The sequence below is a fragment of the Myodes glareolus genome, chromosome 3 (genome assembly GCF_982192425.1).
Source record: "Myodes glareolus chromosome 3, mMyoGla1.1, whole genome shotgun sequence".
NCBI classification, from domain to species: domain Eukaryota; kingdom Metazoa; phylum Chordata; class Mammalia; order Rodentia; family Cricetidae; genus Myodes; species Myodes glareolus.
This window is the reverse complement of record NC_142028.1, coordinates 23,170,044-23,308,476: the sequence shown is the minus strand read 5'-3', so window position 1 is coordinate 23,308,476 and position 138,433 is coordinate 23,170,044. Positions and strand designations below refer to the sequence as shown.

Genomic DNA, 138,433 nt, shown 5'->3' with positions numbered 1-138,433 from the left:
GAGGGCATGGCCATAATGGCAGAGTGGATCTTCAGGGAAGGAAAAGCACTCTATCTCAGCAGAGAAATACTGTCTCCTGCAGCCTCTTTTCCATGGATTTAGGTGGATCAGTCTTTCTGTTGTGTGGGCTCTTGGCCAGGTGAGTGACAGGCCCAGCAGGACTTGCTCTTTGCCTGCTTGCTTTCCTCATGCTAGCAGGTCCATTCCTACACTGGCATTAGAGGAGTGTTTCTCAACCCGTGGGTCTCTACTCCTTTGGGGGTCACATAGCAGATATCCTGCTTATCGGATATTTACATTATGATTCATAACACTAGCCAAATTGCAGTTATGAATTAGCAATGTAAATAATTTTAGGATTTGGGGTCAACACAATATGAGAAACTGTATGAAAGCTTCACAGCATTAGAAAGGTTGAGAACCACTGCATTAGAGCCTACTTCTTCGGGATTCCAGCATCTACAGAAGACCATCTGAGACATTCAGTCTCATAGATTGAGTAACTTCTGGATTCTTGGTATTTGTGTTCATAGGCATCCATTGCTGGACTAGCTGGATAACAGCCCCTAAGTCATTCTAATAAATACCCTTTCTATAGACAGAGAAGATTCATTCTGTAAGTTCTGTTGCTCTAGAGAACCCTGGCAAATACAGTGACATATGGTGACAAGGAGGGACAGGATGCAGGCAAAGGGCCTGTGAGTCATGAAAAATGTTATGAAGAAAATGGTTTAACTAGTGTCAGCTCTGCCGTAGGTTTTTCTTATGTTGCGTTAAGTTCATAAACATGGAATTGACAGTGAAATTCTAAAACCATAACCAAGGCTCCATGACTTCAGAATGGCTGTCCCAACTGTGTGGAAGTGCGATGAGATACAAAGGTTTGGGACTTGCTAAGTGTTTGGGACTAGTGGCACGTGCCAAACATGTGGTTTTTGTCTTTATAAAGTCTCTGCTCACTCACTTTGTTGCTGATTCTAGACTTATATTCCTAAGAGTGTGTGGCCCTGGCCAAATCTGTGTGGCTCAATAAACACTTTAAGTTTCTAAAGTGCTCATCCTGGCCCCCTTGTCTGTGGCGAGAGTACCCCGTTTACAACAGGATGAGGAGTCTCTGACCTCCAACCTGGGCTCCTTGGCATCTGCACTTCTGGAAGTGGTCAGTGAAGTCCAACACCAGACCTAGGAGATACTGAATGGGAGAAGTTTTGTTCAAGGTCAGAACAGCCATGTTGGGACATCAGACTTTACCTTTGCCAGAAAGGTGTGGGTCCAGTCCCTCACCTGAGGGGCTTCTGCATAAGGGGCTGTGCTTCTGGCTCTTCACTGTGAGAAGGACAAAGCCGCCCCTGTGGACACAGATTACTGCTATTCATTTGTCATAGCCCATGTCCATGGGACCATCTATAGAGTGAGGGGGACTTCACCTCACACTGAGAATAAATAAATAAAAACAACAACAAAAATATCCTGGCGGTGTTAGATGTCATATGTTTGCCAAGAGAGGTAGCCATTGTGAAGTGTAAGAGGCCTCCAGAGGGAATCTGCAAAGGTCCAGGGAACAAAGCAGCAAATATGGCTGCCCTGACAGTGGCTCTAGAAGCAGAGAGGCCTCTCTAGATCTTGGTTACTCTGCCTGAACCTTAACTTCACTAGAGACCAATCTATATGCAAAGAGATCAAGTGGACAGAAAGAAAACATACTCAACGGGAGACAAATGGATGGTGTTTCTTCCTGAATGAGGGAGCTGTACTCCCTGCCTTTATCAGAGGACAGATGATCACCAGACTCTACCCGGCTACCGATCTGCGGGCATCTATAACTGCTGAATGACTCAGGTCCAGATATTATTCCCAGATTGAGGTCTCTCCTTTGCCTGGGATCAAACAACGGCCTGGTCGTCCTTGCCAACATTTTCATATATCTGGCTAAGGTCCTCAATGTTGATTGGAAACTACATATAGGACACAAAGTTCAGGGAAGACAGGAAGGATAAATAGAAAGCAAACTTTTTCTACGCGTATCCTTTAGACTGGTGAATATTGGACCAATTTTGTGCCTTTTGCTCTCCTAAGAGAGAGATGCATGCCATATGAAGAAGTTCCTAAGACAGAAATACCTAAACATTCCATCCCTATATCCATGCGTGTCCTGCAACAGTCACAGGGACTATTCATCAGACAGTTTGCGAGGCTGAATGTTTGCCTGGTACCTGCCTACAAGTTCCAGCATGGCAACCTTGTGTGGTTAAGAGACCCTGACATGGAGCCTTGAGCAAATACAGAAAGTCTCAAACCCTGTGGTCCTCACACTGCTACAGCATCACTTGTGTCCCCTGTGCACACAGCACACCCAACATATATAGGCTACAAATTATAAGGACAGAGGGGTCATCACCAGGTCCTCTGTCTCCTTAAAGATAAGACTGACATGGAATGCATAATATGTTTTTCTATTTTCTCTCTTTTTTTCATCAGTAGAAAAGATCCTAACCATCCATACACCAGGAACTTCTTTAAGGAGATTAAGAAAGATTGGAACCAGGAAGTTCATAGCCAGTCTATCCACTGAGACCCAACCACCCACCTTCCAGGTAGATTTCTGTAAAATATTTCACCTAGATGCTATTGGGGGATGGTTTGCTTCATCATGGAGAGAAGAAAACCCTCTGGGACTGTGGGTCCACTGTTAAAGAAAAAGGGCCATGATCTATCCAGTACCCTGCCTGCCTGACTCTACCCCTCAGCCCCAAACTGCCAAAAACCAGGCAAATAACACCTTGCTTTGTGGCATTGTGAAGCTGAATCCTCCTGGGAGCACACTAGTCCCTTCATAGCCTTAGAAAGAAAACTATTGTGGATTATTATTATTTTATTATTATTTTTGATGGAGGTTTTCTGTACTTAGAAATGTTTTCATATACAAACACTCTTGTGTTTCAATGCAGTACATAATTAAGCTTGTAATATGCTGAACAAGCTGTGGCTTAGGAGCCACAGCCCTAGGTGTGTGGTATAGGCTGTGCTGCAGAAGCTGGGTGAGGACACTCTATGCCGCTTGCACAAAGACAAAAACACCCAGAAATACATTTCTAGGAATCCTTCCTCATTGTTCCCCGGATCAGGTGCCTGTAAAATGTCAAGAGTTGCACGAAGAAAGTTAACTCGAAAGCCTCTCTGTCCATGAAAGCTGCATAGGGCACCTGGGGAAAAATTAAATCATCCTGACTCTCACTACTCTCAGACAGAACTGTCATGTTTGACTCCTGCTGTGGGTCGCGAACCAAGTCCCACGCTGTTTGGTACTTTTGCTTCCTTACCTTGATAAATCCCTACCCATTTCTGCCTCTCGCTTACAGCCCAAGATCAGAGAAAAAACGCCCGGATTTAAACATAAATCGAAAAGGCAGGACTGTCACTTGCCACAGGACTTCCTAAATCAAGGAACTAAACAAAAAGCAACATACCATTTAGGGAAATGCAGTCGCTGGAGAGTGCACTAGACCTGCATTTGGTTACGAATCTGTTTTGTACCGCTGCGTGCCAAAATAGATTCAAATAAACATTTAAAGAAAACCTGAGGGGCACATAAAGAGTATTTCGAAAATGACCCAGTCGGGCGCGACTGGAATCTCATTGGTGGCGCACTTCCGCCCTCTGCTGCTCGATGGTGTTTCTAACAGCTCATTCTTCTTCAACACTGGCGATGCTGTTTGAATCCAAAAAGCAACCTGAAGCTTTCCTTCCCAAGCGAACAGTCTCCACTGAGGCTTGCGGCTCGAATCTGTACCCTCATGGACATAAACCATTTCTTCTGGAACAAGGAGTCAGAGAGTTGGGCCTCACAGTTATTCATGATCTCTCTGAGCACGACAACTTTCTGACATTGGGCACGAGCCCGACAATGATCGAGCTCATGATTGAGTTCATGGGTGACTGGACTGCTCTACTCATGTGATCCTGATTTCGGATATTATTCTGGCACAAAACCATCTTAGAGTGCTCTCTTCGGCAGCACATATACTAAAATTGGAACGATACAGAGAAGATTAGCATGGCCCCTGCGCAAGGATGACACACAAATTCGTGAAGCGTTCCATGTTTTTAAGGGAGCCATTTTAGGGTTTGCAAGAGACTTGTCTCTAGAGGGGTTCCCAGGTCCAAGGAGAGGTCCCCAGATTGTTCCTTGGGCAGCAGAGGAGAGGGTGCCTGAACTGGCCTTGTCCCATAGCCACACAGATGAATATCATGCATATCACCATAGAACCTTCATCTGGCGATGGATGGAGATAGAGACCCACATTGGAGCACTGAACTTAACCCCCAAGGTTCAAATGAGGAGCAGAAGGAGGGAGAACATGAAGGAAGTCAGGATCACGAGGGGTGCGTCCACCCACTGAGACGGTGGGACTGATCTAATGGGAGCTCACCAAGGCCAGCTGGACACTGGGAGTGATGGAGCATGTGATCAAAATGGACACTCTGAACGTGGCTGGCCATGAGGGCTGACTGAGAAGCCAAGGACAATGGCACTGGGTTTTTATTCTACTGCATGGACTGACTTTGTGGGACCCTGGTTTGTTTGAATGCTCACCTTTATAGACCTGGATGGAGGGGGGAAGACCTTGGACTTCCCACGGGGCAGGGAACTCTGACTGCTCTTAAGACTAGAGAGAGAGGGGGAGGGGGGAAGGGAAAGGGAGGCGGGGAGGAGGTGGAAATTTTTGATAAATAAATTAATTAATTAAAAAAAATCTTAGACGTTGTAACATCGAACCCTCCGCTGACGTTTCCATTACAGTCTTTACAACAAAGGTGTTTACAGCACAACCTGAGTGTTTCAAAGCATCAAGGAGAACTTTGACGTATCGGTTCGTTGGTAGCGTCTTCTGGAGCATGAGCTGGCAGCTCTTTTCCCTGGTGAAAAGGCTGGAGAGGAAGCCCTAGTGGGGCTTCCGAGGGCCAGCGGCTCCAGGGAGTCCTGGCGGGAGTTACATTGCTTCAGCAGTGCTCCCCTTCTGCTGGGCCTCGTGGAATATTATTTTAACTGGGCAAAGATGTACTACATTTGTTTATGCTGCAGAACATTACTTTAGTTGTGTAAAGGTGTGTTAATTTTGTTTATGCTGCATTTGTTTAACTATGGAAAGATGTGCGCATTTGTTTCACATTGCCTGCCTATGGCGCCTGATTGTTCTAAGAAAGCTGAACGGCCATTAGTGAGGAAGAGAAAGGATGGGTAGGGATGTCAGGCGGAGAGAAATCTAGGCGGAGAAGGAGGAAGAATTAGAGGAAGAATAAGATGAGAGAATGAGAGACAATCCTGGGGCAGGAAGCCAGCCACCTCCATCCAGTCAGACACAGAAACAGTGAAAGATAGGTGTAATGATAGAAAAGGTTATAAAGCCCCAAGGCAAAAGGTAGATAAAAAGATAAATTTAAGATAAAAGTTGTTTTAATACAAAATGCAACCTGAAGCTTTTATTCACAAGAGAACAGTCTTCACAGAGGCTTGTGGCCTGAATCTGTAGCCACGAGATTAAAAGTTTGTGGTCTAGCCAGAGACAAGCCTAAGTTATGCCAAGCATTTATAATTAATAATAACACTTAGTGTCATGATTTGGGAACTGGTTGGTGGCCCAAAATAGAAAAAGCACAGGAAACCATCATCATCCAGTCCACTGACCCAAACTGACACACCATGGCACCACCAGAATACAAGTCCTCAATGATGGCAAACTCCCAAACTCCAGTTTTACTACAGATTCTGTTGGAAACCACAAAGATAAATGTTCAGGAGGCAGCAGAAGCCAGCCCCTCAGTGTTGAAGTTGCTGGAAAGAATGTATCAGTTTTTTTTAACCATCCCCAACTATACATAGGTCAGGATAACTAGCTATGCCTAGATCCCAAGTCCACATATAATGTTGGGAATGGAACTAATCAACAAGCTCTGCTTCCAAACCTAACAACTGTAAACGGACCAACTAAGTTCACCATGGGTGAATCTCAGGGGCAATGGTATCTATTTAATGTCACCAGGAATCCCCTAGATAGTTCCCCTATGCAGATTTATGTAACCATACACATTGGGTCAATTCCAGGAATGGCATCAAGTGTATTTCTAGGCCCAGAGACTACCTGGCGTTCTTGTACTGATTTAGGGCTCGATCAAGTATACATTGTCTGTATTACCTGCACTAGAGAACCCACTCTGTTGTGACCTTGCGCATATTATACCACGGGTGTTCATGTATAATGGAGAAGGAGACAGGGCCTGAGTCAGTCTTGGACTTGGTTTTTCCTGTGTCCTGTGAGCCATCTCCATCTTCATTCCCCTGTAGGTGGGGGCAGCCAGCACAGCCTCCACTGCAGTTGGAACTTTAGCTTTATTTATGTGGCATAAAAACTTTCAGAAACTCAGTGTTCAAGTAGACATACACCTGGAATATTTGAAAATTCCCATTAGGAAGCGCAGTTAGATTTTTTTAACCAGGGCTGTTTTTCAGAATTGAAGAGGATTGAACCCCTCTCGAGGAGACAAGCAGGTCTCTGTATTGCACTGGGAGAAACTTGTTTCTTTTATGGCAATCTGATAATTAGAAAAGTTGGTCAGAAATTGCATTCAGAAATGATAAAGGGCAGAGACATAAGAATCTAACAGTTGGTAACAATCTATGTTCTCCTTGTCTACTTAAGGCCACGGCAGGGCAATTAATCCTTTTGCTCCCAGCTCTCATTACAGGATCCTGCTTGCTCAACCGTCTACTCAGCTATGGAAAACAGAATAAATTCTGTTGACACATGGTTCTAAGGAGACAAAATAACCCTCTGTTACCAGGTGAATCCATTATTTGACTCATGTCCAAAGACTCAGGGGATCTATGAGGAATGTATGACTTTCCCAGAACTTATCAGGTCACTAAGCCTTAGCTCAACTGACACCATGATGGAAGTACCAATTGGGTCTTGGATCCCAACAAATAGGCAGCAATGCCTGCCAAAATGAAAGCGTACAATTCATCAAAGTGCACAGTTCTGGGAAAGTCTCTAAATAGACTATCTTGGTTTTTGACTTCTGGAGTTTGCTTCCGACTACTTGTTTCTGCTAAGTGACTAAGTGGGGTGTGCCAAACAAGTAGGTGAGGTGTTTTTTTTTTTTTTTTTTTTTTTTTTTTTTGCTCAATACCTCATCCTGAGGAAGACTTATTGCTTTACCTGGGTCCTGAACACCCTGTTTAGTCTCTGGATGGCCAATAAAGATTTTTTGTTTGTTTGAGCCCGTGTCTGAGTGGTCTTCTCTGGTGGACACCTTACAATATTTAGCAAGTAGATGGGAAGAAATAACCAAACTCAGTGTTGATAACAATAACATAGAAACAAATAAAAATCATTCAAAGATTCAATTAAACAGAGTTTGTTCTTTGAGAAAATCAGTTAAAGATTCATAAATCCTTACCCAAATTAACTAAAAGACACACGGAGGTGATCCCAAGTAATATAATGGTAGACTAATGGGGGAATATAATAACAGACAGTGAAGAAACCCGCAGTAATAAGTAATACTTTAAAAACATATAATCCACCAGATTAGAAAACCTAAAGGAAATGGATAAATTTGTTGATGCATATCACCTACCAATCTAAAATCAAGAGCAGAGAAGCATTGAAACAAACTTAAAATCCTTGTGAAATAGAAGCAATAATAAAAACTCTACCAACTGACAACCCGAGGGTCAGATGGATTTACTACAGAATTCTAAGACTTTAAAAAAATTAATGTCAGCATTCCTCAAATTATCCCACAAAATTAAGACATAAGGAATACCTTTTTATTTGGCCACAATTATCCTGATATCTAAACTAGGATAAAGCTTTCAAAAAGGAGTATTGCAGAACAAGTTCCCTTATGAAAATAGATACAAAAAATGATCAATAAAATATTTGCAAACAGAATCCCAAGAGTATCAAAAAGATCAATTGCCATGATCAAGTTGGCTTCATCCCAGACATGCAGGGATCATTCAGTATACATAAATCAATAAATATCACCTACCAGATATCCAGACTGAAAAAAACCCATTTGCTGAAAAAAAGTCTTTGATGAAATCGAACATCCTTTCATGGTAAAAGTCCTGGAGAGACTAAGGATACACAGGACATACATCAACACAACAAAGACAGTGTATAGCTCACCCCCAGCCAGCTCTGAAGTGAATGGAGAGAAACTTAAAGCATCCACAGTAAAGTCAAAGATAAGAGAAGGACGCCCATCTGTCCATACCTAGTCCATCTAGTACTTGAACTCTTAGAAGAACAATGAGGACAACTGAGGTGATCAGGGGATACCAACAGGCAAGGCAGAAGAAAACACATCTTCAGTTGCAAATGATATGATAATATGCACAGGTGATCTTAAAAATCCTACTAGGAAACTCCTACAGATGATGAGCATTTTTAGCAGTAGGACGACAAAAAATTAACACACATAGAATCGACACATTTCATAAAAGCCTCAAAAAATTTAAAATGTCTTATGGTAACTCTAACCAAACATGTGAAAAACTTGTATCATAAAAATCCTTAAAACACTGTTAAAGAAATTGAAGAAAATATCAGAAAACAGAAAGTTTCTGCATGCTCATGGTAGGATAGATATTATGAAAATGGCTCTTCTCCATAAAGCAATCTACAGATTCACTGCACTCCCCACCAAAATCCCAACACAATTCTTCACAAGTCTCGAAAGGACAGCTCTCAGCTGTATATGGAAGCACGAACACCCTGGGATAGGAAAAATAGTTCTGAATAGTAAAAGAACTGCTGGAGATCTCACCATCTGAGATCTCAAATTCTACTTCAGAGCTATAATAATAAGAACAGCATGGTGTTGGTGTAAAAACAGACACGTTGATCACCAGCATTGAACTGAAGATGGAAATGTAAGTGCACACACCTATGGACCCCTGATTTTTGATAAAGAAACCATACATAGTCATGAGAAAAAGGACAGCATCTTCAACAAATAGTGTTGGTCAAACTAATGGCTGCCTGTCAGGAAATGCAGTCTCATTCATTCTTACCACTCTGCACTAAACTCAGTCCAATTGGATCAAAGACTGCAAAGTAAACCAGACACAGTGAGCCTGGCAGGAGAGAAAGTGTTGAATAGCCTGGTGCTCATTGGCACAGGAAGAGACTTTCTGAACAGGGTACTGTTTGAACAGGTACTAAATCAATAATAAATAAATGGGGTCCCATGAAACCGAGAAGCTTCTGCACAGTAAAGGACACTGGCATTCAGACAATGTGGGAACCTGCAGAAATAAAAACGTTTTTACCAACCACACATCTGATATTGCCAATTTTAAAATATGTGTTGGATTCCAAAAACAATGCATCAAATAAACAAATCACCCAATTTGAAAAGTGCTGTATACATCTCACCAGAGATTTTCAAAAGATGGACACAAATGGATGAGAAACACCTAAAGAAATGGTCAATATCCTTAGTTACCAGGACACTGCAAATAAAAACTACATTGAGATTTCATTGTATAAAAGTCAGAATGTCCAAGATAAACAAAAACCAGCTCCTGCTGGCGAGGTTCTGAGGTTGATACAGAGAGCGTGAATGTTTGCACACACACACACACACACACACACACACACACATGGGAGAGAGGGAAGAAAGGACAGAGGAGGAGGAGGGGAATTGGAAACTCCCTTTCTAATATATAGGAATCACACACTGTGCCCACTGAGGTTGCTTGGAGGCTCTGCTTTGCCTCTATTTCACTCCACGATCCACAGGAAGATGGCAGGACCTGCAACGTTGTCTACATTGGTAAAGAAAATCAAGGAAATTATACCCTGGTTCTTAAAACACCCAGCAGTGACATTCCTACAGTTGACTGAGGAAGTCACATGGTCTGAACTCATAGGCACAGGGGAGTGTCCTATATGGCCTCTGTTGTGTTCAGATGCAGAGGCTGAGCAGGCGAGTCTTAGTCTTAGCTGATGGACGCATTCATTGAGGGGGGGATTGGATCATGAGGATCTAGCCTCCACCAATGAATTAATCACACATAGCTTCCCAATTTGAAAGCCTTGCTGTGAGGTGAGGACGCCTTCTGAGACAAGGCCTAACTGTTGAAGACACTGAAGCTGTGTCTGTCTTATCCTTATCCTTGGTTCCGATGTTGTTACTGCACTGGGCAAGGACCATGAGCCTTCCCGCACTAGTGTTACTATTGAAATCCCTTTTGAAATCTCTTCCCAAACTGAGCTGGTCTCTCCTGGAGTCCAGCATTTAGAAGTCAGTGACAAGCTTCCCTGTGTTGTGGCCCCAGGAGTTTCCCGAGGATTGAGTTTTGAGACCTGTGATTCACCCCTGATGAAGGCCACCTCTGTGTGCTGCCTTCATCTGAGCACTGATCTCCCGCTGTGAATGTGGGGCGCCAGGCAAGAGCAAAAGAGCACAGGGATGCAAGTGTGGGCTGTGGGGCAGAGCCGACTTGTCCTGGCCTGGGAGCTGGCAGGCCTTGTGGAGTGCGTTTCCCGGAAGGAGCGCGAGGGGGCGCCCAGCACCTCGCTTCAACCTCTGCAAGTAAGGTGAAGAACTCCTGAGCTGCTGATGTCATCAAGAAGAGGCTTCAACTCCAAGAAACCGGTAATAGATCTACTGCCCTTTGTGGTGGCACAGGCCGGTAGGATGTGCTGATAGAGGCAGAGGCAGAAGTGTCTGAACTGAGGCCAGCCTGGACTGCACATTTTTAGCTCCCAAACACAGATACACTGACTACGACTCTGGAGTTACTTTCATTGGCAGGAAGCAAACTTTCTACCTTTAGTTTTAACTTTTAACGCGTAGGTAAGGTAGGATTGCCTCTCTCAGGTATACAGTAAATTTCTTTCTTGTAAGTTCCTAGAGATTTTGGGAGGATTCCCCACCCTCTGGCCACCACACAATAATTCTGCTGGCCACTAACGAGGTGAATGTTCACAATGGAATCTCTTGATTTCCTTCAGTACACGGTATACATTATGGTATACATTATGCAAAGTAACATCAAAAACGGAAGAACTCAATTTTGAAATCCGATATTACTTTTTTGATACAGTAGAAGAAAAGAACTGACCTTATCACCAGTAGGGACCCCAGAAAATACTACTGGGGTGTAGCCACTCCCTCTTCTTTGTTAACAAGGATACACATGTGGAGTAAGTATAAGCAACCCAAAACACACATAGAGCCCTAGGGAAGGAAGAGAGCAAGATAAAATTCTTAATTCACACCTCATACCTCTAGGCCTTCAGCCCCACAGATGAAGGTGGGACAGGAACAGAAGAAAGCAAGCCTTCCACGTAGTTGTCCTGTCCTTGTCCTTGTCCTCAAGGGAGAGACAAAAGAGATTGTTTCCTTCTCCCAGGGAGGCAGAACACTAAAGGAAGTAAAAGACATCCTAGAAATAAAACCACAGAAAAAAAAAGTCTCTTCCATTGGGCAACTGCTGTGGCCCATGGTAGTGAGTTTGTGTGAAGGGAGTTTTCCTGCTGTAGTCCAGGGGAACCTTGTGTTGATAATTATTTAACCCTAATAATTATCAGGGTTATGCTAAGGAGCCCTTGCATGTCATTGAGTCATGACTGTCAACTGTCTTGCCCATGGAGTGTGATGTTTATCAGTTCAATCTCCAAAAACATGACAGCCAGAAACAACAGTTAAAGAAAAGTTTGAAGAAAGAGAACAAAAGCTTACCTATGAACACCCAATATATTACCCAGAACCTAAGGTACCTTTGTGAGTTCCTAGTTTCATAGATAAAAAGATAAAAGAATTGAAAAAATGCTTCAGACAGAAACTTCAGGACTATCTCATTGACATTTGAGAGAGAGAGAAAAGGAAAAAGAGGACGCATGTTGGCAGTTATAGATCCCGGGCCCCTTCATTTTCTTCTCCTGCTGGAGTGAACTGAGCAAACACCTGTGCCTGCAGGAGACCTTGCAGCTGCTCTGAGCAGGAGATCTGCAACTGAAAGATCCTGAGAGCTGGGCATGGCTATTAGTTATCCCTATACAAGCTGCCCCTGAGCGCAATAAAGTTAAGCATTTGACATTCTTGTATCAAGGATGACCTGTATCCCTGTCTCCTCATTCTGTCTTTTTGTCTGTCTTTCTGTGGTATGATTTTAAATTGCCAGGCCCTGTTCCCAAAGCTCCCATCCTGGTGCTGTAGTGGCAAGGGAGCTAGAGGACCATTTGAGGTTTTCTCAACAGGTGCCACCCTCCCCCCATTCAAACAGGATGGGGTTTTTAGAAATGCAGGTCAGGTGGGGGACAAAAGAAAAGAATAAATAAGAATAAGAAAATTATGCTGATTTAGAGACCAGGGAAGCAGTCAGGCTGGGCAGTGGGAGTCTGCCAGCAGCTGCCTGGGAGTGGACATCCTTGCAGGCAGGCTTAGCAGTGGGCTCTGAGAGGGACTGCATTAGGGGAGTGGATCCTGAATGTGTCCATGCTTTCTGTGTTTAGGGGATGGTTAGTTATTTCAGAATCTGTGTCTTCAAGTGTGTCTTCTCACTGAAAGACCTGGATAAATCCACATTCCCCTAACAGGAAAATAGAGCCAAAAATCTAGCAGGAAGAGAAGAATCAGAAATCTAAGGTTAACCAGTTCCAGGGTTCCAGGAACTAGCTGAAGATAAAGGTAGATTGTAATCTTGAGAGTAATCTTGAGAGACCAAGAGATTCCCCCTAGTAATTGTCACCCCCTAGTAATTATCACCAGAATAGGAACTAGCTGATTACGACCTTTGAGAATGATCTTGAGAGGCAGGGAACTGCACCCTTGTAACCATCACTGGAATTTTCGGAATCTTCTGTGACATCCTCCCTGTCCCCCCTTTCGGATTACTGGGCTATGTGTTTTTTTCCTATAAAAACTACTTCTCCCAGTCACTCGAGGTCGAACTCTTCCCCTGCGTGGGTTATGAGTCTCGGCCCCAGTGCACTGGTCCCCGTCCTGTCGTCTTGTCATTAAACTTCGTGTGATTGCAGCAAGGACGGTCTCTCATGAGTTACGGGGGGGGGGGGGGGGGGGTTCGCGTCTTCCCGAGGCTAGAGTGAGAGTCTCCCCAAATCGGGGGTCTTTCATCACCTTGTCTAGAAGAGAAATCAGTTCCTTTTCCTTTCCTTCTCATGTCCCCATCATTGTCCCTGTTTCTCTATCCTGCCTCCTAACAAACAATTTCCTAACTCAGGAAGCAGAGTTTTTTCTCCCTTCTTCTTCTTCTTCTTCTTCTTCTTCTTCTTCTTCTTCTTCTTCTTCTTCTTCTTCTTCTTCTTCTTCTTCTCTCTCTCTCTCTCTCTCTCTCTCTCTCTCTCTCTGTTGGGAGCATAACAGGAAGGTCCTTGAGCCCACAGATCTCCACAGAAACCAGGAATGTTAAGCATACAGGATTGTCTTTACAATGGGAAAGTTGAAAATCCTGTTCTGACATCCAGAAAGACGGGAATTGGAAATGATTAATGATTAACAATCTGGTTATCTGTGTTATCTGTTGGGTCACGTCATAACAAGATCTTACACCAAGACTGGAGGTGACTATTTATCTAATAGCCTGAGACTCCACCAAGCTCCAACAACCAGGACTAGAGCTGGCTAACAGCCCAAATGATCTCTACACTATCCTTATGAATGAGAACAGGGCAGACGCTTAGACCCTTAAGCTAGCACAGGTTGAAAGACCCCCGATTAGGGGAGACTCTCACTCGAGCCTCGGGATGACTCGAAAACACCCCCCCCCCCAGTAACTCACGAGAGACCGTCCTTGCTGCAATCACACGAGGTTTAATGACAAGACAACAAGACGACAAGACGACAGGACGGGGACCAGTGCACTGGGGCCGAGACTCATAACCCACGCAGGGGAAGAGTTCGACCTCGAGTGACCGGGAGAAGTAGTTTTTATAGGAAGAAACCACACAGCCCAGTAATCCGAAAGGGGGGCAGGGAGGGTGTCACAGAAAACTCTGAAAATTCCAGTGATGATTACAAGGGGGCAACTCCCTGCTTCTCAAGATCATTCTCAAAGTCTTAATCAGCTAGTTCCTATACCAATGATAATTACTAGGGGGTGATAATTACTAGGGGGAGATAATTACTAGGGAGAATCTCTCTGTTTCTCAAGATTACTCTCAAGATTACAATCTACCTTATCTTCAGCTAGTTCCTAAAACCCTGAAATTGGTTAATCCTAGATTTCTGATTCTTCTCTTCCTGCTAGATTTTTGGCTCTGTTTTCCTGCTAGGGGGATCTGGATTTATCCAGGTCTTTCATCTCCCCACTTTTTCTAGTGCCTAGTTCTAATCATAGAACTAGATTTCAGTATCTTTTTGACGTTTTAAAGCACTATATTCGTGGCGTAACATCAAAATCTGAACAGCACTTATTCTTTTTCTATTGAAGGTAATTAGTCTGTTTAATATACATGGACCTAATATCAGTAGCAGAAGCAAAATTAGGAGTGGTCCCATAAGGAGGATATCAAAGTAGTCATCCAGGGAGATCTATTAAACCAGCTCTCAAACCATCCCTGATGTACTTCTCTGTCTTTCTGTCTTTTGTCTAATCTTTCTCTAAGTTTGCTCATGGAATCTTTAATTACTCCCGAATGGTCCACATAGAAGCAACATTCCTCTTTGAGATCAGCGCATAATTCTCCATCCTTTAAGAATAACAAATCTAATCCCCTTCTATTCTGTAAGACCACTTCTGAGAGGGAAGTCAGTGATTCTTCGAGTTTGGAAACAGATTGTTCTAAAGCCCTCAAATCTTAATTCATTTAAGAACTTGAAGTACTGAGGGGCCTGTATTAGGGCAGCAGTACCTGTCCCAACACCGGCAGCTTCTCTAAGGCCCAGGATTACTGCTAGTGTCAGAGAAATAGGTTCTCGTCGAAAGCGAGTTTGGTGCCTGTCAAACTCATACCAGTTGTAGGAGCACACAGTAATCTTTGGTATCATCAAAAACTAACGTTGACATGCAAGGCGTCAAGGCTGTACTACAAGCCCATCATCTGCCTAAACCAGGAACCAAGTACCTGGTGTCAGGAGTCTCAGGGCTCTTCAGAGTCTCATTACATAACCTCAGTAAGAGTCCATCTATGATTAGTCCTCCAAACACAAGCCTCTTGACTGGTAGTGTTGTCAAAAGCCCCAGATACTGTAATTCAGGTAGTTCAGGAGCTCGCTTCATGTGGGAGGCGTGGATCCAGGCAGAGATGCATACTTCTTTCAGTTGTTCCCAGATCTGGCGTCTCACCACTTCAAGGGCCTTTAGACGGGAAAAATAAAGGTCTAGAAAGAATAGCATCAGGATTATATATTCCACCTGACTCAGTGAGCAGTGGCGGTTCTCCACATAGGATCTCATAAGGCATGAGTTTAAATCGCCCTGGGGTATTCCAAACCTGGAACAGGGCAAAGGGAAGGAGGGCTGTCCAGTCATTCCCGCAGGTCTCTTTTAGAATTCTATTTATCCTTTCTACCTGTCCTGACTGTGGGGTCGGTAAGCACAATGTAATTTCCAATTGATCCCCAGTTGGGTGGCCAGTCCCTGACTTACCTGGGCAACAAAGGCAGGTCCATTATCAGACCCAATTACCTTGGGTATCCCAAACCTTGGGAAGATTTCTTCTCTGATCTTCTTAGCCGCCGTTGGGTATCCCAAACCTTGGGAAGATTTCTTCTCTGATCTTCTTAGCCGCCGCATGGGGGGGGGGGGGAGGGTGATACACAGCACTGAGGAAAAAAGATTGTTAACCTCTTTAGGTCATAGCAATTACCCTCAGATTTTTTGTTTGGTGTTTGAAATCCTGTTGGGGTACATCCACCTTCTACAACTGTGTCTGGCAGCCTCAATACCTTGTAACAGCAAAGCTGAATGGCCCAGCCATCCATACAAGCATGCTGCCCCACAGCCACGTGCTTGGGGCTGAGGCTGACCCCTATGCTTATGGTTGTATCTCTAAAGTCTTGTAAGTGGTCACAATATCAAAGTCAAAGAAGTCATTATTTGAGTAGTCAGTGTCAGTCTAAGTCAGGACAAAAGCACAACACACATTACACAGACATACAGGACAAAGGCGCCAAACAAACTAAAAACTTCAAGCTGCTTCACGGGTGTGACCAGCCCCACTTTTGAAATGAGACCGCTATCCATGCAGTCTCTACAGAGAACTGACCATGTCATTCATGTATCATACCACAGAACTGAGAAACGCCACCCGTATCTCACCAGAGAACTGAACATGCTACCTGCATGTAAGACAAAATAGAGACCGAAGATACACAATGGCTAACAAAGCTTCAGAAAGGCAAAACCACTGACTCAAGAGTCAATGTCACGGTCTGTTCCAGTCATCAAAGTCACAAGTAAGACAAAACAAAGGGCACACAAGACACGCAAGCAGATGTCCGTCTCCACTGAGGCAGACAAAACCATTCCAGAAATACAGACGGCTGAGAGGACATAGTTCCTTCAATCCAGGAGAACTTCCATATCCCCACCAGCACCCAGACGGGAATCTCCCAGGCATCCCTGGGTCCCTTCTCACCTCCTGGGACGTCTCCCAGGGCAGCAGTCAGTGATCTAGCATGCCTGCTGATCACTCCCTCTGTCTCCTCCTGAGACAGGGGCGACTGCAAAACCGAAAATACAGAACCTGAACCTGAATTCAACAGAAACACAGAGGCACGACTGTAGACCCGAATGTACTGAACTTGAATTTAACCAGCACAAAAACACAAAGGCACGACTGTACAGAACCTGAACGGCATGGAAACACAAAGGCACAACTGTAACCTCTAATGTACAAACTCAAACCTGAATTCAGCCGGCACACAAAAACACAAAGAACCTGCCTGCACACAAAGACAAAGATACATAGACAATGTCTCACCTCCAAGTGGGTCTTTGGAGACGAGGGTGGTCGCTAATCCCGGGACGAACCCCCAAAATGAAAGACCCCCGATTAGGGGAGACTCTCACTCGAGCCTCGGGATGACTCGAAAACACCCCCCCCCCAGTAACTCACGAGAGACCGTCCTTGCTGCAATCACACGAGGTTTAATGACAAGACGACAGGACGGGGACCAGTGCACTGGGGCCGAGACTCATAACCCACGCAGGGGAAGAGTTCGACCTCGAGTGACCGGGAGAAGTAGTTTTTATAGGAAGAAACCACACAGCCCAGTAATCCGAAAGGGGGGCAGGGAGGGTGTCACAGAAAACTCTGAAAATTCCAGTGATGATTACAAGGGGGCAACTCCCTGCCTCTCAAGATCATTCTCAAAGTCTTAATCAGCTAGTTCCTATACCAATGATAATTACTAGGGGGTGATAATTACTAGGGGGAGATAATTACTAGGGAGAATCTCTCTGTTTCTCAAGATAACTCTCAAGATTACAATCTACCTTATCTTCAGCTAGTTCCTGAAACCCTGAAATTGGTTAATCCTAGATTTCTGATTCTTCTCTTCCTGCTAGATTTTTGGCTCTGTTTTCCTGCTAGGGGGATCTGGATTCATCCAGGTCTTTCACTTGCAGATTTCCATGGCTGAGCTTGACTGTTTCCCTGATCTCTGCAAGCAGCCCTTTTACACTCTCACTAGCTCTCTCCATAATGCACCCAACTCGGTGTTAGTAAGCCCAAGTGTGCTTATCACCTGGTCCAGGACTTCCAGAAAAACACCCAGGTTGTCAGGCAAGGTGGGCCTTTAATCCCAGCACTCTGAAGGCAGAGGCAGGGGGAATATCTGAGAGTTTGAGGCCAGCCTGGTCTACAAGAGCTAGTTCCAGGACAGGATCCAAAGCTACACAGAAAATCCCTGTCTCAACAAACAAATATACAAAACAAAACAACAACAACAAAAAAACCCACCCAGGCAATTAATTGTTCACACCTTCCCTGTGGTTGCTAAGCCAGTCACAAGCCATCCCTCTATCCCCTCCTCTGCTGCTATCTTTTCTATCTATGATCTTAAAGATGCCTATTTTACTATCCCTCTGCACCCATTCTCCCAAGTTCCTTTTGCCTTCACTTTGGTGGATGTAGACATTCTTCCTGCCCTGCATTTCACCTGGATGGTTTTGCTCCAGGGATTCTGAGACAGCCCCACTACTTTGGCCAGGTCTTACAAAAGAACCTCAGCAACCTGGACTCGTCCCCTCACCTCCTTCTCCACTATGCAGACAATCTCTGCTTATGCAGCCTTCTCCACAGACCGATCTCCCACACTCCGTGACCCTCTTAACTGGCCTCTGATAGCTATAAAGTTTCCAGAGACAAGGCCCAGGTCTGCCAGCCATGAGTCACCTATCTGGACATGTCACTCTCAGGACAGGGAGAACTATTCCCAGAGCCAGGTTGGAGGAACTCCTTGTCTTCCCTACCCTCAAACCAAATGTGAGCTGCTTGTATTAACAGGCTTCTTTTATTCCTCTACAAGGGACCTTCAACATTTTCCTTGCTGCTCAGCTTCTCTATCATGGCTCTCAGGGGCCCCTAGAGCAGTCACCATCCCCCTCCCTCCCTTCTTTCCGCATAAACACACTTAAGTCTGTCCTCTGGCTTCCATACTAGCCTTTCACATGCTAACCAAGGACAACTCCTCAAAACATTTGCCAAAGATTGGGAAGGGGCACATATTACGCCCTGGTTTACTTCTCTAAACAGCTAGACATAGTCACTGTAGGCTGGACATTTGCCCCTAGATCCTGGCCACAGTAAAGCTGCTTTTCTTCATAGTCCCTACCCGTGGTCAGTACACACTCACTCAAGGGCCTCATCAGCCTCTGAGAGTTCCTAACTCTCTCTCCATCCAGAGCTCTCCATACTTACTAATAATAAATCACAGCCTTTTATTTGGGCCAAGACCACTATACACCCCACAACACTTCTCAAATAACCCCTCCACATCCTCTCACCTTTTCCCCTCAACTTTGAGACTGTTGCCCTGTCTTCTAACCCTTTTGTCCATATATTGGATCACCCCTTGAAAAAGCCCCAGATTGTTTTACAGATGGGAACAGCCTAAAATAAACCCCTTATCCATCAGGATGTTCTGTACTCAAGGGAACCCTGCTGCCAAGGGGCCCAGTGCCCAGCAGAGTCCCAGGAAGTCAGAGAAGCTGGAGAAGAGATGTGGGGAGGCAAACTATCGAACAGATGCCCAGACACACAGGGGAGCTGTACCTGAGGACAAAGCTTAGTTCTTCATTTTATTTTCCTCTCTGTTGGTTGTTCTTCCTCTTTCTACTTTTTTTTTCTATTTTATTATTTATTTATTTAATGTTTTCCAGACAAGATTTCCTTGGCTGTCCTGGAACTCGATCTGTTCCAGCCCAGGCTGTCCTTGAACTCACATAAATCCACCTGCTTCTGTCTCCCGGGTGCTGATTTAAGGTGTGCACCACCACTGCCTGTTCTGTTCTTTCTCCCTGTTGTTTTCCCCTTTCTTCGTCTTCCCAGTTGTTCCCCTTCTAATTCTTTGAGATGCTTTTCCTTTTACTTCTTCCCTGATGTTCCCTTTACATCTCTCCTCATTCTTCCTTCTTCTATTTTGTTTTCCTCTTATTCCTCTTTTACCTCCAAAGACAAAAATTCCCTTTTTTCTCTTTTCTTTTCTTTTCCTTTCTTTCTTTCTTTCTTTCTTTCTTTCTTTCTTTCTTTCTTTCTTTCTTTCTTTCTTTCTTTCTTTTCTTTCTTTCTTTCTTTTTTTTTTTTTTACCGCATGAGTGCTCTGTCTGTATGCCAGTTTGCTCTCTTTCGGCTTTCGAATGCCCTCAGTAAATCCCTTCTGGAACATTTCTTCCCTCTGAATATCCTTCTTTCTGGGTTCTTCCTTGCTCTTTGAGCTTCCAGCCACACCTTAAGATGGCGCTGGAAGTTGAGGGGAGCAGGGGGGTGGCGAGGCGTCCTGGGGTGACGACGACAAAAGGGCAGCCTACAAGTGGGCGGACCAGAAAGTTTTGTGAACTGCTACAGGTTGCGGTTGAGCAAGGAGTGGCAATCGACAATCTACAGAACAAGGTGGGGCCATGGTGCTGAAGAGCGCTATTCCCGGTCTGTGTCACAGGCTCTCTATATATTTCGGCTGGAAAGATGCATCTGGCAACTGCTCGGAGGTGGCGGCTGAGACATGGGCGAGAACGGGGAGCCAGTTACCTCCGCCGCCAAGTCTGAGGACTCGAGCATCAGGTCCTCCCTCATCAAAAGAAACAAGGAAGAGCAGCAGGAGGTGAAAGGTGAGAGCCAAGGGTAGAAGCGCAGGGACTCTCCAGGCGTGCAACTGGGATTGGGCTCCCTCTGCAGGGAAAGGCTTACCTGAGACCAATGTGTCCTGAGCAGAAGGACATGTGGACCTGCCACAGACCTGGTCAAAGTGGCAGTGGGGTTCGTGGGCAGAGCAGTGTGTCCCCGGGATTGTGGACCATGGGCACTTTAGTCCATTCCTGCCTCCGGGCGACGACTCCTTCAAGTGTACAGCAGTGACTCTAGAGAAACTTTAAAGGAGTGGTCAGCTTGAAATTACCGGGCGACAGCAAGAACGGATCATGAAACATTAAAGGAAACCCACTTGATGAGTTTATTAAGACAGAGTAAGACACATGTGCAAGCCTGAGGAAGTTGGTATTGGAGAAGACATGGAAAGTGGAGCCAGTTTTTAAAGGCTCCCTAGCGCATGAGCACAGGGGCTCATGCATGCACACAAGGGCTTACAAAGCTGTCTAATTCTTCAGGTAGGTTATGTAGGACTTGAGAACCCTGGCTATGTAACTTGCCTGAGCGCTTGTTGGCTTATGCATGGTCCTGTAGCCTGGAAGGGCCAGCCAGAGTGCTGGGTGATGGAAACCATAACAGTCCACCCTTTTGTTTACTATAAAAATTTGAGGGGGGAGTTAGGGGTCGCCAATGGGTGGGAATGGGGCGTTGGGCCTCTCAAGGCTACTTCCTGCTGTCTTGTGGGCGTCAGAGACTTGGGGTGCTTGACCAAGTCCTGGGGTAGCTTCTGTGTTTTCCGGGCTCTGTGAAAATGTTTAGCTGGCAGCATGAACCTGACAAGATGACTTTAAGGCAAAAGATTATGTTTAGAAAAAGTTTTAGATTCTGGTGACTGAGGGAGGAGAGTCTCCAGATGGAAGATGGAGGGGGATTTCCTAGGGCTCCTGAGATGGAGGAGGGAGTTTCTCAGGGGTCCCCAGACCATGGAAGAATTAAATGATACTAATTCTGGGCCATGCTGGTCTGTTCAGGTGAGTCTAGTTTCGCTCTCTGGAGCTTATGAGAATGTAGTATAGTGTTGGAATAGAAGATTATGAATAGGTGTATAGTAGAAGAGGAGGGAAGGGAAGAAAGGGGAATTATTAGATCTTTAATGTTTTACCAAAAGCAAATCTTAAGGCACTTTTTTTTTTGTTGTTGTTGTTGTTTGATTTTTAGTACCATGGTATTACCTTAATATCCAGGAGACACTGCATCAGTCAATGATAAACCTGTTATATTAAAATCTGTTTTGTGAGTCTCCCTTTTGAGGCTGGGCATGTGAATGTACCCAGACTGTTATTGTTTCTTACAGCTTGGTCATCTGACAGTCTTTGCACCTCCAAACTGGAAATTTAAGTATGACATTGGAGATACAGAGAAATTGGTAAAGTAGATGGGAGAAAGAGGAAAAAAGGGAGAACTGGAAAGGAGAGCATTTGGAATTTCTGGCACAGGAGAGCTGAGTATACTGGTGAGACTTTATTTTTCTGGCACAGGAGACAAAGCAGCGGATCTTGATGTCCTCTGTGACTTAAGGGAGCAGGGCCCTGTTTGAATTCCCATACACAAGGAGAGAGTGTCCTGAACTAGAAGAGTAAAAGGTTTGAAATGAGGTAGGTGAATCCAATTAGGGAGTCTCTCAAGCTTGGCAGCTGGGGAGTTACAAGAATTACTTAAAATGGGCCCTGCCATTTAGGGAAAAGGAGTGAGGGTCTTTGGATTGGGAGAGAGAAAAGAACTTGGTCCCTGATTTTAATTGGAGATCGGCAGAGGTTGGCACATGGTTGAGGTAATGAGTAGTCAATAAAATCTCATAAGAGGGAGAAGAGATGGCATAGCAACAGGGTGAGCAGGTGAGCAGGGAGGTATGCTGGTTTAGGTGAGAGGCCTGGAGTTAAAACCAGCCTCCCATACATGCTTTCAAAGGGCAATATGGAAAGGGAGCTCTTAGGGAGAGCCCGAGGCTGAGAAGAGCCAGAGGCAAAAGCTTTACCCAGTCAAGGTGAAGCTCCTCTTACATCTTAACAAGACTATTATTGTGTGTGTGTTATTTTATTGATTGATTGATTGATTGATTTTTAATTGAGTTCTACATTTTCTCTGCTCTGCTCCCTGGATTCCCATCCCCCCCCCCCCCCCCGCCTCCCACTCAACTGTCTCCCAAGGTCTCTATGCTTCAAATTTACTCAAGAGATCATGTCTTTTTCTATTTTGCAGGTTGATTCGATCCATGTATGTCTCTCTTAGGTCCTCATTGTTGTCTAGGTTCTATGGGATTGTAATTTGTAGGCTGGTTTTCTTTGCTTTATGTTTAAAAATCACTTATTAGTGAATACATATGGTAATTGTCTTTCTGGGTCTGGGCTACCTCACTCAAAATGATGTTTTCTAACTCCATCCATTTACCTGAAAATTTCAAGATGTAGTTATTTGTTTCTGCTATGTAGTACTCCATTGTGTAAATATACAACATTTTCCTTATCCATTCTTTGGTCGAGGGATATTTAAGTTATTTCCAGGTTCTAGCTATGACAAACAATGCTGCTATGAACATAGTTGAGCACATGCCCTTGTGGCATGGTTGAGCATCCTTTGGATATATATCCAAAAGTGGTATAGCTGGGTCTTGAGGAAAGTTGTTTTCTTTCTATTTTTTTTGAAAAATCACCACACTGACATCCAAAGGAGCTGTACCAGCTTCTACTCCCTCCAACAATGGCGGAGTGTTCCCTTTACCCCACAACCTCTCTAGCATAAGTTGTCATGGGTGATTTTGATCTTGGTCATTCTTACGTGTGTAAGATGGACTCTCAGAGTGGTTTTGATTTGCATCTCTCTGATGACTAAGGATGTTGAGCATTTCCTTAAGTGTCTTTCAACCATTTTAGACTCCTCTGTTGAGAATTCTCTGTTTAGGTCTGTACTCCTTTTTTTTTTATTGGATTATTTGTCCTTTTGATGACCAATTTCTTGAGTTCTTTGTGGTGTAGGAGGGTCTTTTTTAATGTCTTATTTTCATTGGTTGAATAAAGAAAATTGCCTTGGCCTTATGATAGGGCAGCCCTTAGGTGGGCGGAGTAGACACAACAGAATGCTGGGAGGAAAAAAGCAGAGTCAGAGAGCCGCCATGAAGTTGCCAGACATGCTGAATCTTTCCTGGTAAGCCATGACCTCGTGGTGACATACAGATATTAGAAATGGATTGAATCAAGATGTGAGAGTTAGCCAAAAAGAGGCTAGAGCTAATGGGTCAGGCAGCAATTAAATTAATACAGATTTCTGTGTGGTTATTTTGGGTGTGCGCTAGCCAGGTGGGATGGAACAAGGGTGCTGCTCCTCCTACAACACTTTGTATATTTTGGAGATCAGATATGGGGTTGGTGAAGATCTTTTCCCATTCTGTAGGCTGTTGTTTTGTCTTTACAGAAGCTTTTCAGTTTCAGGAGGTTCCATTTATTAATTGTATCTCTCAGTGTCTCTGCTACTGGGGTTATATTTGGGAAGTAGTCTCTTGTGCCAATGTGTTCAAGTGTACTTCCTTCTTTCTCTTCTATGAGGTTCAGTGTGGCTGGCTTTATGTTGAGGTCTTCGATTCATTTGGACTTGAGTTTTGAGCATGGTGATAGATATGGATCTATTTGCATTTTTCTAAAAGTTGCTATCCAGTTATGCCAGCACCATTTATTGAATATGGCTTCATTTTTACATTTTATATTTTTTGATTCTTTGCCAAAAATCAGGTGTTTGAAAGTGTGTGGATTAATATCCAGGTCTTAGATTTGGTTTCATTGGTCCTCCTGTCTGTTTTTAGTACTGTAGCTCTGTAGCAGAGTTTGAAGTCAGGGATTGTGATACCTCCAGAAGTTTTTTATTGTACAGGATTGTTTTGACTATCCTGGGATTTTACTTTTCCATGTGAAGTTGAGTACCATTTTTTTGAGGTCTGTGAAGAATTTTGCTGGGATTTTGATGGGCATTTCATTGAGTCTGTAGATTAGATTGCCATTTTTACAATGTTAATTCTCCCTATCCATGAGCATGGGAGATCTTTCTGATGCTGTAAATTTCTTTCTTCAAAGATTTAAAGTTCTTTTTTTTTTTTTTTTCTGTGGCTTTGATGCCTGTCCTGGAACTAGCTCTTAAAGGTGTGCACCATCTCTGCCTGACAGATTTAAAGATCTTGCCATACAAGTCTTCCACTTGTTTGGTTAGAGCTACTCTGAGATATTTTATACTATTTGTGCCTATTGTGAAGGGTGATGTTTATCTTTTTTAATCAGCTCATTTATCATCTGTGTACAGGAGGCTACTGATTTATTTATTTCTTTTTTAGTTAATCTTGTATTCTGCTATTTTACTGAAAGTGTTTATGAGTTTCTTGGTAGAATTTTTGGGTTCATGTAAACTATCATATCACCAGCAAATACTGGAAGTTTGACTTCTTTTTTTTTTATTTTTATCCCCTTGATCTCCTTTTCCTGTCTTATTGCTCAAGCTAGGACCTCAATCACTATCTTGAATAGATATGGAGAGAGTGAACAACCTTGACTTGATCCTGATTTTAGTGGGATTACTGTGAGTTTCTCTCGATTTAGTTTGATGTTGGCTGGTGGTTTGCTGTATATTGCCTTTATTATGTTTAGGTATGTTCCTTGTATCCCTGCTCTCTCCAAGACCTTTATCATGAAGGGATGTTGTATTTTGTTGAAAGCTTTTTCTTCATCTAATGAGATGATCATGTGGTTTTTATTTTTCATTTTTTTTATATGATAGATTACGTTGACAGATTTTCATATGCTGAACCACCCTTGCATCTCTGGGAGGAAGCTGACTTGATCATGGTAGATGATGGTTCTGATGTGTTCTTGAGTTCTATTTGCCAGTATTTTATTTAGTAATTTTGCATCAATGTTCGTGAGTGAGATTGGTCTGTAATTCTCTTTCTTAGTAATATCTTTCTGTGTTTTGGGTATCAGGGTAGTTGTAGCCTCATAAAAAGAGTTGGGCAATGTTCCTTCTGTTTCTATTGTATGGAACAATTAGAGGAGTATTGGTATTAGTTCTTTGAAAATCTTGTAGAGTTCTGAGCTGAAACCATGTGATCTGGGCTTTTCTTGGTTGGGAGACTTTTGATGACTGTTTCTATTTCTTCAGCAGTTATAGGCCTGTTTAATTTGCTTATCTGGTCTTGATTTAATTTTGGTAAGTGATATTTATCCAGAAAGTTGTCCATTTTCTTTAAGTTTTCCAATTTGGTGGCATACAGGTTTTTGAAATATGACTTGGATGATTCTCTGCATTTCCTCACTGTCTGTTGTTGTGTTCCCATTTTCACTTCTGATTTTTTTAATCGGGATACTCTCTCTCTGCCTCTTGGTTAGTTTGGATAAAGGTTTGTCTATTTTGTTAACTTTTCCTCGAAGAACCAACTCTTTGTCTCATTGATTCTTTCTATTTTTTCTTTGTTTCTATTTTGTTGACTTCAGCTCTCAATTTGATTATTTTCTTCCTTCTAGTTCTTTTGGGTGAGTTTGTTCTTTTTAGTTCTAAAGGTTTCAAATGTTCTGTTAATTCACTAGTTCTTTATGTAGGCATTTAGTGCTATGATCTTTCCTCTTAACAGTGCTTTCATTGTGTCCCATAAATTTGGGTATGTTGTGTGGTCGTTTTCATTGAATTTTAGGAATTCTTTACTTTCTCCCGTTATTTCTTCTTTGACCTATTGATGATTCAGGTGAGCATTAAAAATTTTCATGTGTTTGTGGGCTTTCTGAAATTAGTATTGCTGTTGAATTCTAGTTTTTAGCCTTGGTGATCAGATAAGATACATGGGGTTATTCCAATTTTTTTTTGTATCTGTTGAGGTTTGTTTTGTTACTGAGTATTTGGTTATTTTTTGAGAAGGTTCCATGAGTTAATGAGAGGAAGATATATTCTTTTATGTTTGGATGGAATGTTCTGTAGATGTCTGTTAAGTCCATGTGCATCATAACATCTATTAATTCCCTTATTTCTCTGTTAATTTTTTTTTGACTGGCCTGTTCAGTGGTAAGAGTGGAGTGTTGAAGTCTCCCACTATTAGTGAGTAGGTTTAATGTATGATGTAAGCTTTAGAAGTGTTTCTTTTATATATAGGGTGGCCTTGTATTTGGGGCATAGATGTTCAGTATTGAGATTTCCTCTTGATGGATTTTTCCTGTCACTAATGTGAAGTCTGCTGCCTCAGGCCTGCCTTGGCCTAGGTCTGCTGTGGGACAATTGTCTGCATTCTGTCAATTATACTTTCAATAAATGATGATTGGCCAGTAGCCAGGCAGGATGTATAGGCAGGACAACCAGACAGGAAGTAGAGGCAGGTCAATGAGAACAGGAGAATTTTGGGAAGAGGAAAGCCCATTCTTCTGGAGTCCTGTCCTATCCACAGAAGAAGCAAGATGTGACTTCCCTGCTGAAAAGGTACCAAGCCATGTGGCTGACATAGAATAGAATAATGGGTTAATATAAGTTATAAGAGTTAATAAGCCTACACTGATGGGCCAATCAGTTTATGATTAATGTAGACCTCTGTGTGATTTCTTTGGGACTTAATGACTGTGGAAACCAGGCAGGACAGAAACCTCATTAAACAAATGATGTACCAATGTGGGTCTGACCAAATGTACTTAAAAGCCTAAGAGAGCTTGGGAAGTTATTCTACATACAAAAAGAATAGAGTTAAATAAGGCTTCTTAATAGCAGCATTTTCTCAGGTGGATTCTGCTTGCTAGAGGAAGCACTCTCATTTAAGAGAGGCTTCCTGACTCAGCTTTAGCTGCAAAACTTTGCAGCTCTTTTAAGCTTAAAAGGTTAAAAAAAGTGTTTAAAGGTTTAAACACTTAAATGATGTTGATGAAATGCTGACCACATGGTTTTTGGTTTTCAGCTGTAGCAGGAAAAAAGCTGCACTGTATTAAAATGCTGGCATTCTGGGCCATGCTGCTAGCAAAAACTCTGACTCTTTCAGGCAGGAGGATCAGCTACAGAGCATTTGAGTGTGGTTTGTGAGCACACTGTTGCACCTTGCTTGCTGGCAGGGAACTTGAAATGCCATAGAGTTGTGGCAATAAACATGGCTACAGACATACCTCAGCCATGAGACTGGAATCTCAGAAAGCTAAGAAATGGGCTGGATTCAGCCTTCAAAGCCATCTCTTTAATCCTCTCTATATTGCTTAGCAAATTAAAGACTCCCGTGGTTTGAAAAAGAGAGATATGTAGTGAAGATACATTCAAAGACAAAGAAAACCTCTAAATGGCTTACAGTGTGTTTAAAAATATATGCAGACTTGGGAGAAAAGAGAAAAAAGGTTAAAGTCCTTAAAAGAAAAAAGAAAAAAAGAGTAGTTGGGTTTGGTGGCACACACCTTTAATCCCAACACTTGGGAGACAGGCAGGCTGACTTCTGTGAATTCAAGGTGTGGTATCACAAGCCTTTAATCCCAGCAGTTGGGAGGTAGAGGCAGGCAGATCTTAGTATGTTCAAGGACAACCTTGTCTCCAGAGGGAGTTCCAGAAAAGCCAAGACACACAGAGAACCTGTCTCAAAAAGCCAAAAATTAAAGTGAAAATAAAAGAAGTAGAGGTTAAAATAAAGCTACCTAAATATGGAAACTACACAGAGAGTCTGGATATTGTATAGTATTATGTTGTCTTTGAATTGCTTGAAGCTGAGGAAGAAGCAACAACTGCTAAAAGACATCAAATATAAATGCTGCTGGATTAATAAAACATAGATTTTTTTAAATAAATGCATTGAAGTCAATAGGTATGTTACTTTGGAGAGGAGGTTTTTCTTCTGTTTCCACAGAAAATGAGAGGTTATAGATTCATTCTGAGTTAAGAAAAATCAGGTTTGATCAAGGAAGACCACCTGAAAAATCTCCAGTAGGAGCAGATCGCCCAGATATCTTCATTCTACATCCAGAACAGATTCAAGACTACTGCTTGAGATGATCAAGCCTCACAAAATACTCCAGACAGGACTTGATCATAATTTTAAATTTTCTTTAGATTCCCATAAGATTGTGAGCACCCCCAAGCAGCAGGAAGTAGCCTGGAAAACTAAGCCCACATTCCCTTCAAATGGACTATGGATATTTTCCTTTGTTTAGGATGTTGTTCACAAGTTGTTATGACTAATGGTCAGGAGAAAACTAAACAAAGGATATTAATTTCAGAGTTCTTGTTATTTAAATAAAAAGAAGGGGAAGTGGTGTGGGACAATGGTCTGTATTCTGTGAATTATATTTTAAATAAACAGCGATTGGCCAGTAGCCAGGTAGGAAGTATAGGCAGGACAACCAGACAGGAAGTAGAGGCAGGTCAAGGAGAACAGGAAAGTTATTTATCCTCCTGTATATGTGAAGAGTGGGGCAATAGATCCTCTAAAGTTTCTATACAAGAATGAGATGGAGAATAGTATTAGGTTGCGGGAGGAAATTTGAGATATTAAGGGATGGACAGCATTGGAAAGTGAATGTGGCATTTTCCACTAGTGCCACTTACAGGGAAAGATCTTGGGAAAGGGGTAAGGTTTGTAAGCCTTTGTAAGTTAAGAGATGGGACAGACTATGGTGGGAGAAGGCAGTGGTAGGTGACCCAAAGGTTACTTTCTTTGACTCATGAATAAGGAACTCAGTGACTGCTAAAACATATATGCAGGGTTCCTAGCTCTTAGTGGTAAGGTCCAGCTTCTTTGATAGGTATGCTACTTGTGCAAAGGAAGGTCCCAGCTGATGTGCTTGGACCCCAAGGTCATAGCCCTCCTTCTCTGTTACATAGAGGGAGAAGGGATGAGTTAGGTCTGGGAGATGGAGAGCTGGAGGCTGGATAAGAGCCTGTTGGAGCCTCTGGAAGGGCTTAGTAATGGGATGGGGAGTGGACTGTGTTGAGAGCCAAGGGCAGCCTCATATAAGCTGTGAGCAAGGAGAGAAAAAGGGGATCCAGGAACGTAATAAGCCAGCTATTTCCAGGAATGATAAAACCTCTTTTTTTGTAGAAATAACTGGATTAATTTTTTTCTCTCTTTAGGGTAATATCTTTTTGGGTGGGGGTAATAGTTAATCTCAACTAAATGACCTGAGAGATAGACAGTTGTACCTTAGAAGGTGAGACTCTATAGTCCTTTTTGGATAAGAAATTTAAAAGAACGAAGGTATTAGTTTGGCTAATGTTTAAGGATGGACTGCAAAGCAAAATATCATCTACATACTGTATGAGTGTAGACTTGGGGAGAGACAATGATAGTAGATCAGAAGCTAAAGCCTGACCAAATAGGTGTGGGCAGTCCCAGAATCCCTGGGGAAGGACTATTCAGGTGAGCTGTGTGGAGAGGTGACAGGGTCAGTTCAGGTGAAGGCAGAGATTGAGAGCTGAGAGGAATGGAGGAAAAAGTATATGAGACAGTTCTGAGAACAAGAAAGGAATGTGTAATCTGACCATCCCATCCACACCAGCTATATCTCGCAATGGGAGAACTGCAGAGAACTGAAGGTAACTTGGTTTGGCCATGGTTGGGTTCCTTAGCAGCATGTGAGCATATGAGAGGAGGGGTAAAAGTGGGTCCTAGAGTTGTGCGGCTGCCACAGCATGGCACCAGAAAGGAGGAAGGATCCAGAGGGGCTGATGGAGTAGTTGATGGGGAGAGAGATAACTGAAGAGGTAGAAGTAGCTGTCTGCTGAGGTTGGAAAGGTGGAGATTCATTAGCAGTGTCCAGAGCTGAAGCGGGGTGTTCCTCCGACTTAGATTGCATAGCCAGGAACATGTGAGCAGGTGAACATCTTGGAAGAAAAGAAGGCTTAGAACTTAGATAGAAAAAGGCTTGGATATAAGAAAACTCCATCCATTTGCTTGTGTACTGACAATAGTTAAAAAGCTCTCTCAGAATATCAGTATCTAAGGTGCCGTTAGGTAACCACTTTAGATTATTATCTAAAGGAAACTTTGACCATATTTTTGAACAAAGATGGACAAGTGTGGGAATCTGCAAGTAAGGCATTAAACATTGGGGTTTTAGGGTCTCTTAAAGACATTCCATGGGGTGGGTTGGACTGATAAGTTTCTGATAAGTTTTTGAGGGTTTGTTTCCCATGATAAAGAATGTGAGAATGGTGAAAATGGCAAAAACTCAAGCCAACAAACAGGATGTCTCCAGAATAGTGCAGGGTTGAGAATTAGGCCAGGTCGATTTCAAGACCCATTGGCACAGGAATTGGAGGCCAGGACCACTCTGAGCAGTAGCAAGAGGACCACTTCCAAGTGATCTGCTCAAGTTTTTGGCTATGGGAAGCAACTACAGGTAAATGTCAGTGAAGGGCTCAACTGTGACCTTGCAGACCCTGGTTGGGGGCATTCCCCCTGTTTCTAGGAATGCCAGAGGGTTTCTGGGAGCTGACCAGTCAAATCCTTGGGTTCGGAGAAACCGTTAAGCTGACCTGAAGGAAAAAGTCACCAATTGAAGCTGCTAGTGTGCATAGGAGTTGGTGGCCAGGCAGATGGAATGTGGGCTCTTGTAGAGAAACCTGGTTTAGTTTCCTGACCCCAGGAGAGGGGCAATAGTAGAGCCTGTGGAGTCTCAGCACCAATGAAATTACCTGGCGCTAGGATGGATCACTAAACACACAATGAAACCCACTTTGGAGCCTGCCCTGGAACTAATTCTTGTAGAGCAGTCTGGCCTCAATCTCACAGAGATCCACCTACCTCATCCTCAAAAGGAACTAATTATTCTTACCTGGGCTCTCAACACTTGTTTCTAGCCCTACACACTGGTTTCAAGTACATTTACAACAATGTTGTGTTAACACGCAACATCTTATTCTGGAGATTAGGAGTTTCCTAAGTAAAACGAAGCATCAATAATTAACTCCCTTTTAATACAGAAATGAAGCAGTTCTCCTTCCCAAGCAGCCATTACCCACTGCAGGCGACAGCAAAAGAAAAAACAAGTCTTTTCTCAAAAACAGGCTGAATGTCTGCTGTGTCATATTCTACCTCTGCTCCAACAACAAAAACACCATCTCTACATTAAATCTTGTATACTCAAGACACTCCTTCCCTTAGCTGTCACAACACACAAGGCCTTTGGAAAATATTAGCTTCTGGACTATGGATGTCATTTCTGCCCCCATAAAGGTTGCATCCAGTTTCTTCCAGTGGGAATTTTGTCTCTTCCACCCTCGTGGTGTGGACATTTGCTCATCTACCCACACGGCATTGGATGCATGGTTCATCCTTCCATGAGAATGAGATCTGAGATTCATGGGATCCCCAAGGTTAGGCAGTAGATTACTCTTAGTTCAGTAACAAGAAGACCCTGGATCAAGTTGTGTTTCTGGAATCTCTGGTCTTCATTCCACCATGGCCATCCTCTATGGACCAGGGCCTTCTTTGAAAGGGGTTTGCAGCACTCTTTCAAATAGTCGTAGGTGATTATAAAGTTGGTTTTTGTGGTAAATTTCTTTAAATTTCCTTAAGAAATTCTCCAAGTTGACATTATTACGTTTATATTTTACAGATAAAGATCTCCAAGGACAATGTCTCAGAATTGTCTCCCCCGTGTCTCCTGCTGGGCTTTACTGCTGCTATGCAGTGATCATGGTCCTCAGTGGAGCTGCAATTGCACTTTCTGTTGCTCTATCATTTTCAGGTGAGTGACATCTCCAGATCCTGCAGCATTCTGTTCACATCCACACTGTCAGTTACACTTAGTGAGCATTGTGCGCCAGGGACTGTGTGAAGGGCAGGAGAGAAAACACACTGGAAATTCCTGTTCTCTGGGAACTTAGGGTCTAGCAGGAAGATGCAGAGAGGGAACAGCACAGGCTGTGGTGTGCACAGGAGGCCAGGCTCAGCATCCCTGGGAAGAAGCATCCATCTAGAGAGATGCAGGAGACATGTCCACCTGTGGAAACTATTCAAGGCAGAGATCAAGGAGAGGAAAACTCAAAGGAGGAGCCTTAAGGAAGCTGCTGCAGCGAGGGGCAGTGAGGGCAGTGTGGGCAGTGAAGAGTGGTATGGTTGGGGAGGTAGAAAAACCCCATAACCCATGGTTTATGTTAACATCTTCAACTATGGTGTGAAAGTACTAAGCAGATTATTCCAGACATATGTGATTCCCAAGCTTCTAGTTTTAGACTATTCTGACTAATGTGATAAAATCTTTACAACTTTCCTGTGATAGGTGGAGTAAATAATTCATGATATTGTTTTATAAAAATCAATGTTAGCCACGACAATGAATAATACACAAGTAGAACATGGAGAAACACATGCTCACAAGACTAGACAGTGTAACCTAAACTGTAATGTAGCTCTGAAAAGACTCAGATAAAAAGAAATGAAAGTTGCCCTCAGTGCCGTTGCATTTGTTCCTTTCATTAAAGCCTCGTGGTACTGGGCATAAGAGCTGGGGAAAGCTACACCAAATTGCCTTCCGCTAAAAATAAATGTGTGTGGGTTGTTTCTAGTTTTTAATATTTCTTATCAATCACTTATTTCTAGGTTCAGTAGCCGTTGAAAAGAGCCATGCATTTGTTCTTATCTGTTAAACGAAGAAAAAGGCAAATTTATGAAAGAAAAATATTACTTTTTAACCAGTCCTGCATTCGGAGCTTCTTACACACACACACACACACACACACACACACACACTCACTCTATTGTGATAGACCCACAAATGAACACATCACACTGCTCCATTAGCATAACCACTCAAACACTGGCCAAGTCTCAAATCCTGTGCATCTTACTGAACATCAATACAGTTAGAAAAGACATTCTGAAGCCATAAAGCTTTGATTATGGTTTTAGACTTTCACTGTATTTACGTTTTTATACACTTATCAGCCACAAATTGGCAAAAAACCCCAGCAAAGTTGAAACTAGAAAAACAATGCTCTTTATAGCCCTATTCATTGCTTATGGGCCCTTGCTGCATCCTGTCCTTCCTTGTCACCTTACGTCACTCTTCTTTGTTCTCCTGTCTAGATGTTACACCGTGCTCACACTCCCAGCTGTTGACACTGGACATTATAGGCTGGGACAGGCATATTAGGGAGTACATGGGGTCTCTTTCTCTCTAAGTTTGTGTGACCTTATTTAATATTATACTTTGTAGGTCCTCCACTTTTCTACAAGTTTCATTTTTTCTTTATGTCTGGATAACTTTCTGTGTTACACGTGGATCACATTTTCATTATCTGTTCATCAGTTGATGGACATCTAGGTCAGGTCCATTTTGCTGCTATTGTACACGGGGCAGCAGTAGACATGGATGTGCAGGTCTCTGTGTTATGGTGTAGTGTTCTCTCATATATGACCAGTAGTGGCATAGCTGGGTCACAAAAGGTCTGTTTTAATTTTTAAAAGGAGCCTCCATACTGGATGCATCAGTTTATTCTTCTACCAGCAATAAATAAGTGTCCCTATTTCTGCAGAGTTCTGACATCTGCTGTGAGATTTCTTGATAATTGCCATTCTGACAGCCTCTAACGAGAGCCAGCATATATTCACATGGATTTAGTGTATACGTGACATGATACCAGGAAGGCCTCGATCAAAGTTTTGGTATCAAAAACTATTAGATCATGCCATGTTTTGCAAGCTGGTATTTTGCCATAGTCAAATCCAGAGAAGTGAGGAGTTTTCTTTCTTTGGTCATTACAAAAGCAGGATGTGAAGCAGTATCATAGGAAAGGAACTTATAAAATTGCCGCCATCAGAAAAGTTCTAGTAGGATAATGACTATGATTTGTTCAGCATATGGTGTCTTTTTTCCCTGCACTCAGGAGGCACAGCCAGGAATCCCGAAAGAAAGAAACCCCATGTACTCCCTAATATGCATGTCCCAGCCTATAATGTACAGTGTGATCAGCTCTGAGTGTGAGCATGGTGTAACAAGGAAGAGTGACGTAAGGTGACAAGGAAGGACAGGATGCAGCAAGGGCCCATGAGCAATGAATAGGGCTATAAAGAGCATTCACATAAGTATAGTTCACAGAGTGAGATCCAGGCCAGATAGGGGGACATAGAGAGATTCTGTCCGCAAATTCAAAATACGAACAAGAGAAGCATTTCCTTAGAGTCCCACATGAAGGTTCTGGATGGGAGACCACCATGCTAGGAGGAGTCTCTTAGTGATCAGTAATGAAAGGCACAGTATAACACACACCTCACAACAGAGATTGAATGCTTAGCCAAAGAGACAAGACACAGAAATGTTTATTCATGATATGTATTTGCACTGTGTATATTCTAGTGAGAAAAAAAACCCCAGCCATTGTGAGCCCTGAAGCTGGGTATGCAACCTGCCCAAGAGACTGGATTGGATTTGGAAGTAAATGTTTTTATTTTTCTGAACACACAAGTAACTGGACATCCAGCCAGACATCCTGCATGGATCTGGGGGCTTCTCTAACTCAAGCTGGCAGTCTGGAGGAGCTGGTAAGAAAGGATTGGGAGTTGGTTTTTTGTTTGCTCCTGTGGAATATGTATTGCCTTGAGAAAGAGAGCTTATGGCTGGAACATGAGGAAAGTTCCAACCCTAGGCATTGGTCACATGGTATTTGTGATGGTAGCACATCTGACTGTAGCATTGAGACATTCCAAAGATATTTTCTCCTGTAGTGCTAATAGTCAACCTGCAACACCAAACGTACATTTGAGAATCATGGTGGTTATACAAGTCTTTGTGTGAGCTGGAGGTGTTGCAAACTTAAGGTGACAACTGTTAATAACTGTAAATATTGGCATAACAAAGGACATTCTCAGCCACAGGAGGGGTGGTTGTCAGTGTTCTATGGATTATGTCTGTAAAATACATTCACTGAGAATTGAGGGTTATTTAGGCTCCAAAGTTGATGATCCTCAGTTCAAAGTTGCTGCCATTCGGAGAGGCAGCTGTAGGACAGAGACTCAAGGGTCATCTGAAACTGAGAGACACATGTTTCTGCTTTCTGTGTTTTTGACAGAATTTCCTGAATAGATCCAAGGGGGATTCTACTGCCTGGATCGGCCTGCACAGAGAGTCACCAGAGCACCCTTGGATGTGGACAGACAACACTGAATATAAAAACTTGTATGTTTTCAGAAAGCGTTTCCTCCTACTGTGTTCAAGTGTTGTGATTGTGTGAGTTGTGGTTGTGAAGGTGAAAGGCTGAGTCATGTGAAGAGAACTGAACTGGAAAGGGAGAAACCCTTGGGCTGGAGGTGTGTCTTGGGGTTGGTTGTGTGTTACATGGAATCCCCAGTATCCACATCTTGGCCAATTTACATCTGTTAGAGTCACCTAGTGTTGTTTCACTTCAAATCTTTAGCCTTTGATGGCATCTGGGGAAGATGCTGTCTGCTATCAGCACTTGGAAATCTCTCCTTGCTGATAACTGCCCGTGTGGGATGCAGACAGAACTGCTGATGGCCACAAAGGACTCTGAAACCCCAGGAAGTCAGTGCAGAACTGCTGGACAGGACTTGTCAGACAGCTGTGTGCACAGCTGCACCTGTCACAGAAACAGAGACTCCATGGGCTTTGGGAACCTCAACTAAATCTCATCATCAAAGAGCACCCAGGACCCTGTTTGGATGTGAGCTGTCCATTTTGAACAGACCCATTTCACTGGAACATTGAATGTTCAACATTAATAACCTTTAGAATTTACAAGTGCATTTTTCCCAGTTTCATACATATGAAAAGTACTTCAAGGTAGAAATGAAAACCACCCTTGGATGCTACCTATGGCTAAAGTTCTTGTGAACATGACAGCAAGCACCTGTCAGATGTTTTTATTATTGACTTTTATTGAGCTCTACATTTTTCTCTGCTCTCCTCCCTGCCTCTCCCCTCCCCCCTTAACCCTCCCCCAAGGTCCTCATGCTCCCAATTTACTCAGGAGATCTTGTCTTTTTCTACTTCCCACGTAGATTAGACCTATGTAAGTCTCTCTTAGTTTCCTCATTGTGGTCTAAGTTCTCCGGTATTGTGGTTTGTAGGCTGGCTTTCTTTGCTCTATGTTTAAAAACCACCTATGAGTGAGTACATGTAATAATTGTCTTTCTGTGTCTGGGTTACCTCACTCAAAATAATGTTTTCTAGCTCCATCCATTTTCCTGCAAAATTCAAGATGTTATTATTTTTTCTACTGTGTAGTACTCCATTGAATAAATATACCACATTTTCTTTATCCATTCTTTGTTCGAGGGGTATTTCAGTTGTTTCCAAAATCTGGATATGACAAACAAAGCTGCTCTGAACGTAGTTGAGCACATGTCCTTATGGCACATTTGAGCATCCTTTGGATATATACCCAAAAGTGCTATTACTGCGTCTTGAGGAAGCTTGTTTCCTAATTTTCTGAGAAATTGCCACACAGACATCCAAAGGGGTTGTACCAGCTTGCATTTTCACCACCAATGCAGAAGTGTTCCCTTTTCCCCACAACCTCTCCAGCATAAGTTGTCATCAGTGTTTTTGATCTTGGCCATTCTTACAGGTGTAAGATGGAATCTCAGAGTTGTTTTGATTTGCATCTCTCTGATGACTAAGGATGTTGAACATTTTCTTAAGTGTCTTTCAGCCATTTTAGATTCCTCTGTTGAGAATTCTCTGTTTAGGTCTGTACTCTATTTTTTTTTATTGGATTATGTGTTCTTTTGATGACCAATTTCTTGAGTTCTTTGTATATTTTGGAGATCAGACCTCTGTCTGATGTGGGGTTAGTAAAGATCTTTTTCCATTCTGTAGGCTGTCATTTTGTCTTATTGACTGTGTCCTTTGCTTTACAAAAGCTTTTCAGTTTCAGGAGGTCCCATTTATTAATTGTTTCTCTCAGTGTCTGTGCTGCTGGGGTTATATTTAGGAAGTGGTTTCCCATACCAATGCGTTCAAGTGTACTTCCCACTTTCTCGTCTATAAGGTTCAGTGTGGCTGGCTTTATGTTGAGGTCTTTGATCCATTTGGACTTGAGTTTTGTGCATTGTGATAGATATGAGTCTATTTTCATTCTTCTACATGTTGATATCCAGTTATGCCAGCACTACTTGTTAAATATGCTTTCTTTTTTCCATTTGGTATTCTTTGCTTCTTTGTCAAAAATCAGGTGTCTGAAGATGTGTGAATTGATATTCAGGTCTATTCAGTTCCATTGGTCCTCCTCTCTGTTCTTATACCAATACCAGGCTGTTTTCAGTACTGTGGCTCTGTAGTAGATTTTGAAGTCAGGGATTGTGATGCCTCCAGAAGTTTTTTTATTGTATAGGATTGTTTTGTCTATCCTGGGTTTTTTGCTTTTCCGTTTGAAGTTGAATACCATTTTTTGAGGTCTTTGAAGAATTTTGCTGGGATTTTGATGGGCATTGCATTGAATCTGTAGATTGTTTTTGGTGAGATTGCCATTTTTACTATGTTAGATCTTTTCACTCTCTGGTGTCATCTTCAATTTCTTTCTTTAAAGATTTAAAGTTCTTGTCATACAAGTCTTTCACATGTTTGGTTAAAGTTACTCTGAGATATTTTATACTGTTTGTGGCTATTGTGAAGGGTGATGTTTCTCTGATTTCTTCCCCATCTCTTTTATCATCTGTGTACAGGAGGGCTACTGATTTTTTTGAGTTCATCTTGTATCCTGCTATTATACTGAAAGCACTTATGAGTTGTAGAAGTTCCTTGATAGAATTTTTGGGACAGCTTATGTAAACTATCATATCATCACCAAACAGGGAGAGTTTGACTTCTCTTCCAATTTGTATCCACTTGATCTCCTTTTGGTGTCTTATTGCTCTAGCTAGGACCTCAATAACTATATTGAATAGATATGGAGAGAATGGGGACAACCTTGTCTTGATCCTGATTTCAGTGGGATTACTGTGAGTTTCTCTTCATTTAGTTTGATTTTGGCTGTTGGTTTGCTGTATATTGCCTTTATTATGTTTAAGTATGTTCCTTGTATCCCTGCTCTCTCCAAGACCTTTATCAATAAGAGATGTTGTATTTTGTCAAAAGCTTTTTTTGGCATCTAATGAGATGATCATGTGGTTTTTATTTTTCAGTTTGTTTATATGATAGATTATGTTGACAGATTTTCATATGTTGAACCATTCCTATATCTCTGGGATGAAGTCAACTTGATCATGGGGGGTGATGGTTCTGATGTGTTCTTTGATTTGATTTGCCAGTATTTTATTTAGTATTTTTGCATCATTGTTCATGAATGAGGTTGTACTGCAATTCTTTTTCTTTGTACTGTCTTTCTGTGGTTTGCGTATCAGGGTAATTGCAGCCTCCTAAAAAGAGTTTGTCAATGTTTCTTATGTTTCTATTGTGTGGAATAATTTGAGTAGTACTGGTGTCAGTTCTTCTTTGAAGGTCTTGTAGAATTCTGAGCTGAAACCATCTGGTCTGGGCTTTTTTGGTTGGGAGACTTTTGTTGTGGGAGTAACTTCCACTGCCTCAACCAATAGTCGCTGAAATACGAGCCCACAGTGCAGCGGGGAGCGACTTCCGCTCCGTCAGCCAATAGCTGCTTAAATACCAGCCCACTGGGGCGTGGTATATTTCTCTTTTAAAAAGAGAAGCAGATCCGGATCAGGCCCTCTTGGTTCCGGCTCTTGGTTCCGGTGCTTGCTCCTGGCTCCTGCTCCCGGATCAGCGTTTTATTAAAATATGATTGACAGAATACAGATAATTCTCCCGCACCAGACTTTTGATGACTATTTCTATTTCTTCAGCAGTTATAGGTCTGTTTAATTTGCTCATCTGGTCTTGATTTAATTTTGGTAAGTGATATTTATCCAGAAAGTTGTCCATTTACTTTAAGTTTTCCAATTTTGTGGCGTACTGGTTTTTGAAATATGACCTCATGGTTCTCTGCATTTCCTCCGTGTCTTTTGTTATGTTCCCCTTTTCATTTATGATTTTGTTAATTTGGATATTCTCTCTCTACCTTTTGGTTATTTTGGATAAAGGTTTATCTATTTTGTTGATTTTCTCAAAGAACTAACTCTTTGTCTCATTGATTCTTTCTATTGGTTTTTTTTGTTTCTATTTTGTTAATTTCAGCTGTTAATTTGATTATTTCCTGCCATCTTATTTTCTTAGGTGTTTTCTTTTTGTTCTAAAGTTTTCAAATGTTCTGTTAATTCACTAGTGTGGAATATTTTCAGCTTCTTTATGTTGTCTGAGGTTTCTGTCTTGTTTGCTTCCCACAATCATTAAGTCCTGAAGACATCACACAGAGGTCTATATTAACTATAAACTGATCGGTCCATTAGCTCAGGCTTCTTATTAACTCTTGTAATGTATATTAACCCATTATTCTTACCTATGTTTGCCACATGGCTTGGTACCTTTTTCAGTGGGGCAGGTCACATCCTGCTTCATCTGTGCCTGAAGAAGGATTGCATCCTCTTCCCAGAATTCTCCTGTTCTCATTGTCCCACCTCTACTTCCTGTTTGGTTGTCTGTCCTGTACTTTCTGCCTGGCTACTGGCCAATCAGTGTTTATTTAAAATATAATCGACAGAATACAGAATTGTCCTACACCATCTATTATTCTTAGAATTGACCTTTTCATGGTGTCCCATATTTCCTGGATATTTTGGCTTAAGTTCTTGTTAGATTTAATGTTTTCTTTAACTGATGAGTCTATTTCCTCTAGTGTATCTTCAGCGCTTGTGATTCTCTCTTCCATCTCTTGTATTCTGCTGTTCATGCTTGTGTTTGTGGTTCCTAATCATTTGCTCATGATTTCTGTTTCTATAATTCCCTTGGTTTGTGTTTTCTTTATTGACTCTATTTCAAATTTCAAGTCCTGAATAGCTTCTTTCTTATGTTTGATGTCTTTTTCTTTGTTTTCTTTAAGTGATTTGCTGATGTTTTCCAATTTTTTATTTGTCTTTTCCTCCATTTCTTTAAGGGAATTTCTCATTTCCTCTTTTAGAGTTTTGAACATTCTCTTGAAGTTATTTTTTAGGTCATTTTCTTCTGCTTTATCCACATTTGGTTGCTCAGGTCTTGCTGTTGTAGGGCCTTTAGGTTTTACTGGTGTTGTGTTGCTCTTTGCAGTGTTGCATGAGTTCTTACCTTTTCTATTCATCTTTTCCTCTAATAGATGTGGTTGGGGCTGTCTGAGATTCTGTTGAATAATCTTCTAGGTGTCAGAAGCTCAGATGGTTGTTCACCATGATACAGTAGTGTCATATTTCTAGTTACCCTGTTGGTAACTCTTGTTTCTGGAAATAGCTAAGTGCTTCTGTGCTTTGCTCTGCTCCCTTTGAATTTTCTGTCTCAGGCCTACTTTGGCTTAGGTTGCTGGCTTTGCCCTGTTTCTGTAAATTCTGGTCTGGAACCCCTCCTGCAGAAGTCCCTGGATTGGAGTTGGACCTGGAAAGGTTTCTGGCTCTGATCTACTGCCTTGGAGGTCCCAGCCTTGGGTGTGCCCAGGTCACAGAGGACCTGCTTTCTCCCTTTGAGGTCCCAGACTCAAGCTCACATCTGCAGAGGTTCCAGGTTCCTGCCTATTCCCTTTGATATTCCAGATCAATGTTCGGACTTACAGAAGCCCTGGCTCAGGCCTACTCCTCTGAGAACCCAGACTCATGCCTGGTCCTGCCGAGTTCTCTGGTTCCTGCCTATTTCCTTGGAGGTCCCAGGTTCACTCACGCCCAGACTAGCAGAGGTCCTGGCTCAGGCCTAGTTCCTAGGAGGTCCTAGACTCATGCCTAGACCCACTGGGTTCTTGGCTTAGGTCTACTCTCTTGAAGGTCCCAGATTCACATCTGGACCCTCAGTGGTCTCTGGCAGTGGCTCACCTGCTCAGCAGTTACTTCTTTGTACCTGTTCCAGTGTAGATTGCTTACTCTGGATCTGGTTGCTGTCTCAATCCTGATCTGCCAGTGTTCTGGGGCTGGAATTGTTCCTGGCTTCTTCTCCTGGTGGAGCTTGTTCATTCTCTGTCCTAGGTAACTGGTTCAGTCCCACTCTGGCTCTGGTGGACATCGCTGACCTTGGGTCAGGTAACTGGCTCAATCCCCTGTCAGATGCTTTTTACACAGAGTACAGGGTCCAACATGGATGAGTGATAAGGTGGTCACCAAATGGAACCCTGAGAATGGAAAAGTCACTGGGTGTAACACTAGTGCTGGTGATTACGCATGGACTCTGCCTTTCTGTGATTTGTGCTATTAACAAGCAGTGGACACGAGTGAGATTTTATTGCTGAGGGGAATGCAGTGGCCAACTCTGAAGAAATTTTGTTTGTTATTTGTTTTAGGATTTCCATCCGAGGAGACGGAAACCATGCCTACCTGAGTGACAGAGGGATCAGCAGTGGCAGGGGCTACATGCAGAGGAAGTGGATTTGTAGCAAATCAAGCAGCTACACTTTACAGTGCCCAGTAGTCTCACAGCTTGTGTAGAGTGTGTCAGTTCAATCATGAGAGATCTATAACATGTTATCTGTAGTCATAGTCTCATTTCTTTATCTCATAAAATTATCAAAATCAATTCATAATCTCTCGTGGTATGAGAGATAAAAAAACTATCACAGAGGACTATATTTACGAGTACTTGGAGGTTATGGGTGATCCTAACTAAATAAGCATTTGGTGTGGGTTTTTACTCATATTATAAACCTGAATTAGAATCACATCAGTATCAGTAACTTCCACTTTTATCACCAGATAGGAATTTTTTCATTTCCTCATTCTTTGGATGAGTGGTACATTAAAAAAATGAAGGGAGGATAGGATTGAGCTAAGATGTCTGCGACACACATGGCTCCTGCAGAGGGTTGAAGGGGAGGCAGAGGACTGGAGTCTCTCTACTGCTCTGGGTATCCTGCGCCAAGTCGCGCAGAAGGTCTGCAGTAGCCCCGGAGGAGCCTCAGACATGGATACCACAGCTGCTGCAACTCAAGCCAGAGCCAGAGTGAGGCCCTGCTGTTAGAAAGTCAGGGAAGAGTGGCAGAGAGAATGGCTCTATCTCGGGTAAATGTGCCCTGGCACATTTGTAGTTTCTGTTATCATGACCTTTTAAAAAATATTTGAAGACTGATTCAAAATGGTGACTCGTAGGGTAAGTTCTAGTCCCAACTGGAAATATTGCTGCTGTGCAGCTGCCCTCAGGCCACGGGTACCATTGTCATACCTAATGAGCCAGCAGAACAACCCTCACGAAGGGTAGAGAGATGTGAAGAGGCCAGGAGCTCTAGCGGATCCTGCCTCCAGATGCCCTGCCCATCTGAAAGATCACCTTGTCTCTTGTTGGGCCTCATGAGGGCTGGGTGTGAGGCCCAGTGTAACTTCCTGAGCCTAGCTGGAGTTTGGAGACATATCTCTGGCTACCAGACCCACCTCTGCCCAGCCACCGCTAATGTGGCAGAGTCTTATTGGCCCTTGTTTCTTGCTCCGCCTTGGCCAAGCCCAGGCTTTTCCATCCCCCATCACAACCCTATATAAGTCCCTGTTTGTTACCAATAAACAAGTTTTTGCTTTGACAGACTCCCGATTCAGTGGGTGTGTTTCTCCCCTGCGATGGTGGGGCGGCAGCAGGGCTGAGTCATGAAGCTCACCATCCCATTCAACTGCAGAGAGAGTCCAGCAGGTCTGGCTCTGCCCCCTGCTCTTTCTGCCTGAGAACTCGTCAGTCTCTGGGCAACAACAGGATGTCTGTGATGGAGAACAATTCATTTTCTGGATTAGGTCTCCTCAAAAAACCTAGCACTGTCAGCGTGGTAATCAGCAGCCTGGATCTCTCACAGACTATGCCCTTTAATGCACCCCATGACCACCCTGGCCCTGAAGAATGACAGAATGTCCAAGATGGAGAATGGTTCACGTTGTACTGGGCCTTCTCAAAGACTCCGTGGTGTGTGCTGCCATGAGATTCCATGTTGCTGTACATGGTCCGTGCTACAGCTGTTGCTGTGGTGGTGTCTGTGGTTCTGTCTGCCGCTGAAGGCTTTGTTGAGAACCGTGGGTGATGTTATATTGTTTGTGCTGTAATGGATAAAGCTTGTCTGAAGATCAAAGTGTAGGGCTAACCACACTGATTAGCCACAGAGGCCAATGGTGGTGGCACACAAGTTTAATCCCAGCACTCGGGAGACATGGCTGCTCTTTACTAAAGTATATATTCAGGACCAATGGCATTGCTCAGAAGGTAAAGGTACCTGTGACTAAGTTCGATGAGCTGAGTCTGACCCCTGGATTCACATGGGAGAAGAGAAAAGCCCAAACCATAAAGCTGTCCTGTGATCTTGAAATTTGTGCTGTATGCATATGGGTAAAATAAAAAAAATAATAAAATGAAATAAAAACACTGTAAGGTTCTAATAGACTGTTCTTATATTCAGGCTATGTTTTTATTATTAGATAAATGCAAATTTATTTGGTAAGATAACATTTCTCAGTGTCTATTCTTAGTTCATTTAGTGTTCTCCTTTTAAAATTTATTTTATTTCAGATAAACAGTGTGACACTATTTCTCACATAAATTAATGCTTCCTCCTATTGAAATTACTTTGCATTTAGTAGTTTTAATTATCTCATTTATAGTAAATGTTAATCTCAAGGACTGGAGAGAAAGATGACTGACCCAAATCCTCATGACCAGATTAACTAAAGCAGGCTGCCTCTCCTGAGGTGGGATTTGAGAGGTCAGCATGGGAGGTGAGGGAGACAAGATTTTTATAAAGCTCAGGGTAGGGAGTTTTCAGATGGTGAACTTGACAGGTGAAAGAGGTGGGGTTACAGGAGCAGAACATAGATTAGTTTGGTCAGTGAATGAAGTGGGGACATCACCATTCCAAGGTAAGCTTGAGGGGAAGGTTTTATTGTAGATATGAGGAAGAGCAGGCAGAGTCATCTGGAAGAGTCCACAGTGGGGAGAGAAAGAAGTAGACTAAGCCTGGCCAGCAGATTCAACTTGGCCATGAGAGAATAGGGAATGGAGAAGAGTGAGAGAGGAGGACCCAGAGAGGAAGATAAAAGAGAGAGCATGGCCAACATGGCAGGGTTATGTAGGAATGAGAGGCTGGGAAAGGGAAGCCATGAGCTGGAGTTTAGAGTAGGGGCCAGCGAGAGAGGAGCTGAGAGGAGTCACAGGTCCTGAGTGAGCCTGGAGGCCAGCATGCGTTGTGGGATGGTAGTAGCATGGAAGTCTGTCATTCGTCCTGAGTTTCTTCTGGACCTGAGTGTTGGTTTATTTGAGTTGGGATTTTCTTTGTTTTTTGGTTTGTTTGCAGTGTGTGTGTGTGTGTGTGTGTGCGTGCGTGCGTGTGTGCGTGCGTGCGTGTGTGTGTGTGTGTGTGTGTGTGTATTGCTTTCTAGTCTACTCTTTCTGGTAATATGCACTCTGGTGAGTTACAGGAAATTACTGTGGACTATGCTCCTTATGTCCAAAAACAAACATAACTCTAACAGCACAGCTCTCAATGTGCACAACTAAGGAAGTTCCCTGTGGGCTGGGGCCTGGGGTTTTCAGATCCAGTGTGGTTCAAAGGGAAGGTGGCGAGGGGAGGTGCAGTGGAGGATGAACCCCACTCCAGCAAATCATCTGGATTTTGAAAACAGTCTGTTTTCTCTTTTTTTCTTTTATTCCTTTCTTTCCACTGTCCTTACTTTAATTTTTTCTTACTTGCTTATTTTAGTAAAGAATACTGGTTTATCCTAGAAAACAGTGTCCATACAAAGCAAAAAGCCAAGTTTGTGAGGAACATGGATGTTTTCCAGGAAAGCCAAATATTCCATAACTGAAGCCTTTCTCTTTCTGCTCCCTTGCTACAACTTGCTGTTCTTTGAGAGAAGGTAGTGCTGATAAAATTTATTATATCATTTTATCTGGTTTGTATATACTTGAAATTTTTCCATTGTAAACACTTAGAATTTAAATTTTAAAAAAATAGTAAGGAAAGCAAGTGAGAACAGCTCCATATGTGGGTAACGAAACAAATAACTTCCAGGAGTGAAATAGCCAAATGGGTTTTTAATGGGAACATTGATAGTAAGAGTGGTGCATTACCTGATTAAAGATGAGAGACCCTGTGAAAATTCCAATGCACTAAATACAGAGGGCGTCTTTGTTTAATGTTCAACTAGAAGGAAGTAGGACTGAGAATTCTCTCTGGAGCCAACTCTAAGGGACCCTGACTTTGATGTCACCAGATGGAAACACTGGGGAGCCTCACAGTTAGCACCACTTGTTAACAGGAAAATTGGAGGCCACTTCTTGGCTTGTTTTATTAATAATGGAATTTTAAAACTCAAAAAAAGCCAAAGCAAAACAACAACTTTCAAGTACAATATTATCTGAATTTTGAAGAAAATGGCAAGGGAGACACTTTAATCTGTGCAGCCACTGTGGGTGTCTTGTGGGGAAAAGAAACATGGAGAAGACAAAGAGATAAAGCCTGTTAAGTCAAACACATCCATTCAACCATGAGGAACAAGGAGGAGTCACATGACAGCAAGCAGCAAGATGGATCCAGAGAAAAAGTGAAAAAGTCTGGTTTTGCCTAGAATCCTAAATAGGGAGAGAAGCAGAACATAGAGATGCTCAGATCTTCTGATTTAGAACTCAGAAAAGCCAGCGAGCTTCACAGACTGCTTGGTACAGCTCCACAGGTGACCACAGAGTGGAGTTCCAGGGAAGGAAAAGCACATTATCTCAGTAGAGAAAGACTTTCTCCTGCAGTTTCTTTAGCAGGACTTTGGGTGAATCAGCCTCGCTGAGGGTGGGCTCTTGGCCAGGTGATTGACAGGCCCAGCAGGACTTTTTTGCCGGTTTGCTTTCCTCATGCTGGCAGGTCCATTCCTACACTGGCATTAGAACAGTGTTTCTCAACCTGTGGGTCTCTACTCCTTTGGGGGGGGTCACATATCAGACATCCTGCTTATCGGATATTTACATTATGATTCATAAAAGTAGCAAAATTACAGTTACAAAGTAATAATGAAAATAATTTTGCATTGAAGGCCAACATAACATGGGAAATTGTATTGAAGGGTCACAGCATTAGGAAGGTTGAGAACCACTGCATTAGAGCCTACTTCTTCAGGATTCCAGCATCTCCAGATGACCATCTGAGACATCCAGTCTCATAGACTGAGCAACTTCTGGATTTTTGGACTTTGTGTTCATAGACAGCCATTGTTGGACTAGTTGGATCACAGCCTGTAAGCCATTCTAATAAATACCCTTCCTATAGACAGAGAAGAATCATTCTATAAGTTCTGTTGCCCTAGAGAACCCTGACAAATACAGTGACATATGGTGACAAGGAAGGACAGGATGCAGGCCTGTGAGTCATGTAAAAGATTATGAAGATGATGTTTTTTCTGGTGTCAGCTCTGCTGTAGGTTTTTCTTATTTAGTGGTGAATAAATTCATAAACGTGCAATTGACAGTGGAGTTCTAAAACCATAACTAATGCTCTATGACTTCATAATGTCTATTCCAATTGTGTGGAAGTACAATGAAATACATAGATAATAGAACTTGCTAAGTGTTTGAGGCTAGCGGAATGTGCCAAACTTGTGGGTCTTGTCTCTAAAAAGTCCCTGATCACTCAGCCCATGGCTGTTTCTCGACTGATATTCCCGAGAGTGTATGACCCTGCTGAAGTTTGTGTGGCGCAATAAAACTTTATGATCATAAAGCACTCATTCTGGCCTCCTTTTCTGGGGTGAGAGCACCCTGTTTACAACAGGATGAGGAGTCTCTGACCTCCCACCTGGGCTCCTTGGCATCTGAACTTTTGAAAGTGATCAGTGCAGTCCAGCGCCAGACCTAGGAGATACTGAATGGGAGAAATTTGTTCAAGGTCAGAACAGCTATGCTGGGGCCCAGCTTTCTTCACCTTGGATGAGAAGGAATGGGTCCAGTCCTTCACCTGAGGGGCTTCTGCATAAAGGGCTGTACTTCTGGTCTTAAGCCAGCCCTTCCCTGTGAGAAGGACAAAGCCCTCCCTGTGGACACAGATAGTTGCTATTCACTGTCATAGCCCTTTTCCATGGGACCCTTCATATATAGAGGAGGCTCCTAACCTTACACTGAAAATAACTAGCTAACTAACTAACTAACTAAAAACAACAAAAACAAAACCAAAAATATCCTGGCCATATAAGAGGCCATATGTATGCCAAGAGAGGTAGCTATTGTGAAGTGTAAAGGACCTCAAAAGGGAATCCCCAAAGGTCCAGGGAACAACGCAGCAAATATGACTGCCCTGACAGTGGTTCTAGAAGCAGAGAGGCCTCTCCAGATCTTGGTTATGCTGCCTGAACCTTAATTTCTCTAGAGCCCAGTCCATATACAAAGAGACCAAGTGGACAAAAAGAAAACATACTCGACAGGAGACAAATGGGTAGTGTTTCTTTCTGAATGAGGATCGTGTACTCCATGCCTTTTTCAGAAAATAGATGGTCACCAGACTCTACCCGGCTACCCATCAGTGCGCAATTTTAACTGCTGAACAACTCAGGTACAGCTATGATTCCCATGTTGTGGTCTCCCCTCTCACCGGGGTCCAACAACAGCCTGGTCTTCCTTTCCAACATTTTCCTAAATCTGGTTAAGGTCCTAAATGTCGATTGGAAACTACATATAGGACACAAAGCTCAGGGAAGACAGGAAAGGTCAATAGAAAGGAAACCTTTTCTACGCATGTCATTGAGACTGGTGAATACTGGACCAATCTCCTGCCTTTTGCTCTCCTAAGAGAGAGATGCATGCTATATGAAGAAGCTCCTAAGACAGAAATGACTAATCACTTCATTGCTATGTCCATGCATGTCCTGCGACAGTCACAGGGAATATTCATCAGACAGTTTGTGAGGCTGTGTGTTTGCCTGGAACCTGCCCACAAGTTCCAGCCTGGCAACTTTGTGTGGGAAAAAAGATCCTGACAGGGAGCCTTGAGCAAATATGGAAAGTCTCTTACCCTGTGGTCCTCACACTGCTACAGCATCACTTGTGTCCCCTGTGCACACAGCACACCCAGTATAGGTAGACTACACATCATAAGGACAGAAGGGTCATCACCAGGTCTTATGGCTGCCTAAAGATAAGACTGACATGGGCCCTATAATAAGAGTTGTTCTATTTTCTAATTTTGGTCATCAGTGGAAAAGACCCCAACCCTCCATAACTTCTTTATGGTGATTAAGAAATCCTGGAACCAGGCAGTTATTGGACAATCTATCCTCTGAGACCCAACCACCCACCTTCCAGGTAGATTTCTGTAAAATATTTCACCTAGACGCTATTGGAGGATGGTCTTCTTGATCATGGACAGGAGAAAAACCTCTGGGACTGTGGGTCCACTGGTGAAGAAAAAGGGTCATGATCTATCCAGTACCCTGCCTGCCTGACTCCACCCCTCAGCCCCAAGCTGCCGAAAGTCAGACAAATAACATCTTGCTTTGTGGATTTGTGAAACTGAATCCTCCTGGGAACATGCTAGTCCCTTCATAGTAAAAAAAAAAAAAAAAAAAAAAAAAACCAAAAACCAACAAAACAAAACAAAACAAAAAACAAACAAACAAACAAAAAAAACCCTTTGTGGGTTTTTATTATGTTTTTGTGTAGCTTTTCTGTATTTGGAAATGTTGTCATATATAAACACTTTTGTGTTTCAAACGGAGTACAGAATTAATCATATGCTATGCTGTACAAGTTGTGACTTAGGAGCCACAGCCCTAGGTGTGACATAGGCTGTGCTGGGGAAGCTGTGTGAGTGCACTCTGTGCTGCTTGCTCAATGACAAAAACATCCACAAATACACTTCTAGGAATCCGTCCTCATTGTTCCCCGTCTCTAAGGTGCCTGTAAAATGCAAAGGGTGATACTAAGAAAGTCAACACGAATGCCTCTCTGTCCATGAAAGCAGCATCTGGCTCCTGGGAGAAAATAAAATCATCCTGACTCTCTAAACTCTCTACCAAACTAAAATCAAGAGCAGACAAGCATTTAAACAGGCCTATAATCCATAGTGCAATAGAAGCAGTAATTAAAACTCTACCAATTGATAAGGCCAATGGCCAATGGATTCAGAACAGAATTCTAAACAGACTTTTAAAAAAAATTAATGCCAACATTCCTCAAATTTTTCCACAAAATAAAGACAGAAGGAACATTGCCTAATTCTTTTAATGAGGTCACAACCACTCTGATATCTAAATTAGATAAAGCTGTCAAAAATGAGTATTGCAGACCAAGTTCTCTTGTGAACATATATGCAAAAAAAAAAGCAAAATAAAATACTTGCAAACAGAATTCCAAGAGCACATCAAAAAGATCATCTGCCATGATCAAGTGGTTTCATCCCAGAGATGCAGGGATCATTCAGCATACATAAGTCAATAAATGTCAGCTACCAGATATTCAGAGTGAAATAAAAAAACCACATGACCATTTCATGTGATGAAGAAAACCCTTTGATAAAATCGAACATCCTTTCATGGTAAAAGTCCTGGAGAGACTCAGGATACACGGGGCATATGTCAACATAACAAAGAAGGTTATAGCTCGCCCACAGCCAGCACCGAAGTGAATGGAGAGAAACTTAAAGCATCCACAGTAAAGTCATGTACAAGAGAAGGATGCCCATCTGTCCATACTTAGTTCATCTAGTACTTGAGCTCTTAGCTAGGACAATGAGGAGAACTGAGGTGATCAGGGGATACCAACAGGCAGAAAAGAAGTAAACATATCTTTAGTTGCAAATGATACGATAATAAGCATACGTGATCTTAAAAATCCTACTAGAAGTCCTCCACAGATGACGAACACTTCCAGCAGTAGCAGGACAAAAAATTAACTCACAGGGAAACAACACCTTTAAATATAGCCTCAAAAAATATAAAATATCTTGTGGTAACTCTAACCAAACAAGTAAAAGACACATGTGATTAAAATCCTTAAAATGCTGAATAACGAAATTGAAGAAGATATCACAAAATGGAAAGTCCCTGCATGCTCATGGATTGGTAGGATTGATATTATAAAAATGTCTCTTCTACATAAAGCAATCAGCAGATTCAGTGGCCTCCCCATCAAAATCCCAACACAATCCGTCACAAGTCTTGAAAGGATAGTTCTAGCTGCATACGGAAACATAAAAGCCCAGGAGAGATAAAATGACCTGAACAATAAAAGAACCACTACAATCCTCACCATCTGAGACCTAAAAATCTACTCCAGTGCTATAGTAATAAGAACAGCATGGTGTTGGTGTAAAAACAGACACATTGATCATCAGCATTGAACTGAAGTCCACACACCTATGGACACCTGATTTTTGATAGAGAAACCATACATTGTCATGAGAAAAAAAGACAGTATCTTCAACAAATAGTGCTGGTCAAACTGAACGGCTGCCTGTCAGGAAATGCAGTCTCATTCATTCTTACCACTCTGCACTAAACTCAGCTCCAATTGGATCAAAGACTGCAAAGTAAACCAGAAACTGTGGCAGGAGAGAAAGTGTTGAATAGCCTTGAGCTCATTGGTACAGGAAAAGACTTTCTGAACAGGGTACTGATAGAATAGGCACTAAATCAATAATAAAGAAATGGGGCCCCATGAAACTGGGAAGTTTCTGCACAGTAGAGGACACTGCCATTAAGACAATGTGGGAACCTGCAGAAATAAAAATGTTTTTACCTACCACACATCTGATATATTGCCAGTTTTAAAATATGGGTTTGACTCCAAAAACAGGGCATTAAATAAACAGCCTGCAGAAATGGAAATATTTTTACCAATCGCACATCTGATATATTTAAAATTTTAAAATATGTGTTGGACTAAATAAAGATGACATCAAAAATACATAACCCAAATTAAAAAGTTTTGTATACATTTTACCAAAGATTTTTCAAAAGATGGACACAAATGGCTGAGAAACACATAAAGAATGGTCAATATCCTTAGTTATTAGGACAATGCAAATGAAAACTACATTGAGATCTCATTGTCTATAAATCAGAATGTTCAAAATAAATAAACAAAAAACAGATCCTGCTGGTGAGGTTCTGAGGTTGATACAGAGAGCATGCATGTGCACGCACACACACACACACACACACACACACACACACACACACACACGCACACACACATTCACGTAGTGGAGAGAGATAGAGCTAGAGAGAGAGACTGAGAGAGAGAGACAGAGACAGAGGCAGAGACAGAAAGATGGGAGGAGGGAGAAAATAGGGAGGAAGAGACAGAGAAGTAAGAGGGGGATATTGGAGACTTTCTTTCAAATATATAGTGTAGAGGTTAGCTCAATTTAACAAATAACCAGGTTAGCTTAAAAGATAAAACAATTATATTATTATTTATTATAAGGGGAAAACTCACGAAACAGGAATGAGAGGTCCAAGCTAAGATGTACCCCAAGGAAATCACACACACACACACACACACACACACACACACAGAGAGAGAGAGAGAGAGAGAGAGAGAGAGAGAGAGAGAGAGCGCACCTGGGTTGTATCCCATTTATTTTATTTATTTTATTTATTTGTTTGGTTTTGGGTCCCAGAAAGCCACACCCTAACTTGGTCCCACCTTTTAAAGATATTTGGGTAACAAGGCTTCCCTCATCAATATAGGAATCACCCACTGTGCCCACTGAGGTGGTTTGGAGGCTCTGCTTTGCCTCTATTACACTCCACGATCCACAGGAAGATGGCAGGACCTGCAACACTGTCTGCTTTGGTAAAGAAAGTCAAGGAAATTACACCCTGGTCCTTAAACACCCAGCAGTGAGACATTCCTACAGTTGACTGAGGAAGTCACATGATCTGAACTCATGGGCACAGGGGACAGTCCTATATGGCCTCTGTTGTGTTCAGATGTCTAGTGCCCTGCTGAGGCCGAGCAGGGGAGGCTAGGTCTCAGCTGATCAGTACAGTCAGTTAGGGGCATTGGATCAGGAGGGCGTAGCCTCCACCAATGAATTAATCCACACATGGCTTCCTAATTTGAAAGTCTTGCTGCGAGGTGAGGGCAACTTTCTGAAACACGGCCTTACTGTTGGAAGACACTGAAGCTATGTTTACCTTATCCTTGGTTCCACTGTTGTTACTCCACTGCGCAAGGACCATGAGTGTTCATGCACTAGAGTCCCTATGAAATCTCTTCCCAACCTGAGCTGGCCTCTCCTATGGTCCTGCACTTAGAAGTCAGTGACAAGAGTCCCAGTGTCATGGCCCCAGCAGTTTCCTGAGGATTGAGTTTTGAGACCTGTGATTCACCCCTGAGGAAGGCCACCACCCTGTGCAGCCTTTATCTGAGCACCGATCTCCCGCTGTGAATGTGGGGCCCAGGACAGAGGAAGGAGCAGGAGAGCACAGGGATACAAGTGTGGGCTGTGGGGCAGAGCAGACTTGTCCTGGCCTGGGAGTGTGTTTCCCTGGAAGGAGCACCCTGGAAGGAGCATGAGAGGTGGCCAGGCCCTCATTTCTACCTCTGTAAACACAGTGAAGAACTCCTGAGCAACTTATTCCATCAAGAAGAAGCTTCAACTCCAAAAAGCACAAATAGACCTACTGCCCTTTGTGGTGGCACAGGCAGGTAGGATATTATAGAGGCAGAGGCAGAAGTGTTAAACTGAGGCCAGTCTAGACTTCACATTTTTCGCTCCCAAACACAGATGAACTGACTATGTACAACTTTGGAGTTACTTTCGTTGGCAGGGACCAAACTTTTAACTTTTAATGCGTAGTGATGGTAGCATTGCCTCTTTCAGTTATACTGTGAATTCCTTCTTATAAGTACCTAGAGACTTTGGGAGGATTCCTTACCCTCCCTCCACCACACAATACTTCTGCTGGTCACAAAGAAGGTGAATGTTCACAATGGAATCTCTTGATTTCCTTCAGGATATGGTATATATTATGCAAAGCAACATTTCAAAAATAGAAGAACTCAAAATTTGAAGTCTGATATTACTTTTTTGATCCAGTAGAAGAAATGAACTAACCTTCTCACCCATAGGGACCCCAGAAAACACTACTGGGGTGTAGTTACTCCCTCATTTTGGTTATCATGGATATACATGTGGAGCTACAGTAAGCGACCCAAAACACACATAGAGCCCTGTGGAAGGAAGAGAGTGAGATACAATTTATAACCACACTACATACTCTAGGCCATCAGCCCCCAGATGATGGTGGGACAAGAAAAAAGAAAGCAAGCCTTTTTATGTAGTCATCTTGTCCTGTCCTTGTCATTAAAGACAAGGAGGAAAGTGTTCTCAGGTCGAGAGAGAAAAGAGACACCTTTCCTTCCAGGGAGGCAGAATACTAAAGCAAGAAAAAAAAACATCCTAGGAATAAAACCACAGAAAGGAAATTTTCCAATGGGTAACTGCTGTGGCCCACGGCATTTAGTTTGTTTGAAGATTTTGCTGCTATAGTCCAGAGAAACATTGTGTTGCTATATATTTAACACTAGGAGCCCTTGTATGTCATTAAGTCATGACTGTAAACCGCCTTGCCCTGGGGTTGTGATGTTTATCAGTTCAATCTCCAAAACATGAGAGCTAGAAAAGGCAGTTAAAGAAAAGTCTGAAGAAAGAGACCAAGAACTTATCTATGGACACCCACGATATTACCTGAAACCTAAGGCACCTATGTGAGTTCGTAGTTTCATTGATAAAAAGATAAAAGAATTGAAAAAGGGTTCAGACAGACACTTGACACTATCTTACTGACATTTGAGAGAGAGGAAAGAAAAAAAGAGGACCCAGGTCGGGTGGAAGACAGTTTCCAGAACAGAGGAAAGGGTAAATTAGAATAAGAAATTTTTGCTGATTTAGAGACCAGGGAAGCAGTCAAGTTGGGCAGTGGAAGTCTGCCAGCAACTGCATGGGTGTGGGTGTCCTTGCAGGCAGGCTAAGCAGTGGGCTCTGAAACCTCATTACGGGAGGGGATTCTGGGTGTGTTCATGTTTTCTGTGTTAAGGGGATGGTTAGTTATCTCAGAATCTGTGTCTTCAAGGGTGTCTTCTCACCTTGTCTAGAAGAGCAAGCAGTTCCTTTTCCTTTCCTTCTTGTGTCCCCATCATTGTCCCCGTTTCTCTATCCTGCCTCCTAACAAACAATTTCCTAACTCAGGAACCAGAGTTTATTCTCCCCTCTTCTTCTTCTTCTTCTTCTTCTTCTTCTTCTTCTTCTTCTTCTTCTTCTTCTTCTTCTTCTTCTTCTTCTTCTTCTTCTTCTTCTTCTTCTTCTTCTCCTTCTCCTTCTCCTTCTCCTTCTCCTTCTCCTTCTTCTCTCTCTCTCTCTCTCTCTCTCTCTCTCTCTCTCTCTCTCTTTCTCTCTCTCTCTCTTTCTCTCTCTCTCTGTAGGGAGCATAGCAGGAAGGTCCTTGAGTCCACAGATCTCCAGAGAAACCAGGAATGTTAATCACACAGGATTGTCTTTACAATGGGAAAATTGAAAATCCTGTTCTGACATCAAGAAAGATGGGAATTGGAAATGATTAATCATTAACAGCCTGGTGATCTGTGTTATTCATTGTGTGAGGCCATATCAAGATTTTACCCCCAAGACCAGAGATGGCTAAGAATCTAAATAACCCTGAAAACCAGAGGTTCTCCAGTTCCTGCATCCAGGACCAGAGCTGGCTAACAGCCCATATGATCTCTAAACTGTTCTTATGAATGAGACCAGGTCAGACCCTTAGGCCCTTAAGCTAGCACAGGTAGCCTATCTCTAGATCCATATTCTTGGACAAAATGACTTGTACTCTGAGTTGAGTCTCAATGTAATTATGATTTCTTGTCCAATGGGGATGGATTATATGGCACCAAGAAGCTCTTTCCCAAACTTTACTGGGTTTAAATACATTGGAAATCAATTGCCTGTTGTTAGGATCCTTTAAGTCTGATCCAGGTTCATGAAGTCAATCTGCATGGGTTTTCATTCTTATCTCTTCATGGGGTTCCCTTCCCTGGATGACACATGCAGGGGCCCCTCCTTTCCTTCTTTTCTTTCATTTTTTTTAAATTTATTTATTTATTATGTATACAATATTCTATCTGCATGTATGTCTGAAGGCCAGAAGAGGGCACCAGACCTCATTACAGATGGTTGTGAGCCACCATGTGGTTGCTGAGAATTGAACTCAGGACCTTTGGAAGAGCAGGCAATGCTCTTAACCACTGAGCCATCTCTCCAGCCCCCTTTTCTTTCATTTTTATAAAGATAAGGTTTCTTTTATATCTTTCTTTGAAAGTTGACCCAAATCCTAAACCTGTTTCCTTTGACTCACTTAACAATCTCCATCTCCTGAAGACTTCCTACTCCCATGCTTATAGATTTCTATGACTGAGCTTGACTGCTTCCCTGGTCTCTGCAAGCAGCCCTTTTACACTCTCACTAGCTCTCTCCATAATGCACCCAACTCGGTGTTAGTAAGCCCAAGTGTGCTCATCACCTGGTCCACGACTTCTAGAAAAACACCCAGGTTGTCAGGCAAGGTGGGCCTTTAATCCCAGCACTCTGGAGGCAGAGACAGGGGGAATATCTGAGAGTTTGAGGCCAGCCTGATCTACAAGAGCTAGTTCCAGGACAGGATCCAAAGCTATACAGAAAATCCTTGTCTCAACAAACAAATATACATAAGAGTACAACAACAACAACAACAAAAGAAAGCCACCCAGGCAATTAATTGCTCACACCTTCCCTGTGGTTGCTAAGCCAGTCACAAGCCATCCCTCCATCCCCTCCTCTGCTGCCATCTTTTCTATCTATGATCTTAAAGATCCCTTCTTTACTATCCCTCTGCACCCATCCTCCCAAGTTCCTTTTGCCTTCAATTTGGTGGACGTAGACATTCTTTCTGCCCTTTATTTCACCTGGATGGTTTTACTCCAGGGATTCTGAGACAGCCCCACTACTTTGGCCAGGTCTTACAAAAGGACCTCACCAACCTGGACTTGTCCCCTCATCTCCTTCTCCACTATGCAGGCAATCTCTGCTTATGTAGCCCTCTACACAGATCTATCTCACACACTCCATGACCCTCTTAACTGGCCTCTGATAGTTATAAAATTTCCAGAGACAAGGCCCAGATCTTTCTGCCATCAGTCACCTACCTGGACTTATCACTCTCAGGACAGGGAGAACTACTCCCAGAGCCAGGTTAGACTAACTCTTTGTCGTCCCTACTCTCAAACCAAATGTGAGCTGCTTGCATTACCAGGCCTCTTTAATTCCTCTGTATAGGTACCTTCAACATTTCCCTTGCTGCTCAGCCTCTCTATCATGGCTCTCAGGGGCCCCTAGAGCAGTCCCCCCCCTCCATCCCTCTTTCCCCCATAAACACACTTAAGTCTGTCCTCTAGCTTCTACACCAGCCTTTCACATACTAACCAAGGACAACTCCTCAAAACATTTGCCAAAGATTGGGAGGGGGCACATATTACGCCCTGGTTTACTTCTCTAAACAGCTAGACATAGTCACTGTAGGCTGGACATTTGTCCCTAGACCCTGGCCACAGTAAAGCTGCTTTTCTTCACAGCCCCTACCCGTGGTCAGTACACACTCACTCAAGGCCCTCATCAGCCACTGAGATTTCCTCACTCTCCCTCCATCCAGAGCTGCTCCATACTTACTAATAATAAATCACAACCTTTTATTTGGGCCAAGACCACTATCTACCCCACAACACTTCCCAAATAACCCCTCCACGTCCTCTGACCTTTCCCCCTCCACTTTGAGACTTTTGCTCTGTCTTCTAATTCTTTTGCCCATATATTGAATCACCCCTTCAAAAAGCCCCAGATTATTTTACAGATGGGAATTGCCTAAGATAAACCCCTTACTCAGCAGGATGTGCTGTACTTCAAGGGAACCCTGCTGCCAAGGGGCCCAGTCCCCAGCAGGCTCCCAGGAAGTCAGAGAAGCTGGAGAAGAGATGTGGGGAGGCAAACTATTAAACAGATGCCCAGACACATGGGAACTGTACCTGAGGACAAAGCTTAGTTCTTCATTTTATTTTCCTCTCTGTTGGTTGTTCTTCCTCTTCCTACTCTTTTCTATTTTATTATTTATTTATTTATTGTTTTTGAGACAAGGTTTCCTTGGCTGTCCTGGAACTTGATCTGTAGCCCAGGCTGTCCTTGATCTCACATAAATCCAACCTGCTTCTGCCTCCTGGGTGCTGTGATTTAAGGCGTGCACCACCACTGCCTGTTCTGTTCTTTTTCCCTGTTGTTTTCCCCTTTCTTCGTCTTCCCAGCTGTTCCCCTTCTAATTCTTTGAGATGTTTTTCCTTTTACTTCTTCTCTGATGTTCCCCTTACACCTCTCCTGATTCTACCTTCTCCTATTTTTGTTATCCTCTTTTACCTCCAAAGACAAAAATTCCCTTTTTTCCTTTTTTCTTCTTCCTTCCTTCCTTCCTTCCTTCCTTCCTTCCTTCCTTCCTTCCTTCCTTCCTTCCTTCCTTCCTTCCTTCTTTCTTTCTTTCTTTCTTTTTTTTCCGCATATGAGTGCTCTGTCTGTATGCCAGTTTGCTCTCTTTCGGCTTTCGAATGCCCTCAGTAAATCCCTTCTGGAACATTTCTTCCCTCTGAATATCCTTCTTTCTGGGTTCTTCCTTGCTCTTTGCGCGTCCAGCTGCACCTTAAGATGGCGCTGGAGGTTGAGGGGAGCATCATCGTGGCGGGGCGTCCTGGGGTGGTGACGAAGGGCAGCCTACATGTGGGCGGACCAGTGAGCATTAAGTTTTGTCTACTGCTTCAGGTTGAGGTTGAGGAAGGAGAGACAACTGGCAATCCCGAGAACAAGGTGGGGCCATTGTGGAGAGGAGCGCTATCCCAGGTCTGTGTCACCGGCTCTATCAATGCCGGTTTGGTGGCTGGAAAGATGCATCGGGCGACTGCTCCGAGGTAGCAGCCGATAAGGGCAAGAGTGCGCGGAACCAGTTGCCGCCACTGCCCTGTCTGAGGACTCCAGCGTTTGGTCCTCCCTCAACAAAGGAAACAAGGAAGAGCAGCAGGAGTTGAAAGGTGAGAGCTGAGGGTAGACGCGCAGGGACTCTCCAGGGGTGCAACTGGGATTGGGCTCCCTCTGCAGGGAAAGGCTTACATGAGACCGATGTATTCTGAGCAGAAGGACCTGTGGACCTGCCGCAGACCTGGTCAAAGTGGCAGTGGGGTTCGTGGGCAGAGCAGTGTGTCCCTGGGATTGTGGACCATGGGCACTTTAGTCCATTCCTGCCTCCGGGCGACGACTCCTTCAAGTGTACTGCAGTGACTCTAGAGAAACTTTAAAGGAGTGGTCAGCTTGAAATTACTGGGCGACAGCAAGAACGGATCATGAAACACTAAAGGAAACCCACTTGGAGAGTTTATTAAGGCAGAGTAAGACACATGTGCAAGCCTGAGGAAGTTGGTATTGGAGAAAACATGGAGTGGTGTGTGTCCAGTTTTTAAAGGCTGCCTAGCGCAAGCGCACGGGGGCTCATGCATGCACACAAGGGCTTACATAGCTGTATAATTCTTCAGGTAGGTTATGTAGGGCTTGAGATCCCTGGCTATGTAACTTGCCTGAGCGCTTGTTGGCTTATGCATGGTCCTGTAGCCTGGAAGGGCCAGCCAGAGTGCTGGGTGATGGAAACCATAACAGTCCACCCTTTTGTTTACTATAAAAATTTGAGGGGGGAGTTAGGGGTCGCCAATGGGTGGGAATGGGGCGTTGGGCCTCTCAAGGCTACTTTCTGCTGTCTTGTGGGCGTCAGAGACTTGGGGTGCTTGACCAAGTCCTGGGGTAGCTTCTGTGTTTTCCGGGCTCTGTGAAACTGTTTAGCTGGCAGCATGAACCTGACAAGATGACTTTAAGGCAAAAGATTATGTTTAGAAAAAGTTTTAGATCCTGGTGACTGAGGGAGGAGAGTCTTCAGATGGAAGATGGAGGGGGATTTCCCAGGGCTCCTGAGGTGGAGGAGGGAGTTTCTCAGGGGTCCCCAGACCATGGAAGAATAAAGTAATACTAATTCTGGGCCATTCTGGTCTGTTCAGGTGAGTCTAGTTCCACTCCCTGGAGCTTATGAGAATGTAGTATAGTGTTGGAATAGAAGATTATGAATAGGTGTATAGTAGAAGAGGAGGGAAGGGAAGAAAGGGGAATTATTAGATCTTTAATGTTTTACCAAAAGCAAATCTTAAGGCACTTTCTTTTTGTTGTTGTTGTTGTTTTTTGATTTTTAGTACCATAGTATTACCTTAATATCCAGGAGACACTGCATCAGTCAATGATAAAACTGTTATATTAAAATCTGTTTTGTGAGTCTCCCTTTTGAGGCTGGGTATGTGAATGTACCCAGACTGTTATTGTTTCTTACAGCTTGGGCATCTGACAGTCTTTGCACCTCCAAACTGGAAATTTAAGTATGACATTGGAGATACAGAGAAATTGGTAAAGTAGATGGGAGAAAGAGGAAAAAAAGGGAGAACTGGAAAGGAGAGCATTTGGAATTTCTGGCACAGAAGAGTTGAGTATGGTGGTGAGACTTTATTTTTCTGGCACTGGAGACAAAGCAGCTGATCTTGACGTCCTTTGTAACTTAAGGGAACAGGGCTCTGTTTGAATTCCCATATACAAGGAGAGAGTGTCCTGAACTGGAAGAGTAAAAGGTTTGAAATGAGGTAGGTGAATCCAATGAGGGAGTCTCTTGAGCTTGGCAGCTGGGGTGTTACAAGAATTAATTTAAAGGGGCCCTTCCATTTAGGGGAAAGGAGTGAGGGTCATTGAATTTGGGGAGAGAAAAGGACTTGGTCCCTGATTTTAGTTGGAGATGGGCAGAGTTTGGTACATTGTTGAGGCAGTGAGTAGTCAATAAAATTTTATAAGAGGGAGAAGAGATGGCATAGCAACAGGGTGAGCAGGTGAGCAGGGAGGTGTGAGGGTTTAGGTGAGAGGCCTGGAGTTAAAACCAGCCTCCCATACATGCTTTCAAATGACGAGATGGAAAGGGAGCTCTTAGGGAGAGCCCGAGGCTGAAAAGAGCCAGAGACAAAAGCTTTACCCAGTCAAGGTGAAGCTCCTCTTACATCTTAACAAGACTATTATTGTGTGTGTGTGTTATTTTATTTTATTTTATTTTATTTTATTTTATTTTATTTATTGAGTTCTACATTTTTCTCTGCTCCCCTCCCTGGCTCCCCACCAACTGTCTCCCAAGGTCTCTATGCTCCAAATTTACTCAAGAGATCATGTCTTTTTCTACTTTGCATGTTGATTCGATCCATGTATGCCTCTCTTAGGGTCCTCATTGTTGTCTAGGTTCTATGGGATTGTGATTTGTAGTCTGGATTTCTTTACTTTATGTTTAAAAATCACTTATTAGTGAATACATATGGTAATTGTCTTTCTGGGTCTGGGCTACCTCACTCAAAATGATGTTTTCTAACTTCATCCATTTACCTGAAAATTTCAAGATGTAGTTATTTGTTTCTGCTATGTAGTCCTCCATTGTGTAAATATACAACATTTTCCTTATTCATTCTTTGGTCGAGGAGTATTTAAGTTATTTCCGGGTTCTAGCTATGACAAACAATGCTGTTTTGAACATAGTTGAGCACATGTCCTTGTGGCATGGTTGAGCATCCTTTGTATATATACCCAAAAGTGGTATTACTGGGTCTTGAGGAAAGTTGTTTTCTATTTTTTTTTGAAAAATCACTACACTGACATCCAAAGGAGCTGTACCAGCTTCCACTCCCTCCAACAATGGCGGAGTGTTCCCTTTACCCCACAACCTCTTTAGCATAAGTTGTCATCGGTGATTTTGATCTTGGCCATTCCTACAGGTGTAAGATGGACTCTCAGAGTTGTTTTGATTTGTATTTCTCTGATGACTAAGGATGTTGAGCATTTCCTTTAAGTGTCTTTCAACCATTTTAGACTCCTCTGTTGAGAATTCTCTGTTTAGGTCTGTACTCCATTTTTTTATTGTATTATTTGTTCTTTTGATGACCAATTTCTTGAGTTCTTTGTGGTGTAGGAGGGTCTTTTTTAATGTGTTATTTTCATTGGTTGAATAAAGAAAACTGCCTTGGCCTTATGATAGGGCAGCCCTTAGGTGGGCGGGGTACAGAACAGAGTGCTGGGAGGAAAAAAAAGCAGAGTCAGAGAGAGCTGCCATGAAGTTGCCAGACATGCTGAGTCTTTCCTGGTAAGCCATGACCTAGTGGTGACATACAGATTAGTTGATGGGGAGAGAGATAACTGAAGAGGTAGAAGTAGCTGTCTGCTGAGGTTGGAAAGAAGGAGATTCATTAGCACTGTCCAGAGTGCTGGGTGATGGAAACCATAACAACAGAGACAAAGCTGTTTTCTTTGATCATCAGCCTGTTCTTCCACAAGCAGAATTCATGGGTCTATAATACATGAAGCTTTCTTCTTCTTAGTTTCCATCCTTGGCAAATCTCACCTCTAACAAAGAGAGAGGTGACTTTTAGTCTATTTTTTGCCTTTTTTGTATCTCTTATTAGAGCAATTAGCCTAATAATCTAAACCATTTCCCTAATCATCTTTACTGTCTTAACTACCTGATTCTTTTAGGCTAACTCAGAAAGTCCAGTTATATCATTTATCTAACTAATCATCATTGCTCTTATAAAAATCATCTTCATTATGATCTGCAAGTAAGTTGTCCAGCAGTAGCATGGCAACAGCAAACAGGAAGAAGCACTGTATAATCAAGGGACATTCTGAAGACAACCCTCCCTCCCCCATCCCATCATCTCCCCACCCCCATGCCAGGGCTTTGCTCTCCAGGGTTTAGTTTTGCTATTTGGTCAATTGAACTCCATAAGCTCCCTTGCTGACTGTAGCTCTTCTGATATGGGCACTGACAGAACCCCACTAGTCCCCCAAGCCCACACTTAGTAGAAGCCAAATCTCTACATCTTCACATAACTCCCCAGTGGCAGAACTAATCTTTTTGCTTGTTTGTTTTTCGAGACAGGGTTTCTTTGTACCTTTGGAGCCTGTCCTGGAAGTAATTCTTGTAGACCAGGCTGGCCTCAAACTTATAGAGATCCACCTATCTCATCCTTCCCAGGAACTAATTGTTCTTGGGCTCTCAACACTTGTTTCCAGTCTTACACACTGGTCTTAAATACATTTACAACATAAAGCATGCAACATCTTATTCTGGAGAGAAAGTGGTATCCTAAGTAAAATGAACCATCAATAATAAACTCCCTTTTTATACAGAAATGAAGCAATTCTCCTTCCCAAGCAGCCTTTTTCCACTGTTGTCAACAAAAAAGAAAAACAGCTCTTTTCTTAAAAACAGGTTGAATGTCTCAACAGACTGCTCTGTCATATCCTATCTCTGCTCCAACAACAACACCACCATCTCCAGAGTCAAACTTGTTCACTCAAGACACTCCTTCCCACAGCTGTCACCACACACAAGGCACTGGACAGTAAGTCTCAGTTCTGGACTATGAATATTTTTACTTCCCCTAGAAAGGTTGCAGCCAGCTTCTTCCAGTGGAAATTTTGTCTCATTCACCCTCATGGTGTGGACAATTGCTCATCTACCCACATGGCATGGGATGCATGGTCCATTCTTCCATGTGAGTGAGATCTGAAAGTCATGGGATCCTCAAGGTTATGTAGTGGATCACCCTTAGTTCATTAACTAGGTCACCCCTGGCCCAAGTTGTGTTTCTGGCATCTCTAGTCTTCTTTCTACCATGGCCATTCTTTATGGACCAGGAACTTCTCTGAAAGGGGTTTGTAGCCCTCTTTCAAATAATCATAAGCAATTGTAAAGTGGGTGTTTGTGGTAAGTTTATTTAATTTTCCTTACGAAATTCTCCAAGTCGACATTCTTACATTTATATTTTACAGGTAAAGAGCTCCAAGGACAACATCTCAGAATCGTCTCCCCCGTGTCTCCTGCTGGGCTTTACTGCTGCTATGCAGTGATCATCGTCCTCACTGGAGCTGTGATTGCACTTTCTGTTGCTTTGTCATCGTCAAGTGAGTGACTTTCTCCAGATCCTGCAGCATTCTGTCCACATCCACACTGTCAGTTACACTTACTGAGCACTGTGAGTCAGGCACTGTGTGAAGGGCAGGAGAGAAAACACACTGGAAATTCCTGTTCTCTAGGAACTTAGGGTCTAGCAGGAAGATGCAGAGAGGGAACAGCACAGGCTGTGGTGTGCACAGGAGACCAGGCTCAGCATCCTTGGGAAGAGGACATTCAGCAACCTCTAGAGAAATGTAGGAGACAAATGTCCACCTGGGGAAACTATTCAACGAAGAAGGACACTTGAACGAGATCCCACACTAGCTCAGAATTGAGAATAATGGATGGTTATTTATTTAGGGGCAGACTTGCAAATGAATATCCTCTGCTGGAAGGGAGAACAATAACTGCATCCTGCAGCCAGAAAAGAGGGTGGATGTGCTGTGGAAGCTCCTTCTGTTCCTTTAGCCAATAGCCTTTAAGATACCAGCCCACTTGGGCATGATCTTGTTTGCTTTAAAAAGCAGCAGTAACCCGGTGCTTGCTCTGGGTTACTCTCCGCTTCCAGCTACTAGACTTGTCCTGATTGCACAGAGGGCTGTTGTCTGGGAAGGTGATCTGTAAGTTTTTCTCCTTTAAATAAATAACCATTTTATTAATCATAATTCCAAACTGGTTGGGATTGTTTGTGATTTATGCCTTCATGGATGCACACTTTACATTGGCATAAATAGTATATTAGGCCACTCCCCAGTTGGTAGGTAACCTGAAGTCTACTGACTGTAGGATTTCCTACAGCATTTCAAGGCAGAGATCAAGGAGAGGAAAACTCAAAGGAGGAGTCTTTAGGAAGCTGCCACAGCTAGGAGAAGGGAGGGCAGTGAAGAGTGATATGGTTGGGGAATGTAAAAAACCCCCATAATCCATGGTTTATGTTAGCATCTTCAACTATGGTCTGAAAATACGAAATAGATTATTCCAGAAATATGTGATTCCGAAGCTTCCAGTTTTAGACTATTCTGAATAATGTGATGAAATCTTTACAACTTTCCTGCCATAGGTGGAGTAAATAATTCATGATATTGTTTTATAAAATCAACGTTAGCTACATCAATGAATAATACACAAGTCAAACATGGACAAACATTTAGAGATTTAGACAGTGTAACCTAAACTGTACTGTATCTCTGAGAGGAGTCAGATGAAAAGAAGTGACAGTTGCCCTCAGTGCCGTTGCATTTGTTCCTTTCATTAAAGCTTTGTGGTACTGGGCATTAGAACTGTGAAGAGCTATAAGAAATTGATCTCCACTGAAAATAAGTGTGTGCTAATCATTTCTAGTATTTAATATTTCTTATCAATCACTTATTTCTAGGCTCAGCAGCCCTTGAAAAGAACGATGCATTCGTTCTTACCTGTTAATGGAAGAAAAAGGAAAAGTTATGAAAGAAAAATGTTATTTTTCTAAGCAGCCCAACATTCAGAGCTTCTTACACACACACACACACACACACACACACACACACACACAAACTCTATTATGGTAGACCCACAAATGTACACATCACAATGCTCTATTAGCATAGCCACACCAGCACTGGCCAAGTACCAAATCCTATGAATATCACAGAACTTTCACACAGTTATAATAGCTATTCTGAAGCCTTGAAACTTTGGTGATGGTTTTAGACTTTCACTATATTTACATTTTTATATACTTTTCAGTCAAGAACTGGAAAAAAAAACCACTAGCAAAGTTGAAACTAGAAAAACAATGCTTTTGGAAGAAACAGAGAGAATGACCCCAGGATGGACCTGAGCCACACACCGCTGCAGCCCCGCGTTCAGCGTCGACGTCTCCCCACAGCTGCTATGCCCCAAAGAAAGTCTATAAGGGATACTAAAGGAGATAAAGCCAAGGTGAATGACGAGCCACAGAGAAGATTGGCAAGGTTGTCCACTAAACCTGCTCCTCCAAAGCCAGAGCCGAAGCCTAAAAGGGCCCCAGCAAAGAAGAGAGAGAAGGTACCCAAAGGGAAGAAGGGGAATGCTGATGCTGTTAAGGATGCCAGTAATCCTGCAGAGAATGGAGACGCCAAAACAGACCAGGCACAAAAAGCTGAAGGTGCTGAAGACGCCAATTGAAATGTGTGCGTTTTTGATAACTGTGTACTTCTGGTGACTATATAGTTTGAAATATTATTTTTATCAAGTTGTATAAAAATGCAGAATTTTGTTTTACCTTTTTTTTTTTTTAAGCTATGTTGTTAGCACACAGAACACTTCATTGTTTGGGGTGGGGAGGAACATGTGTCACTAGCAGTGTCTCCCAAGCTGGATGGATGATGGTTCATGATGGAAAACATCTTTCCCTGATAATTTTGAAAGATTCATCTTGGCTCCCAGGAGAGACGTCCTGGGGACATGTTGACATATGTGACCACCATGACACAAATGCCTTGTGTGGGAAAACTAAGTTCATTTTTATATCCTCCTCCCCCTGTACCATCAACATAGACTTAACTCCCTTAAGACCAGAGACCTGTTGGAACCTGATTCCCAAAATTGGTTTTGCCAGTCTGTTGGATAACCTGGACTTTGCAGTGATATCATTGAGTGTCCTCAAAAGTGCAGCGGTTCCTTTTATAGAAGATTGTGGATCTACAGATTGATAATCCTGCCATTTTCATTTCATTTCCTGAAAGTCAGGGTCGGCTTGGGAAAAGTTGTGAAACAACATCCTCAATGTGAAATGTCAGCCCTCACTCTAAACTCCTCCCCCTTTTCAGAACATCCAATGAATACTCACCAGGTTTTATAGTGGCTTTCTGATTTTGGTAGGCGATACAAGAAAGGAGTTTGGAAGTTCTTGTATACTGTTACTGATTGTCTGGCCATGTTCTTCCTGGAAAACCATGATTGTTTATGGAAAGTGTCTTTAATAAAGCTAGATAGAGTTTGGCTTCGGGAAAAAAAAGAAAAATGATGCTTTTTATAACTTTTTCATGACTTTGGGCCCTTGCTGCATCCTGTCCTTCCTTGTTACCTTATGTCACTCTTCCTTGTTCTCCTTTCTATGTGTTACATCGTGCTCACATTCAGAGCTGATCACACTGTACATTATAGGCTGGGTCAGCACATGAGGGAATAATCTTTCTCTCTGAGCTTGTTTGACTTTATTTAATATTATACTTTGTAGATCCCCACTTTTCTACAAGTTTCTCTATGTCTGAATAACTTTCTGTTTTACACATGTACCACATTTTCATATGTGCCAATCAGGTGATGGACATCTAGGTCAGGTCCATTTTGATACTACTGTACATGGGGCAGCAGTAGACATGGATGTACAGGTTTCTGTGTTATGATGTAGTGTTCTCTCATATATGCCCAGGAGTGGCATAGCTGAGTCACAAAAGGTTTGTTTGTTCCTTTTTAAGAGTCTCCATGCTGGATATATCAGTTTACACTCCCACCAGCAATAAATAATTGTGTTTATTACTGCAGAGTTCTGACATCTGCTGTGAGATTTCTTGTTAATTGCCATTCTGACAGCCTCTAACAAGAGCCAGCATGCATTCATATGGATTTAATGTATGTGCACATGATAACAGGAAGGCCTTGATCAAAGTTTTGTATGAAAGTACTTGATCACGTCATGTTTTGCATGCTGGTATTTTTCCATAGTTAATTCCCAAGAAGTGAGGCATTTTCTTTATTTGGTCATTACAAAAGCGGGACATGAAGCAGGATTACAGAAAAGAAATCTGTAGAATTCTAGCAATCAGGAAGAGTCCTCATGGGGTAATGACTATGATTTTGTTCAGGGTAGGTTGTCTTTAGTCCCTGCACTCAGGAGGCACAGCCAGGAGGATTAATACAATATCCAGACAAGTATAGTTTACTGAGTAAGATCCAGGCCAGGTAGGGGGACATAGAGAGATTCTGTCCCCAAACTCAAAATACAAACAAGAGAAACATTTCCATAGAGTCCCACATGAAGGTTCTTGGTGGGACATCATCATGCTAGGAGGAGTCTCTTACTGATCAGTAATGAAAGGTACAGTCAAGACACACACTTCACAATAGAGATTGAATGCTTAGCCAAAGAGACAAGATATGGAAATGTTTATTTATGATATGTATTTGCACTGTGTACATTCTAGTGAGAAAGGAAAAAATGACCATTGCGAGCCCTGAAGCTGGCTATGCGACCTGCCCGAGAGACTGGATTGTATTTGGAAGTAAATGTTTTTATTTTTCTGAACACACAAGTAACTGGACATCCAGGCAGACATCCTGCATGGAGCTGGGGGCCCATCTAACTCACTTTGACAGTCTGGAGGAGCTGGTAAGAAAGGATCGAGAGTTGGTTTTTTGTTTGCTCCTGTGGGATATGTATTGCCTTGAGATAGAGAGCTTAAAGATGGAACATGAGAAAGGTTCCCACCCTAGGTATTGTGGTGCATGGGGCACATGTTAGCATGTGTCATTTGTGATGGTAACACATCTGGTTGTAGCCCTGAGACATCCCAAAGTTATTCTTGCCTATAGTTTTAATATTCTACCTGCAAGACCAAACATATATTTGAAATCGTGGTGGTCACGCAAGGCTTTGTGTGAGCTGGCAGGTGTTGCAAACTTAAGGTGGCAGCTGTTAATAACTGTAAATAGAAGCTTAACAAGGGACTTTCTCAGTCACTGAAGGATGTGTGTTTGTCAGTGTCCTGTGAATTATGACAGTAAATTACATCCACTGAAAACTGAGGGTTAGTTATTTAGGCTCCAAATTTGATGATCCTAAGTTCAAACCTGATGCCATCTGGAGAGTAGACTGTAGAGCAGAGATTCAAGGTTCATCTGAAACTGAGAGACATATGTATTTGCTTTCTGTGTTTTTGACAGAATTTCCTGCATAGATACAAGGGGGACTTTGCCTCCTGGATTGGCCTGCACAGAGAGTCATCAGAACACTCTTGGATGTGGACAGACAACACTGAATATAACAACTTGTATATTTTCAGAATGCTTTTCCTCCTACTTTGTTTATGTGCTGTGATCGTGTAAATTGTGGTTGTGAAAGGTGAAAGGCTGACTCTTGTGAAGGGAACGGAACTGGAAAGGGAGAAACCCTTGGGCTGGAGGTGTGCCTTGGAAATGGTTGTGTGTTACATGCAACAGCCAATCCCCAATAACTCCACATCCTGGTAAATTTACATCTGTTAGAGTCACTTCTCGTGTTGTTTCACTCCAAATCTTTAGCTTGATGATGGCATCAGGGATAGATACTGTCTGATCTCAGCACCCAAAAATCTTTTCTTTCTGGTAACTGCACTTGTGCGATGCAGACAAAACTGTTGATGATCACTAAGGGCTCTGAAACCCCAGGAAACCACTGCAGAACTACTGGACCGGACTTGTCAGACAGCTGTGTGCACAGCTGCTCCTGTTACAGAAACAGACTCCAGGGGCATTGGGAACCTTCTCTAAAGTCTCCTCATCAAAGAGCACCCAGGACAGCACTTGTATGTGAACATAGCCATTTTGAACAGACCCATTTCACTGGAACAAAAGGTCCATCATTAAAGACCTTTACCAATTTCCTATGTGCATTTTATCTCAATTTCATATGAAAAGTACTTCAAGATAGAATTTAAAACCAGTCAAATGCTTTGTACACACAGTACATGGTCCAACATGGGTGAGTGACAAAGGTGTGGTCACCAAATGGAGCCCTGAGAATGGAAAAGTCACTGGGTGTAACACTAGTGCTGGTGATTCCTCATGGACTCTGCCTTTCTGTGATTCGTGCTATAAACAAGCACTGGACACGAGTGAGAAATCATTGCTGGGGGTAATGCAGTGGCTGACTCTGTAGAAATTTTGTTTGTTGTTTTAGGGTTCCCATCCAAGGAGAAGGAATACATGCTTACCTGAGTGACAGAGGGATAATCAGTGACAGGGACAGCATACATACGAGGTGGATTTTTAGCAAGTCCTACAGCTATATTTCACAGTGCCCAGTATTCTCACAGGTTGTGTAGAGACTGTGCCAAAGCAGTAATGAGAGCCCTGTAACATGTTACCTACAGTTGCAGCCTCATTTTTCTATCTTATAAAATTAGCAAAATCAATTTCCAATCTTTGGTGACATCAGAGATGAAAACTACCATAGAGGACCATACTTTTGGGAATTTGGGATTCCATGGGTGATTCTAAATTAAATAAGTGTTTTGGTATGAGTTGGTACCCATATCTTAAACCTGAATAACAATCATGTCAGTATTAGTGACCTCTACTTTTATGACCAGACCTTCTTCCTTTGAATGACTGGAACATTAAAAAAATGAAAGGAGGAGCCGGCAGTGGTGGCAGATGCAATCCAAGTTAGAGCTGGTGTTAGTCCTGTTGTTAGAAAGTCAGGGAAGAATGGCAGAGAGAATGACTCTATCTCCAGTAAATGTGCCCTGGCACATCTGCAATCTCTGTTATCAGAACCTTTAAAAAATATTTGAAGATTAATTCAAGATGTAGGGTAGGTATCTTGTAGGGTGGGTTTTTGTTGTTGTTGTTTTTTTCTCCACCTGGAGCCACCACCGCTGTGTAGCTGCCCTCAGCCCACGGGTGTGATGGTCATACCTACAGTGCCTTCACTGAGGGCGCAGAGATGTGCAGAGACCTGGAGCTCCAGTGGATTCTGTCCCCAGATATCTTGCCCATCTGAAAGATCCCCTTGTCTCTGGGCAACAAGAGTACATCCCAGACTGGTGTTAGTGATAGTGTATGATCACTCTGGCTCTGAGAAACATCAATATGTCCATGATGGAGACCTGTTTATTTTCTGGACTGGGCTTCAAAAAACCCAAAACTGGCAGCGTGGTAAACAGCAGCCTGAATGTCTTACAGGCTCTGCCCCCAACGCACCCCTATGACCACCTTAGCTCTGAGGAATGGCGGGATGTGCAATGAAAGTAGTGCATTTTCTGGTTTGGGCCATCTCAAAACCCTCCATAGTGTGTACTGCCACCACATGCCATGTTGCTGTACGTAGTGTGTCCTACAGCTGGGGCTGTTCTGGTGTCCGTGGTTCTGCCTACCTCGGTAGGCCTGTGGAAGCCCAAAATGTGAGCCTGTTTCCACCTTGTCTGATGGTTAGAGAGTTGTAGGTTGCTCAAAGTAGCGGACAAGCATAGTGGCATGTTCCAACTAAGAATGTGATTACTTAATTGTTTTGACTTTAAGATAGTTCATACAAGTAGGTCCATTCAATTCTGACAGGTGGTCAGGATATACAAATGTACATCTGCTCCTTCTTTTATAACTATGAGGTCACCTGGGCAGTGGCTGTCTTCAGGATACATGGTCTAAGGCAGCTTTACTGCCCAAGCAACAAAATGCTAATGATTTGATGTCTCAAAGTGTTAAAGCACTTAACTGTTTGAGTTGTCCTTTGTATTATGTGTATAAAATCTCTTAAAAATTCTACTAGGAAACTCCTACAGATGGTGAACACTTCCAGAAATAACAGGACAAAAAATTAACTCACATGGAAACGACACCTTTCACAAAAGCCTCAAAAAATTTAAAATATCTTGTGATAACTCTAACCAAACAAGTGAAAGACTTCTATGCTAAAAACCCCTAAAACACTGAAGAAAGAAATTGAAGAAAGTATCAGAAAATGGAAAGTTCCTGCATGCTCATGGATTGATTAGTAGGATTGATATAATGAAAAGGGCTCTTCTGTATAAACCAATTTACAGATTCAGTACACTCACCAGGAAATACCAACACAATTCTTCACAAGACTTCAAAGGACAGTTCTCTGTTGTATATGGAAACACAAAAGCTTAGGATAGCTAAAACAGTCCTGGAGAGAAAAAGAACTGCTGGAGGTCTCACCATCTGAGATCTCAAATTCTACACAAGAGCTATAGTAACAGGAACAGCATGGTGTTGGAGTAAAAGCAGACACATTCATCATCATCACTGAACTGAAGACAGAGATGTAAGTCTATGGACACTTGATTTTTGATAAATAAATTATAAATATGTGATATAGATATAAAAATTTACATTGGTATAAGTCTTGCTTTATTGATATAAATTAAAGGTCAATCTTGTTAAATGCTCATGTATTTCTGATCTTGATTAAGGTATTGTGATTATGTAGTTCATTTAAAAATGTAATGTATAATTAAGAAATATAGGTTAATAGATAGTCTCTACAATAGTCAAGTTTGTAGTCATATTAGTTAGATATTCTAGATATAGAGAGATATATTTCCATTAGATAGGCATTCTTCACATCTTTCAAGACTACAGAATATGGAATTTAAAATGTTTTAATAACTTAGAACTTTCCATGACAATGAAACACATCTGCTTCTAACAGCACAAATCTACTTCAAAAGAAAGATGGGCATCAGAGAGGTTCCTTATAGAGTTTGCTAGCCATTTGGGCAAGAAACTGCTCTTGCCTGGACTGATGCATAAACTGAACATACAGAACCCACAGAGAGATGACTGCTAAACTTGCCTAAAGGTGACATGATTCTTCGGGGTTCCTATGTCATGAAAGAGTCTGTGAGTGACTGAACTCTCTTTAAAATTTCCTGCTTCATGGAAATGTCTGCTGAATACTATGGTCCTGAAGGCTAAAGATGGATGCCCCAATGGTACAAAAGAACTTTGGGTGATTGTACAGGCAGCGAGATGTCTCTGTTATTTCTAGAGTTTTGGAAGTTGCTTACTTTTTGTTTACTTAGGAAATATTATATCCTTCTGGGAGTCTTTGATGGAATTGAAGAATAGATAGTTATAGTTTTCCTTAGTTATGATAAAATATAAAGTTGATATAAATATTGTAACTTTAATGCTTGCTTGATAACTGTTTTGTTATATGCAATTTTACTATGCTAAAGTTAAAGCCCTCCTTTTTGTTTAAACACAGGAAATGGTGTAGGAGGTCCTTCTGTATTTGTGTTGCTTTCATTGGTTAATAAAGAAACTGCTTTGGGCCTGGTGATAGGGCAGAACTTAGGTAGGCAGGGAGACAGAACTAAATTCTGGGAGGAAAACAGCAAAGTCAGACAGAGAGCTGCCATCGAGACGCCAGGTCAGACATGCTAAATCTTTCCCAGTAAGATACGACCTTGTATGGCAATATACGATTATTAAAAATGGGTTAAATCAAAATGTGAGAGTTAGGCAATTAGAGGCTAGAGCTAACGGGTCAAACGGTAATTTAATGAATACAGTTTCTGTGTGGTTATTTCGGGTGTAAGCTAGTCAGGGCAGCCAGAACAAAGGGACCCTCTCCATCAACACAAATGAATGAGAAAACAGGCGGCATCATCAAAAAATAGTGCTGGTCAAACTGAATGGCTGCCTGTCAGGAAATACAGTCTCATTCATTCTTACCACTCTGCACTAAATTCAGTCCAATTTTGATTTATAAGACCATAGGCAGTCAGACCTAAAAGCACTACGTTCCTCAGAAACTTTATTCATCATAGTCAAGCTATTTTCTGTTTCAGAGTAAAACCCACTGAACTATGCTTCTGTAAACCACAAGGCTTTCTCTGGGGTGAAAGCCTCAGAAGTTGTTTTATGATTAACTCAGCTGAGAATTAAATAATAGTGGCTGTCATGGGGCTTGGGAACTGGGAAAACGTCATAATGAATGGTGATGTTCTGACTTCAAAGAATCTTTATACTTCTTGTGAACTGATTTGCTCAGGTGATGATTAACCTGTGGCAAGAAAAAATAAATATTTTTCTTGTATAAAATTTGGAAAAATAAACTGATGTTTAAAGCTCAGGGAAGCAGCATCAGCAAAAAAAGAAGTAGATGAAGAAGCAGCAGAAGAGGAACTTGCCCAGCAGCTGATAGCCTGTCAGCTTGCATCAGCATCTTGTGTTAGTGTATTCATTCTGCCTTCCAGACATCCCAGATTCGAGAGCCACTTCTCTGCTGAGGTTGGTCCCTGGCAAGAAAACCTCACTTCACAGCTCCCTAGACATGCTCAGTACACACTCACTTAAGGGCCTCATCAGCTACTGAGGTTTTCTAACTCTCCCTCCATCAAGAGTCTGGATTTTTCATACTTACAAATAATAAACCACAGCCTCATGTTTGGGCCACACCCACTACCCACTCCTCAACACTTCTCCAATAACCCCTCCTCATCCTCTGATCTCCTTCCTTCCACTTTGAGACACCTGCCCTGTCTTCTAACGCTTTTGCCCATATATTGTATCACTTCCTGAAAAAGCTCCAGATTGTTTTATAGATAGGAACAGCCTACAATAAACCCATTACACAGCAGGATGTGCTGTACTCAAGGGAACCCTGCTTCCAAGGGCCCCAGTCCCCAGCAGGCTCCCAGGACTTCAGAGAAGCTGGAGAAGAGATAAGGGTAGGCAAACTATTGAACAGATGCCCAGACACATGGGAACTGTAACTGAGGGCAAAGCTTAGTTTATTATATTTTCCTCTTTGTTGGTTTTTCTTCCTCTTCCTACTCTTTTATTTATTTATTTACTTACTTATTTATTGTTTTTAAAGACAGGGTTTCCCTTGTGTAACAGCCATGGTTGTCCTGGAACTCGATTTGTAGACGAGCCTAGCCTTGAACTCGTAGAAATTCTCCTGCTTCTGCCTCCTGGGTGCTGTGTTTTAATGTGCGCACCAGCACTACCCGGCCTGTTCCATCCTTTTTCCCTGTTGTTTCCCCATTTCTCTGTTTTCCCAGTTGTCTTCCTTCTAATTCTTTCAGATGTTATTTCTTTTACTTCTTCCCTGATGCTCCCCTTACATGTCTCTTTATTTTTTCTTTTCCTATTTTTATTTTACTCTTATTCCTGTTATACCTAAGATAAAAATTACCCCCCCTTTTTTTTACCTCATATGAGCGCTCTGTTTGTATATATGTCAGTTAGTGAAGAGTCCAAGAATAAGAAAATAAAAATGTATATTCCAGAAATAAGAATGTGAAATAAAAAAATATAAAGTTATAAGTCTAGGAGAATGAGAAAATACTCTCAGCACCTTTCTCAGCATTTGAAGTATCAATCATTCACAGTGAGCTATTTTCTCAGATGCTTAAGAAGCCTCTAGCAGCTTAGATCACTTCATTTTACAACTGGCTATAAATCCCAGTCTCTGGCCTCCAGAGGTAGCCAGTCAAAACCTTAGTGTGTTTCAACTGCTCCCTGGGAAGCAGGGAGCTTCCCTTTGTGGTACCCCCCACCCCAGCACTCCCCTCTGTGGGAGTGCTTTCAGGTTCCCCTTGGGGCCACCTGAGAGCGCAGGAATCCCATCAAACCTGGATATCCTTTAATTTGGCTTTATTGGGAATTTTCCTTGAGCAGAGAGCTTGTGTTAAAAAAAATCATAACACTGGCTGTTCTATTTACAAGGCCGGAGCTTCTCTCTGCAACCTGAGAATAATGTCCTGGCCACCCCTGATAAATGACAAATATGAACTGAATTAACCTTTAGGAGACAGAGATAGGTGACCACTGGGTTAGGCACTATCTCTGTTATGGGAAACTGGCACCATCAAAGGGGGAGTCATGGGACTCCAGTATACACTGCCGGGAGGTTCCAGGAGAGACAGTGACCATGGTGCAAACACCTGCTTTAACTAATGTGCTCTGACAATGGAGGTTATAAACCATGGCAATTTCTATCTGAGTTTTACCTCGAGATAGTGTGAAAAACTTTCTGTTATCTTCTAAGTTTCCAGCCTAAGAACCAATTATTCTAATTTATTAACCCTCTCATATTACTAGCAGTCCCATTTCTGACTAGTTGCTAAAAACATCTTTTTTTTGTTTGTTTGTTTTGCAATTGGTGACTTTCACTGTAATCTCCTCTGAAACATAATTCATGATATCTGCCTAGTTACCCATTGACTTTAGAACCCACTCAGCCCCCTTAGGGTCTCCATTGATTGACCCAAGGGTCAGAAAGATTGTAAAAATTCCTTTGTTCAGACCTAATGCTTGGTGCCTCTACTATAAAAAGGTGGGTTCAAAACTGACCTTTTGCCACAGCCTAACAAACACCATCTCTGGCTGTGGTCTCGGCTAGCTGTTAAGTTTCTGTGCTCCATGGTGTTTTTTTTTTAATTTTTTTTATTTTTAAGTTTGCTTCTGGTTTCCCTGGAATCTGGTATCTGGAATAAAGTTTGCTTCTGGGTTTTTAGACTTTGGTGGTCTGTCAGCATCATTGCACGATTCCCCCTGGACCCACCATTTGCTCTCTTTTGCTTTCAGATGCCTTCCTTCCTGAGCATTTCTTCCCTCTGCTCCTCCCTAGCTCTCTGCCAGTCCACCCACACCTGAGAAGGCAGCTGGAGGCTTTGGGTGGTGGGTGGAGGCATGGGAGGGTGAGATGAAGGCATAAAGATAACAGCACCATGCACTCTGTCAGCCTGTGGGGAGCAGCTGCCTGTATTGTTCCATTGCAACACCATGAAGTAGTAACTTTTAAGTACTAGCCAGGTTGTGCCTGTAGGTGTGGTCTGTGACTCCACACCTTTTGGAGTTGCTGGAGGAGACCTGGTCAAGTTGGTCCTGAGAGCCTGGCGAATGGAGGATCATGGAGTCAGGCACTGAGGCCGTCATGTCTGAGAACTTGTCCTTGTCCATCAACGGCGATGACAACAAGCTTCAGGAGATGACAGGTGAGAGCCCACGGACAAGGGGACTCTGGTCACAAGCCTCAGGACACTTCCCGGTGTGGAGCTCCCTCCACAGGGAAAGGCATACCTGGGACCCTTGTGTTCTGGCCAGAAAGACCTGTGGATGGGCAGTATGCCTTATCAAGGTGACCGTGGGGTTCATGGGCAGAGCAGTGTGTCCCTGGGATTGTGGACCATGTGCACTTTCGTCCATTCCTGCATCTGTGCTATAATTCCTGAGAGTGTACCACAGCTGTCACCACACACTAGGCACTGGACAGCAAGTCTCGGGTTCTGGACTATGGATGTCTTTTCTGCCCCTAGAAAGGTTGCAGTTAGTTTCTTCCAGTGGGAATTTTCTATCATCCACCCTTGTGGTGTGGACATTTGCTCATCTATCCACATGGCATGGGTTGTATGTTCCATTCTTCCATGCGAGTGAGATCTGAGATTCATGGGACCTTCAAGGTTAGGCAGTATGTGACGTGCTCCCTGACCAGCAGGAATGAACGCCACTAAAAACGAGAATTCCTTCTCTGTCACGTCTTTATTCGGAGCCCTTGGTTGAGGAAAATTGGGGGAAGGGAAGAGAGAGTGCAGGGACAAGAGAAAGCTTAGAGAGAGGAAGTAGAGCCCAGAGGCAGCTGCTTTTAAACGGTGGAGAGGCTTGAATGCTGATTGGTTGGTGCCATTTGCTGTTCTGCGCATGTGCAGGCAAGGGTGCTCAGCCCACGTGGCTAAGCCAGGTATGGACTTGTATACCTCCAAGCTGCAGGACCACCTGTGCCTCCAGGTGGCTCCCTACAGCAGTAGATTACTCTTAGTTTAGTAACTAGAAGCCCCTGGGTCAAGTTGTATTTCTGGCATCTCTGGCCTTCTTTTCACCATGGCCTTCCTTTATGAACCAGGGCCTTCTTTGAAGGAAGAAGAACTCTTTCAGGTACTTGTAGGCAATTATAAAGTGGGTTTTTATTAGTTTCTTTTATTTTGCTTACGTAATTCTCAAAGTTGGCATTCTTATATTCTTATTTTACAGATAAAGACTTTCAAGGACAACATCTCAGAATCGTCTCCCCCGTGTCTGCTGCTGGGCTTCACTGCTGCTATGCAGTGATCACCGTCCTCACTGGAGCTGTGATTGCACTTTCTGTGGCTTTGTCACTGTCAGGTGAGTGACATCTCCAGATCCTCCAGCATTCTGTCCACATCCACACTGTCAGTTACACTTACTGAGCACTGTGAGCCAGGCACTGTGTGAAGGGCAGGAGAGAGAACACACCGGAAATTCCTGTTCTCTGGGAACTTAGGGTCTATCAGGAAGATGCAGTGAAGGAACACAGCACAGGCTGTGGTGTGGAGAGGAGGCCAGGCTCAGCATCCCTGGGAAAAAGCATCCATCTAGAGAGATGTTGTAGACATGTATACCTTGGAGAACTATTCAAGTCAGAGGACAAGGAAAAAAACCCAAGTAGGCGCCTCAAGGAAGCTGCTGTGGCTATGGGCAGTGAGGGCAATGAAGAGTAATATTGTTGGGGAAGGTACAGAACACTCCATCATTCCATGATTCATGTTTTCAGTTAATATCTTCACCTATGGTCTAAAAATATGAAATAGAGTGTTCCAGAAATATGCTGTTTCTTAGCTTTTAATTTTAGACTATTCTAAATACTATGATAATGTCTCATACAGTTTCCCTGCCATAGCTGGAGTAAGAATTCACGATATTGTTTTGTAAAATCTACTTTAACCATGTCAATGACAAATACACAAAGCTAAACATGGATAAATATTTGCCCACAAGACTTAGTACGTATAATCTAAACTGTCGTGTGGCTCTACATAACAGTCACCCTCAGGGTCTGTTGCAGTTTTTTTCCTTTCATTAATGCCTCATTATACTGTCTATAAGTAATGGAAACATTTACAACAAATAGTTCTCTACTAAAAATAGATGTGTTTGTGTTATTTCTAGTATTTAATATTTCTTATCAAATCATTTATTTCTATTCTTAATAGTCCTTCCAAAGAGTCATGTAGTCATTCTTACCTGTTAAAGGAAGAAAACGGCAAAGTTATGAAAGAAAAATATTATTTTTCTAAGCAGTCCTGCATTCAGAAATTTATATACACAAACACATAAATACACATAATCACTCTATTGTGATAGACTCACTAATGAACACATCACACTGCTCCATTAACATTGCCACTCTGGCCAAGTCCCTAACCCTGTGCATTTCACTGAACTTCCACCCAGGTAGAACAGCCATTCTGAAGCCTTGGACCTTTGGTTATGGTTTTAGATTTTCATTGTAATTACATTTTTACACGCTTATTAGTCACAAATAAGAAAAATGACCAACAAAGTTGAAACTAGAACAGCAATGCTCTTTTTTAACGTTTTTATGACTTTGGGCCCTTTGCCTGCTTCTGTCCTTCCTTGTCATCTTATGTCACTCTCCTTGTTCTCCTAAGTGTTACACTGTGTTCTTACAGATGTTCACACTGTGCATCCCAGGCTGGGACAAGCATATGAGGGAGTGCATGGGGTCTCTTTCTTGCTGAGTTTGTGTGACCTTATTTAATATTATACTTTGTAGATTCCCCACTTTCCTACAAGTTTCAAGTTTTCTTTATGTCTGAATAACTTTCTGTGTCACACATGTGTCACATTTTCATTATCTGTTCATCAGTTGATGGACATGTAGGTCAGGTCCATTTTGCTGCTATTGTACATGGGGCAGCTGTAGACATGGATGTGCAAATCTCTGTGTTACGATGAAGTGTTCTCTCATATATGCCCAGGAGTGGCATAGCTGAGTCACAAAAGGTCTGTTTGTAACTTTTTAAAGGAGACTCCATACAGGATGTATCAGTTTATACTCCCCCAGCAATAAATAAGTGTCCCTATTTCTGCAGAATTCTGTGAGATTTCTTCATAATTGCCATTCTGACAGTCTCTAACATGAGTCAGTATATTTGTGACTCATGTGGATTTAATGTATGTGCACATGATAATAGGAAGGTCTTAATCAAAGTTTTGGTATCAAAAAATTATTTGACCATGCCTTGTTTTGCATGCTGGTATTTCTCCATAGTTAAATCAAGAGAAATGAGGAATCTTTATTTGGTCATTACAAAAGCAGGATTTGTTCTCCTTCCTCCCACTCTTCAACTGGACTTTGGCAGCTTAGTCCTGTGCTCTGATGTGGGTTTCTGTTTCTGTTTCTGTTTCTGTCAGTTGCTGGATGAAAGGTCTATGGTGCTATTTAAGATATTCATCAGTCTGACTACAGGGCAAATGAAGATTGGGCCCCTCTCCTCTATTGCTTAGGGTCTTAGCTGGAGTCAGCCTTGTATATTCCTGGGAATTACTCTAGAGAGAGGTTTCTGCTAGCCCTATAATGATTCCCTCAATCAAGATATGAAGGCGTAAGTCACAAACAATCCCATACCAGTTTGGAATTATGATTAATAGTATGGTTATTTATTCAAAGGGGAAAAAACTTACAGATTACCATCCCAGACAACAGCCCCTCTGCGGGATCAGGAAAGGAGTCTAGTAGCTGGAAGCCAGAGAGAGAATGGAGGACAGCTGCTGCTTTTTTAAAGAGAGAGAGACCACACCCCAATGGGCTGGTTTCTCAGCAGTTATTGGCTGAAGGAGTGGAAGGAGCTCCCGCAGCATCTCCCCCTTTTGTTTAAGTAAGAGAATTCTAAGCCTACTTCGAAATTATATACAATAAGTACAAACCTACGAAATTATATACAATAAGTACAAATATCCTATTCTAACTAGCTTAAGTCTTGTACAATAAATAACTTGGCCAAGTCATGAGAGGAAAGTAACTACATTTATATAATCTTCAACCCCATAGAAGATCTGAGAAGGGAAATAAGGTTACCTGAGTAATTAGGAAGTGCAATCAAACAACTTCCAGAACATGTAACAAATCACAGAGACAACTGGCTACCTGGGCAAACACCAAATAGTCACATTTGCAGCATTGAAGCAACCAACTTTGGCTCAGGACAATCAGTTTATAATCTTATGGAGTCCTGTGTGTGATTTTCTTTGGGGCTTGCTGGTTGTGGGGTACTGGGGGGGACGGAAATCCCCACAGCTGGTCCTCATGTTACAAAGATATCTTTCCTTGCTTTCACCTGTCCTTCCTCGATCTCTACTATCCCATTCCCTCAAGTTATCCTCAACCCTTCCCTTCTCCCCTCCTTTTCACCTTCCACCATCCCTTCTCCCCTAACTCCAATGCTCCAAGACCATGATGGGGTCACCCACTGAAACAGTCTACCTGAGCTAATGGAAGCTCTCCAACTCCAGCTGGACTGGGAAGGAGCACACAGGACCAAACTAATACCTCTAAATGTATGTGACAGATGTATGGCTGGGGCAAATTGAGGGGACACTGGCTATGACACCAGGATTTTTCCTGACTGCATATACTGGCTTTTTGGGAACCGATTCTCTTTGGATGTACACCTTGCTCAGCCTAGATGTACTAGGGAGGGCCTTTGAACTTCCACAAAGCATTATGTCTTACCACTTCTGAGGATTGGAGGGGGTAGGAGGGTATGCAAAGGGAATGGGAAAAAGGGAGGAAGTGGGAACTTGGATTGGTATTTTTTAAATCTAATAAATTAAAAAAAAGAAGGATGTGAAGCAGGATCATAGGAAAGGAACCTGTAGGATTCCAGCCATCAGGAAGAGTCCTCTTTGGGTAATGACTATGATTTTGTTCAGGGTATGGTGTATTCAGTCCATCTTCTTAGAAGGTACAGTCAGGTGGATTATTACAAAATCCAGACAAGTATAGTCTATAGAGTGAGATACAAGCCAGGCAGGGTACATAGAGAGATCCTGTCTCCAAATTCAAAATACAAACAAGAGAAACATTTCCTTAGAGTCCCACATGAAGGTTCTGGATGGGAGATCACCATGCTAGGAGGAGTCTCTTAGTGATCAGTAATGAAAGGTAGAGTCTAGACATACCTCACAGTGGAGAGTTAATGGTTAGCCAAAGAGACAAGACATGGAAATGTTTATTTATGACATGTAATTGCACTGTGTACATTCTAGTGAGAAAGGAAGAAAAGGTCATTGTGAGTCCTGAAGCTGGACACCTGCCCAAGAGACTGGATTGGATTTGGAAGTAAATGTTTTATTTTTCTGAACACACAAGTAACTGGACATCCAGCCTGACCTTCTGCATGGAGCTGGGGCCCAATCTAACTCACTTTGACAGTCCGGAGGAACTGGTAAGAAAGGATCGGGAGTTGATTTGTTGTTTGCTCCTGTGGAATATGTATTGCCTTGAGATAGAGAGCTTAAAGCTGGAACATGAGAAAGGTTCCCATCCTAGCAATTGCTGTGGCCCATGGCAGTGAGTTTGTTTGAAGGGAGTTTTCCTGCTATAGTCCAGAGGAACCTTGTGTTGCTAATTATTTAACCCTAGGAGCCCTTGCATGTCATTGAGTCAGGACTGTTAACCGTCTTACCCATGGAGTGTGATGTTTATCAGTTCAATCTCCAAAAACATGAGAGCTAGAAATAACAGTTAAAGAAAAGTCTGAAGAAAGAGACCAAGAACTTTCCTATGAACACCCAATATATTACCTGGATACCTAAGGCACCTATTTGAGTTCCTAGTTTCATAGATAAAAAGAATTGAAAAATGCTTCAGACAGAAACTTCAGACTATCTCACTGACATTTTAGAGAGAGAGAAAAGGAAAAAGAAAGCACATATTGGGAGCTAAAGATCCCGGGCCTCTTGATTATGTTTGCCTGCTGGAGTGGACTGAGCAAAACACCTGTGCCTGCAGCTGCTCTGAGCAGGAGGCCTGCATCTGAAAGATCCTGAGAGCTGGGCTATTAGTTATTCCTATATAAGCTGCCCCTGAGCACAATAAAGTTGAGCATTTGGCATGTGGCATTCTTGAATCAAGAATGACCTGTGTCCCTGTCTTCTCGTTCTGTCTCTCTGTCTGTCTTTCTCTGTGTGTATGATTTTAAATCTTCAGGCCCCATTCCCTAAGCTCCCATACTGGGCCTGTAGTGGCAAGGGAGCTGTAGTACCACTTCAGATTTTCTCAAGAGGAGGTTCCCTCCACCCCCCCGTTCGAACAAGATGCGGTTTTTACAAATGCAGGTCAGGTGGACAAAGAAAAGAATAAATAAGAATACAAAAATGCTGATTTAGAGATTGGGGAAGCAGTCAGGCTGGGCAGTGGGAGTTTGCCAGCAGCTGCATGGGGGTGGGCATCTTTGCAGGCAGGCTTAGCAGTGGGATTTTCAAGGGACTGCATTAGGGGAGGGGATTCTGGGTGTGTTCATGCTTTCTGTATTAAAGGGATGGTTAGTTCTCTCAGCTTCTGTGTCTTCTAGTGTGTCTTCTCACCTTGTCTAAAAGAGCAATCAGTCCCTTTTCCTTTCCTTCTCGTGTCTCCATCTTTGTCCCTGTTTCTCTATCCTGCCCTCTAACAATTTCCTAACTCAGGAGCAGAGCTTTTTCTTCCCTCTCCTTCTCTCTCTCCCTCTCTCTGTTGGGAGTATAGTTCGAAAGTCCTTGAGCCCACAAATCTCTATAGAAACCCAGAATATTAAGCATACAGGATTGTATTTCCAATGGAAAAAAAAATGAGAATTCTGTTCTGACATCCAGAAAGCAGGGAATTGGAAATGATTAGTGATTAACAACCTGGAGATCTGGGTTATCTGTTGGGTCACATCATAACAAGATCTTACACCAAGACTGGAGGTGACTAGTTATCTAATAGCCAGAGGCTCGACCAATCTCCCACAACCAGGACTAGAGCTGGCTAGCAGCCCAAATGATCTCTACACTATCCTTATGAATGAGAACAGGGCAGATGCTTAGACCCTTAAGCTAGCACAGGTAGCTTATCTCTAGACCCATCTTCTTGGAAGAAATGATATGTACTCTGAGTTGAGTCTCAATGAAATTATGCTGCCTTGTGCAATGGGAATTGTATCAGATCAAGAAGCTCTTTTCCAAACTATACAGGGCTTAAATACATTGGGAATAAATCACCTGTTATTAGACTCCCTTAAGTCTGATTCAGGTTAATGAAGTCAATCTGCATGGGTTTTCATTCTTAGCTCTTAATGGGGTTCCCTTCCCTGGATGACACCTGCAGGCTTCTCCACTTTCCTTCTTCTTCTTCTTCTTCTTCTTCTTCTTCTTCTTCTTCTTCTTCTTCTTCTTCTTCTTCTTCTTCTTCTTCTTCTTCTTCTTCTTCCTCCTCCTCCTCCTCCTCCTCCTCCTCCTCCTCTTCTTCTTCCTCCTCTTCCTCCTCCTTCTTCTTCTTGACTGGGTTTTTCTTATATCTTTCTCTGGATGCTGACCCAAACTTTAAACCTGCTTACTGACTCACTTAGCAATCTCCATCTCCTGAAGACTTCCCAGCCCCATGCTTGCAGATTTCCATGGTTGAGCTTGACTGCTTCCCTGATCTCTGCAAGCAGCCCTTTGACACTCTCACTAGCTCTCTCCATAATGCCTACAACTCTGGTGTTAGTAAGTCCAAGTGTGCTCATCACCTGGTCTAGGACTTCCAGATAAACACCCAGGCAGTTGTTGATAGTTTCCCTGTGGTTGCTAATCCATACAGGTATTATAAGGGGGGGTGGGTGGCGCCCTTTGTTTGTCCCAGCCACCTGGCTAGCTTACACCTAAAATAACCACACAGAAATTTTATTAATTAAATAATTGCCTGGCCAATTATCTCAAGCCTCTTATTGGCTAACTCTTACATATTAGTTTAACCCATCACCATTAATCTGTGTATCGCCATGTGACAGTAGCTTACTGGTAAAGATTCAGCATGTCTGACTCTGGTGGTTCCATGGCGGTTCTCGGACTCTGCTTTCTTACTCCCAGAATTCAGTTCTGTCTTCTCTGCCTACCTAAGTTCTGCCTTATCAGGCCAAGAAGATTTCTTATTGATTAACCAATAAAAGTAACACATAAACAGAAAGAGCACCTACACCATACCGGCCATCCTTCCATCCCCTCCTCTGCTGCCATTTTTTAACTCTTCAATCTTAAAGATGCCTTCTTTACTATCCTTCTGCACCCATCCTCCCAAGCCACGTTGGTCTTCACATGAGAGGACATAGACACTATGCCCAGCATCTCACTTGGTTGATTTTGCTCCAGGGATTCTGAGACAGCCCCACTACTTTGGCCAGGTCTTACAAAAGGACCTCACGTTCCTAGACTAGTTCCCTCATCTCCTTCTCCACTATGCACACGATCTCTGCTTATGCAGCCTTCTCCACAGACCGATCTCCCACACTCCATGAACCTCTTAACTGGCTGCTGGCACCTATAAGATTTCCAGAGACAAGGCCCAGATCTGCCAGCCATCAGTCACCTATCTGAGCCTGTCAATCTCAGGAGAGGGAGAACTATTCTCACAGTCAGGTTAGTGGAACTCCTTGCCTTCCCCACCCACAAACCAACATGAGCTGCTTGCACTACCAGGCCTCTTTAAATCCTCTGCATAAAGACCCTCAACATTTCCGTTGCTGCTCAGCTCTCTACCATGGCTCTAAGGGGCCCCTAGAGCAGTCACCCTCCCTCTCCATCCCTCCTTTCCCCATAAACACACTTAAGTCTGTTCTCTGGCTTCTACACCAGCCTTTCACATGCTAACCAAGGACAAGTCCTCAAAACACTGCCCAAAGTTGGGATGGGACACATATTACCCCCTGGTATGCTTCTCTAATGTGACGCGCTTCCTGACCAGCAGGAATGGATGATCACAAAATCAAGAATCCTTCTCAATCACAATTTATTAGAGCTCCTTGATTGAAAGGGGGAATGGGGAACAGGGATGAGAGAGAGGGCGAGAAATCCAAAGACAGCCGCTTTTCTAGGGTGAGAGGCTCGAATGCTGATTGGTTGATGCCATTCTACTAGGACCCAAGGCCACGGGACAGGTCAGGAGACCGAGTCTCTTGAAATGCAAAACAAGGCTCCGAGCACACCGGCCTAAGGCAGCAACATCAAAGGATATGTATACCTCCAGGCTGTAGGACTGCCGGCATTATCTGGCCAAGGCCACATCCTGGCGGCTCCCTACACTCTAAACAGCTAGAAGAGTCATTACAGGTGAACATTTGCCCCTAGACCCTGGCCGCAGTGAACTGCTTATCCCTGAGACAAAGAAAATCTCACCTCACAGCCCCCTACACATGCTCAGTACACACTCACTCAAGGCCCTCATCAGCCACTGAGATTTCCTAACTTTCCCTCCATCCAGGGCTGCTCCATACTTACTAATGTTAAATCACAGCCTAGTACTTGGGCCACGCCCACTATCCACCCCACAACACTTCTCCAATAATCCCTTCACGTCCTCTGACCTCCTTCCCTCCACTTTAAGACACTGGCCCTGCCTTCTAACCCTTTTGCCCATATATTGGATCACCCCCTGAAAAACTCCCAGATTATTTTCCAAATGGAAACATTTTAAAATAAACCCCTTACCCAACAGGATATGCTGTACTTCAAGGGAACCCTGCTGCCGAGGGGCCCAGTCCCCAACAGGCTCCCGAAAGTCAGAGAAACTGGAGAGGAGATGTGGGTAGGAAAACTATTGGACAGAAGTCCAGACACACAGGGGAACGGTATCTGAGGGCCAAAGCTTAGTTCATTTTTCTCTCTGTTGGTTGTTCTTCCTCTTCCTACTCTTTTTTTCTAATTTATTTATTTACTTATTTATTTATGGTTTTTTGAGACAGGGTTTCCCTTCTATAACAACCTTGGCTGTCCTTGAACTTGATCTGTAGAACAAGCTGCCCTTGAACTCACAGAAATCCACCTGCTTCTGCCTCCCGAGTGCTGGGAATGAAGGTGTGCACTTCCAATGCCTGGCCTGTTCTGTTCTTTTATCCTCTTGTTTTCCCCTTTCTTTGTCTTCTCAGCTTTCTCCCTTCTAATTCTTTTAGATGGTCTTTCTTATATTTCTTCCCTGATGTTCCCTATACATCTCTCCTTATTCTTATTTTCCTATTTTTATTTTCCTCTTATTCCTGTTATACCTAAGACAAAAATTCCATTCTTTTTTCACTTCATATGAGTGCTCTGTCTGTATGTACACCAGTTTACTCTCTTTTGGCTTTCACATGCCCTCAGTGAATTAATTCCTTCCTGAGCATTTCTCTGCTCTGCTCCTTCCTTGCTTTGAGCCACACCTGAAAAAGCAGCTGGAGGCTGTGGGTGGAGGCAGGTGGTTTCTGGCCAGAGGACAGCCCAGTTCTTGCATCCCATAGGCCTGTGGAGAACAGCAGGCTGAGTTTACTGCCATGGTTGAAAGGAGGATACAGTCATGTTTTGCCTGGAGGCATGGTCGAGCAGAGTTGTTGGTTGAGACCTGGGTGAATTGTTCCCAAAGCCTGGGGAATCAGGGAGTCGCAGAGCCAGGCGCTAAAGCCATTATGTCTGAGGACTTGCACATCCTGTCCTCGTCCATCAACAGGGACTACAACGAGCTGCAGGAGATGACAGGTCAGAGCCCAGGGGCGAGGGGTGATGGGCTGGGACTCTGGGCACAAGACTAAGGGCACTTCCTGGGGGTGGGCCTCCCTCCTCAGAGAAAGACTTACCTGAAACAGATGTGTCCTGGGCAGAAAGGTACGTGGATGTTAGGCAGGCCACAAGGTAGCACTGGGGTACGTGGGCAGAGCAGTGTGTTCCTGGGATTGTGGACCATGGGCACTTTAGTCCATTCCTGCATCTGCCTAATGACTCCTTCAAGTGGATCACAATGACTCTAGAGAAACTTTAAGGAGCTGTCAGGAGAGCTAACCATCAGTTTCCCTTTTCACACAATCGGGTCATATAATTTCTTTTCACAAGTTTGCTTCTCCAAGATGCATACTGGGGCCTGTGATTAATTCTGCAAGCTACATGACCAAGGAACTGTGGCCTAAGTTTGGGTACAGAGACAAAGTTTTCTTGATCATCAGCTTGTTTTTCCAGAGGCTGAATTCATGGGTCTATATGTGTGAAACTTCCTTCTTCTTAGTTTCCATCTTGGACAAATCTAACCTCAAACAAAGGGGAAGGTGACTTTTCATCTATTTTCACATTTTTTATATCTCTTATTGGAACAATTGTCCCAAAAACCTAAACCATTTTCCTAATCATCTTTACTGTCTTAACTACCTGTATCTTTCAGGAGAACTCAGAAAGTTCAATTAAATCATTGATCTAACTAAGCATCATTGCTCTCACAAAAATAATCTTCATTATGATCCGCAAGTAAAGTGCCCAGTGAGGAGTGGGATTTAATGATACCAAGGTCAGATACAGCAGGAACAGGGCCACAGCAATCCGGAGGAAGGACAGCAGAAGCAAGGGGCATTTTGGAACTCAACCCCACCTCCCCCGTCCCCTCCTTTACCCTCCCCACCCGCTGGGATTTGCCTCTTCAGGGTTTAGATTTACTATTCAGTCATTTGAACTCCACAAGCTCCCTTTCTGACTGTAGCACCTCTGACATAGGCACTGGCAGAACCCCGCTAGTCCCACAAGACCACAGTTAGTAGAAGGCAAATCCCTACCCTTCACACCGCTTCCCAATGGCAGAACTAACTGTTCCTACCTGGGCTCTCACACTTGCTTCCAGTCTTATAGTCAACGTATACACTGGTTTCAAATACATCTGCAGCATAACACATGCAACACCTTACTCTAGAGAGAAAGGGGTTTCCTAAGCAAAAGGAAACATCAATAATGAACTCCCTTTTCATACAGAAACAAAGCAGTTCTCCTTGCCAAGTAGCAATTTCCCACCGCAGGCAACAGCAAAAACAAGTGATTCTTTTCTCAAACACAGTCTATGTCCCACAGACATATCCTATCTCTGCTCCAACAACAACAACACCATCTCCAGAGCCGACTTTGTCCACTCAAGACACTGCTTCCCACAGCTGTCACCACACACAAGGCACTGGACAATAAGTCTCGGCTTCTGGACTATGGATGTCATTTCTGCCCCTAGAAAGGTGGCAACCATTTTCTTCCAGTGGGAATTTTGTCTCATCCATCCTCGTGGTATGGACATTTGCTCATCTACCGACATGGCATGGGATGCATGGTCCATCCTTCCATGAGGGTGAGATCTGAGATTCATGGGATTCTCAAGGTTCGGCAGTAGATTATTCTTAGTTCATTAACTAGAACACCCTGGGTTGGGTTGTTTTTCTGGTATCTCTGATCTTCTTTCCACCATGGACATTCTTTATGGACCCGGGTCTTCTTTAAAGGAAGAAGCCCTCTTTCAAGTACTTGTAGGCAATTGTAAAGTGTGTTATTGTTGTAAGTTCCTTTTATTTTCCTTAAGTAATTCTCAAAATTGGCATTCTTATATTCATATTTTACAGATAAAGAGCAGCAAGGACAATGTCTTAGAATCGTCCACCCCCCTGTGTCTCCTGCTGGGCTTCACTGCTGCTATGCAGTGATCATCGTCCTCACCGTAGCTGTGATTGCACTTTCTGTTGCTCTGTCATTGTCAGGTGAGTGACATCTCCAGATCCTGCAGCATTCTGTCCACATCCACACTGTCAGTTACACTTACTGAGCACTGTGAGCCAGGTACTGTGTGAAGGGCAGGTAAGAAAACACACTGGAAATTCCTGTTCTCTGAGAACTTAGGGCCTAGCAGGAAGATGCAGGGAAGGAACAGCACAGGCTGTGGTGTGCACGGGAGACCAGGTTCAGCATCCCTGGGAAGAAGCATCCCTCTAGAGAGATGTAGGAGACATTTCCATATGGGGGAACAATTCAGACAGAACACAAGAAATAAAAACCCAAAGGAGGAGCATCAAGTAAGTTGCTACAGCGAGGGACAGTGAGGGCAATGAAGAGTAATATGGTTGGGGCAGGCACAGAACACCCCACCACCCCATGATTCATGGTCTCAGTTAATATCTTCACACATGGTCTGAAAATACTAAGTAGAATGTTCCAAAAATATGCTGTTCCCGAGCTTTTAGTTTAGACTAAACAGAATCATGTGATAAGTTGTATACAGCTTCTCTGCAGTAGCTAGAGTAAGAATTCATAATATTGTTATATAAAATCAACTTTAACCATTTCAATAAATAATACACAATCTAAACATGGACAAACTTTTGCCCACACAATTTAGTATGAATAATCTAAACTGTCATGTGACTCTAAGTAACAGCCACCCTCAGGGCTTGTTGCATTGGTTCCTTTCATCAAAGCCTCAATATAGTATGTATAAGTACTGGAAACAGCTACAACAAATTGTCCTTTGCTAAAAATAAGTGTGAGTGTCATTGCTAGTATTCAATATTTCTTACCAAATCATTTATTTCTAGCCTCAGTAGCCCTTCCAAAGAGCTATATAGTCATTCTTACCTGTTAAAAGGAAGAAAAAGGTAAAGGTGTGAAAGAAAAATGTTATTTTTCTCAGCAGTCCTACATTCAGAACTTCTTACACAGACACACGCACACACACACACACACACACACACACACACACACACACATGCGTGCCTACACACACAAAATCACTCTATTGTGATAGACTCACAAATGAACACATTACATTGCTCCATTAGCATAGTCACTCAAATACTGTCCAAGTCTCAAACCCTGTGTATCTCACTGAACTTCCACCAGTTAGAAAAGCCATTCTGAAGTCATGGAGCTTTGGTTATGGTTTTAGATTTTCACTGTATTTACATGTTTATATACTTATTAGAAGAAACCACCAGTAAAGTTGAAACTAGAAAAGCAATGCTCTTTATAACTTTTTTATGACTTTGGACCCTTGCTGCATCCTGTCCTTCCTTGTCACCTTATGTCACCCTTTCTTGTTCTCCTGTCTGCGTGTTATACCGTGTCCTCACTCACAGCTGTTCACACTGTACATTATAGGCTGGGACAAGTATATGAGGGAGTGCATGGAGTCTCTTTCTTGCTGAGTTTGTGTGACCTTATTTAATATTATACTTTGTAGATCCCCCACTTTTCTACAAGTTTCAATTTTCCTTTATGCTTGAATAACTTTCTGTGTTAAACATGGACCACATTTTCATTATCTGTTCATCAGTAGATGGACATCTAGGTCAGGTCCATTTTGTTGCTATTGTACACGGGACAGCAGTAGACATGAATGTGCAGGTCTCTGTGTTATGATGTAGTGTTCTCTCATATATGCCCAGGAGTGGCATAGCTGAGTCACAAAAGTTCTGTTTGTAACTTTTTAAAGGAGCCTCCATACTGGATGTTTCAGTTTATTCTCCCACCAGCAGTGAATAAGAGTTACTGTTTCTGCAGAGTTCTGACATCTGTTCTGAGGTTTGTTGATAATTGCCATTCTGACAGCCTCTAACGAGAGCCAGCATACATTCATATGGATTTAATGTATGTGTATATGATAACAGGAAGGCCTTAATCAAATTTTGGTATCAAAAAATGCTTTGACCATGCCATGTATTGCATGCTGATATTTCCCCATAGTTTAATCCAGAGAAGTGAGGAGTCCTCTTTCTTTGGCCATTACAAAAGCAGGATGTGAAGCAGGATTATTAGAAAGGAACCTGTAGGATTCCAGCCATCAGGAAGAATCCTCATGGGGTAATTACTATGATTTTGTTCAGGGTATGGTGGCTTTAGTCCCTGCACTAAAAAGTCACTCCCAGGAGGATTACTACAAAATTCAGACAAGTAAGACCACAGTGTGAGACCCAGGTCAGGCAGGAAGACATAAGAGAGATTCTGTCCCCAAACTCAAAATACAAAGAAGAGAAACATTTCCTTAGAGTCCCACATGAAGGTTCTGGATGGTAGATCACTATGGTAGGAGGAGTCTCTTAGTGATCAGTAATGAAAGGTACAGTCTAAATACACATCTCACAATGGAGATTGAATGGTTAGCTAAAGAGACAAGACACAGAAATGTTTATTTATATGTATTTGCACTGTGTACATTTTAGCAAGGAAGGAAAATACAGCCATTGCGAGCCCTGAAGCTGGTTATGTTACCTGCCCAAGGGACTGGATTGGATTTGGAAGTAAATGTTTTTATTTTTCTGATCACACAAGTAACTGGACATCAAGTCAGACCTCCTGCATGGAGCTGGGGGCCCATCTAACTCACTTCGAAAGTCTGGAGGAGCTGGTAAGAAGGGATCCTGAGTTGGTTTGTTGTTTGTGCCTGTAGAGTATGTATTGTCTTGAAATAGAGAACTTAAAGTTTGAAAATGAGGAAGGTTCCCACCCTAGGCATTGGAGCACAGAGTGCACATGTTAGCATGTACCATTTGTGATGCTGACACACCTGGCTGTAGCTCTGAGACATTCCAAAGATATTCTCTCCTGTAGTGTTCGTAGACAACCTGCAAGGCCAAACATACATTTGAGAATTGTGGTGGTCATGGAAGTCTTTGTTCGAGTTGGCAGGTGTTGCAAACTTAAGGTGACAACTGTTAATAACTGTAAATACAGACTTAACAAGGGACTTTCTCAGCCACAGAAGGAAGGGTGGTTGTCAGTGTAACATGAATTATGACTGTAAAATGTATCCACTGAGAACTGAGGGTTATTTAGGCTCCAAAGTTGATGACCCTCAGTTCAAACCTGCTGCCATCTGGAAAGGAGGCCATAGGACAAAGACTCAAGGCTCGTCTCAAACTGAGAGACACATGTATTTACTTTATGTGTTTTTGACAGAATTTCCTGAATAGATACAAGGGGGATTTTGCCACCTGGATCGGCCTGCACAGAGAGTCATCAGAGCACCCTTGGATGTGGACATACAACACTAAATATAACAACGTGTATGTGTTCAAAATGCTTTTCCTCCTACTGTGTTCAAGTGCTGTGATTGTGTGAGTTGTGGTTGTGAAATGTGAAAGGCTGAGTCTTGTGAAGAGAACTGAGTTGGAAAGGGAGAAACCCTTGAGCAGGAGGTGTGACTTGTGGTTGGTTGTGTGTTACATGCATCAGACAACCCCCAGAAACTCCACATCCTGGCAAATTTACATCTGTTAGAGTCACCTAGTGTTGTTTCACTCCAAATCTTTAGCCTGATGATGGCATCTGGGGTAGATGCTGTCTGCTATCAGCAGTTGGAAATCTCTCCTTGCTGATAACTGCCCTTGTGGGATGCAGGCAGAACTGCTGATGGCAACTAAGGGCTCTGAAACCCCAGGAAGCCACTGCACTACTGCTGGACAGGACTTGTCAGACAGCTGTGTGCACAGCTGCACCTGTCACAGAAGCAGAGATTCCATGGGCATTGGGAACCTTCTCTAAAGTCTCATCATCAAAGAGCACCCAGGACAGCACCTGGATGTGAGCATAGCCATTTTGAACAGACCCATTTCAGTGAAACAGTGAATGTCCATCAGTAAAGACCTTTTGAATTTTCTCAGTGCATTTTCTTCTCCTTTCATACATGTGAGAAATTCTTCAAGATAGAATTGAAAACAACCTTTGCGATGCTACTCATGACTGAATGAACTTCATGTGAACATGGCAGAGAGTACCAGTCAAATGCTTTGTACACACAGTACAGGGTCCAACATGGATGAGTGACAAAGGTGTGGTCATCAAATAGAACCCTGAGAATGGAAAAGTCACTGGGTGTAACACTAGTGCTGGTGATTGCTCATGGACTCTGCCTTTCTGTGATCCATGCTATAAACAAGCAGTGGACACGAGTGAGATGTCATTGCTGAAGGGAATGCAGTGGCCGACTCTGCAGAAATTTTGTTTGTTTTTTGTTTTAGGTTTCCCATCCGAGGAGAAGGAGAACATGCCTACCTGAGTGACAGAGGGATCAGCAGTGGCAGGAACTACATACATAGGAGGTGGATTTGTAGCAAGCCCAACAGCTATACTTTACAGTGCCCAGGAGTTTCACAGTTTGTTTAGAAAGTATGTCAACATAATCATGAGAGATCTGTAACATGTTATCTACAATTACAGCTTCATGTCTTTAACTTATGAAGTTATCAAAATCAACTCATAATCTGTGCTGACATCACAGATGAAAACTATCACAGAGGACTATACTTACTGGTACTTGGGAGACTTATTGGTCATTCTAAACTAAATAAGTGTTTATATTGGATTGTACTTACATCATAAACCTGAATTACAGTCATATCATTCAGGAAAATAACATTTTTCTGTGTTCTATTCATAGTTCATTTAATGCCGCCTTTGTTTCAATCCGTTCCATTTCAGATTTTATTTCACTATTTCTGAAATATGTAAATATTTTTAAATATTGAAATTACTTTGTGTTTAGCAGTTTTAATGATCTTATTTACAGTACATGTTAATCCAAAGACTGGGGGAGAAATATTACTGACCCAAATCTTCATGACCAAATTAATCAATTAAAGTAGGCTTTTTTATTTGTGTACATGCCTCCCCCTGAGGTGGGTTTCAGAGGTCAGCATGGGAGGTGAGGGAGATAAGATTTTTATAAAGCTCAGTGTAGGGAGTTTCCAAATGGTGAACTTGACAGGTGAAAGAGGTGGGATTACAGGAGCAGAACATAAATTACACAAGAGTCCAACGCAGGCTCCTGAAACAATGACATGGTTGAAAAGGTGGCACAAGTAGGTAGTCATTAGCAACAGGGAGTCAAAAGGTGGTAAATAGGTGGTCATGTAACTTTGTGAAACAAAGATAGGGATACAAGATGGTTATAAACAACATTTGGAAACAAAGACATGATTGCCATTCCTATAACAGACAGTACAGAACCATTTGTAGCTAGGCTTACAGGTGGGCATATGCCAATCCATGAAAACGGAGGTTTAATCATAAACAGAAATGAACCTATTTTGTCTTTACTATAAGATGGCTTTTAAGCCTCAGATAGAAGCAGGCTGGTTCTTCATACATGTCATTCCATGTCTCCATTGCCCTTTTTATCTTGTCATGCTTAAGCATAACTGGGCAAGAGAAATGGGCAGTGAATTAATTATGAGGCCTGAGCCCTAGTTCTTATTTGGTCAATGAATAAAGTGAGGACATGACCATTTCTAGGTAGGTTTGAGGGGAAGGTTTTATTGTAGATATGAGGAAGAGCAGCCAGAGGCATCTGGAAGAGTCTACAGTGGGGAGAGAAAGGAGTAGACTAAACCTGGCCAGCAGATTCAGCTTGGCCTTGAGAGAATAGAGAATGGAGAAGAGTGAGAGAGGAGGAGCAAGAGAGGGAGATAAAAGAGAGAACAAGGCCAAAATGGCAGGGTTATGTAGGAATGAGAGGCTGGGAAAGGGAAGCCAATGAGCTGGAGTTTAGAGTAGGGGTCAGGGAGAGAGGAGCTGAGAGGAGTCACAGGTCCTGAGTGAGCCTGGAGGCCAGCGTGCATTGTGGGACGGTAGTTGTTACTCTTTTGCAGTCACTTTAAGAGCTAACCACGCCCACTTCCAGCCACTTCTGACCTCATCACCATCTTGGCTTTCCCCTTTTCTGTCAGTCTCTTGCCGTGTGCACACGTGTCTCTCCCTATGTTTCTATTTACGTCTCTCTGATTTTCTCTTCTTTAAGTAAATAAATGTTTAGCTTTATGTATAGCCTTATGTCCATTTACTCTTCCGTCCACCGCATCCAGCCGCCTGACTCTGCCGCTCGCCCGGGGACCCTGCACTGCTCTGGCGGCAGCCTCTGCCTGGCTCACAGGCCGCCTGGGACATCCCATCATCATATTCTTTTTAAAGAACAATATTTGGTGCTGAAATCTGGAAGATTCACCCGCCAAGGGCCAGGATCCCAGCTTCACCTTTCGCCCGGGACTCTGAGCTCCAATTTCTGGGACTGGATCAGGACCGAGGTCTCAACACTGACCCACCTGTTACAAATAACACCGGCTTCAATTGATGAGTCGCTCCTCATTCTGCTACAGACGATTGCTTTCCTTTACCGGAATCGTGTTTGGACAACCCCGGGGGTTGGTCCACCTGCATTAGCACTGCATCCCATGCTGTACATTCGACATTCATCTGGGGACCGGGTCCTCAGTTTCTTTATCTTTTTTCATTTTTACTTCTTTTCTTTCCTTTTTCTCTCCTCTCGTCGTACCACCGCCACGGAGCAGCCCCGGCCTCTGGTTTATCCAGCTAGGCCCATAGCTCCCCACCCGTGAATCAAGGATGCTCATTCACGTGGTCCTGGTCGCTCGTTCATTGCGTGGGTTTTCACGATTCAGACTCTGAATAGCAATTGTCCATGGCAGGCAGCCGCTGGTTTTTCCATCCCAGCCGTGACATGGTGCAGTTTTTTTTTTTTTCAGTTCCAGACTTTTGCTCCCCTCTGCAGCTTATGGTTTGGCATGACAGCTCAACAACAGTTCCAAAATTGTAACTTTTCCACTGCAACACGTGGCCGCCGCCATGTTCATTGGGGTCAGGTGACTTTATCATTAGATTCACTGAGAGCCAGATCACGCGACCAAGCTCTCTCATTCTTATGTATGTCCTGCCTTTCCTCTCCCCCTCCTCGGTGTTCACTGAAATCCTCGTTAATGCTGATTGCAGGTGTTTTACATAGTGATGCGCTTCTGATAGGACCCATCAAAAGCATGCAGTTTGCCTAATTCCTGTTCAATCTTTCTATGTATAATGATTGTTCATTTCATCTCGTTTCAGACTACAAAATCATAAGTCTCATATTTTAAACTGGTATGTACTTTTAAGCTGTTTTCTACCAGTGTCAGTTCTGCCACTAATCTTAATGTTACAAACATTACTTTTTCTTTCTGTCTGTCTTTTTACAAATGTGGATCTTACCGGTTAAGAGTCAGTACAGTCAAACTCAGACCCAACCTTCCAGACAGATTCTATACTGCAGCTATACCTTATAATCAGCCCTCAACTGCTCAGAGATCTGGGGAATGCGATATTTAAATATTTAATTATTTAAAAAAAACTTTTCATAACAAAAAGAGACAGGTTGGCTCCTAGCAAGCACTTTGTTTCCTCCGAGAAGACATAAGACAAACCGTCACTGACCACCGTCCATCTGCAGTTTGCTTCGACTGCCAAACGCTGACCATGGGGCAAAAAAACTGCCTTTCACCTAAACTGGAGACCTCCAAATGTGGACAAAATCACTGGAATCGACAGTCTAGCTGCCCAGGGTAAAGTAGACCTGTCTTCCTAAAGATTTCTTAGTCCACAGGGTCTTCAAAAGCTTGGCAGGCTCTACATTAAACAACAAAGGTCAAATGCAACCTTCAGTGACCATGGAGGACCCAAAAGAGTGGCTCTAGGTGCCAACCAAGTAAGTTCTCTGTCATTTTTTAATCAGTAACTCAAGTAAAATCTTATCCTTCTCAAAGATCTCTGACAGTCTGATAGCTAAGACGTTTTGCCAGGTTGTTTCACCAAATAAAAATACTTTTCATTAGAATTTCTATTTTTACAAACCCAAGGAGTTCTTAATACAATGTATATGTCTAAAACTTCTGTTTTTCTTATAAGTCCCAGGGAGTCAAATTAAAAAACCCATCATAAACAGGTCAAATACAAACCCCTCAATTCCCTGGTCCTAAAAATTTTTTCTCAATTTAACATTGTCCTGTGTTCTGCCAATACCCTAACCAGGTACAAGGGACACCAGACATTTCCATGCCACAGATACCTGTCCTGTCGGGAGCAGAGACCAACTATGCCAGGATGTGACCAGCACCCAGCTTCTCTCGGATCTCCCTCACCCCCCCCCACAAAGACGACGCCCACAAATCAGTCAGAAGCAGCCTTGAGAATTCGCGGCCCCAATTCCTTCAAACTGTAATGTCTAACCTTCTACTTTTTATTATAAAAAGGATCCGGGAATGTTATTCTTTTGCGGTCACTTTAAGGACTAACCACGCCCACCCCAGCCACTTCTGACCTCCTTACCACCATCTTAACACTCTCTCTCTCTCTCTCTGTCCCCCTTTCTCTCGGTGTGTACACACGTATCTCTCCCTATGTTTCTCTTTACGTCTCTCTGATTTCCTCTTTTTAAGTAATAAATATCTCCCTCTCCTCTAAATAATAAATGTTTAGCTTTATGTATAGCCTTATGTCCATTTACTCTGCCGTCCACCACATCCAGCCGCCTGACTCTGCCACTCGCCCGGGGACCCTGCACTGCTCTGGCGGCAGCCTCTGCCTGGCTCGCAGGCCGCCTGGGGCATCCCAATATCATATTATTTTTAAAGAACAATAGTAGTAGCATGAATGTCTGTCATTTGTCCTGAGTTTCTTCTGGACCTGAGAGTTGGTGTATTTGAGTTGGGGTTTTCTTTGTTTTTTGGTTTGTTTGCAGTGTGTGTGTGTGTTTCACTTTCTAGTCTACTCTTTCCAGTGATATGCACTCTGGTGAGTTACAGGAAGTTGCTGTAGACCATGCTCCTTATGACCCAGAGAAAAGGAACCTTTAACAGCAGAGCTCTCTATGTACACAGCTAAGGAAGTTCCCTGTGGGCTGGGGCCTGGGGTTTTCAGATCCAGTGTGGTTCAAAGGGAAGGTGGGCAGGGGAGGTGCAGTAGAGGATGAACCCCACTTAAATAATTCTCTGGCATTTCTGTCTTGTGGTTAATTATGGAAAGGAAGAATCTTGTAGGATTTCTGTTTCAGTCTACAGAAAGGAACCTGTCTTCTGGATATTGAAAATGATCTGCTTTATTCTTTTATTTTTATTCCTTTCTTCCCACTGCACTTATGTTGAATTTTCTTTGCTCACTTGCTCATTTAGAAAGAATATTGGGTATCCTGGAAAACAGTCTCTTACAAAGCAAAGAGGCAAGTTCGTCAGGAATGTGGATGATTTTCATGTCAGCAAAATATTCTGTAGCTGAAACCATGTTTTTTCATTCCTATTGCCATAACTCCTGGTTCTTTGAGAGAAGCCAGTGCAGACAATATATATCATACCATTTTATCTGATGTGTATATACTTAAGGATTTCCTTTATAAATACTTTGAATTTAAATTTTAAAGAAATAGTAAGGAAAGTAAGAAAGAACAGCTTCATATGTGGGTAAAGAAACAAATAACTTTCAGGAGTGAAACAGCCTAATGGGTTTTTTTCTGGGGACATTTATAGTAAGAGTGGTACATTTCCTGATTAAAGATGAGAGACACTGTGAGAATTCTAATGCACTGAATACAGAGGGCGAATTTGTTTAATGTATAACTGGAAGGTAGGAGGGAGGACAGGGAGGGAAAGCCGGTTAAGTCAAACACATTCACTCAACCATGAAGAGAAAGGAGGAATCACATGGCAGCAAGCAGCAAGGTGGGTTCAGAGAAAAAGTGAAAAAGTCTGTCTTTGGCCAGCATCCTAAAGAGAAAAAGAAACAGAACACGGAGAAGCTCAGATCTTCTGATTTAGAACTCAGAAAAGCCAGCGATCTTTACAGACTGCTTGGTGCAGCTCCACAGGTGACCACAGAGTGGAGCTCCAGGGAAGGAAAAGCACATTATCTCAGTAGAGAAATACTGTTTTCTGCAGCCTCTTTCCCATGGCTTTAGGTGGATCAGCCTTGCTGAGGGGTGGGCTCTTGGTCACAGGATTGACAGGCCCAGCAGGACTTGTTCTTTCCCTGCTTGCTTTTCTCATGCTGGCAGGTCCATTCCTACACTGGCATTAGAACAGTGTTTCTCAACCTGTGGGTCTCTACTCCTTTAGGGTTCACATATCAGATCCTGCTTATTAGATATTTACATTATGATTCATAACAGTAGCAAAATTACAAAGTGCTACAGTTACAAAGTAGCAAAATGTAAAGAATTTTAGGATTGGGGATCACCACATCATGAGAAACCACATTAAAAGCTCATAGCATTAGAAATGTTGAGAATCACTGCATTAGAGCCCACTTCTTCGGGATTCCATCGTCTACAGAAGACCATCTGAGACATCCAGTCTCATAGACTGAGCAACTTCTGGATTCTTGGACTTTCTGTTCATAGGCAGCCATTGTTGGACTAGATGGATACAGTTTGTAAGTCATCCTAATAAGTACTGTTTCTATAGACAGAGAAGGTTCATTCTTTAAGTTCTGTTGCTCTAGACAACCCTGACAAATACAGTGACATATGGTGACAAGAAAGGACAGGGTGCAGGCAAAGTGCCTGTGAGTCATGAAAAATGTTATGAAGAAAATGGTTTTTCTGATGTCAGCTTTGCCATAGGTTTTTCTTATTTAGTAGTCAATAAGTTTATAAACATGCAACTGACAGAGAATTTCTAAAACTGTAGCCAAAGCTCCATGATTTCAGAATGGCTGTTCCAACTGTGTGGAAGTGCAATGAGATACACAGGCTTTGGGACATACTGAGTGTTTGAGGCTAGTGGAAGGTGCCAAACTTGTGGGTTTTGTCATTGAACCTGATAGAAGAGAAAGTGGGAAGTAGTCTACAAGATATAGGCACAGGAGGCCTCTTCCTAAGTAGGACCCCAGTAGCACAGACAATAAGAGAAACAATGAATAAATGGGATCTACTGAAACTGAGAAGCTTCTGTAAAGCAAAGGACACTGTCAGTAAGACAAAAAGGCTACCTTCTGACTGGGAGAATATCTTCACCAACCCCTCATCAGACAAAGGTCTGATCTCCAAAATATACAAAGAACTCAAGAAACTAGGCACTAAAACTCTAATTAACCCAATTAAAAAATGGAGTACTGAACTGAACAGAGAATTCACAACAGATGAACTTCGAATGGCCAGAAGACACTTAAGGTCATGCTCAACCTCCTTAGCGATCAGGGAAATGCAAATCAAAACCACTTTGAGATACCATCTTACACCTGTCAGAATAGCCAAACTCAAAAACACCAATTGCGGCGCGCATCCTGTCCGGCAGGAATGAACGCCACTAAAAACGAGAATTCCTTCTCTGGTCACATCTTTATTTGGAGCATTCCCTTGAGGAAAATTGGGGGAAGGGAAGATAGAGCAGGGACGAGAGAAAGCTTAGAGAGAGCGGAAGTAGAGTCCCGAGGCAGCTGCTTTTAAAAGGTGGAGAGGCTTGAACGCTGTCCTGATTGGTTAATGCCATTCTGCTGGTCTGAGCATGTGCAAGCAAGGGTGCAGGCAAGGGTGCTCAGCCTCACATGGCTACCTCCAAACTGCAGGACCACCTGTGCCTCCAGGTGGCTCCCTACATCTCCCTCTTCTCTTGTTAATAAGAGCAATAAGGCAAAACTATTCTTCAATCTGGTCCCCACCTCATGATGTGTGGACTGATTAAAGAAAAGAAAAGCAAGACACACCCTTCCCGTGCAATGGGACAATTACTTCCCTGGGAGTGCTAGGGCTGTGTCTGCACACCCTCCGCCTATGCATACCTTCCTCTATGCCGTGGGATTATCTGGTCCCTAGAGGGTACTAAGGCTATGCATGGCTAATTGCCTATGAGCTCTTTAGAAGCTGAGAGCCAAACCTGGGGTGAGGATACACCTTCCAAGGCTGCCAAGGCTTGTGCCACAAAGACCTTGTCCCTCCTCACTTGGGCTAGCAGGTAGCACACCAATCAAAGACATACAGCACTTCCACCTAAACACAGCATGCCAAGAATATCTCTGCTCCCACCCATTCCTAAGGAAGGAAAAGGCAAAATAGAGTAAGAGATAAGAGGTTGAACAGGGTGCTGCTCAAGTCGATGGTGTGAAACAGCTGCTCTTGGCACCGCCCAGAAGGTCATCACTGCTGCCTCTGCACGAATCTTCCACAGCAGTATCCTTCATTTCTCTGGTCGATCTTGCTGGCACCCAGATGTATGTCAGCATTCCTAGAAAAACATAAACAAAACTCTCCTCCCAAATAAACATTTAAGAGTATTAAAAACTCTCAGTGTAAAAATTCAGCACAATCAGTACTGGAAGTAGGCTGGTTTTGAACTTAGAGACCTGTAGGTCTCTGCTTCAAAAAGCAAATCTTGTTTGCCTGTACCAGCAAAATTTTGAATTAAAAATTAAGTGTAAAGAATGCAAGAGAAATCCTTTCTCTGGGGGAAGCTGTCACTGGTAGTGTAGTCCCCCTCTTATGTCTAAAAACCAAAGCAGTTGTCACTGGGAATTGAACTCAGGACCTTTGGAAGAGCAGTCAGTGCTCTTAACCTCTGAGCCATCTCTCCAGCTCCCCTATTCAGATGGAAAAACCTCTAGGTAGCATTGTTTTATTCCACCCGTTGCCAGAGGCAATAGGTAATGGTAACCAGGTTGACACGCCTTTATTATGATAATTAGGACCAGTTCTTTGAGGGAGAATGGGCGTAGACCATCGAATATCTGACTACTTCCTGCTGACAAAGGGGCGATGTTTGGGGGATAAATGTTTTTATCTGACTGAATTTTTAGCGACCTTGGCTGAGGGCGGCGGCAGCAGCGGACTGCGACAGCTCCGTCTCTGAGGCGCGGCCCACTGTGGCGCGCTCCGCATGGCCCAAAGGCATGGCTCCGCCCCGGGCCGTGCGCGGGCTCGCCGTTTATTCCGTACCTGCAAACTGTGCACCCTGCCTCGCCTCAGGCAATGAACTCGCACCGCCGGCCGTGAGCCTTTTCCAAGCTCCGGCGAGGGGGGGCATCCGCCCACCCGTGGGGGGCCCCCCCCCCTGGTTAGGGCCGCGGGGGGCCCCAGTCTCAGACCTTCCCAGGGGCCGGGGAGTGACGAGCACTTAGTACGTGGCCCCGCCGGTGAGCTTCCTCCGCCCGCCCATGTTGCTATGGAAACGCGGTTCAGAGTTTGGCCCCTCTCCGTCTTTAGGTCTTTAGTGGTGCTGCCACGCAGCTTCCGCCTCTGCCTCCCGAGTGCTGGGATTAAAGGCGTGCGCCACCACCGCCGGCTACTTCCTCAAACAAAGTTCAAGTTTTCTGTACGTGAGAGCCAGAGACTGAGCTCTCTTAACAAAATTAGGCGAAAATCACCTCCAAAAGCTCTGTGGCTCTTTAAGAACAGGGAAGGCAGTCTTCGAACTCGATCAAGCCCGCCTCCCTACGAGACTGTTGCCTCCAGTCTCTAACAGCGAGTACGCAGGTGGACGGAGAGGGAGCGGAAGCCGCGGTCTCCCGTACCCCATCGTCCTCATAGTCCCGCCTTAGTTACCTCGCCTTTTTTGCTGCTGTTCACACTCCTCCTGCACTGAACTTAAGGGATTTTTCTTCCCCGTTGCTTTCTGTACCTTCTTTCAGATACCTTAACTTTGATTTTTTTTATTTTCTTTTCTTTTTAGGCCTATACTTTGAAATTCTTTTCCTCCCCTTTTTGGGGGATTCAACTGACGTCACTCACTGCTCCACGTGTTCAGAGTTCTGAAATTCACGGCTCTCTGTGTCCTGGTGTCTGATTTCAGCTTTTTCTCCCGGGCTTACAGCACGTTGCTGGGCACTTCCTTCTCAGGGTCCCCCGGCGTAGTTGTCAGGGTCCCTTGGCGTCCCGGGGTTTCGAGCACCAGTTGCGGGGGGCCATCCTGTCCAGCAGGAATGAACGCCACCAAAAACGAGAATTCTTTCTCTGGTCACATCTTTATTTGGAGCATTCCCTTGAGGAAAATTGGGGGAAGGGAAGATAGAGCAGGGACGAGAGTAAGCTTAGAGAGAGCGGAAGTAGAGTCCCGAGGCAGCTGCTTTTAAAAGGTGGAGAGGCTTGAACGCTGTCCTGATTGGTTAATGCCATTCTGCTGGTCTGAGCATGTGCAAGCAAGGGTGCAGGCAAGGGTGCTCAGCCCCACATGGCTACCTCCAAACTGCAGGACCACCTGTGCCTCCAGGTGGCTCCCTACAACCAATGATAGCCTATGCTGGAGAGGATGTGGGGTGAGGGGAACACTCATCCATTGTTGGTGGGAATGCAAACTTGTGTAGCCACTGTGGAAATCAGTGTGGCGGTTTCTCAGGAAACTGGGAGTCAACCTCCCTCAGGACCCAGCAATTCCACTCTTGGGAATATACCCTAGAGATTCCCTAACATACTACAAAAGCATTTGTACAACTATGTTCATAGCAGCACTATTTGTAATAGCCAGAACCTGGAAACAGCCTAGGTGCCCCTCAATAGAAGAATGGTTAAAAAAGGTGTGGAACATATACACATTAGAGTTTTACTCAGCGGTAAAAAACAATGACATCTTGAATTTTGCATGCAAATGGATGGAAATAGAAAACGCTTTACTGAGTGAGGTAAGCCAGACCCAAAAAGAGGAACACGGTATGTATTCACTCATAAGTGGATTCTAACCATAATTAAAGGTCTTTGAGCCTATTATTCGTGATCCTAGAGAAACTAAATAAGAAGATGAACCTGATGAAGATTATTTAGCTATCTGCCAGGAGGTAGGAAATAGACAAGAGTCCCAGGTAACCTCGGGGGCATGGGGGTGGGGTGGGAGGGTTGTTGGAAGGGGAGAGGGTTAGAGAGAAGGGAGTAGGGAAGGAATGGGTAAAGCTCGGTGGACCAGGATGGGGGGGGGGAGGGAGGAAGGATGAATCCGGGAAGAACATATTTCAACTAAGGGAGTCATTTTAGGGTTTACAGGAGACTTGATTATATATGGGATCCCAGGTCCAAGGAGAGATCCCCAGATTGTTCTCTGGACAGAGGAGAGGGTGCCTGAACCGGCCTTGGCCCATAACCATACTGATGAATATTTTGCTTATCACCATAGATCCTTCATCTGGCGATGGATGGAGATAGAGACAAAGACCCACATTGGAACACTGGACTTAACTCCCTAGGTCCAAACGAGAAGCAGAAGGAAAGAGAACGTGAGCAAAGAAGGCAAGACCAGAGGGAACCTTCATTCAACGATGGATGGCGATACAGACGGAGACCCACATTGGAGCACAGGACTGAGCCCCCCCAAGGTCCAAATGAGGAGCAGAAGGACGAAGAAAATGAAAAAGGAAATAAGGACTGCGAGGGATGCTATCACCCACTGATACAAGGGGACGGATCTAATGAGACTTTACCAAGGCCAGTTGGACTGCGACTGAACGAGGACGATCCAACCAGATTCTCTGAATGTGGCCGGATTCTCTGAATGTGGCTGGCCCGAAGTCTTTCTGAAAAGCCATTGACTGTGACACTGGGACTTGTTTCCTCTGCATATACTGGATTTTGGGGATCCAGTCTGTTTGGATACTCACCTTCCTGGACCTGGAGGGAGGTGGGAGGAACTTGAACTTCCCACAGGTCAGGAAACCCTGACTGCCCTTAGGGACGAAGAGGGAGGAGGAGAGGGAGTGGGGGGAGTGGGAAGGTGTTGGGAAGAGGGGCGTAAATGGAAACTTTTATAATTTAATAAAATTACTTTCTAAAAAAAATAAAAAAAAGGAAAAAAATCTTTGCTCACACAGCTTGTGACTGTTCTAGAATAATATTCCTGAGATTGTGTGACCCTGTGCAGGTCTGTGTGGCTCAATAAACTCTTCAATTTCATAAAGCACTCATTCTGACCTCCTTGTCGTGGGTGAGAGTACTCTGTTTACAACAGCATGAGGAGTCTTTGACCTCCCACCTGGGCTATTTGGCATCCACACTTCTGAAAGTGGTCAGTGTAGTCCAACACCAGACCTAGGAGATACTGAATGGGAGAAATTTGTTCAAGGTGAGAACAACCGTTCTGGGGCCACAGCTTTCACCCTGAACAAAAAGGTGTGGGTCCAGTCCCTCACCTGAGGGGCTTCTGCATAAAGGGTTGTGCTTCTGGCCTTAACCACCTCTTCACTGTGAGAAGGACAAAGTTGTCCCTGTGGACACAGACAATTGTTATTCACTTGCCATAGGCCATGTCCATGGGACCCTCTATAGGAGAGGGGGGTCTCACCCCACACTGAGAATAAATAAACAACAACAACAACAAAAATTTTCTGGCCCTGTGAGATGTCATATGTCTGCCAAGAGAGGTAGCCATTGTGTAGTGTAAAAGGCCTTAAAAGGGAATCCCCAAAGGTTTAGGGAAGTAAGCAGCAAATACGACTGCACTGACAGTGGCTCTAGAAACAGAGAGGCCTCTCCAGATCTTGGTTACTCTGCCTGAACCTTAATTTCTCTAGAGCCCAAATTCATATACAAAGAGATCAAGTGGACCGGAAGAAAAGATACTCAACAGGAGACAAATGGGTGGTGTTTCTTCCTGAATGAGGGACCTGTACTCCCTGTGTTTATCAGAGGACAGATGGTCACCAGACTCTACCAGGCTACACATCTGCTGGCAACTAAAACGGCTGAACTACTCAGGTCCAGACATTATTCCCTGATTGAGGTCTCCCCTTTCCCTGGGGTCCAACAATGACCTGATCTTCCTTGTCAAAGTTTTCCTAATTCTGTCTAAGGTACCAAATGTTGACTGGAAACCACACTGTACATATAGGACACAAAGCTCAGGGAAGACAGGAAGGATAAATAGAAAGGAAACATGATCTAGGTAAGTCCCTAAGACTGGTGAATACTGGACCAATCTTCTGACTTTTGCTCTCCTAAGGGAGAGATACATCTTGTATGAAGAAGCTCCTAAGATAGAAATGACTAATCATCCCTTTTCTTTGTCCATCCATGTCCTGCAACAGTCACAGGGACTATTCATCAGACAGTTTGTGAGGCTGCATGTTTGCCTGGTACCTGCCCACAAGTTCCAGCCTGGCAACCTTGTGTGGATAAAGAGATCCTGATAGGGAGCCTTGAGCAAATATGGAAAGTCTCACACCCTATGCTGTAGGACTCCCTTTTTACTATGTGTTGCTTATATTGCTTAATGAATAAAGAAACTGCCTTCACCTTGATAGGGCAGAACTTAGGGAGCTGGGGAAAATTAAACAGAATTCTGAGAGGAAGAAAGCAGAATCAAGAAGGGATGCCATGGATCTGCAGCTGGAGGTAGACATGCAAAAACTATTCTGGTAGGCCATGACCTTGTGGTGATACACAGAATAATAGAAGTGTTAATTCTATTTTAATTCAGATGTTAAATTAAGATGTAAGAATTAGCCAGTGAGAAACTAGAACTAATGGACCAAGCAGTGTTTTAATGAATAAAATTTCTGTGCAGTTATTTCGGGATAAGCTAGCCGGGAAGCCAAAACAAACAAGTAGCTCCTTCTCACTACAACAACCCTGTGGTCCTCACACTGCTACAGCACCAATGGTGTCCCCTGTGCACACAGCACACCCAGAATAGGTAGACTACACATCATAAGGACAGAGGGATCATCACCAGGTCCTCTGATTCCCTGACGGTAAGTCTGACATGGGCCCTATAATAACAGTTGTTCTATTTTCTCTTTTTTGTCTCCAGTGCGAAAGATCCCAACCCTCCATAAGCTAGGAACTTCTTTATGGAGATTAAGAAAGACTGGAACCAGGCAGTTCCTAGACAGTCTAACCACTGAGACACAACTAACCACCGTCCAGAGAGATTTCTGTAAAATATTGCACCTAGATGCTATTGTGGGGTGGTTTGTTTGATCATGGAGAGCAGCGACAACCCTGGAAATGTGGATCCACTGGTGAAGAAAAAGGGTCATGATCTATCCAGTACCCTGCCCACCTGACTCCACGCCTCAGCCCCAAGATCCCAAAAGCCAGGCAAATAACATCTTGCTTGATGGCACTGTGATACTGAATCCTCCTGGGGCACACTAGTCCCTTCATAGTCCTAGAAAGAAAAATGCTGTGAATTATTATTATTATTTTATTATCTTTTTGGGTGTAGCTTTTCTGTATTTAAATGTTTTCACATACAAACACCCTTGTGATTCAATGGAGTACAGAATTAAGCACGTACTGTGCTGTTCACAGTTGTGGTTTAGGAGTCACAGCCCTAGGTGTGACATACGCTGTGCTGGGGAAGCTGTGTGAGTGCACTCTGTGCTGCTTGCTCAAAGACAAAAACACTCACAAATGCACTTCTAGGAATCCATCCTCATTGTTTCCAGGCTCTCAGGTGCCTGTAAAATGTCAAGGTTTCACTAAGAAAGTCAACACAAATGCCTCTCTGTCCATGAAACCAGCATCTGGCTCCTGGGGGAAAAGTTAAATCATCCTGACTCTCACTACTCTCAGACACTCTCTATGGCTTTGCCCTGGAGAGAGAACTGTCACCTATGACTTCTGCTGTGGGTTGCGAGCCAAGTCCCAATGTGATTGTGACTTTTTCTTCTTATCTTGATAAAACACCGCCCATTCGTGCCTCTGGCGTACAGTCCAAGATCCAGGACAAGACACCCAAATTAAACATAGACCAGAAACGCAGGGCTGCCATGTGCCAATAATGAGCTGAAGGACTTCCTAACTCAAGGAGCTTAAACAAGAGCAATATATCCTTTAGGGAAATGCAGTCACTAGAGAGCACACTAGACCTGCATTTGGTTTCTAATCTGTTTGCACCACTGCATGCCAAATTTGACTCAAATAAATATTTAAATAAAATCTGAGCTGGTCATGGAGAGCATTGTGAAAATGGCCCTGTCAGGTTCAACTGAAAGATCCTCCGTGGTGCACTTCCGCCCTCTGCTGTTCTATGGTGTTTCCAACAGTTCATTCTCCCTGTGACTTTCTTCCTTCCTTCCTTACTTTTTTCTTTCTTTCTATTTCTCTCTCTCTCTCTCTCTCTCTCTTTCTCTTTTCTCCTTTTCCTTCTCCTCCTCCTCCTTCTCCTCCTCCTCCTTCTTCTTCTATGCTGGTGTTATTGTTTTAAACCAATATGCAACCTGAAGCTTTCATTCACAAGCGAACAGTCTCCACTGAGGCTTGCAGCTGGAATCTGTAGCCTCATGGACATAAACAATTTCTTCTGAAACAAGAAGTCAGAGTATTGGGTGTCACATTTAAAGTTCATGATCTCTCTGAGCACACCAAATGTCTGACATTGATAAACCATTGACATGAGCCCGACAATGATCGAACACATGAATGAACTTGTGGGTGACGACTCAACTCATGTGAGCCTGACTTCAGTTATTTTTTTGGAACAAAACCATCTTAGACGTTGAACCATGGGAACCCTCTGCTAACGTTTCCATCACTGTCTTTGCAAGAAACGTGTCTCCCTTTGTTTACAGCAAAACCTGAGTGTTCATAGCATCAAGAAGAATCATGGCATATGGTTTCGCCTCTAGCATCTTCTGGAGCTTGAGAAGGCAGCTCTGTCCCTGGTGAAGAGGCTGGAGAGGAAGTCTTGCTGGGGCTTTCTGTGAGCCAGCAGCTCCTGCAAGGCCTGGATCTTCCACCACTGGGATCATGGAATACTATTTTAGCTAGGTGCATTACATTTGTTTAAGGTGCAGAACATTGTTTTAGCTGTGTAAAGATGTGTTAATATTGTTTGTGCTGAATTTGTTTAACTATGGAAAGATGTGTTGCCTTTGTTTCACATTGCTTGCCTATGGCACCTGATTGTTCTAAGAAAGACTTGAAGGGTGATAAGCTAGGCAGAGAAAGAACAGGTAGGGCTGGAAGAAAGAGAATAAATAGGAGGAGAATCTAGGCTGAGAAGATGGAAGAATGGGAGGAAAAATAAGATGAGAGAAAGAATGAGAGACAATCTCGGGGCAAGAAGCCAGTCAGCCTCCACCCAGTAAGATACAGAAGCAGTGAAAGGTAAGTGTAATGATAGAAAGGGTTAAAAATCCCCAAGGCAAAAGAGAGATAAAAAGAAACAGGTGAATTTAAGTTAAAAGAGCTAGCCAGAAACAATCCTAAATTAGGCCAAGCATTTATAATTAATAAAAACTCTCGGTGTCATGATTTAGGAGTTTGATGGTGACCCAAAATAAAAAACCTGGTACAGGGAACTATCATAACCCAGTCCACCAACCCAAATGGACCCACCTTGGCACCACCAGAATACAAGGTCTCAGAGATAGCAAGTCCCCAAACTCCAATTTCACAATATATTCATTTGTCAACCCCAAAGATAAAGGTTCAGGAAGCAGCAGAAGCCATCCTCTCAGTGTTGAAGATGCTAGAAAGAATGTATCAGTTCCTTAACCATCCCCAAATATACATATGTCAGAACACCTAGCTATACCTGCTATATCCACGGCTGTCTCGCTTGTGTAGCAGAAATGCTGACTGGATGGGCAAATATTGCCGGAAGGATTGGGATTTGTGCTTCTCAGAGCTGTGTGTTCCAAGTGGTCCCTTGGCAATCAGTTGTGGTGTAATGCTACCTGAGTCGCCATTAGTACTGATTCGACTTGGCTGTCCTTGGAGCCATATGTCTGTCTTTTCCCTTGTCTGTGTGTTCTTTGTGATTCTTGCATATTGCTAACAGATCAGACTATTTCAGGTAGTTGCGGATACAAATAAGACTGCTAAGGACATTTTTGAATTCTGCTCCACTATTAATTAAAGCCTTAAAAATGAAGCCAGTTCTGGGAATTGGCAAGGTCATCATTAGGACAATTCCTTGATGATGTGGAACAAAAGGAGTTAATTTTACTAGGAAAAACCTTAGAAGCCTTCTGTAGGAAAACAGCTGCAGCAACACTAGATGTTTGCCTGAGAAATATGTGCAGGAGGCCTATGCAGCCTTCATTATGGCCAGAATAACCTAGGCTAATTACAGCATCTGACCCTGAGAGTCGGGGAGGGAAGAAAGTTGAGATTTATGGTTTCAGACAAGTTTGAGATCTTGTCTTTAAAGTTTCCTAGCAGAAAGTTTTCCCAGGAAGATAATAGCCTTCTTCTTTCTCACCCAGACACACAAGGTCACTTAGCTCAAATCGGCTAGCCACCTGCAAGCTGATAAAGATGGTGTAGCTCAAGGGCAGTGGTCTCTCTAAAGGCAAGAAAAAAGAGTTTACTTTACAAAATATGAGGAAGCAAAAGTCCTTGTACTCATGCCAAAGCATCTTTAAAGATTCTCTTTGTGAAACTGTTTTATGCTGTTCTTTTCTATTTTATAATCTGATGATGTATGCCTTTACCAAGTTCTTTGTTTGAAAAGATATAAAAACCTCATACTAAAAGAATAAAGTTACAGCAGTATGTCTCATTGAGAATGACTGTCTGTCAATTTCCTCGCCGTATCCTGATTTCTCCTGTGCCTTTGCCTTGATTCCACACGGTCTGAGTGGCTTCAGATATAATGTTGGGAATGGAACTAATCAACCAGCTTGTAATGCCTGTGCCTGCATTACTCTGGTACAGTTCACGTGCCACTGTACTGGACACGAGTCTAGATAGGGCCTGGAGATTGAAAGAACACAAAAGAGACCTGGGTCATTTGAAATGAGATCAGCTGAATGCCATTTATTCAAGCTTAGAAAATCCTGCTGCACAAGGAATTCCCCAAGGCAAGTGGGAAATTGCCACACCCAAGATGGAGTAAACAATGCCCTACAGCTAATCACCAGGCAGGGCAGAGGGACCACAGGAACAAACAGGATGTTTTAGCTGGCTGACCAGAAATTGTCCTCAAGATGAAACCTGGGAGCAGGGGTAGACCCATGGGCTCTACACCAGCTGTGCTTCTAAACCTAACAGCTGTTAATGAACCAACTAAGCTCACCATGGGTAAATCTAAGGTGCAATGGTGCCTATTTAATGTCACCAGGATGCACCCCCAGGTATTTCCCCTATGCAGATTTATGTAACCATACACATCAGATCAATTCCAGGAATGGGATCAAGTTTATTTCTAGGCCCAGGGACTACCTGGCTTTCTTGTACTAATTTAGGGCTCCATCAAGTATACATTGTCTGTATTACTTGTACTGGAGACCCCACTCTTTGTGGCCTTGCGCATATTATAGAACAGGTGTTCATCTATACTGGAGAAGGAGACAGGGCCTGAGTCAGTCTTGGACTTGGGCTTTCCTGTGTCCTGTGAGCCATCTCCATTTTCATCCCCTGTAGTTGGGGGCAGCCATCACAGCCCCCATCACAGCTTTCATTGCAGTTGGAACTTCAGCTCTATTTAAGTGGCATAAAAAGTTCAGAAAGTCAGTGTTCAAGTTGACAAATACCTGGATAACAGGAGTGATGTGGGAGAATTGTCTGCATTCTCTCAATCATATTTTAATAAAACGCTGATTGGCCAGGCATGCAGTATAGGCGGGAAAGCCAGACAGGAAGAGGGGTGGAGCAAAGAGACTGGGAGTATTCTGGGAAGCAGGAAGCTCCCTCAACATTCCTGCCCAGACCACCGAAGAGGCAGCATGTAACTTGCCAGGCTGAGAAAGGTACTGAGCCATGTGGCTAATGTAGATAAGGATAATGGGGTAATATAAGTTATAAGAGCTAATAAGTAGCCTGACTGAATGGGCCAATCAGTTTATAATCTTATGGAGTCCTGTGTGTGATTTTCTTTGTGGCTTGCCAGCTGTGGGGTACTGGGCGGGACAGAAAACCCAACAAGCTGGCCCTCATGTTACACAGGAGCCTTAAAAGTCTTAGCCTTTAAGACACCATTTCAAAGTTTAAATAAAGACACAGGATGTGCTAAGGGGGGTGTGGTGGGGCTGTAAAAATCTGAGGGGTAAGAAATCTTCTTACGGGAATTTTCTGTTCGTGTTTCTTTATTTCTCTCTTCATCTCATCATTTCTCATTGTTCCTACTTGTTCCTAAATACTGACCAAATGTCTGCTAATAAAGATAATTGTAGGAAGGTAGATCTCTGCACTTACCTTGAAAGAATAACAAGGCCTGGCAGTGGGAAACAGATAAGAAGTAGGGAATTAATTCCCAAATATGTAACAGAAAGGGAAGTCACCTACAGCAAAAAAATCTGCAGCAAAAGACAACCACTTATTCACAAAGCATTAACACCAAAAAGCCCTGACTTTTGGTTTAGCCTTCACTAGATCCCTTGGATCTGATAAATCACTCATGAAAAGATGGTTGAGCAATTACTGCATAATGTTGCAGCTTGTAGCACCTGAACTATCTAAATAATTCTGCTTTCCATCAGGAAGCCCAGGTAGATTTCTTAACCAGGGTTGTTTTTCAGAACTGAAGAGGATTGAAACCCTTCTTGATGAGACAAGCAGATCTCTGTAAGGCACTGGGAGAAACTTGTTACTTCATATTCCAGTCTGATAATTTGAGAAAGTTTAGCCATGATCAGAAATAATATTCAGGAAAGTTAAAAGGGCAGAGACATCAAGAATCTAAGAACTAGTACCAATCGATGTTGTCTTTGTCTACTTAAGGCCATAGCTGGGCAATTAATCCTTTTGCCTCCAAGTCTCACTACAGGACCCTGCTGGCTCTACTTTTTACCTATCTCTGTAAAACAGAATAAATTATATTGAAACATTGTGATAAGGAGACAAAAACAACCCTCTGCACCCTGGTGAATTCATGATTTGATGAATGCCCAAATATTCAGGAGATCTTTGAGGAATGTATGAGGTTCCCAGAACTTAGCAGGTCACGAAGCCTTAGCTCAACTGACACCATGATGGAAGTACCTTTCAGGTCTTAGAACACAACATGTAGGCAGCAATGCCTGCCAAAATGAGAATGTAAAATCCATCAACGTAAATAGTTCTGAGAAAGTCTCTAAATGCATTACTCTTGGTTTTTAACTTTGTAGTTTGCTTCTGGCCACCTTTTCTTGCTAAAGCTAAGTGGGGTGTGTCAACCCAGTAGGTGAGATTTTTTTGTTTTGTTTTGGTTTGTCTCTATTCCTGAGGAAAACTTATTGCTGTACCAGAGCCCTGAACACGCTGTTTAGTCGCTGGATGGCCAATAAAGATTTTTTGTTTGTTTGAACCCATGTGTGAGTGTTCTTATCTGGTGGATACCTTACAATACTTGGAAAGTAGATTATAAGAAATAATCCAACTCAGTGCTAATAACCATAAGATTGAAATAAACAAAAATTCATTCAAAGTATCAATGCAACAGAGTGGTTCCTTGAGAAAATCAGTTTAAGATTAATAATACCTTATCCAAATTAACCAAAAGACCCAGAGATCTCAAATAATATAATTGGAAACTAATGGGGAATATAATAAGACAGTGTAGAAACCCAGACTAATAAGGGCATACTTTCAAAACCTGTAATACACCAAATTAGAAAACCTAAATGAAATGTATAAACTTGTTGATGCAAATCAAAACCACTTTGAGATACCATCTTACACCTGTCAGAATAGCTAAAGTCAAAAACACCAAGGTTGTTCCCTGCTCTTTCAATAATCTCTTTAATTGAAACTTTAACTCTGATTTACCTGGGATATTTCCCATTCCTTAATTATTTTTTTATATCTCCCCAATATGCCCCCGCCAGCTTAAGGGATGACCAGGTCCACTAACCTTTCTTTCTGATATCTCAATATCTCAGTAGAGACCTCCAGATGCCATGCCAGCGCGGGCTGGAACCAAGAATCTCTGAAGGGGACTGACAGCTGGGGCAGAAGGAGAGGCCACTGATAATGACACTGGGATGTGTCTCTACTGCATATACTGGCTTCATGTGATCTTATTCTCTTTGGATGTAAACCTTGATCGACCAAGAAGCAGCAGGGAGGGCCTTGGACTTTCCACAGGGCAGGGTACATGGCACTCCCTTAGGGTGGAGGGGTAGGGTGAGGGTCTGTGGAGGGAGAAAGAGGGGACTGAGAGGAGGGGACTGAGAAGGGACTGTAACCTGACCCCAGCAGAGATCAAGGATCACCATGCACTCAAAATTCCTTTCCCATCTCCAGGAGCAGAGGGAATTTATTATGTTTTCTTTGCAGATAAGCACCTCAAATGGGGGCAGGGATATCGCAACCTGGGGCTGCTGTTCCACACCCTGCCATAGCTGGAGTAATGATTCATGATATTGTTTTAGAAAATCAACTTTAACCATGTCAATGAATAATATACAAGTCTAAACATGGACAAACACTTGCCTACAAGACTTAGTATGTGTAATCTAAACTGTCACATGGCTCTACATAACAGTCTCCCTCAGGGCCTGTTGCATTTGTTCCTTTCATTAAAGCCTCATAGTAGTGTGTCTAAGAACAGGGAACAGCTACAACAAATTGTCCTCCACTAAAAATAAGTGTGTGATCATCATTTCTAGTATTTGATATTTCTTATCAAATTATTTATTTGGTAGGAAAAAGTGTAGGACCAAAGTAGTCCCTCTGAATGTGGTTGACAGTTGCATGGGGGGGGGGCAGACTGAGGGGCCACCGGCAGTGGTGATGGGATTTATCCCTACTGCATGTACTGGCTTTTTGGAAACGGATTCTCTTTGGATGTATACCTTTCTTGGCTTAGATATAGTAGGGAGGACCTTGGACCTTCCTCAAAGCAATGTGCCTTACCATCTCTGAGGATTGGAAGGGGATAGGAGGTTATTTGGAGGGAATGGGAGGAAGAGAGGGAGTGGGAACTTGGATTCATATTTTTTTAATCTAATAAATTTTTCTCAAAAAGCAGGATGTGAATCAGGATTATAGGAAAGGAACCTGTAGGATTCTAGCAATCTGGAAGAGTCCTAATGAAGTAATGACTATGATTTTGTTCAGAGTATGGTGTCTTTAGTCCCTGCTCTTTGGAGGCACAGCCAGGAGGATTATTACAAAATGCACACAAGTGTATTCCACAGAATGAGATCTAACCCAAGCAGGGGGACATAGACAAATTCTGTTCCCAAAATGAAAATACAAAGAAGAGAAGCATTTCCTTAGAGTACCACATGAAAGTTCTTGATGGGAGACCACTATGCTAGGAGGAGTCTCTTAGCAATCAGTAATGGGGGGTACAGTGAAAACACACCTCACAATGAAGATTGAATGGTTAGCCAAAGAGACAAGACATGGAAAATTTGTTTATGATATATAATTGCACTGTGTATATTTTAGTGAGAAAGGAAAAACCAGCCATTGCGAGCCCTGAAACTGGATATGCCACTTGCCCAAGAGACTGGATTGGATTTGGAAGTAAATGTTTTTATTTTTCTGAACACACAAGTAACTGGACATCCAGCCAGACCTCCTGCATGGAGCTGGGGGCTCATCTAACTCACTTTGACAGTCTGGAGGAGCTGGTAAGAAAGGATCGGGAGTTTGTTTGTTGTTTGCTCTTGTGGAATATGTATTTCCTTGAAATAGAGAGCTTAAAGCTGAAACTTGAGGAAGGTTCCCACCCTAGGCATTGGGGAGCATGGGGTACATGTTATCATGTGAAATTTGTGATGGTAACATATCTGGTTGTAGCCCTGAGACATTCTCATCTGTAGTGTTAATTGTCAACATGCAAGGCCAAACATATATTTGAGAATCAGGGTGGTCATTCAAGTATTTGTCCTAGTTGGGAGGTGTTGCAAACTTAAGGTGACAACTGTTAATAACTGTACATACAGACTTAACAAGGGACTTTCTCAGCCACAGGAGGAGGGGTGGTTGTCAGTGTACTATGTGTTATGACAGGGAAATGTATCCACTGTGAGCTCAGGGTTATTTAGGTTTCAAAGTTGATGGCCCTCAGTTCAAACCTGATGCCATCTGGAGAGGAGGATGTAGGACAGACACTCAAGGTTCATATGAAACTGAGAGACACATGTATTTGCTTTCTGTGTTTTTGACAGAAATTCCTGAATAAGTTCAAGGGGGATTCTGCCGCCTGGATCGGCCTGCACAGAGAGTCATCAGAGCACCCTTGGATGTGGACAGACAACACTGAATATAATAACTTGTATGTGTTCAGAATGCTTTTCCTCTTACTGTGTTCATGTGTTGTGATTGTGTGACTTGTGGTTGTGAAAGGTGAAAGGCTGAGTCATGTGAAGAGAATGGAACTGGTAAAGGAGAAACCCTTGGGCTGGAGGTGTTCCTTGGTGTTGGTTGTGTGTTAATGCAACAGCCAGTTCCCAGTAATTCTACATCCCGACAAATTTACATCTGTTAGAGTCACCTAGTGTTGTTTCACTCCAAATCTTTAGCCTGATGATGGCATCTGGGGTAGATGCTGTCTGTTCTCAGCACTTGGAAATCTCTCCTTGCTGCTCACTGCCCTTGTGTGATGCAGACAGAGCTGCTAATGGCCACTAAGGGCTCTGAAACCCCAGGAATCCACTGCAGAACTGCTGGACAGGACTTGTCAGACAGCTGTGTGCACAGCTGCACCTATCACTGAAGCAGAGATTCCAGGGGCATTGGGAACCTTCTCTAATGTCTCATCATCAAAGAGCACCCAGGACAGCACTTGGATATGAGCATAGCCATTTTGAACAGACCCATTTCACTGGAACACTGAATGTCCATTATTAAAGACTTTTAGTAATTTACTAAGTGCATTTTCTATCCCTTTCATACATGTGAGAGATTCTTCAAGATAGTATTGAAAACTACCCTTGGGATGCTACATATGGCTGAATGAAGTTCATGTGAACATGGCAGAGAGCAGCAGTCAAACGCTTTGTACACACAGTGCAGGGTCCAACATGGATGAGTGACAAAGGTCTGGTCACCAAATGGAACCCTGAGAATGGAAAAGTCACTGGGTGTAACATTAGTGCTGGTGATTCCTCATGGCCTCTGCCTTTCTGTGATTCGTGCTATAAACAAGCAGTGGACACGAGTGAGATATCATTGCTGGGGGGAGTGCAGTGGCCGACTCTGCAGAAATTTTGTTTGTTTTTTGTTTTAGGGTTCCCACCCGAGGAAACGGAGAATATGCCTACCTGAGTGACAGTGGGATCAGCAGTAGCAGGAACTACATACGAAGGAGGTGGATTTGTAGCAAACGCAACAACTCTGCTTTACAGTGTCCAGAAGTCTCTGTAGAGAGTGTGTCAAAGTCATCACAAGTGGTCTGTAGCATGTCATCTACAGCTACAGCTTCATTTTTTAACCTATGAAATTATCAAAATCAATTTATAATCTGTGGTTACATCAGTGATAAAAGCTATCACAGAGGACTAAACTTGCAGGTACTTGGAAGAACATGGGTGATTCTAAATTAAATAAGTGTTTCGTATGTGTTTGCACTCAAATCATAAATTTGAATTACAATCACATCAATCAGTAAAATTACATTTCTCTGTGTTCTGTTTAAAGTTCATTTTGTGCCCCTTTTCTTTCAATCCATTTTATTTCAGATAAACAGTGTGGTACTATTTCTAAATAAATAAATACTTTGTCCTGTGAAAATTACTTTGTGTTTAGTAATTTTAATTATTTTTTAGTACATTTTAACTCAGTGAATGATCACTGACCCAAATCTTCATGACCAAATTAATTAATTAAAGCATGCTTTTTTAATTTGTGTACATGAACTGTGTCCCCGTGTGGTGTGTTTTTTAGAGGTCAGCATGGGAGGTAAGGGAGACAAGATTTTTATAACCCTCAGGATTGGGAGTTTCCAAATAATGGACTTGACAAGTGAAATAGGTGGGGTTACAGGAGCAGAACATAAATTACACAAGAGTCCAACACAGGCTCCTGAAAGAAAGACATGGCTGCAAAGGGGGGAATATCTAGGTCGTCATTACCAACATGGAGTCAAAAGGTGGTAATAGGTGGTCTTGTAACCTTTTAAAACAAAGATAGGGTTACAAGATGGTTATAAACAACGTTTGGTGACAAAGTCATGATTGCCGTTCCTGGAACAGACAGTACAGAACCATTTTTTAGTTAAGGGTACAGGTGGGCATTGCCCAATCCATGAAAACAGAGGTTTAATCATAAATAGAAATTAACCTATTTTGTCTTTACTATAAGACGGCATTTAAGCCTAAGATGGAGGCAGGCTGGTTCTTCCTACACTTCATCCCATGTCTCAATTCTCCCTCCTGTCTGTGATTCCATTTCTCTGTGAGACAAAGGGCTTCGTGTGCTTCCGGAATGACCATTCTACACCGATGGGTGAAGTTAACCAGTCACCTGACAAGTGGGATCCAGTTATAAGTGGGCTTACTGGGAACAGCCGAGGATTGAGAACAGAAATTCTTTTTTAAATTTTTAAAAAGTTTTATTCCTTTTTTCATTACATAAAAAATAACAATCCAAATTCTCACTCCTTCACCTCCTCTCAGTCCCCTCTTTCTCCCTCCACAGACCCTCACCCTACCCCTCCACCCTAAGGGAGTGCCATGTACCCTGTCCTGTGGAAAGTCCAAGGCCCTCCCTGCTGCTTCTTGGTCGATCAAGGTTTACATCCAAAGAGAATAAGATCACATGAAGCCAGTATATGCAGTAGAGACACATCCCAGTGTCATTATCAGTGGCCTCTCCTTCTGCCCCAGCTGTCAGTCCCCTTCAGAGGGGCTTGGTTGTTCCCATGCTCCTTCACTCCCAGTCCAGTTGGAGTTGGTGAGCTACCATTAGCTCAAGCAAACTGTCTCAGTGGATGACCCCTTCATGGTCTTGACTTCCTTGCTCATATTCTCACTCCCTCCACTCTTCAACTGTCTTGGGAGTTTAGTCCAGTGCTCCAATGTGGGTCATTGCCTCTGTTCCTCATCTTTTGTTGGACGAAGGTTCTATGGTGATACTTAAGATAATCATCAGTCCGACTATAGGCTAAGGTCAGTTCAGACACCCTCTCCTCTATTGCTTAGGGTTTCAGCTGCGTTCATCCCTGTGGGCATTTTTCTAGAGCAAGATTTCTTGCTAACTCCATAATGGCTCCCTCAATCAAGATATCTCTTTCCTTGTTCTCATATCTGTCCTTCCTCCATCTCGACCTTCCCATTCCCTCAAGTTCTCCTCCATCCCCTTCCCCCCATTCCCCACGCCTCTGCTCCCACATTTTTTTTCTGATTCCAATTTCCAGGTTGGGTCTATATATGTTTTTCTTTGGGTTCACCTTATTACTTAGTGAGAACAGAAATTCTTACTCTTTTGTTTTAATTTCTGTCTTCCTGTAGCTGAGAGGTCAGTGCTGCAGAGACCGCCAAGTCTTCTGTGTGCCTGCTGAAGTTAGAGTCATCAGACTCTGCAGGAGGGATGACTAGGTATGCATTTAATGCAATCTGAATCAAACTGAAAGGTCAAGAGGAGCTTCACACAGGAATCACAGAGTGGCTGAAACTCATGAAAGTTAGTTAGGTTATCATAGTGGCTCTCTTTCTGCAGTAGAGGAGATGCTTGGGGGCCTCTCTTATATTTATAACTCTTTTGGAGTATGTCATGCTTAAGTATAACCAAGAAAGAGAAATGGGCAGCGAATTAATTATGAGGCCCGAGTCATAAGACAGAACAGAATTCTGGGGGGACAAGACAGTGTAGCAGATGCCATGATTACCCTTCCCGAGACAGATGTTGGCTAGAATCATGCTGGTAAGCCTCATGGCAGCTTACTGGTGGGTTAGTCAAGATGTTAGAATTAGCCAATAAGAGATTAGAGATAATGGACCAGGCAGAGTTTAAATGAATACAATGTGTGTGTTGTTATTTTGGGATATAAGCTAGTCTGGCAGCCAGGAGCCAGGCGGGATGAATAGCAGGTTCGCTTCTCACTACAACAGAGTGGCTGCCCAATGCGTTCTACTGACTCCACATAAAACCTGAGAGGGCTTAAAAAGGAGAGAGAGAGAGAAAGAGAGAGAGAGAGAGAGAGAGAGAGAGAGAGAGAGAGAGAGAGAGAGAGAGAGATTTTAACACAGCTTTTTGCTGTTGGTGGGTGGCATGCCACAGAGAGAATTCCCCCCCCTCCAAAAAAAAAGCCATGTCATTTTAAAACAAGGCTTCCTGGGCCCTGCTGCTGGTGCAAACTCCCAGCTATGAAACATTTGTGGGCCCACTCAGGGTCGGAAATAAAGTAGCTGAGACCATGCCCATGGCTCGGCTCTTCCTGCCTGGTTAGGCAGTGGGATCAGGTCTACTAGAAAGTGATGGTTTTGAAATGCCAGTTTCTGGGCTATGCTGCCATTGCAATCTCTGTCTGGCTCCTGTGGGAGACAGAGCTTTTGAATGGATCATTTGGAGTAAAGTGCTACAATTTGTTTGATGACAACTAGACTTGCTATGTACCTAAAAGAAGGACATTGCATACTGCAGCTCAGAGGCACAAGCAGCTCCACCATACTAGCAGTGTAATGCGCATAGCTCAGAGGTACGAGCAGCTCCGCCATGTTGGACTGGGCATGGTAAGCCCACAGTACCTGTTTTTGACCTAGGAATGTCCCAGCTTAGATTCTAAAGTGCTTATTGATTTAAAAGCACAAAGCAAAAATGTTCCTGGACAGCAAAGAGTTACAGACAATGCAATAAGACAGATTCAGACATAAAAGACCTCTAAATGTGTCATACTGTTAGATAGACATACGTAGGCTTGAGAGAGAGAAGAAAAAGAATATAGAGAATTAAGTTAATGATTTTTTTTTAAAAAAGGGTAAAGTCTTTAAAGAGACAGAGTACAGATAGTTATAGATTAAAAGAAATGAACGAAAGTAAGCCACGTAAAAATGGAAAATTAACAGAGAGTTTGGATTCTGTATACTATTGTATTTTCTTTGAATTTTTTGACTGTAAAGGAGCTAAGTACAGAGGAACATCTCATTGTGTGGTCTGCTAAGCTAATCCAACATGTGTATTATAAAGCTATCTTGACTTCAGAATTTGGATCTAAGGATATGATGCTTTGGAAAAGAGGTTCTTTGAAGGCGTAAGTCACAGACAATCCCACACCAGTTTGGAATTATGATTAATAGAATGGTTATTTATTCAAAAGGGAAAAAACTTACAGATTACCGTCCCAGACAACAACCCCTCCACGCGAACAGGAAAGGAGACTAGGAGCTGGAAGCCGGAAGCCAAAGAGGGAGTGGAGGACAGCTGCTGCTTTTTTAAAGAGAGAGAGACCACGCCCCAATGGGCTGGTAACTCAGCGGCGATTGGCTGAAGGAGCGGAAGGAGCTCCTGCAGCATCTCCCCCTTTTGTTTAAGTAAGAGAGTTCTAAACCTACTACGAAATTATATACAATAAGTACAAATCTACGAGATTATATACAATAAATACAAATATCCTATTCTAACTAGCTTAAGTCTTGTATAACAAATAACTTGGCCAAGTCATGAAAGGAAAGTAACTACATTTATATAATCTTCAATCCCATCTAAGATCTGAGAAGGGAAATAATGTTAACTGAGTAATTAGGAAGTGCAATCAAACAACTTCCAGAACTTGTAACAAATCACAGAGACAATTGGCTACCTGGGTAAACACCCAAAGTCACGTTTGCAGCGTTGAAGCAACCAACTTTGGCTAAGGCCTGACGTAACTGACATACCATTTTCAAAGGCAAGGAACTTTTCAAAACTATCTTACCCTGTCTTGGCAGGATATGACAGTCCTGTTTTATCCATTTACAGACACTCTGTAACTCTGTCAGTAGTTGAGGTATGGGCATTTCTTTACCCAAAAGCCAGTTCTGCCAAGAAGAAAGGCTCCAGGTGGAGTGTCTTTGGTGCTCAACATTCTCTCGGGAATAGATCAGTGTTGCCAGGAGCGATTGTGTCTCCCTACCACAGAACTCTGAATTAGATTAAAGGCCATTTTCTATAGCTCTTTGAAGAGGTTGAAGATTATCTATCTATACTGAATATAATCTCTATGTATCTAAAGAAGTGATTAGTCTAATTATAAGTGACAAACTTAGATGACTATTGATCTATATAATTCTCAATATCTATCTAACTTAAAGACTGAGATAATAACAACTGTGCAATAAATGAGGACAATGTGACCTCCAAATATAAACAATATGCAAGTATACATTGCAATATGGTAAATATATATATATATCAATACATAAACAATATATAAGTATCTTAATCAGAGGTAGAAGTGTGCAATGCAGTATGGTAATTATACATATATCAATACAATATATATATCTATCAATACATAAAAATGTTTTAAACAGAGGTAGAAGCATGCATGCATAAACTAGTCAACATAATTTAACTTTGTATCAATATATAAGAATTGATATCAATATGTTTGTCTAAAAACAATAACTCACAAGTACAAATCTATTATCCCATAATCCAATTATCCCTCTTTTTTTTTCTTTAAAGATTCCTGTGCTTATAAAATTCCTCCCCCAACCCTCAACCGTATACTAATTATAACCAACCCCTAAATGATGTCCCTAAACCCAAGGACAAACTTTACTGGGAGAGGGGATGCCGTTCTCTAGAATTATTTCCAGCTGTCATGGGGGTGACGTTCTTTCTGGGGGATCCTGTGAAAGTAAAATGATGGTTAAATTTCAAAAACAATATCTTTTAAAATTGCAAATAGTCTCTGAGTATTTTGTGGAGGTCTGGCCAGAATGTTGTACAAGATGTGCACCATTTCAGCACGTTGGAACCATCTTGTGCAGCGGGTACCCAAAACAGGTCTTGTAGTAGCGCTATCAGTATCATGACGTCATATCAACTGGGTGGAGTTGTTGTTATGGGGCCCCATCTTCTTCCTGGAAACTTCAAATGTCACTGCAGGAAAAACTCATTGTTCATTGTGGAACACTTAAACATTAATCATATAGACATATACAGACATACATATATTCAATGAAAGACATGATAAATATATTTAATGAAAGGTATGATAGATATGAAGAAAAGTAAAGATGTTTTCTAAACTCATATTTCTTTCTGTCCCATATCATGGCTCTTGACATGAGACAGAAACTCCAGAAACTCTGGGTTTTTCTTTTAACAACAGGCTTGGAATTAGAGAGGGACTGAGCCAGAGTCCAACTCTAAAACCAGCTCTATAAATTTAGAAATATGATTAAGTATATTTTACTTACAGAACCTATTCAGTTTTCTTGATAGTCCTTATTGGGCCGTTATTGTCCATCTGTCAGTATTCAAATATTCAGGGTCCCTTGAATTTTTTAAGATGAGTGTTTTCCTGTGGAGATAAGAACAGAATCCTGCCCTCATTCTATATGTTTTTCTTACCACCTGTATGAATAACATCATTGTAGATGAGCTGTCATTTCTCCTTTCCAAGAGGTTTCTCCTCTTCAAATCAAACTTTTATTAATTTTGATGGTATCCACAATTTTTCTTCTCCTGTGGAAACAAGAGCAAAACCCCTTCCCCAATGTAGCACATCTCCTGGCTTCCATTGACAGGTCAGCACGTCTTTGAAATAAACAGGTTGGTTGAGTTCAGAAGTTTTTTCCATTATCCAATGCCTCTCTGCTGCTGTTGTTCCTTTCTCATTAGCATTAAGAAAATTCAAGGTTAATAAAGCATTATGCAATCTATTTCTGGGGGTATCTTCCGTCCCTTTCTGTTTGTTTAGCATATTCTTTATAGTACGGTTTGATCTTTCTATAACTGCCTGACCTGTAGGATTATTTGGTATACCTGTAATGTGCTTTATATTATAATAAGCAAAGAAGCGTTTCATTTTCTTAGATACATATGCTGTACCATTGTCTGTCTTTATTTGTGCAGGTATACCCATGATGGCCATAACTTCCAATAAATGTGTGATTACTGAATCAGCCTTTTCTGAGCTCAGGGCAGTTGCCCATTGAAAACCTGATTACATGTCTATGGTGTGGTGTACATATTTTAATTTACCAAATTCCATGAAGTGGAACACATCAATCTGCCAGATTTCATTCCTTTGAGTACCCTTTGTGTTACTCTTTGCAGGCAACGGTGATTGATTATAGAAAGAACAAGTAGGACATCCCTTTATAATGTCCTTAGCTTGTTGCCATGTAATGGAAAACTCTTTCTTTAAGCCTTTACTATTGACATGATGTTTTTTATGAAATTCTGAGGCCTGCAACACGCTTCCAATCAATAATTGATCAATTTCAGCGTTACCTTGTGCTAGAGGGCCAGGCAGACCGGTATGGGACCAGATGTGTGTTATGTACAATGGACAAAGCCTATTCCTAATTATGTCCTGTACCTGGATAAACAATGAAGTCAACTCTGTGTTATCTGGTATGAATTCAGCGGTTTCAATATGCAAGATAACTCTTTCTGCATATTGGGAATCTGTAACTATATTAAGAGGTTCTTTAAAATCCCTTAGCACCATAAGAATGGCATATAATTCTGCCTTCTGGACAGAATTATAAGAGCTTTGTTCCACCTTACTCAATTCTTCCGATTTATAACCTGCTTTCCCTGATTTATTTGCATCGGTATAAAATGTCCGGGCTCCAGTTATTGGAGCATCATGTACAATTCTAGGAAGAATCCAAGAAGTTCTCTTTATGAGGTTAAGTCTATCACTTTTGGGATAGTTGTGTTAATTTCTCCCAAAAAATTAGCACAAGCTCTTTGCTATGGTTCATTATCTTCCCATAACTTTCTTATTTCCTCAGTAGTAAAAGGCACTATAATTTCTGCTGGGTCTATACCTGCTAGTTGACGAAGTCTCAGTTTACCTTTTATAATTAATTCAGAGACCTTTTCTACATAAGTTTTTAATTTTTTACTTGGTTTATGAGGTATAAATATCCACTCTAAAATAATATCTTCCCTCTGCATTAAAATTCCTGTAGGAGAAATTCTGGAAAGCAGTATGACTAGGATGGAACTAAGATTCGGGTTCACCCTATCCACATGTGCCTCCTGTAATTTTTCCTCAATCATTGTCAGTTCCTTTTCTGCTTCAACTGTCAATTTTCTGGGACTATTCAAATCTTTATCACCATCTAAGGTTTTTTTTAAATGAACTATTAGATCAGGTGTTATCCCAACAGCTGGTCGTAGACTGGAAATGTCTCCTAACAAGCTTTGGAAGTCATAAGGAGTTCGTAATCGGTCTCTCCTAATTTGTGCCTTTTGCGTTCAAATTTTCTCTAACCCTATTCTGTAACCTAGGTAATTAATAGAACCTCCTCTTTGAATCTTTTCAGGGGCAATTTGTAATCCCCACCTAGGCAAGACTTTCTTTACTTCTTCAAACATACTTTCCAAAGTATGTTTATTTGAATCAGATAATAAAATGTCATCCATGTAATGATAAATTATGGACTTGGGAAATTGCTTACAAATTATTTCCAATGGCGTATTAATAAAATATTGGCACAATGTGGGACTATTGAGCGTCCCCTGTGGGAGGACAGTCCATTGATATCTCCTAGTAGACTGAGAATTATTATAAGTAGGCACTGTGAAGGCAAATTTTTCTCTATCCTTTTCTTGCAAAGGGATAGTGAAAAAACAATCTTTAAAATCAATAACTATAAGAGGCCATCCTCTTGGTAATAGAGAAGGCAAAGGAATTCCAGATTGTAGCAGACCCATACGTTGAATTACCTTGTTAACAGCTCTTAGATCTGTCACCATTCTCCATTTACCAGATTTCTTTTTTACAACAAACACAGGAGAATTCCAAGGGCTGGTTGATTCTTCAATATGGTTAGCATCTAGTTGCTCTTGTACCAGCTGTTCCAAAGCCTGTAATTTATCTTCAGCTAGAGGCCACTGCTTGATCCATATTGGCTTCTCAGTTAGCCATTTTAAAGGTAGGGCCGTTGGTACCTCTAAAGGTTTGCTATTGGCTGTATGTTCTTGGACAGCCTGAATGACTGGTGACCTTTTCCCATAATACCTCATTATATCCTTCCCAGAATTGTGAGTTCCTGGAACTACAGGAATGTTAATCTGGGTATTCTATTGCTGTAGCAGGTCACGGCCCCATAAATTTATTGCAATATTTGCTATATATGGCCTTAGTCTTCCCATTTGCCCTTCAGGCCCTATGCATTCCACCCATCTTGTGCTTTGTTTTACACGAGATAGGGTTCCAATTCCCAGGAACTGAACTACCTCTTGAAGAGGCCAATTCGGATGCCAAGATTCTGGATACTTACATCTGCATCTGTGTCTAATAAGCCTTCAATAAAAATGCCATTTATACAGACTCTTAGCTTTGGTCTTTGATCGTTAATATACGTTTGCCAAAATATACGTTTACTCTGTCCTACTAAATTTTTTGACTCATTCTCCACATGTAATTCATCATTTAGACCAGTATTACCTTTTACAACAGACATTAGAGTTTTTAATTTTCTTGGTGAGACACATTTTCCACTGTAACTGGGAATGACTGGGCCACTTTTGGCTTGGGGACCTGCGAGAGGCCCCTCAAGGAGTTTCCCGATGGTATCGGGTTGCCTTGTCTGTCTGTTGTTGACCTGCATTTGTTGGACCAATGTCGGCCTTTACCGCATCTCCTACATATACCTGAAGGCCGAGGTCTCCTACTTTTGACATTCCCAGAGGAGATATTATTCCTAGAATTTCTTTGCCTGCAATCCCTTTTCAGATGTCCTAATTTACCACAATTAAAACACCTGGTAGTTTGATGTCTCCTCATAGCTTTGGAAATTGCTTCTCCTACCCAGGATTCATCATTATAGCTAAACGTCTCAACATTCATTGTATGCTGTATCCATTCTTCCATTGGTGCTGATCTAGATCTTAAAGGCCCAATTATCTTTTTACATTCAGTATTTGCATTTTCAAAAGCTAGAGATTCAAGAAGTATTCGTCTAGCTTCTGGGTCTGTTACCCCTATGTCCAGAGCCTTAATTGATCTTTGCACAAAGTCAGTAAAGGGTTCTCTCTGTCCCTGCCTAACCCTGGTATATGATTCGACCCTTTTTGCTGGATCTTGTATTTTATTCAAAGCATTCAAGGCTGCTTTGTGATATAAGGACAGCACTTCTTCATCATAAAGAGCTTGGACCTGTGGATCAGCATATGCTCCTACACCAAGAATTTGATCTTGGGAAACCTCCACACCTTTTGCTCTTCCTTGCTGTTCTATATGTTTGGATTCTTCTCTGAAATAAATTCCAAACATCAAGGAAGTTCCATCATCTAAAACTGCAGACACTAGCTGAGAGAAATCATGGGGAGTAGCTCTGACATTAGAAGCCCAAGTCCTTATCATTTCCTTAACAAATGCAGAGTGCAAGCCATAATTAACGACAGCTTGCTTAATTTCTTTTAAATCATTCATTGCTATTGGTGTCCATCTAGCTTCTTTAACTCCCTTTGAGCCTTTAGAAGTTGACCCTTTGTCAGAATAAATTACAGGGTATGTTGTTAGAACCCTGGGTAAGCCAGTTCTAACAGCTGGAGGTGGCATTGCATCCTGTCCTTGTGCCTTCTTACTCTGTTCACCAGCTCCAATAAGTTCTTCAATCATTTCTAATCTTTTTATCATTGTCTCCCTTAAATCCTGAATCTCCTGACCTACCCGTGTTTCTAGGAATTTCACTAAGGTATCAGTTTTTTGGTTCCCATTCTGGAGGTACATTCTATCTGTTACCTTATCAAAACTTTGTGGCAACGTCTAAATGTCAAATTCAACAGCCTGAACCCTTTCAGGTAACTTCCTAGTACCCTTGGATATGGAGTCAATTTTGTCTATCATAGTATCCACTTGTTCAGATAACCCCTGATTTTCAATAATTTTAATCCTTTCAACTAGTTGTTCATTATTAGTCCGTAAAAATCGTATCTTCCTTACTGATAAAATACTGAAAAGAAAACTGAAACCTAGTAACAAGTAAATTAATGTATCCCCATAGTCACATAAGCCTTGCATGACATAATCCATTGCATTAATAAAGAAAACAGTAAAATTGGCATTGGAAACAAAAACTTCCATATTTCCTCTTGTCTAGTAGGCGGCGCTGTTGCCAAGTTGCGACTAGAACCACTGCAAAGGTGACGGAAACAGGGTCCTGTTTCAGTGTCTGCCTTAGTATTTGTTAAAAACCAGGAAATATAAGTTGCTCAAGAAAGAAAATGTAATTAAATCAATTCCATACACAGAACCAGAAACCCAGAACCCAGGAGTAGAAAAGAGCAACCCGGAAGCCGCGTATACCTCCACATGACCGAGTCGTTCTGATTCACACCACTAAAGCACCGCACTTACAAGAGAAATTTAAAAACAACTCAGAAAAGAGCAAACCAGCCAGACAGAGACTGTCCTGAGCCTGTGGAGCTTGGGAGGCATGGGGTTTAATTGAACTGCTGGCTCCACACACAGGGCACAGGCCGCAGCTGAGGGAGGGCTCGTGACTAGCCAAGCTGGCAGCAAGCAGTTGAGTGGGGGGGATGGGGGGTTCTACAACCAAACGTGGGGTGCCAGATGAAGGCGTAAGTCACAGACAATCTCACACCAGTTTGGAATTATGATTAATAGAATGGTTATTTATTCAAAGGGGAAAAAACTTACAGATTACCGTCCCAGACAACAGCCCCTCCATGCGAACAGGAAAGGAGACTAGGAGCTGGAAGCTGGAAGCCAAAGAGGGAGTGGAGGACAGCTGCTGCTTTTTTAAAGAGAGAGAGACCACGCCCCAATGGGCTGGTAACTCAGCGGCGATTGGCTGAAGGAGCGGAAGGAGCTCCCGCAGCAGTTCTTCTATTGTGTTCACAGAGGATGAGACCTTATGGATTGCTTCTATCCTAATAAGTTATGATAGACCACGCCCTCCTGAAAGGTTGCTGTGAACACCCTCAAAAAATTACTTCACTCAACGGCCAACTGAGATGAACCTAGCACACAGGTTATACAATGAAAGACCTAAATAACAGTGCCCCCATACAGCACAAAGCAGTTTGGAGAGAAATAACTGCTCCTATATTCCAAAATATTGTTTATAAATATCATTTTACATTTAAAGGTGAAGATGATATAGATGTGAATAATTTGCATTGAAATAAATCTTGGCTTATTGATATAAATTTAAGGTCAATCTTGTTATATGTATATGTCTTTCTGATATTGATTAAGGTATCAGGAAATATAGGTTGCTAATGGATAATCATCTATAATAGTCAAGCTTGTAGTCATGTTAGTTAGATTTTCTAGATATATAGAGATATAATTCAGTTAAATAGGCATTCTTCATATCTTTCAAAGACTACAGAATATGGCATTTAATTTTTTAGGTAACTTAGGGTTTTTCTTGACAATGAGACACATCTGCTCCTGGCAGCACCAATCAAGAGGAAGATGGGCATCAAAGAGGCTCCTTATGGAACTGGTTAGCTATTTGGGCAAGAAACTGCTCTTGCCTGGACTGTTGCATAAACTGGACATAAAGAACCCACAGAGAGAGGACTGGTAAACTTGCCTAAAGGTGAGATGGTCTTTAAAGGTTTCTGTTTCATAAAATAATTTGTAAGACATTCTGCAGGTCACAGAAAAAAGCGACTGAACTTTCTTTGAATTTTCCTGCTTCATGGAAATGTCTGCTGGATGCTATGGGCCTGAAGGCCGAAGATGGATGGCCCAACGGTACAGAAAAACTTTGGGTGACTGTACAGGCAGCGAGATGTCTCTGTTATTTCTAGAGTTTTGGAAGTTGTTTACTTCTTGTTTACTTAGGTAGTATTATGTCCTTCTGGAATCTTTGATGGAGTTGAAGAATGAATAGTTATAGTTTTTCTGTTATGATAAAAGATAAAATAGATATAAATATTGTGACTGTAATTCTTGCTTGATAACTGTTTTGTTATATGTAATTTTACTATGTTAAAGTTGAAGCCTTTCTTTTTTGTTTAAACAGAAAAAGGGGAAATTATGTAGGAGGGTCTTCTTTTTATGTGTTGTTTTCATTGGTTGAATAAAGATACTGCCTTAGCCTTTGGATGGGTCAGCCCTCAGGTAGGCGAGGAAGAAAGATCAGAATTCTGGGAGGAAGAAGGCAGTGTGGCAGACGCCATGATTCCCCTTCCTGAGAGGGACAGTGGCTAGGCTCATGTCAGTAAGCCATGACCTCATGGTGGCATACAGATTATTAGAAATGGGTTAGTCAAGATGTGAGAGTTAGACAATATGAGATTAGAGATAATGGGCCAGGAAGTGTTTAAATGAATACAATTTGTGTGTTGTTATTTCAGGATATAAGCTAGTTGGATGGCTGGGAGCCGGGCAAGATGAAAAGCAGGCCCAGGCCTCATTACAACAGTTTTTATTTGATCAGTGAATAAAGTAAGGACATGACCATTTCCAAAGAGGTTTGAGGGCAAGGTTTTATTGTAGATATGAGGAAGAGCAGCCAGAGACATCTGGAAGAGTCCACAGTGGGGAGAGGAAGGAGTAGACTAAACCTGGCCAGCAGATTCAACTTGGCCTTGAAAGAATAAAGAGCAGAGGAGAGTGAGAGAGGAGGACCAAGAGAGGGAGATAAAAGAGAGAGCAAGGACAAAATGGCAGGGCTATGTAGGAATGAGAGGCTGGGAAAGGGAAGCCAATGAGCTGGAGTTTAGAGTAGGGGCCAGGGAGAGAGGAGCTGAGAGGAGTCACAGGTCCTGAGTGAGCCTGGAGGCCAGCGTGCATTGTGGGATGGTAGTAGCATGGAAGTCAGTTATTTGTCTTGAGTTTTTTCTGGACCTGAGAGTTGGTTTATTTATGTTAGGGTTTTTGTTGATTTTTGATTTGTTTTTAGTGTGTGCGTGTTCATGTGCGTGCATTTGTTGGTACGTATGTGTGTGTGTGTGTGTGTGTGTGTGTGTGTGTGTGTTTAGCTTTCTAGTCCACTCTGTCTGGTAATTTGCACTCCGGTGAGTTAAGAAAGTTGTTGTAGACCAGGCTCCTTATGTCCCAGAACAAAGGAAACTCTAACAGCACAGCTCTCTAGTGCACAGCTAAGGAAGTTCCCTGTGGGCTGGGGCCTGGGGTTTTTATATCCAGTGTGGTTCAAAAGGAAGGAGGGGAGGAGAGGTGTAGTGGAGGTTGAAACCCACTCCAGCAAGTTCTCTGCAATTTCTGGTTTGTGTTAAATTATGGAAAGGAAGGATCTTGTGGTATTTCTGCTTCAGTCTACAGAAAGGAAACTGTCTTCTGGATTTTGAAAACGGTATGTTTCACTATTTTATTTTATTACTTTATTCCCACTGTCCTTACTTTAATTTTTCTTTGCTCACTTGCTTGTTTTAGTAAAGAATATTGAGTATCCTGGGAAACAGCGCTCATACAATACAAAAGGCATGTTCATGAGGAACATAGATGTTTTCAGATAAGCCAAATATTCTGTAACTGAAGCCATTTTCTTATTTTCCACTTGCCACAACTCAGAGTTCTGTGAGAGAAGATAGCACAGATAAAATTTATCTGTCTGGTGTGTATATACATTAGATTTTCCTATATAAACACTTTGAATTTATTTTTTTAAAAGATAGTAAGAACAACAAACGAAAAAAGCTCCATATGCGGGTAAAGAAACAAATAACTTTCAGGAGTGAAATAGCCAAACAGGTCCTTACCGGGGACATTGAAAGTAAAAGTGGCACATTTCCTGATTAAAGATGAGAGACGGTGTGAAAATTCTAATGCACTGAATACAGAGAATGTCTTTGTTTAATGTACAGCTGGAAGGAAGGAAGGAGGGCTGAGAATTCTCTGTGGAGTGACCTCTAAGGTACACTGACTATGATGTCACCAGACAGAAACACTGGGAAGTCTCAGAGTTCATAACACTTGTTAACTAGTTAATTGGAGGCCACTATTGGCTTCTTTTATTAAAAAAAAATTAAAAGTTAAAACAAAGCAGAATAAAAAAAAGCCATGAAGCACAATATTAATTGAATTTTGGAGATTGTGACAAGGGAGACAAGTCTGGGCAGCCACTGTGGGTGTGTTGTGGGGAAGAGAAACATGGAGAAGACAAGGAGAAACAGCCTGTTAAGTCAACCACATCCATTCACCACATACATTCAACCATGAGGACCAAAGAGGAGTCTCATGACAGCAAGCAGTAAGGAGGGTCCAGAGAAAAAGTGAAAAAGTCTGGCTTTGGCCAGCATCCTAAAGAGTTAAAGAATCAGAACACAAAGAAGCTCAGATCTTCTGATTTAGAACTCAGAAAAGCCAGCGAGCTTCACAGACTGCTTGGTGCAGCTCCACAGGTGACCACAGAGTGGAGTTCCAGGAAAGAAAAAGCACATTATCTCAGTAGAGAAAGGCTGTCTCCTGCAGCCTCTTTAGCAGGGCTTTAGGTGGATCAGCCTTGCTGAGGGGTGGGCTCTTGGTCAGGTGAGTGACAGGCCCAGGAGGACTTGCTCTTTGCCTGCTTGCTTTCCTTATGCTAGCAGGCCCATTCCTATACTGGCATTAGAGCAGTGTTTCTCAAGCCGTGGGTCTCTACTCCTTTGGAGGTCACATAGCAGATCCTGTTTATCAGATAATTACATTATGATTCATAACAGTATCAAATACAGTTATGATGCAGCAATGAAAATAATTTTAGGATTGGGCTCACCACATCATGAGAAACTGTATTAAAGACTCACAGCATTAGGACGGTTGAGAAGCACTGCATTAGAGCCTACTTCTTTGGGATTCCAGCATCTACAGAAGACCATCCGAGACATCGAGTCTCATAGACTGAGCAACTTCTGGATTCTTGGACTTTGTGCTCATAGACAGCTATTGCTGGACTAGCTGGATCACAGCTGTAAGTCATTCTAGTAAATACCCTTCCTATAGACAGAGGAGATTCATTCTATAAGTTCTGTTGCTCTAGAGGACCCTGACAAATATAGTGACATATGGTGAGAAGGAGGGACAGGATGCAGGCAAAGGGCCTGTGAGTCATGAAAAATGTTATGAAGAAAATGGTTTAACTAGTGTCAGGTCTGCCACAGGTTTTTGTTGTTTAGTGGTGAGTAAGTTCATAAACATGCAATTGTCAGTGAAATTCTAAAACCATAACTAAAGCTCCATGACTTCAGAATGGCTATTTCAACTCTGTGGAAGTGCAATGAGATACATAGGCTTTGGTATTTGCTATGTGTTTGAGGCTCCTGGAATGTGCCAAATTTACGGCTTTTGTCTTTAAAACATCTCTACTCACTCAGCTTGTGACTTATACTCCCAAGAGTGTGGGACCCTGGTCAAGTCTGTGTGGCTCAGACAGAACTTCAAGTTTATAAAGCATCATCCTGGCCTCCTCATGTGAGGTGAGAGTATCCCATTTACAACAGAATGAGGAGTCTCTGACCTCCAACCTGGGCTCCTTGGCATCTGCACTTCTGAAAGTGGTCAGTGCAGTCCAACACCAGACCTAGGAGATACTGAATGGGAGAAATTTTGTTCAAGGTCAGAACAGCTATGCTGGAGCCACAGACTTCACCTTGGACACAAAGGTGTGGGTCCAGTCCCTCACCCAAGGGGCTTCTGCATAAAGGGCTGTGCTTCTGGCCTTAACCAAGTCCTTCACTGTGAGAAGGACAAAGCCCTCCCGGTGGACATAGACAATTGCTAATCACTTGCCATAGCTTATGTCCATGGGACCCTTTATATAGAGAGGGGGTTCCTCATCTCACACTGAGAATAAATAAATATTTTAGAACAACAACAAAGATATGCTAGCCATGTGAGACACCATATGTCTGCCAAGAGCGGTAGCCATTGTGAAATTTAAAAACCTCAAAAGGGAATCCCCAAAGGTCCAGGGAACAAAGCAGCAAATGTGGCTGCCCTGAAAGTGGCTCTAGAAGCAGAGAGGCCTCTCCAGATCGTGGTTACCCTCCCTGAACCTTAATTTCTCTAGAACCCAATCTATACGCAAAGAGACAAAGTTGACAAAAAGAAAAGATACTCAACAGGAGACAAATGGATGGTGTTTCTTTCTGAATACGAGCCTGTACTCCCTGCCTTTATCAGAGGACAGATGATAACCAGACTCTACCTGGCTACCCATCTGGGTATCTTTAACTACTGAATGACTCAGGTTCAGATACTATTTCCAGATTGAGGTCTTTCCTCTCCCTGGTCTTCCTTGCCAATGTTTTCCTAAATCTAGCTAAGGTCCTAAATGTTGATTGAAAACTACATATAGGACACAAAGCTCAGGGAACACAAGAAGAAGAAATAGAAAGAAAACATGATCTAGGCATGTTCTTGAGACTGGTGAATACTGGACCAATCTGCTGCCTTTTGTTCTCCTAAGGGAGAGATGTATGCTATATGAAGAAGCTCCTAAGACAGAAATGACTAATTATTCCTTCCCTAAGTCCATCCATGTCCTGCAACAGTCACAGGGACTACTCATTAGGGAGTTTGCGAGGCTGCATGCTTGCCTGGAACCTGCCCACAAATTCCACCCTGTCAACCTTGTGTGGGTAAAGAAATCCTGACAGGAAGCCTTGAGCAGATATGCAAAGTCTCATATCCTGTGGTCCTCACACTACTACAGAATCACTGGTGTCCCCTGTGCACATAACACACCCAGCATCGGTAGGCTACAAATTGTAAGTACAGAGGGGTCATCAGCAGGTCCTCTGACTCCCTAAAGATAAGACTGACATGGCCCTATAATTATGTTTGTTTTGTTTTCTCTTTTTGTCTCCAGTGAAATGACCCCAACCCTCCATAAGCCAGAAACTTATTTATGGAGATTAAGAACACTAGAATCAGGCAGTTCATAGACAGTATAACCACTGAGGCCCGGCTACTTAGTATCACAATAGATTTCTGTATAATATTGCACCTAGATTCTATTGGGGGATGGTTTGCTTTGTCATGAAGAGCAGCGACAACCCTGGGACTGTGGGTCCACTGTTAAAGAAAAAGGGTCATGATCTTTCCAGTACCTTGCCTGCCTGACTCCACCCCTCAGCCCCAAGAAAAGCCAGGCAAATAACATCTTGCTTGATGGCACTGTGAAACTGAATCCTCCTGGAGGCACACTAGTCCCTTCATAGTCCTAGAAAGAAAACTGTTGTGAATTATTATTATTATTTTATTATGTTTTGGTGTAGTTTTTCTGTATTTAGAAACGTTTCACATACAAGCACCCCTGTGTTTCAACGGAGTACAGAATTAAGCATGTACTGTGCTGTTCACATTAGTGGCTTAGGAGCCACAGCCCTAGGTGTGACATAGGCTGTGCTGGGGAAGCTGTGTGAGTGCACTCTGTGCTGCTTGCTCAATGAGAAAACCACCCACAAATGCACTTCTAGGAATCCGTCCTCATTGTTCCCAGGCTCTCAGTGCCTGTAAAATGCCAAGGTGGCACCAAGAAAGTCAACACAAATGCCTCTGTCCATGAAAGCAGCATCTGGCTCCTTGGGGCAAAGTTAAATCATCCTGACTCTCACTGCTCTCAGACACTCTCTGTATGCCTTTGCCCCTGGAGACAGAACTGTCACCTTTGACTCTGGCTGTGGGGGGGAGTCAAGTCCCACCCTGTTTGTTACTTTCGCTCCCTTACCTTGATAAATCCCTACCCATTCCTGCCTCTCACATATAGCCCAAGATTCAAGACAAAACACTGAGATTTCAGCATAAATCAGAAATGCAGGGCTGCCATGTGCCAAAAAGGAGCTAAAAGACTTCCTAAGTCAAGGACCTTAAGCAAGAGCAATATATCCTTTAGGGAAATGCAGTCGCTAGAGAGAACACTAGACCTGCATTTGGTTTCTAATCTGTTTGTACCGCTGCATGCTAAATTTGATTCAAATAAATATTTAAATAAAATCTGAGCTGCACATAGAAAGTACTGTGAAAATGACCTGGTCAAGCTTGACTGGAAGCTCCTCTGTGGTGCACTTCTGCCCTCTGCTGCTCGATGGTGTTTCCAACAGCTCATTTTTCCTGTGATCCATTTCCATTTTTTTTTTCTTTCTTCAATGCTGGTATTGTTGTTTTAAACCAAAATCAACCTGAAGCTTTAATTCACAAGTGAACACTCTCTACTGAGGCTTGCGGCTCGAATCTGTAGCCTCATGGACATAAAAAAATTTCTTCAAAAACAAGGAGTCAGAGAGTTGGATGTCACCGTTAAATTTTCATGATCTCTCTGAGCTTGCCAAATATCTGACTTTGGTAAGCCACCGGACATGAACCCAACAATGATCGAACACATGAATGAACTTGTGGGTGATGACTTAACTCATATGAGCCTGGCTTCGGATATTATTCTGGAACAAAACCATCTCAAACATTGAAGCATCGAACCCTTCGCTGATGTTTCTATTACAGTCTTCATAAGAAATGTGTCTCCCTTTGTTTACAGCACAACCTGAGGGTTTCACAGCATCAAGACTGACATATGGGTTTGTCTCTGGAGTCTTCTGGAGCATGAGTAGGCAGCTCTGGAGAGGAAGACCTGCTGGGGCTTTCCCGTGTTCAGTAGCTCCAGTGAGCCCTGGCTGGAGTAGCTTAGCTGCAGCAGTGGCTCCTCAGCTGCTCTTCTGCTACTGGGCCTTGTAGAATATTATTTTAACTAGACAAAGATGTATTACGTTTGTTTATGCTGCAGAACATTACTTTAGCTGTGTAAAGGTGAGAAACTTTTGTTTATGCTGCATTTGTTTAACTATGGAAAGATGTGGTGCATTTGTTTCACATTGCCTGCCTATGGCACCTGATTGTTCTAAGAAAGCTGAACGGCCATTAACTAGGCAGAAATAGGACAGGCAGGGCTGGCAGAAAGAGAGAATAAATAGTGGGAGAAATCTAGACTGAGAAGAAGGAAGGATGAGAGGAAGAATAAGATGAGAGAATGAGAGACAATCCCAGGGCAAAAAGACAGCCACCTCCATCCAGTCAGACACAGAAGTAGGGAAAGATAGGTGTAAAGAAAGAAAAGGTTAAAAAGCTCCAAGGCAAAAGGTAGATAAGGAGAAACAGGTGAATTTAAGTTAAAAGAGCCTAGCCAGAAACAAGCCTAAGTTAGGTCAAATATTTATAATTAATAAAAACTCTCAGTATCATGAATTGGGAGCTGGTTGGTGGCCCAGTAAAAAGGTACAGGAGACCATCATCATCCAGTCCACCGACCCAAACTGACACATCTTGGCACCACCAGAATACAAGCACTCAGGGATGACAAGCTCCCAAACTCCAATTTCACTATGAATTCCTTTGGCAACCTCAAAGATAAAGAAAGGTTCAGGAGGCAACATACGCCAGCCCCTCAGTGTTGAGGAAGCTAGGAAGAATAAAACAGTTCCTTAACCGTCCCCTACTATACATAGGTAAGGACAGCTAGCTATGCCTAGATCCCATGCCCACATATAATGTTGGGAATGGAACTGATCAACAAGCTCTGCTTCCAAACCTAACAGCTGTAAATGGACCAACTAAGCTCACCCTGGGCGAATCTCAGGGCCAATGGTGCCTATTTAATATCACCAGGAATCCCCTAGATAGTTCCCCTATGCAGATTTATGTAACCATACACATCAGGTCAATTCCAGGAATGGCATCAATGGTATTTCTAGGCCCAGCATTCTTGTACTAATTTAGGTCTCGATCAAGTATACATTGTCTGTATTGCCTGCACTGGAGAACCCACTCTGTTATGACCTTGCGCATATTGTACCACAGGTGTTCATCTATACTGGAGAAGGAGACAGGGCCTGAGTCAATCTTGGACTTGGCCTTTCCTGTGTCCTGTGAGTCATCTCCATTTTCATTCCCCTGTAGGTGGGGGCAGCCAGCACAGCCTCCATTGCAGTTGGAACTTCAGCTCTATTTATGTATTTATATATAATACTTTGAGAAACTCGATGTTCAGGTAGACATATACCTGGAATATTCAAATAATTCTGTTTCCCATTAGGAAGCCCAGTGAGATTCTTTAACCAGGGCTGTTTTTCAGAATTGAAGAGGACTTAACTCCCTCTTTATGAGACAAGCAGGTCTCCAGATGGCACTGGGAGAAACTCATTGCTTTTATGCCAATCTGATTAGTAGAGAAAGTTTAGCCATGATCAGAAATAACATTCAGGAAAGTTAAAAGGGCAGGAGCATCAAGAATCTAACAACTGGTGCCAATCTATGTTCTTCTTGTCTACTTAAGGCCGTGGCTGGGCAATTAATCCTTTTGCTCCCAGTTCTCACTACAGGACCTTGCTTGCTCAACTCTCTACTCCACTATGGAAAACAGAATAAATTCTGTTGAAACATGGCACTAAGGAGACCAAAACCCCCCTCTGTACACAGGTGAATCCATGATTGACGAATGCCCAAAGATCCACGGGATCTTTGAGGAATGTATAAGGTTCCCAGAACTTAGCAGGTCACCAAGCCTTAGCTCAGCAGACACCACAATGGAAGTACCATTCAGGTCTTGGAACACAACATGTAGGCAGCAATGCCTGCCAAAATGGGAACGTACAATTCATCAAGTCCACAGTTCTGGGAAAGTCTCTCAATGAACCATCTTGGTTATGACTTCTGTAGTTTGCTTCTGGCTACCTGTTTCTCCTAAGTGGCTAAGTGGGGTGTGTGAACCCAGTTGGTGAGGGTTTTATGGGGGGCCTCAATACTTCATCCCAAGGAAGACTTATTCTTGTACCAGTGTCCCGAACAGCCCATTTATGGAAATGTTTTTACCAACCACACATCTGATATATTGCCAATATTTTAAATACGTGTTGGATCCAAAAACAGTACATCAAATAAACAAT

General features: G+C 42.7%; 4 protein-coding genes, 1 long non-coding RNA gene, 1 other non-coding gene and 2 pseudogenes across 9 annotated transcripts; 6 read left to right on the top strand and 2 right to left on the bottom strand.

Annotated features, from left to right (window-relative positions):
- The first annotated feature begins 3,999 nt into the window (after window positions 1–3,999).
- Window positions 4,000–4,106, top strand: LOC148122597 (U6 spliceosomal RNA). Its single transcript, XR_015737601.1, has one exon. It is a non-coding gene; the product is annotated as a U6 spliceosomal RNA (small nuclear RNA).
- Window positions 4,107–13,830: 9,724 nt separating this feature from the next.
- On the bottom strand, window positions 13,831–19,938 carry LOC148122596 (uncharacterized). The gene is made up of 2 exons (XR_015737444.1): window positions 19,260–19,938; window positions 13,831–15,804 (listed from the first exon to the last, which is right to left on the bottom strand). It is a non-coding gene; the product is annotated as an uncharacterized LOC148122596 (long non-coding RNA).
- A 137-nt stretch (window positions 19,939–20,075) lies between these two features.
- LOC148122595 (C-type lectin domain family 2 member E-like) lies at window positions 20,076–42,861 on the top strand. Its single transcript, XM_087904158.1, has 5 exons — window positions 20,076–20,311; window positions 31,886–32,017; window positions 34,628–34,812; window positions 35,340–35,446; window positions 41,634–42,861. Exons 1-5 carry the CDS (start codon window positions 20,206–20,208, stop codon window positions 41,776–41,778), a joined length of 675 nt encoding a protein of 224 aa, XP_087760284.1. The 5' UTR covers window positions 20,076–20,205; the 3' UTR covers window positions 41,779–42,861.
- Window positions 42,862–58,010: 15,149 nt separating this feature from the next.
- LOC148122593 (C-type lectin domain family 2 member E-like) lies at window positions 58,011–69,901 on the top strand. The gene is made up of 6 exons (XM_087904987.1): window positions 58,011–58,230; window positions 58,292–58,390; window positions 63,249–63,380; window positions 67,539–67,723; window positions 68,278–68,384; window positions 69,272–69,901. Exons 1-6 carry the CDS (start codon window positions 58,011–58,013, stop codon window positions 69,414–69,416), a joined length of 888 nt encoding a protein of 295 aa, XP_087761113.1. The 3' UTR covers window positions 69,417–69,901.
- LOC148122594 (non-histone chromosomal protein HMG-17 pseudogene) lies at window positions 63,249–66,878 on the top strand (annotated as a pseudogene). Its single transcript, XR_015737438.1, has 2 exons — window positions 63,249–63,380; window positions 65,098–66,878. The product of XR_015737438.1 is annotated as a non-histone chromosomal protein HMG-17 pseudogene (transcript).
- Window positions 69,902–75,579: 5,678 nt separating the features above from the next.
- Window positions 75,580–94,981, top strand: LOC125396513 (C-type lectin domain family 2 member D11-like). 2 transcript variants are annotated; one of them, XM_087904138.1, is made up of 5 exons: window positions 75,580–76,067; window positions 88,497–88,631; window positions 91,086–91,270; window positions 91,822–91,928; window positions 92,883–94,981. In XM_087904138.1, the coding sequence occupies exons 1-5, from the start codon at window positions 75,983–75,985 to the stop codon at window positions 93,025–93,027; spliced, it is 657 nt and encodes a 218-aa protein (XP_087760264.1). In that variant the 5' UTR covers window positions 75,580–75,982; the 3' UTR covers window positions 93,028–94,981. The 2 variants fall into 2 exon arrangements, with proteins under 2 accessions (XP_087760264.1, XP_087760263.1); XM_087904137.1 differs by lacking the exon at window positions 75,580–76,067 and adding an exon at window positions 86,409–86,616.
- Window positions 94,982–101,586: 6,605 nt separating this feature from the next.
- On the bottom strand, window positions 101,587–101,815 carry LOC148122592 (Nuclear RNase P; annotated as a pseudogene).
- A 9,302-nt stretch (window positions 101,816–111,117) lies between these two features.
- On the top strand, window positions 111,118–117,199 carry LOC148122591 (C-type lectin domain family 2 member E-like). 2 transcript variants are annotated; one of them, XM_087904145.1, is made up of 5 exons: window positions 111,219–111,285; window positions 113,395–113,605; window positions 114,911–115,095; window positions 115,636–115,742; window positions 116,697–117,199. In XM_087904145.1, the coding sequence occupies exons 2-5, from the start codon at window positions 113,497–113,499 to the stop codon at window positions 116,905–116,907; spliced, it is 612 nt and encodes a 203-aa protein (XP_087760271.1). In that variant the 5' UTR covers window positions 111,219–111,285; window positions 113,395–113,496; the 3' UTR covers window positions 116,908–117,199. The 2 variants fall into 2 exon arrangements, with proteins under 2 accessions (XP_087760270.1, XP_087760271.1); XM_087904144.1 differs by lacking the exon at window positions 113,395–113,605 and having other exon boundaries at window positions 111,118–111,285.
- Window positions 117,200–138,433: the final 21,234 nt, after the last annotated feature.

Bases quoted from the DNA above. Each gene is read 5' to 3' on its own strand.
- LOC125396513 (XM_087904137.1), top strand. From the start codon at position 86,415: ATGGTTGAAAGGAGGATACAGTCATGTTTTGCCTGGAGGCATGGTCGA. The intron at 86,617-88,496 runs GTCAGAGCCCAG...CATATTTTACAG, and splicing joins CGAGCTGCAGGAGATGACAG to ATAAAGAGCAGCAAGGACAA. The intron at 88,632-91,085 runs GTGAGTGACATC...TGTACATTTTAG, and splicing joins TGTTGCTCTGTCATTGTCAG to CAAGGAAGGAAAATACAGCC.
- LOC148122593 (XM_087904987.1), top strand. From the start codon at position 58,011: ATGGCGCTGGAGGTTGAGGGGAGCATCATCGTGGCGGGGCGTCCTGGG. The intron at 58,231-58,291 runs GTTTGGTGGCTG...GATAAGGGCAAG, and splicing joins CACCGGCTCTATCAATGCCG to AGTGCGCGGAACCAGTTGCC. The intron at 68,385-69,271 runs GTATATTTTCAG...TTGTTGTTTTAG, and splicing joins AACACTGAATATAACAACTT to GGTTCCCATCCAAGGAGAAG.
- LOC148122595 (XM_087904158.1), top strand. From the start codon at position 20,206: ATGGGCGAGAACGGGGAGCCAGTTACCTCCGCCGCCAAGTCTGAGGAC. The intron at 20,312-31,885 runs GTGAGAGCCAAG...TATATTTTACAG, and splicing joins AGAGCAGCAGGAGGTGAAAG to ATAAAGATCTCCAAGGACAA. The intron at 35,447-41,633 runs GTATGTTTTCAG...TATTTGTTTTAG, and splicing joins AACACTGAATATAAAAACTT to GATTTCCATCCGAGGAGACG.
- LOC148122591 (XM_087904144.1), top strand. From the start codon at position 111,147: ATGCAGTATAGGCGGGAAAGCCAGACAGGAAGAGGGGTGGAGCAAAGA. The intron at 115,096-115,635 runs GTAAGAAAGGAT...TGTTTTTGACAG, and splicing joins TTGACAGTCTGGAGGAGCTG to AAATTCCTGAATAAGTTCAA. The intron at 115,743-116,696 runs GTATGTGTTCAG...TTTTTGTTTTAG, and splicing joins AACACTGAATATAATAACTT to GGTTCCCACCCGAGGAAACG.